The 144,179-nt window shown below is 38.1% G+C and overlaps 8 protein-coding genes, 1 long non-coding RNA gene and 1 pseudogene across 15 annotated transcripts in view; 4 read left to right on the top strand and 6 right to left on the bottom strand.

Moving 5' to 3' along the window:
* Positions 1–2,109: 2,109 nt before the first annotated feature.
* On the top strand, positions 2,110–23,183 carry LOC149814196 (transcription elongation factor SPT6-like). 3 transcript variants are annotated; one of them, XM_089989501.1, is made up of 18 exons: positions 2,110–2,245; positions 7,143–7,238; positions 7,470–7,596; positions 7,745–7,832; positions 7,908–8,064; positions 8,282–8,414; positions 8,591–8,858; positions 10,318–10,506; positions 10,594–10,704; positions 10,827–11,195; positions 11,272–11,379; positions 11,495–12,295; positions 13,501–13,633; positions 13,708–14,891; positions 15,116–15,325; positions 16,401–16,899; positions 17,323–17,809; positions 23,115–23,183. In XM_089989501.1, exons 1-17 carry the CDS (start codon positions 2,212–2,214, stop codon positions 17,793–17,795), a joined length of 4,980 nt encoding a protein of 1,659 aa, XP_089845627.1. In that variant the 5' UTR covers positions 2,110–2,211; the 3' UTR covers positions 17,796–17,809; positions 23,115–23,183. The 3 variants fall into 3 exon arrangements, with proteins under 3 accessions (XP_089845627.1, XP_089845626.1, XP_089845625.1); XM_089989500.1 differs by lacking the exon at positions 23,115–23,183 and adding an exon at positions 18,193–18,619; XM_089989499.1 differs by lacking the exon at positions 23,115–23,183 and having other exon boundaries at positions 17,323–18,090.
* On the top strand, positions 20,391–24,585 carry LOC149814197 (nascent polypeptide-associated complex subunit alpha-like protein 1). Its single transcript, XM_089989502.1, has 4 exons — positions 20,391–20,506; positions 23,115–23,202; positions 23,669–23,802; positions 24,042–24,585. The coding sequence occupies exons 1-4, from the start codon at positions 20,447–20,449 to the stop codon at positions 24,372–24,374; spliced, it is 615 nt and encodes a 204-aa protein (XP_089845628.1). The 5' UTR covers positions 20,391–20,446; the 3' UTR covers positions 24,375–24,585.
* A 4,150-nt stretch (positions 24,586–28,735) lies between these two features.
* LOC149814198 (putative E3 ubiquitin-protein ligase RHC1A pseudogene) lies at positions 28,736–32,039 on the bottom strand (annotated as a pseudogene). Of its 2 annotated transcripts, none has more exons than XR_016427836.1 (2): positions 31,934–32,039; positions 28,736–30,004 (listed from the first exon to the last, which is right to left on the bottom strand). The product of XR_016427836.1 is annotated as a putative E3 ubiquitin-protein ligase RHC1A pseudogene, transcript variant X1 (transcript). The 2 variants fall into 2 exon arrangements; XR_016427837.1 differs by having other exon boundaries at positions 28,736–30,100; positions 31,934–32,035.
* A 14,287-nt stretch (positions 32,040–46,326) lies between these two features.
* On the bottom strand, positions 46,327–54,231 carry LOC149814199 (elongation factor 1-beta 2-like). The gene is made up of 6 exons (XM_089988971.1): positions 54,042–54,231; positions 53,740–53,856; positions 47,505–47,580; positions 47,245–47,362; positions 46,806–46,919; positions 46,327–46,697 (listed from the first exon to the last, which is right to left on the bottom strand). Exons 1-6 carry the CDS (start codon positions 54,125–54,127, stop codon positions 46,534–46,536), a joined length of 675 nt encoding a protein of 224 aa, XP_089845097.1. The 5' UTR covers positions 54,128–54,231; the 3' UTR covers positions 46,327–46,533.
* Positions 54,232–55,426: 1,195 nt separating this feature from the next.
* Positions 55,427–64,520, top strand: LOC149814200 (uncharacterized). The gene is made up of 3 exons (XM_089989777.1): positions 55,427–55,598; positions 56,898–57,058; positions 63,969–64,520. Exons 1-3 carry the CDS (start codon positions 55,470–55,472, stop codon positions 64,135–64,137), a joined length of 459 nt encoding a protein of 152 aa, XP_089845903.1. The 5' UTR covers positions 55,427–55,469; the 3' UTR covers positions 64,138–64,520.
* Positions 64,521–65,021: 501 nt separating this feature from the next.
* LOC149814201 (P-loop NTPase domain-containing protein LPA1 homolog) lies at positions 65,022–69,304 on the bottom strand. The gene is made up of 6 exons (XM_089990031.1): positions 69,181–69,304; positions 67,408–67,597; positions 67,178–67,323; positions 66,359–67,084; positions 65,501–65,602; positions 65,022–65,405 (listed from the first exon to the last, which is right to left on the bottom strand). Exons 2-6 carry the CDS (start codon positions 67,544–67,546, stop codon positions 65,109–65,111), a joined length of 1,410 nt encoding a protein of 469 aa, XP_089846157.1. The 5' UTR covers positions 67,547–67,597; positions 69,181–69,304; the 3' UTR covers positions 65,022–65,108.
* Positions 69,305–75,971: 6,667 nt separating this feature from the next.
* LOC149814202 (uncharacterized) lies at positions 75,972–78,904 on the bottom strand. Its single transcript, XR_016427838.1, has 3 exons — positions 78,802–78,904; positions 76,701–76,871; positions 75,972–76,604 (listed from the first exon to the last, which is right to left on the bottom strand). It is a non-coding gene; the product is annotated as an uncharacterized LOC149814202 (long non-coding RNA).
* An 11,915-nt stretch (positions 78,905–90,819) lies between these two features.
* LOC149814203 (elongation factor 1-beta 2-like) lies at positions 90,820–104,267 on the bottom strand. The gene is made up of 6 exons (XM_089989829.1): positions 104,079–104,267; positions 103,777–103,893; positions 91,997–92,072; positions 91,737–91,854; positions 91,298–91,411; positions 90,820–91,190 (listed from the first exon to the last, which is right to left on the bottom strand). The coding sequence occupies exons 1-6, from the start codon at positions 104,162–104,164 to the stop codon at positions 91,027–91,029; spliced, it is 675 nt and encodes a 224-aa protein (XP_089845955.1). The 5' UTR covers positions 104,165–104,267; the 3' UTR covers positions 90,820–91,026.
* A 1,196-nt stretch (positions 104,268–105,463) lies between these two features.
* LOC149814204 (uncharacterized) lies at positions 105,464–114,645 on the top strand. Its single transcript, XM_089989496.1, has 3 exons — positions 105,464–105,635; positions 106,947–107,107; positions 113,981–114,645. The coding sequence occupies exons 1-3, from the start codon at positions 105,507–105,509 to the stop codon at positions 114,147–114,149; spliced, it is 459 nt and encodes a 152-aa protein (XP_089845622.1). The 5' UTR covers positions 105,464–105,506; the 3' UTR covers positions 114,150–114,645.
* A 388-nt stretch (positions 114,646–115,033) lies between these two features.
* LOC149814205 (P-loop NTPase domain-containing protein LPA1 homolog 2-like) overlaps positions 115,034–144,179 on the bottom strand; it is a 38,366-nt gene continuing 9,220 nt past the window's right edge. For 2 of the 3 annotated variants that reach the window (XM_089989495.1, XM_089989494.1), the window contains exons 2-11: positions 133,491–133,754; positions 132,181–132,275; positions 129,102–129,387; positions 127,484–127,809; positions 119,193–119,274; positions 117,420–117,609; positions 117,190–117,335; positions 116,371–117,096; positions 115,513–115,614; positions 115,034–115,417 (exon numbers count right to left, since the gene is read on the bottom strand). In XM_089989495.1, the coding sequence (XP_089845621.1) occupies positions 115,121–115,417; positions 115,513–115,614; positions 116,371–117,096; positions 117,190–117,335; positions 117,420–117,609; positions 119,193–119,274; positions 127,484–127,809; positions 129,102–129,281 (2,049 nt within the window). In that variant the 5' untranslated portion in view covers positions 129,282–129,387; positions 132,181–132,275; positions 133,491–133,754 and the 3' untranslated portion in view covers positions 115,034–115,120. Of the gene's footprint in view, positions 115,418–115,512; positions 115,615–116,370; positions 117,097–117,189; positions 117,336–117,419; positions 117,610–119,192; positions 119,275–127,483; positions 127,810–129,101; positions 129,388–130,055; positions 130,156–132,180; positions 132,276–133,490; positions 133,755–144,179 lie in introns of those variants that run through there. The other variant, XM_089989493.1, reaches the window with a different exon arrangement.

The raw sequence follows: 144,179 nt of genomic DNA on the forward strand, positions 1-144,179 counted from the left end.
AAGTAAAAGTAAGTTTACAATTTTATTCTGATATGTTATGATATATTAATTTTAATAAATAACATAAAAATGACAAATGAGACCAAAATTTGGTTGTATTCTCGGCTTGAGACATGATATGAGTGAAACATTACATATCATTAGAATTAAAATCCAAAAAGATAAAAAATCAATATTATTAAGCATTAATAAAAATTAGTATTTAAACCACATTATAAGAAAATTTAGAATTGAAAGTACCAAGGCAAAGTTAACTATTGTATTTAAAGGTTTCAAATTTAGCAAACAAAATGACCCAGAAGATGGGCAAGAGAAATTAAATGTTCCATACATGATATATGTCATCTTATACATTAGACCAGATTTAAGTTTTGCAATGAGCCTAGTAAGTATATACCAAAATAATAATGGATTTTCTCACTGAAAAGTAGTGAAAAGAATATTTCAATATTTAAAGAAAATGAAATAACTCAAACTATGTTATCAAGCATATAAAATAAGACTTGTGGGTGTAGGCTTTGTTGGTGATAGAGACATATCAAAATCTACCTTTTGGTTATGTGTTTATTTTAGGTTGTGGGGCAATTGCATGGTCATGCAAAAAACAATAGTCCATGACACAACATACTCACAATGTTTAGATAAATTACTTATTTAATGATTTCAAATTGGATATTTCAAAAAATCTAGTCCAAATATAACTTGATAACAAAATGCCATACATCTAGTTTATACACATTGCTCTAAACGTAAACATATTCAGGTCAAATATTAATAAATGAATTACATTATTATGAATAATGGAATAGCAGTGAATTATGTTTCATCAAGTGACATTGTAGCTGATCCCTTGGCAAAAAATGGTAATTGAGAAAATGTTTTTAGACACGAGTTAAATGAGACATGAATATATCTAATTTAAAATTTAAAATATTTATTCTATATAGTTCAACAAAAATGTGTGAATAATATACAACACAAGAAACTGTATAAATGCCAAATCCAAAGTGAAAGCAAGCTTAGTAGCACAAGTAGCCCCTTATGGCCAAGTGGAAGACAGAGAAATCAAGTGGCCATAAAACAACCGTTATAAATGAGCCACCTCCAACGGTTTTATATCTCCAAAGGGTCAAGTAAAGGTTATATAACATATCAAATAGAAGCATAAACTAAACTAAGATGAAAACTAATAATACAAATTAATATACAATTAGGTATACTCTTGAATCAAGCGATGCAACCCTCAAAGTTGAAGGGGGTACTTCTCCAATTGACATGTCCCAAACCAGCTCCCTTTCAAGTTTACAAAAAGGGCCATTGGGTCCGGTTTTACAGTGCATGAAATCTTACAAAGAAGTCATAAATCCCTCCATATCGAAAATTGAAAAGTAAAAGTCTTTGAACAAATCTCTTTGTGGCGATTTATTGTGTAATTGCACATGCCCTTTGATTCGTGTTTACCCATTTCTGTGCATATTATCGATTTTACAATAAATCGAACAAAAAAAGGTGCAGATTTTGTTTTTAGTATCACATATGCGAGTCACGTATTTGTATCCATGTCTTCGTGGCATAGCTTTTGTGGAGACATCAAAGAATGACAAGTGGGTTGGATATCAAATCCTTCGATCCAATAGACCAGGTAGCATAGGTTACATATAATATACATCCAATTAGCAAGTTTAATCCTTTTTCTTTTGGATGATGTTCTGATGCAGGAGCAAAGCAGAAGACCCAGGTGTATAAAGATCCATTTGAATTTAATTTAACTTAGAGTTTTTATTAGGATTGTTTAGAATTTGATTTTTTTAAGTACTGGATTTTTTAGAATTTAATATTCCATTTTCTTATTTAACTCTGAACCTGAATCTAGGTAAGATAATATTCAAATTAAGTCAGATCTAGTAATGCCTACACGGGTGCCCAATCCGATCCGTTTACTTCTCAGGTTTTAGGAACCATGAGTGTCTATGAAACATAAATTATAAAAATAGGGATATAAATGAAATAACTGAAATATTGTACCAGTTTTTTGAAAATTTCTGATGTTTTTTCTTTTTTTCTTCTTGTTCAAAAAATCGGAAAACGCTGCCGGAGCTCAGTTTCCCTATAAATTAGGGATTTGGGGTCTCTGGTTCGGCCCTCTTCTTCGTCGTCAGGGTTTTCTTTCTTCGGTTTGTTGTTGATTTCGCTTCTTCAGCGTGTTGCAAAATGGGGGGAAGAAACGTGATCTCGGACGAGGAAGGTACGCGGGACAATTCCCATTAGCCCTCTCTTTTGGTTTATTTTTATGCATTTCTCTGTTCGTTTCATTCTCCATTAGCTCGTAGTTTCACCACCAGTGGTGGTGCCGAAACCCCATAACTCGAAACCCTAGGGTTTGTAACTCCTAAGAGCCACTAGGATTGGGGTAAAAGGTAGGGTTCATGTGAGAATTGCTTTCTCTTCGCATTTAGTTGCGATAAAAATGGCGGGGTTGCGGATTCCACGACACTCTTGAATCTCCAGTGTTATTTGGGGTTTCCCCCCTTCATATATGCCTTTGTGTTGTGAGAAAATAAAGCCGGACCATTTGGGTGTGTTCTGGGTTTTTCATGCGCGGTTTCGATGTCGCTTGCTTTCCGCAAGACCACTACTGTTTCTTCCCCAATTTTTTTGGCGAGCTTAAATGGATTCTCCCTTGTATGGTTGTTTTATTACAACGACGAAGAACTTGATTGATTCTTCATCCAGAAATCAGAAGCCAATTTTTTATAACATCTCACCTGCTTCTCGAGTTTGGAGTTTAATAAGTCTCCGTCTCACTTAAGTCTGATTTCCCAACATCGTGTTGTGATGTTATTGGATAAATTGAACTTTCTTTGTAAAGTATCTATTCCTTGGTAATCGGATCCCAAAGATCTATGAAGTAGCTCGTGTTTCACTAGCCAAGCGGATGAACGACCCCGCATCTTCTGGATCTCCCCCACATATTTGTCTTGTCTTCTGGATCTCCCCCACATATTTGTCTTGACTCTTGAGTATTTGACATTGACGATGAAATGAAAAGTTCTCCCAAACTGGTCATTCTGACGTGCATATGTATGATTTGGGATGTGGTTCCTTCTCAGGGAAAATGAACATGGACTCTATTATATCAGCATGTGGACATTAGCTTTAGTAACGAGTTTCACGAGCTTTCTTCTCTTCTAGATGCCCGCTATGATTTTTATTTCGTATTTGTTTATTCTTACCAAGTTTTGTTGTCCAAAGAAGTGTTATTCTTTGATTTTTTTTTTGTACCTCTTAATTCTCTCAGTGTTATCCTTTCTTAGAGGTTGCTTTTCTAGATCAACAATAAGTTCCAAGGCTCAATTTTTTTTATTGTAACCTCTATTCTTTTAGCAAGGAGGTTTAAGTTCTTCATGCATGAATTGCCAATTTTGTAATTTGAAGTTGGCTGTACTTCTCAATTATATTTGTTGAAATGGATTTTGTTGTGCATTCTAATGATGGACTGATGACTGATTTCAAGGTGCACTTCTATAAAGAATCACTGAATCAGTACTTTTTTTCCTCCTATTTGTTTCTTTTATTTTGCCTTTTTATTTACATAGTTTGCTCCTTTTATGAACACCCAATGTTGCGAAAAGCGTTGAGGCGTAGCGAGGCGCTCTACCAAAATCTGAGGCGAGGCATAAGCCTCGAGGCGCAAAGCGTAAGCCTCAAAAAATTTTTTTTTAAACTTAAAAAAACTATAAAAATTATCTAAAATTCTAAATAAATAAAAAATGCTTTATTGATGAAGCAACAACCAACAAAAAATAAAAAATCTCAAATAAATACAGAAAAAATATCCTAAATGGTAAAATGGCCACAACTATCTAAAATGGTTTTCATGTTGTGCTGGATATAAAAGAATAGTCTTTGACCCACAAGAAGCACCAGCCTTTTTTAGGTGGGGATTTGGGATTTCATTAGCACCTCCTTTTTACTTCACTTTTGGAAAAGAAGAATCTAATTCTCATGAAGATACAATTCCGGAACCGAACTATCCATATCACTCTAGCCAAACATTCCCCATTTGCAGTTATTTGGAACGGTGCAAGTTCAAATCTAAATGGTATGGTTGTTTTAACTGGTAGGGGTCTCCCTAACCCCAGCTTTCTCTGTCGGAAAAAACTAAGTAAAGTTTATCACCTTGTAAGACGATCGCTTCATTAAGAAGCAGTTGACAGTCCTGTTTACTCAAATAGAACACACAAGATCTTATGTCACATGGATACACCTAAAAGGACACGAACATGTCATTATTGTGCAGATTTCCATATAAGAGGCAGATATGGTTTGTTCTTTTTTTTTTTTTTTTGAAAGAATGTGTATAGTTCAGTAACTCGTTATATTGAAAAAGAAAATTCAGATAGACAAAAGGCAATTTGAATTATAAGCGATTTATACAGCTACTGAGTTTTGTAAACATTGAACCCATAATAATAATGCCCTTAATAACTTTGAAGAAAGGGGTGTCTACTTGGTCCCCAGGAGAAAATACTTAAGGATCTGATTTTATCACTCCATTTAGTTTTATTCAGTTAGCTAAAACCATATCTGATTATAATCAGATGCAATTATACTTTTTGACTTTTGTTACTGAATCTCATTACATGTAAAAAAATCACATTTGGTACGAGCTTTTCACCATCAGAATCCAAATCCACTTAGCCAGTATCATTTCAGACGTCTTCCACCTGAACCAGTGGTTTCTTCCTTAAATATCAACAACAACAACGAAAACTTTTGGTGATTAAGGGAACCAAACAGTGAAATCATGGGGAACTAAGTTCAAGATCCAATCGGAACTGGACCCATTTCCAACCGCAGGTCCATCTTGAGTCTTTGTAGTAGTATTTTAATGTCTTATTTTTTATTTTTGAGAAGGATCACTTGGTAACTTCAAAACGCTGAGGGACATGGGTACCAATGATTAAGGACAAACGAGAGAGCAACAAAACAACCTTTGCCCCTTCCCTCCTATCGAACCCCGTTCCGTTAAAAACAAACAAACATCACAAATCCCGGAGGAAGTGTAACACAAGAAAGGCTTGTCCGGGTCGGAATCGTCGAAGCCACATAACCCTTTCTGCCTTCTCATGCACTCCCTGCACCTACTGAAGCTATCGTCCGTCTCATTCCACCCCACCTTGATCCCGTTCTTGATGAGGTCATTGACGTCCGCAAAGATGTCTCCCAACTCCAGGAACTGCGCGATCAGAAAGCAGGGACGACATGGGAGTCAGCCGAGAGAGAGGGAATCACTGTGAGAGAGAGGGAATTCGAAGCGTGCACGTTCGTGAGCCCCATCGACAACTTCATAACCGTTCCGACGACCGTGACTCTCAGCTCTACAGGAGAGCATTACTTCCTCTGCAGCGTCGGCCAGCACTGCACCTTCGGGCATAAGGTCACCATCAACGTCGTCGCGGCCACCACCTCCTCACCTCCATCGACTAAATCCCCCGCCTCGCCCGCTCCTGCTGCTGCTGGATCTCCTCCTCCTTCTGTTGGATCTCCTCCTCCAGCTGCATCGCCTCCTCTTCCTTCTGCTGCGTCGCCTCCTCTTCCTTCCGTCGAATCTCCTTCTCCTTCTGCTGCATCTCCTACTCTTTCTTCTGATGGATCTCCTCCTGTTCCTTCTGCCAGATCTCCTAGCGGGTTGCCTGGTGGTCTTGCTCCTTCTGCTCCTTCACCCAACCAGCAAAATTCTGCGTCTTCCCTCAGTGACGGCCTCAGATGGGCTACCCTTTTCTTTGTGGCTACTTGCCTTGCCTTCGTGCGGTAATCGAACACCCTTCTTTCCTTCCTTCCAAAGCCGGTGTCTTCTTGCAGAGATGGGCGAATTTTATTATGATTTTTTTTAGCTTCTGGGGAGTTCGGGACCGGTGGATGATTTCTATTCTTCTGTGTTTTGGGTGTATAATGGCACTCCCATCTGGGGAGAGACCTTATGTTTTGTTAGCAATATGATGATTTGGGTGCTTTTTGTGTGCAACTCTTAGCATTAGTAGTAGTGGCCAGTGGCCATCATTAGCAGTAGTGGTCAGTGGCCAACAACATGAGGCGTGCGCGCCTCACCTCGAAGCGTATGAGGTGTACGCCTCGTATGCTTTTACATTTCATGCCTGCGCCTCAAGGCACAAAGGCCCTCGCCTTGAGGCGAGGCACGCTTTTTGCGCCTTGAGGCACGTTTTTAATAACACTGTGAACACCATAGATTTTGCATATATTTGGATCTATGTCACATGGGTGCAGGTGCGGGGGGTGTGGCACTTTCAAAAAACTTGTGTCGGCAATATATGTAATTTGTGCATGGGAGGGGTCAGGCTGATGAGTTGTGGAGCCTGATTAAGAGTTTTTGCCCTTGCAGAAAGGGGGGTCCGGGGGCTCCCCTTTGGTGCGGGTCCCGCTGCGCGGTCGGCAGGCGGCGGTCCAGCCCCCCTGGCGGGGGGTTCGGGGGGGGGGGGGGGCGCTCCCCCCAAAAGTTAAAAAAAAAAAAAATTAGACACAAATGACCCTGGGTGCGGTCAACTCACCCAGGGTCGGGTTGACCGCACAGGGTGCCGCACTCGCGTTGGCACCGGGTTTGCCGAGTCCCTGTGACAGATTTGGATGAATTTCTTCTACTTTCATATTCTTCTTTTTTCATTTTGTTTCTCTGTTTTTTAGTAGCAAGACTGTTTTGTCCTTGGGTTTATAATTGGCGTGTGATGGTTTAAAGTATCATCCTGTGTTTTTTTTTGTAATTGTCCCTATATCACCTTTTTCTTTTAAATTTGTTTTTTGTTGTCAAGATCTTTTGTTTTATAAGAGCTCTGGATTTTGTTGTTCCCTGGTAATGCTAAAGTTTCTTTTGATGTGAGTGTTCAATGTTCATATTTGTGAGAACAACGTCCTGTTTTTGGTTTAAATGTGTGCCATCTTTAATTGTGTGTTCTTGTCGCTTTCCCAAATTTATCAATCTTTTGTGGAAAAGCTCCTTCTTGTCCTTGTTTAGATTAGCAGACGCCAAATCTAAATGTTGCAAATAATATTATCTACTTAAGAAATATCCTTCCATATAGAAAGAAAACATTTTTTCTTTATTTTTATTTTGACTTCATTAACAGATGAGTTTGAGGAAGTGGATGACATCCATGGTGGTCGTGATGCTGAAGCAGGAGACATTGATGCAAGAGATGTGGATGATGAAGAAGATGAAGAAGGTGAAATTTTGTCTTTTATTCCTTTATTCCTCTATTCAAGTGTTGGTGTGATGTTTAGGTGCTTAATGCCTACATTTGGATTTTCCTAGAGGTCTCTAGATCTTGTGTTTTCAGATATATATCTTATTTTACAAGTATGTATTTCACTTTCATAGTTTCATTTATTTGGTATTCCTGACTTTCTTCCTTGATTTTGAATATGCATCTAAATTTACATGTAATAATGTACAGAAGAAGGACAAGATGAGTATGAGAAGGATGGGTTCATTGTTGATGATGTAGAGGAAGAGGAAGATCAAGAGGAAGAGGTGGAAGATCAGGAGGAGTTGAGATTGAAGAAGAAGAAGAGAAGGAAAAGGTTTCTCAACCATCCCTCTTTCTCTTTCAGTAAAAATGCTTTGAACACCTTGTTTTTGACTTTTTCCTTTTATGGATTTTTTTTCTTAAGCTAGTATATACCTGTAATTTTACTCTGGAAGATTCTTATTGGTTTTCTGCTGGTTTAGAGAAACTGAGGAAAATTATGAACTTGATGAAGACGATTATGAGTTGCTTCAGGAGGCTAATGTTACGGGATTTCATCGGCCCAAGCCTGTCAGTTTTATAATCTGCTTATTACTTAGTTTCCTTTGGTTTAGTATGTCATTCAGATGACATGTATATATGCAGGGTAGCAAAAAGTTCAAGCGTCTAAAGAAAGCTGGTCGGGATAATGAGCACGATCAGCAGTCTGGCTTTTCTGACGAAGAAGAAATCAATGAAATTGATCGAAGTGGTCGCACTGCTGAAGAAAAACTGAAGCGCAGGTTATTTGGTGATGATGAAGGTAACCCATCATGAGTGAGTGGTAGAAGTGAAAACAGTGACACCAAAAAAGAATCTCTCCCTCTCTCTCTCTCTCTATCACACACACACACACACAAAGGTGCACACATGTAGACCACACACACAAACACATGGATGCATGCACCAGCATATACACTATCTTTTTTTATTTTGTTTTTTATTATGTCAATAAATGAATATGAGGATTGTGTCACTAGGGGTTCCACAGGATATTGCTGAGGAGGAGGAATTACCAGAAGACGTAGAAGAAGAAGATATTGGCGAAGAAGATGAAATGGCTGATTTTATTGTTGACGAAGAAGAAGTCGATGAGAATGGAGTTGTTATGAGGTATGCTTTGTGTGTCTTTATACACACACATACATACATATATATGTATGTATATGTGTATCTGTTACATGCATTTCATAATCAAAGTGTTCTCTGCTTGCATGAGAGGTTTATGTTATTGCTGTCTATGCATATGTCTTGACTTACATGTTCAATTGTTGTGAATCATATATTAGAAAGAGGAGGCCAAAAAAGAAAATTTTGAGGCAGGCTCCAGGAGTCTCATCTTCTGCACTGCAAGAAGCTCATGATATATTTGGTGATGTTGATGAGCTTCTTTTGCTTCGGAAGCAAGGACTTAGAAAGGGTGGCAGCTTTGATGACTCGGGTGATTGGAAAGAAAAAAGACTTGAGGATGAGTTTGAACCCAGTATTATTAAGGAGAAATACTTGTCAGAGAAGGATAACCAGATTCGTGACAGGGATGTGCCCGAGAGGATTCAGGTACTCTCTTGTATTCAATAGTTATTTGCAACATTAGAATGAAACCTGTGGACATTTCACCAGCTAAGTTAAACATTCTGTATACTCATTAAAATTGTGGCAAGTTGTATGACATTTGAGTTGGAGACATTTTATTCTCTTGGAGCGTGTTTTGAAAGTGAGAAAGTAAAGTGTTTCATATGAAAGTGTACTCTTTCTCACCAAAGTTATTTTTCATAGTAGAACATCATTTCCAAGACAACAGAAAACTTGGCCATTATATTATTTTTGTACAAATGAATCACTTAAACAATGTGAAAAACAAACCTGATAAGATAGATCATGTCCACCTTGCCTTGGTGCAAGACAATTTTCGGAAATTGATTCATATGAGCTGAAAGTCATGAGTTTCAACTCCTATGCGAATCAGTTTTATTTGAAATTGATCACACCTTCCAAATGTATCCTTGGTAGCATCAGATGCGAATGTGTGTTATAGCTTACGAAGCTTTTCAAGTTGAGTGTCCCAGGCTGGCTATTTCAGGTCGTGGCCGATTGTCTGAATTTTTGGTTTCAGCTAAGTTTATTTTGTGAACTGAAAGTGCTATATTAAGGGACTATTCACAATGTGGTATTGAGCTATTTATTGTTTCTAATTAATGTAGCTAATTACATGTTACTCAAACATTCACTAGGAATTTTTGCAGATACCATTTGATTTATGTTAATTACATGTTACTCAAACATTCACTTGGAATTTTTGCAGATACCATGTGATTTATGTTAATTATATTTATTAAGCTGGGACTTATATTAGTGTCAAAATGAATAAGTTGCACGTGAATAATCACCTAGTTGTCACTTGTCAGCTTGGACTTTCGTTATTGTCTAAGCTTATCATTTAAGACTAGTAACAGGATAACTGAGAACGCACCTTGTCTGTGTTATCGTACATCCATTTGTGCTAATTCAGGGTGTTCTAGGAATTAATAAAAAGTTAAAAAAGGTATTTTGGGGAAAAAACTGATGAACCTATACATCTACTTTGTTTTCCACTCAAAAAGTGGGTCCCCAAATTATTTTACTTTTCTTTTAACTGCAGATGCACCGACAACTCAGCCCTCATCATTTTACCTTTTTCCTGGACTGCAATGTGTCATGTAGGAACTAGTTGGACGGGTGTATATCTGCTTTTTGTTGTCTGTATTCTCTTAGCCCATGTCAGTGACCTAATTTCTGAGTTTCAGCCAGTGGCTTGGTGCTAAGTTGGCTTTCTTCAAGGGCATGGGACTTGGTGACCTATCTCAAGTTGTTTTTGTTGGTAGAGGCTCTCAGGGAAACAAGAAAATGATTAGAGGCTTTGTTGGTAGAGGGCCATCTAACTTGTGACTTAGCCAAGTCCCAAGTCAGATTGCATATTTTGAACTTCCGATTGTGATGACATTCTCATAATTTTAACCAATGGCTTGTTAACCTGCAGTTATTTGAAGAAATGGTTGGTTCTGTTCCTGAAGATGATGAGAACATACAGGCAGAGGCTGCTTGGATTCTGAGTCAGCTAACGGGCTCTGCAATTTCTCGTCTGTTTGGGGAGCATGTTTCAATCCCTGAGATTGACAGAGAGGACATCGCCAATGTTCTGGGGATGCTACATGTACAGAAGTTTGAGGTGAGCTTTAAAGTTGCAGAGTCTCAGATGCAAGGGAATGCTGTTGTTTTGGTTATGATGAGTATATGATTGGTTTTTCTATTTCAGATTCCTTTTATTGCTATGTATCGGAAGGAGCTATGTCTCAGCCTGTTAAAAGACCCAGATGAAGATTCTGCAGGGGCTGAAGGCAATAGACCTCATTTGAAGTGTCATAAGGTGATTGTCTTGCTCTTTAGAGCAATCTGCTACCTGCTTGCAAAACGTTAGGCATGAACTGATTTTCTGGCTCTTCAACCAGTTCGATTATGTGCTCACATGGTAGCAAGTATTATGTGCAGATGCTCTGGGCTGTTCATAACTTGGATAAAAAGTGGCTCCTTCTTCAAAAGAGGAAGAATTCTCTACAGTTATATTACAAGAAACGAGCATATGAAGAATCTAGTGCTGATCCATCTAAAAAGAAGCTTCTTGAGTCGCATGTCGATATGCTTAAGAATGCGGATTCTGAGAGAGTGGTTGATGACATTGATCTGAAGTTTAACTTGCACTTCCCTTCTGATGAAGTGGATACAGAGGAAGGCCAGTTCAAGAGACCAAAGAAAAAATCTCTCTATAGTATTTGCCGCAAGGCTGGCCTTGGTGATGCAGCAGGCATGTTTGGGCTCAGTCCGGAGAAATTTGGGAAACGCCTTGAACTGGAAGAGATGGTATGAATTCCTTTATGCCTAGAAATTATTTTTCAATTGCAGAGTATGTTGAGAAGCTCACTTAGACCATTTGCAGGGTGAGGAAGTGGTTGATTCCAGGGAAACGCCTGAGGAAGTGGCATTAAAATTCCAGTGCAGAGAGTTTGAGACTCCTCAAGACGTCCTCAAAGGTGCCAGGCACATGGTATGGATAACATATTTGCCTTTATTTATCTTGCATAATGTATTTCTAGACTTCTTGTATCCTGGTGTAATTGAATTCTTATGTTTCTGTCTGCATCTTTTCTTCTTTTTGTTAGGCTGCAGTGGAGATTAGTTGTGAACCATCTGTTAGGAAGCACGTTCGTGATCTGTATGTTGAACATGCTTTAGTCTCCTCGAGGCCCACTAATGAGGGGAGTGCAGTTATAGATTCTTTCCACCCCCTTTCAGGTGTGAAATGGTTGCGTGACAAGCCTGTCTCTGAATTTCATGATGCGCAATGGCTCCTTATCCAAAAAGCTGAAGAGGAGAAACTTCTTCAAGTTACTATAGGACACCCTGATATTGCAAAACTAGAGCAACAATTTTATGAGAACTATCTTAGTGATAGCGTTAGTAGATGTGCACAGCTTTGGAATGAACAACGCAAATTGATCGTTAAGGATGCTTTGTTTGGCTTCCTCCTTCCGTCAATGGAAAAAGAAACTCGATCGCTGTTGTCTTCTAGAGCTAAGAGCTGGTTATTCTTGGATTATGGGAGACAGTTGTGGAGTAAGGTATCGGTAGCACCATATAAACGGAAAGACAATGAAGCCCGGGCCACAGATAATGATGATGATGTTGGTTCTGTTGAGGAGGGTGCACCACAAGTTATGGCTTGCTGCTGGGGTCCTGGGAAACCAGCCACAACATTTGTAATGTTAGATTCGTCAGGTGAAGTTCTTGATGTGTTGTATACTGGTTTTCTTAGCATTCGTTCTCAGAGTGCCAGTCATCAGCAACGCAAGAAAATGGACCAAGAACGTGTTTTGAAGTTCATGACTGAACACAAACCAGATGTCGTTGTTCTGGGAGCTGTAAACTTGTCCTGTCCACGTCTGAAGGATGATATTTTTGAGGTACACACTAAAACAACACAATAAGTTAGATATATTCAATTTCAATTAAAAAAATGAAACTGACTAAAATATAAACAAGTCCTGAACATTGTTATTGATGAAATATTTTGAACAAGCATGTAGAATGGGCCTGTATATGTTTAAGTATTCCTTCATGATGGCTTTGGTTATCTACATCAGTACTTTATTCTGTGTTATCTGTCTTTGTTTCATTTCTCTAAACAGTTTATTTAATTTACCTGGAAGAGTTTCATTATTAACTTCGGCTTCATTAAAGGCGTATTGAATGTGAGGTTGGGAAGTTCTTGACCAATGTCCCCACAAGATACGTCTATTAGACAGGCAGTTTAAAAACCAGGATTTAGGTGCATGCCTATCCAACACAAAAAGTTGTGACATGTAGGTTTATAAGCCAGTGCTAACATGGTTACATGTAGGGACCCAAGGTACCTGCGTTGACGCCGCTACAAGTTGGGTTGGACCTTGATCTGACCTGAGGCTGATACCCAATGTCCCATTTCTTCATCCATTCACAAAAAACAACCTTAACATTTTGATGATTATGTTTCAAAATTGTGATCGATCTTAAAATCTTTCTGTTTGTCTTTGTTTAGTCAAACAAAGTGACTAAGACACAAAAATATGATATAAGATGAATTGTTTTAGAAAAACAACAAAAAATATATATAGCCATCCCCCATGCCTTTAGAAATCCTTGTGTCATACCCTTTCTGCCTGTACCCATACCTATGTCACAGCTCTTTTCCTATTTCCTTCATATTTTAAAGCTGGGAAAGGCATGAACAATATGCGTTGCTCCCTATAGGTATTCCTTTGGATTGTTTGAGGTTTTCTGGAGTAAATTAACGTTCATTGTATTTCTGGACAGAAAACAGTTAAAATTGTTCTGGAAATATGGCTTATTTGTTAAACTGGTCTAGAGCTACTAAATATTAGCCATAGAAACATACCAGTTAATATCCTCGCCAAGTCGGCATGCTTATGGGAGAAAAGAGAACCTTCTCCAATTATAAGATATTTAAGGCCAAGTTATTCATGGGATTCATTATATTTCGTTGAACACAGAATATTTTTAGCTTTTCAAGTTGCTGATGATTTGATCCTTGCATACAAGCAAGAGTTCTAGTCATGGTTCGTTTCTCAAGCATCTGATAAGTTAATATTTCATGGCTTATTTTGCTCAGATAATTTTTAAAATTGTTGAGGATTATCCCCATGATGTAGTGGATGAGCTAAGTGTCGTTTATGGCGACGAGTCCTTGCCTCGTCTGTATGAAAATTCACGAGTTTCCCTGGATCAATTGCCTGCACAGCAGGGTAACTTTCTAATCTTTTTCAAATTAGTAAGCTGAATTTATTGTTTAGTAGTTGAAGTGTTTCTTGTTTGGCAGGTATTGTGAGGCGCGCTGTTGCTCTTGGTCGTTACTTGCAAAGCCCTCTGGCCATGATTGCCACACTTTGTGGTTCAGGGAGAGAAATATTATCTTGGAAGCTCAATCCTCTGGAGAACTACCTTACTCCTGATGAGAAGTACGAGATGATTGAGCAGGTGATGGTCGACGTCACCAATCAAGTGGGTATTGATGTAAACTTGGCTGCTTGCCATGAATGGCTTTTTTCTCCTCTACAATTTGTCTCAGGCCTTGGCCCCAGAAAGGCATCTTCATTACAGCGTGCCATTGTGGGAGCTGGGCGTATTTGTAGTAGAAAAGAGATTCCAATGAATTTGGGAGTCCTTAAGCGGAATGTGTTCATGAATGCTGCTGGCTTTTTGCGTGTCCGAGGTAGTGGCCAAGCTGCCCTTGGAAATCATGTGTTGGACTTGCTGGATGACACAAGAATTCATCCAGAATCTTATGATCTTGCACGAAAAATGGCAAAGGATGTCTACGCAGAAGATACGAATCAGGATATTAATGATATGGATGAAGACACACAAGAAATGGCAATTGAGCATGTCAGGAAAAAACCAAAATTGCTAAAATTACTTGATATTGATGAATATAGTAGAAGCATTGAGTTACATCTTGGAACTAGCAAAAGAGAGACTCTATATGATATAAATATGGAGTTGCTACATGGATTCCTGGACTGGCGTACTCCTTATAGAGAACCAACTCAGGACGAGGAATTCTATATGATTTCTGGAGAAACTGAAGATACTCTTGCTGAAGGAAGACTTGTCCAAGCAACAGTTCGAAGAGTGCAAGGCCAACGCATATTTTGTGAACTTGAATCAGGTTTGCTAGGCTTGATTTCAAAGGAAGATTTCTCAGATGATCGGGATGTTGAACTGACTGAGAGGGTAACTGAGGGCAGCATACTCACATGCAAAGTTAAATTCATCCGGAATGACAGATACCAGGCTATACTGACCTGCAAAGGAAGTGACTTGAGAAACAACCGGTTGCAAAACCGGCATAACAGGGATCCATATTATGCAGAAGATGAAAACAGTCTCCAAAGTGATCTGGATAAAGCTCGCAAGGAGAAGGAGCTCGCAAAGAAATCATTCAAACCAAGAATGATAGTTCATCCTCGTTTCCAAAATGTTACTGCTGATGAAGCTATTACGGTATGCATATATACACATATACATGCACACATTTATGTGAGTGCATACACATGCACAGTTCTACTGATTTCTTTTCTTCTTTCCTAGTCTTTCCTAGTCAATTGACTCATTGATCCCCAGTCCCAGCTTATTGCTGATTTTCAAGAATTAACTTTGTTCCTGCAGTTATAGGATACTTAGTTTTTCATATTAACTGTCATTTCATTGTCAATTGTGGCTTGCAGTTCCTTTCAGACAAGGAAGCTGGTGAAAGCATTATTCGCCCTAGTTCTAGGGGGCCACAATATTTAACATTGACTTTGAAAGTCCATGATGGAGTATATGCTCATAAAGACATTATTGAAGGTGACAAAGACCACAAGGATATTACTAGCCTACTTCGTCTTGGGAAAACACTAAAAATTGGCGAAGATACTTTTGAGGACTTGGATGAGGTTGGTACACATTCCATTTCTCTCTGCCTCTACACTTGTTACTGGTGCTGCTTTGTGATATGAGTGTCCACTTCACAGTGTATCATATAGAGATGATTTTGAGTTTTTGAATGTTCTCCCAAGAAATGTGACAAAATCAGATCTTGCCTTTTTAGTGCCCACTACGAAAACCAAAAGTATTCTGTAACAATAGATGTTGCTTTTTTTTTCTAATTTGTGGGAAGTATGATTCTTTCCCCCCCTTTTCATGAGACACTAATTGCTAAGAGTTTTGGAAGTTGCATCAATTCTTTCAGGTTTTTCTCTAGTTATTGGTTCTTTATTTTAAAACTTGTTCATATTTTGGATGTCATACTGGAACAGGGGCCAAATAACCCTTCTTTCAGTAATAAACTCTGAACGTCTTTATGTTCTCACATGAGATTGTGAAGATTTTATTTCCATTTGTAAGTAACTTCTTTTGTGCTCGTTTTCTCATGAGGATGTCTTGTGTATTGGTGTTTAACCAAGGGGGATGGAATTCTTGAGGATGGGGGGGAGGCACTCAAATTTGGTGAAAAGAATCATATAAAGAGTTTTGCACAAAAAGTATCCTTGTTTCCATCTCTTGTGGTATTGAGGATTCCCATTTAATATCAGTATAGAAAGATGGAAATGGTTGGAACACTTATTGCACCAGAAACCTCAAGCAAGCAACAACACAAGGGCTCCATGGAGCCCTTGTGGGATCTGTCTACTTTTTTCTTGGCAAGCTATAAGCATGGCTTCTGTTTCTTGTATTATGATCTTATACTGTACCCTGGAATGCTTCATCCAGTAGCGAAGACATTAGAAACTCTTCCTGAAGAAGTGGATGTGGCCATGTGGGGAGGTGGATTTGGTTATCAGTTTTGGACCTGGTTAGCAGTGGATTCAAAAGGGTTTCAGATTCTGGAAATGATAATTCTTGTCTTGATCTTTAATTATTTCAGCACTGGCTACTTAAACTTATGTTTCTCTCTCTCTCTCTCATGTTTTCCATTATTCAATAAGTTGATCAGTTTTTTTTTTTGGCACCACGCTCATTTGCTTGCAGGTCATGGATAGATATGTTGACCCTTTAGTAGCCAACCTCAGGACGATGCTTGGTTACCGCAAGTTCAGGAGGGGCTCCAAGACAGAAGTTGATGACCTTTTAAGAATGGAGAAGTCTGAGTACCCCATGCGAATAGTTTACTGCTTTGGGGTCTCACAGGAGCATCCCGGGACCTTCATTTTATCTTATATACGCAGCACTAACCCTCATCATGAATACATTGGTCTCTATCCAAAGGGTTTCAAGTTCAGGTCCAAGATGTTTGAAAGCCTAGACAGGTTGGTGTCGAACTTTCAGAAGCATATTGATGATCTGCTGCATGGTAGTGTCCCACCTATTCGTTCAGTTGCTGCAATGGTTCCAATGAGAAGCCCAGCGAGTGGAGGAGGTTCGGTTGCCAGTGGTTGGGGTGGTTCCACAACCAACAGCGGGGATACTGGTTGGAGGACGCGAGGTCATTCAGATAGGGATAGATCTTCAACACCTGCTTCACGAACAGGTATTTGGATTATGTGCATGTGGCCTTCGTGGGTTGTTTTATATAACTAAAATGTGGATGGAGCATCATTGAATTTAAAATTTTTTCCCCGTGTCTTGTGATAGAAGTCGTAATTTCTTTCTTGTTGAGTTTCTCTTGAGTTCATCTTTTGATCCTCAGTTACGATGATATCAAAGCCCTGATTGAAAGATCAGAGCGGATTTAATGTTTTTACTGTTTAGATTTCTTTGTTATATGTTTATACTTTGTGAAGTCATCCATGTACTTCAAAAAGATTGCACGTTTGCACTTGTAAGCTGTAGAAGCTCTTTACTTGCTTAAGAGTTCAATAATGTTCTTTGTGGGCATATCTTTTTTTCTTTATGGCCAAAAGTCAGTCTCTTAAGTCTGAATTTGTACTTCTTTTCACTTTTGCACTGGCAGGTAGAAGTGATTACAGGAATGGAAATAGTCGAGATGGGCATCGGAGTGGGTTGCCCAGGCCATATGGGAATGATCGGGGGCATGGTGGGCGTGAAGGAAGGGGAGGCAGAGGTCACCGCGATAGACAGGATTCTTTTACTTCCAAGTGGGGCCAAAGCTCAGATTCAAAGGATGGTGGAGGTGGTGGTTGGGATAGCACTGGCGGCTGGGGCAGCGGTGGTGGTGAGTGGGAACCCACAAGTTCAAAAAGTCTCTCAGCTCCACCGGGTTCAGGCCCTGATGTTGGCAATGAAGGTTGGGAGGCTACCAAAAAGATGGGCACATTGACTGCTACAGATCCGGCACAAGACATGCCGAATGGTGGAAATGGTTTGTCAACTGGCGGCGGTGGAGGCGATGGTGGTGGTGCTGGTGGGTGGGGTGGAGGTGGTGGAAGATGGGCTGGTGATCCTGATGTGCCTGGTGGATGGTAAACGTGATGGATTTGGTAATTCTCTCTTCCCTGTTCCTCGTCAAACATACTACCTGTTTTGGCTGGAAAATCCGTTTTGCATAAGCCGGAGGCTTACCCACAAAGTTGAATGATGGTTGTACGACTCCTACTATATTGTAGGGCAAGCCTCTGCCGTTCATCATGTGCTTCTGGATGCATCTTTTGAGATTTTCCTCTTTTTGTTCATATTGAAAATTTTCAATTTTTGCCCCCTTCATATGATGGTAAATATTGCACCCTCCTGCTTGAAATGTAAATGATCAGCCTTGGGATGATGTATTATTGTAGCTTGTTCCTTTAACGGGTGCTTGAATACTTGTTAATCCGATATAACAAAGAAGCTAGAAATTTGACTTTGCTCTCTCTCTCTCTCTCAGTAAAAAGATTGTGCAGATCGCATCTTTATGGTCAGGTTCAGAAAACATTCATTGCCAACAATATTCTCAGTGTTTCCATGAGGGCATGCTTTGTAACATAGTGCTGAAAAAGCGGGTTTGGAGTTTACTCTTTTGTCTCAGATGCGGAGAGTTGGATTGCCGACAAGGGCTCCACACATCTGGTTAGGTGGATTGGCATAAGGCGTTCAAGCTGAAGGACATGTCTGATACTCTGGCCGTGTCTATTGCTTGCAATGCAGAAGCATCTGGTTCCTTGGGCGAGAGGGATGGCTATATGTCCGGATATCATTTTCTCCTGGGTCTCGACCTGAACTGGGGTTTCTCAGATTGGTCAAGAATCTGCTTGTTAAGGCATTAAAGAAAATCAATTGACTTTTTTTTTGATGAATAGTAGCTGGAGCTTGCATCTGGAGGTATGCACACACATCCTGTGCTTTGGTGCTCAAAATTGAACAGTTTTCTAATCCACAGCGAACATGAACAAGAAAAGGTGCCTGAAGTCCAAATATACCCAATTCCACAAACCCAAACACATCCTAAGGGTGTTCTGGATACTTAATAATTAGAAGTTAGGGCTTTGATTCAATAGAACTTAGGGTTTGAATGGGATGATGATTCATGCCGGACCGATCTCATAAGACACGATTTGGGTGTCCTAAATGATCAGATCCGTTTCCAATAGCTGACATTATCCCCTTGACTACTCACCAGTCATTGATACTGTGGATATATATGGTAAAAATAAAAATAGAGAGAAAAATGCCGTGATACTTTTTAAATAAAAAAATAAAAAATATTGAGATGATATCATAATGCACTATCTCTATATATTTTGAGAATATTCTCATTTCTATAATTCAAACCTGTCCTATATTTCTTAATTTTTATATTTAAAAGGCCTTTTGCAATTTCTTTGTCTTGTTGCAAAAATGTTATTAAATCTTTTCGTTTTTTTTTTGATATTTTTAATGCTGATATTTTATCAAAATTGTCATGATTTATAAAACCTTAATTGCTTCTCCAAGAAAATTGCAGAGACCAATACTCGTGACCAACACACATGCGAGCGTGTGTTCCCACATAAAGTTTAAATCTCAACTAAAATGTGGATCTCAAATCTCCTTTTATCAGGATGTATTAGATGTCTAGTGCTTATCTACCCTTGCTTGCCTGTTCTCAAAATCTCCTTTCAAGGGGGCGTTAGTTTGATGATGAAGAGGCTCTCTTTCGTAGTAAATAAAGTTTTTTTTAGCGAGTGTGAAACAAACAGTGGTGGGAGTGGACCCACATAATAAATTAAAAAAAACAGCTTTCCTGTCAAAATAGTTACCAGTGCTCCCATGGGAAGCACTTTCCTTCTGAAGTAGTGCTTTCAAAGGAAAGAAGCTTCCATTGGGCGAGAGTGCAATGGCGCATTTGTTACACCCACACTCAAAAGAAGCCACATTCTCTTGAAAGGGATGCCTAAAGAGGAAATGTGTTCCTCCATGGGAGATGTGTGAACCCATTTTGATAGGAAAGATTTTTTTTGCATTTATTTTGTGAACCCAAAACATATTTTTTATGTCGATGTTTGTTTTTCGCTATCTTCAGAAAAGAGAAGCCCACAAGAAAGGGTGACACTTACGTTGCCCGGCCAGCCATTTTCATATGAAATGACTTCCCTTGGGGGGTTGAGGAATGAGAAGGGACCCTGGGAAAACCCTTCTCCACATGAAAGGGCAATGTGGGCATTTTTCGAGCCGCAAGCCCTTTCTCACATGCTGAAACGAAAAGCGCTTTCATTCCTATGGGAGGGAAGACCCGTTGATGGAAAAAAAACACGAGTCTAAAAACTTCTGCCAGGATGGCTTTCCCATAGAAATCCATTCACATGGGAAGAGGCGCGAAATTGATTTTTCATACGAGGAGAAGGAAAAGCTGAGGCTCACAACCGTCAATGTGAACCTTTCTTTTCCCATTGATGTGGTGTCTGCTTCATCAATCGTGGGGAAAAGTAGGGAATTTCCCTTCAGCATGGCATTTTCCCATGACAAATGCCTTGAAAGAAACAGGCCCTAAGAAACACAACAGATGAAAGGCAAAGCGCCTTTATGGCAAGTTCGTAATTCCTGTATTAAAGAAGGGTACTTTGAAGAAGAGCTAGGTTATACTTTTGTAAACCCCAAAAAGCGGTACTCTCTCTCTCTCACTCTAGGGTTTTAGTTCTCTGTGAAAGGTACCGAGGGCCACCATGACTCAGAAGACTCAAGAAGAGCTTCTCGCTACTCACCTCGAACAGCAGAAGCTTGATGTAAGGTTTTTTCTTTTGCCCCCTCTTCTTTTGGGGTTTGTAGAGGTTTATCATTGTTTTAAGGTTTTTGGGTACCTGAGAGTTTCTATTATATTATGTAAATTTGTCGACTTTTAAGGGTTTCGGATGCTGTGGTGTTTCTTTTGCATTATTCTTTTTTTTGCTGAATCAATGTCGTTAAAATCTTAAGTTTTTCCATCTTTTATCGAATACTTTTTTTTTTTTACCGATTCTTGGGGTTTTGGGGTGCTTTCTATTGGTGGCGTGCTCTTGCTTTTTTATGTCAAATCGTCGGAAATTTCGGCATCTTTTTCGAATGGGATTCGTTCAGAATGCTATAGCATCTTCTTTATCCCCTTATTTATGTTTGCTTTTGAAGTTTATGTGGTTTGATCTTTAATTTCTTCTCATTCCAATTCGTTCGATGCTCTCTCTCTCTCTCTCCCTCTCTATTTCTTGGTTTTGGTGGTGATTCTTGTTCTGTGAATTCAAGGTTTTGGTGGTGGTCTTTGGTCTTGGATGCTTATAATATTTGTTCTTTCTCTTTTCTTCTCTTATATGTCGTAGCTGCCATATTCTGCAAAGGTAATGGCGTGCATTAAATGTTTAGAGACTGCTTGCCTGTTCATGATATCCCTGAGCCGTGGGCAGATGCGATATTGTGCATTCTAGCTTTGAGATGCGTGACAGACACTTAGGATTGTCAGATAGCATCTATAGAACATGTTTTCTTTACAAGAAATTTTGTTAGTATATTTGCAATTCTTAATCTTGAATCTTTTCCTCATAATTTCTGAATTGTTTGTGACAACTTTGGAGTTCGGATACATTTCTATCTTTCTTTCAATGAGCCTGTAGACCTAATTCAAAATGGATTTTTTCACTGCCTTTTCAGATGCTTCAGTTGTTTGTAAAAAGATCATGCTGTGTGTATTTCTCAAAATGTTTTAATCGATTTCTTTTAGTAGCTTCAAAACATTCTTTTAGGACTTGCACTTCATCCTTTTAGGTTTTCAATGGCCAAAAATGTCACTTTGATTTTCTTTTTTACTCTGTTAAGTGGAAACTCTGCTTGGTCTTGAATATGATAGCTGGATGGTTAGGTTGAATATCATAACCGAGGTGTCATGTTCGAAATTCATGGGTTTTATCCCCCAGCTTGCCTATCGAAAAAAGGTAAAATGTTCGAAAGTCATCATCTTCTTCTGCATGGCTGCATACTAGGTTTCATAGTCCTTGTATTAATGTGAGATGTGGACCTGGTGTTTTTGATCTAACTATTTCATCATCTACAACCTTATGACTGAGTGGAACTATAACGGGGTTTCTAGTTGTTGCACCCACAGTGCTTCTTGACTGTGTCGTCTGCTACTACTGTATGAAAATTGACATCTTTTTCATCACATTTTCTTAAACAGCACAAGAAAAAAAGATTGTGATCAAAGAGGTTTTGTATGTCAAGTTGGATTGTTCCAAAAGTGGAAATAGGTTGTATATGTCATTGGTGGTTTGGTTTATACCTGATTGGTTTTATCATGATCTGAGAGGAAACTGATGGTCCCCCCCCTGACATCTTCCTCAGAGTGTCAATGTTCACCAGTTGTCACTGATACATCATGAACTGAGCGGGTTAAAAAATCATTGAATTTTTCAATTTTATGATGAGATCCAGTGTTATATTTGGGTATATGCGTTCTATCTATCCCATGCAAAATGAAAGTCCCTCTATACTGATTTAAATACATGATGATTGTCTGATTCAATCTATTCCATGGCGAGCTGCTTCCATAAGAAACTGTTTTTCAGCTTGTTGTCACCTTGTTTATTGGCATTTATGGTCCGATGAGTTGTTTATGCACAACATGGATCATTTTCTGTTGATCTCATTCTTTGCACTTATTCTTGGTGTATTCCATGCTTTATATGAACTTTGAAATTGTTAATCAAGAAGGGGACATGGTGTCTCTCTAGTACATTTAGTGGCATGAAGTTGTAAGTTGATGAATACTGACTTGCCACATCTTACTCTCAATTGTCTGATACAGTGGCTGTGTTTGGTTGATTATGTGTATACCCTGTGATGGAAATGGGAGATTGGCTAAATTGGGTGGAAACATGGAGTTAATTTCCATATGTAGCATTCAAAACAAATTAGGGCATAAGAGTTGGTATGGTATACCAATTCCATTTTTGGTTGTTTAGGCGCAAACATTATGATCTTTTCTATGTTGTTCTTTCATGCAACCTTGTAGTGACATATATTGGCCCACAATAAGAGGTTGAAATGCTGCTTGATTCATTCAACAGGATTTTATACATAATTCTTAGATTAAACTGTTGATATTTGTTTATTTATTTATTTTTTGTTGCACTCTTATTCAAATTTAGGGTTTTGATAATCTTGAATTGATTCCTTGTTTTTGTTAATCATGGAGATGAATGCTTAGCCTGGATTGGCCATATCAATTTGCTTATGTTAGTCATTTTGATAGAATTCTTCATTCCTTTTCCATTGTGTGTGTGTGCTGGTCATTCTTGTGGAAGGATGTGCACCTTGAGGTTGGACCATCAGTGAGCATAACTAGTTTGAGAAACTCTTTGTATGCAGTCAGAGGAGCCAGTTCTCGAGGATGAGGATGACGAGGATGACGACGATGACGATGATGAAGATGATGAGAAAGATGAACATGTTGAAGGTAATACCTTCACGTCATGCATTACACAGACCCCTATGTCTTTTGAGATTCATGCAGGCATCTCTTGATGCATCTTTGTCATTTCCTAGCTGATGGCACATGCATGTGAGTTAATTAAGAAGACATGTTGGTGTCTGTGTGGAGGGCATGCACTGGCATGTGAGTTTTTGTTCTCAAAACCATATAATATGCTATATCAATTAAGATGGTCGATATATTGGAATGCATCCCCTTCTGAGTCATGTCAATTACCTGCTGTGTTGAATTTATGTGAGTCCATGTGTGCGTTTTGGTCTAAATACTGGCTAAGATAAGTTGCTGTTGCTTTTCTGTTCGTCTCCATGTGCATGTGAAACATTTTATCTGAGCTATCAATATGTTTCCTCTCTCTCTGCTTATGTCTGTTTCTGCACCTATAGGAATCTAACATGCATGCCTGAGAGTCATCTTTCTTCTATATACACAGGGCAACAGGAAGGTGATGCAAACAGTAGGTCTAAGCAAAGCAGAAGCGAGAAAAAGAGCCGCAAAGCTATGTTGAAGCTTGGCATGAGGCCTGTTCTAGGAGTCAGTCGAGTCACAATCAAGAAGAGCAAAAATGTTGGTTCAATTCTCCATCCTCTGATCCATTATTTCCAGTCTTTGTGGTCTCTGATAAAATAGGCCTTTCCAGGTTTGCCTGATTTAGTAGGTTGAGTCTAGAATTGGGTCCGATGTGGACAGGTTGGGCCAGAGATAGTGATTCCTTTTTTTTTCCCTTCTCCCCAGTTGGTGAGATATATTTCAACTTTTTTAAGGCTTTCCAGGTTTTATCTAAGTGTTTCCTTATGGCATTGCAGATTTTGTTTGTTATTTCAAAACCTGATGTCTTCAAGTGCCCAGCTTCAGATACCTACGTTATATTTGGAGAGGCCAAAATAGATGATTTGAGCTCTCAGCTGCAAACACAAGCTGCAGAACAATTCAAAGCTCCTGATTTGAGCCATGTGATCTCCAAGCCAGAATCTTCAGCCACTGTGCAAGATGATGAAGAAGTCGATGAAACTGGAGTTGAGCCCAAGGACATTGAGCTTGTGATGACTCAGGCAGGGGTGTCGAGGGCCAAGGCTGTCAAGGCTCTCAAAGCGGCTGATGGTGACATTGTTACCGCGATTATGGAATTGACAAACTAAGGTTAACTAAGATAGGAGGTCGTTTTTTTCCAATTAAGAACTGCCTTTATCTCATCTTCCATTTTCGTTTTTCAGCTGAAGATTGACTTTGTTTCATTATTTTTAATATAATTTTGCTAGTTAAATTTGATACCTTGTATGAGTGTTCACTTCTGGATTCTGTTAATCATCGCATAGAAGTTTCTAATGGAAGAGAGAATAGTTGGTCTTCCTTTTCACGTTGAGGTTAGAGCAATTACTTTATTTTGTCCATGAGACCGGTCCTCTCAGGTTCTGCTTTAGTTGTTTGCGTTTTTCATTGGTTCTGGTTGTTACATGTCTTGCTACATGGTTCCTCTCTCATCTTCAGATTCCAAACATTTTGTTTCAAAGATTACTCTTTTATGAGAGTTACTGAAATGAGAAGTTACCCAGACTCTTTGTTCTGGACCGTCATGTTTTTCACCTTTTTGCTTTGATGTATATACCTCTTTGGCATTCTAGAATGCTCCACAAGGCCTTACGGCTTAAGAACCCCGTGTATTCGGACCCTCTCTTCTCTTGATGTACTTTGCTTTTAAGTATCTATAAAGAAGCTTTTTGCATCCTTTCTCTTTGCTCTTTTTGTGTTTGTGCATGTGCGTACTCTTGCTTCTGCTCGTGCGCGTGTGCTATGCATTGCTTGTGCGCTTAAAATGCCTGCTTTCGGTGTTTGCAAATTCCCGAAGTGAAGGGGGCCTTCGCTTCTAAGCCCGTGACACTCTTAGCCAAGTGGTGGAATAAACCTGGATATGGTTTCATGTTTCTGGATTTGATCTTTTCATAACCCTTTACAACCCTTTAAATTTTGGTTTCCTAGGGCACTAACTTTACTACCAGTCTTTCTTGATATGCATGGGATTTGTACTCGAGTCCCACTTATATGAAACTTGGTTCTTGTAGGTTGTATTCAATGAAAGGCAAGCAAAGGTTGGCTGTGTTGGTTTGTTCTGTGTGCGTAGTCATCCCCATTTGCTGCGTGCTTGTTCATTCTCCTGCTTAACAAGATTCACATTTCACAATATTCCTGCTTAATCGTGATCGAGATGCCCGTTTGCTTGTCATTCCTAGAATTCGTGTATGATTGCCACAAGCTGTGACTGGCCCACCTGTGCTCCTGCGTATGATTTGTAGTAGTTAAACCTCATCTCCTGGTTCAATCAGCCATCGCATGTTAGGCTTTGGATTGTTTGGCAAAAATTGCATAGGGGTATATTTTTAATATTCATGGTTGGTTTCAAATTTTCTTGGTTCGACTGTTAGCTTGTTCCAAGTTATGAAAAGTGTGATCTTTGTGAAGTTGGGAATTTTGCTTCCGAGTTGAAGCATCTGCATTCCATGAAAAATGCTGCATGCTTCAGGTAAATTTATGAAAGATAATCCTTTCCTATTTATGAAAACCAAACATACTACGTACACATCCAGTGTTGGTTAAAAAAGAAGGAAGCATTGCAGACCCCCGGATGAACATGCATTGGTCGGAATGACCGGCTAGAGAAACTTGATCGGATTCCCTCGGGGGTTTTACAGAGAGAATGACTGTTTGGGATCTTTTTCCCAAGCTGCGCTGATAGGCTAAATGGCTCTGTTTTGGAGCTTTTGCCATTGTCATTGTGGCCTCCATGGTCGCGTGCATGAGAAATGGCTCTGTTTCAGACCTCACCCTTGCCATTGTGGCCTCCATGGTTGGGTTTGGATCCTGATGAAAGGGAGATCTTTTTTTTCTTTTGAGAGCCTTCGTGTGCAAGTGTAACACACCCCACCCTCATAAATAAGTCATATAGCTTTTTCACTAACTTCATTTTTTCTTTAGTTCACTTGTTACAAGAGGCTAAGGCTGTGCCTGTTCCCATCAGCGATAGTTTTAAAATACCAAATTTTTTATTCTATTATTTTCATAAGCTGGCCAGAAACGAGTACGCGTGAGGGTTCAAAAAGTTTAGGGTATGTTTTTATTTGAAACACATTGATACGATTCCAAAAAATAGTAATACGGGTTTCTAATAAATGTTAATACAGTTTCCAAAAGAACTGGTACGAGCTTCTAAAAAGTTGATACAATGTGTATATTTTTACAAAGATTCCTACAAATTAAAATAGTTAAACTGAATATGTAAATTAATTATTGTTGTATAATAATTCTTTTATGAGTTATAATATTAAAAAATCCTAATAAAAATAATGTCTTTATAAAATGAAATTTGTTTTTTTTTATGCAGAATTGCTAATAGAAACCAACTTGATACTCATTTATAATGTTATAGAAACATGTTTCTGGTACATGTTTTTCAAGTAATTGAGACGAGTTTCTTAAACATTTGATACTTCTTTTTATGGTTTCATAACTGAGCTTCTTACTAGTTTCTGATACTGATAAGAATAACACGCGATACGCTAGGGTGCATTGAGTACCAATGCAACTATGGCTGTAACTATCTAAAAAAATCAGTGTTTTTAAAAAATGTCAGCAGTTTTCAAAATATTGCGAGTTTGTTGCGATATTAATGTGATAAAAGAACACTTCTATTATTTTATATATTTTTTGCATTTTTAGATATTTCAATCAAAACACCTAATAATATCAGATTTAATTAATTTATCCACCAGTCTCCAACGTTCTGCCTGTACAAAGAAGGTATGCAGCCAATGTTTTTCAGATCACAGTTTTTTTTTCATACCGAGATCTGCAAAATTGAATTGATAGCAGTGAGGCCAGGGGTGCCTTTAAGGGTAATACCATCAGGAGTCCCTTCGATACCGTTCATCCACGCAATAATTTTTTTTTTAATCTCAGCCGTCCACTCATTATGCACTAAATGACATTCATATAGAGCATCAATGTCCCCCAAAAGAAATTGTGGAACCCTGTATTTTTGAAGTGGGAAGTTTATTTCCTGTATTATAGGAAACACACTTCACACTCACTTTTTAAATAATTTTCCTTTCAGTTCCCACCCAAATCCTATTATTTTCGACTCACTTCGTCTTTATTATATATATATATATATATATATATATATATATATATATATATATATATATTCGTTTCTCATAGCTTGATACACGTTTCCCTTTTCACTTCACAATCGCTTCCAAAACGTATCCTTGCTTAGTGCTTCATTCTAATTTTTAGCATTCGCTCTATCGTTCCTACTTCATGCATCATTTCCAATATCCATTTATGTATTATACAAACAGTCCGACCATGGCGGCTGGATGCAGTTCATCACATGGATGGATGCATCTGTGTAAGTTGGGCTGACTTAAGATGAAAAAAATGTGGCTGTTTGCTCGCATGATTGTTGATGTTTCGGTTACTAACATAGAACACAGCATAATGTTTAGTTCAAAATAATATGTAGGATGAAACACCACCAACAGCAGATTGTATCATCCCTGGAACGTAGCTTTGGAAATGGCAACAGACTACTGGTCCTAAGGAGGAGGATGCTCTCGACGGCAGGCTGCCGCTGGAATTTGTCCGTAGGGGCAGTGAACCATCGATCAAAACAAGGCAAATCATTCATTCAATGGACTGACCGGACGTGGATCAGAATCATAACGACAAAACAGAAAGCAAGCATACTTGTACTTGGGAGTTACCAGAACAGTAGCCTCTTTTTTAAGCATAATACAGTTAGTCATGCGACCATTTCCCACTTGGATGTTAAAAACAAGGGAACGGATAAGATTGATTCAAACCAAAAGCACATTCAATAGAAAATGCTGATCCGAATCCAAATCTGTTTCAAAACAAGACATGAACAAACAAGTCCAAATTCAAACCCAATATTCGTTTAGATCTTATGTTAAAATCCACATGGGAGAAAATCAAGGCACAGCACTGAACCCAATCCGTTTGCACCCCCACACGTGTCAGGTGGATATCAGCTTGGACCAGCTTGACAGGCCCGATGGATAACCACACCATCACTGTGCAGTCAAAATATTTCAACGGGCTCACTCCAGCCCAGCTTGTGTTTGGGGTCAGCGCAACCTGAACTCAGACTCTGACCAGACCAAAAGGGTCAGGCACCTAAACCAACTCGAATGACAGGTTCACTTGATCAGTTTGGTGAAAGTTGGTTAAGGCTCACTGGTTGGGATGCTTCATGGCCAGTTCATTGGATGCCATCTGTAGCCGACCAGGTCCACCAGCATCAGCTGGCGAACTGGCCAAACAGAGATAACTGGATGATGAACCCACATTAGATAAGGTCAAATTCTGGAGCCGGTAATCCGGATGGTTCAATGTGAGCTCAAATTACCAAAACAGGACATTTGTGCTTCATTTGAAGAACGATCACCAAGCCATGCAAAAATTGGCTGTACAGGAGCAGAGAGAAAGCAACTGAACCAAATCATATAACAGAGCCAACGCAAAAGATATTTTGCTAAGTAAACACCCCATTCTGACAATTCAAAACAAAACTAGCTGTGTATTTGTTTCCACATAGACCACAGTGAGCTGCTTTTGAGTAGAAAGAAATATTCATCCACAACAAAGAGTGTTGAAGAAAGCATTATCTACAGAAAGGTAACAGAGAAAGGTCTTTACCAGGAAGGTAACAGGGAAAGGTCTTTACATGAGGGTCACTGGATGCAGCATTCCAGGATGATGTGATTATAATGTTAATCAGAAAAAGGCCACCCACTGTAATTCCTTGGAATGTTATCTTCGTGGGCAGCAGAGCTACTTCCGGCGGAGCCACGATTAGAGCTCGAGTTTCCCGAGCGGAAAGGCCACAGGAAGGAAAAAGGATTACGCCTCCCTGGGTTATTAGAGTTCACATTGCTCTCCCTCCGGTTTGTGTCGCTGGCAGATGAGTTCCTGAGACTGCTGCTATTGGAACTACTGGTTCCCTGTGTGGGCAATTCAAAGCGACAGACTGGACAAGAATTGTGCTGAACCAACCATGGCACGATGCATTCGGAGTGGTAGACGTGCTTGCAAGGCATTTCCCGAGCTTCGGTACCAATCTCAAATTTTTCTTTGCAGACTGGGCAGTGGGAATCTACACGCAGGTATCTCTGACCAATCTTGATGGTGGGCATGGCATCAATGGCAGAACGAGATGCTGGAGGAGGGCCACGCCTATCATTTGCGGTTAACTGTTCAATCAGTTCCTCAAGACCCTGATTCGTAACATAATCATCAAAGTTGGCAGGTATGCGCCTCAGTCCAATCCCGGAATCCCCATCTAAAATTACTTGCATCCCACCATTGCTGATCATCTCCGCAGGTATTTGCCCTCTGAATATCAGAAAAGGACCCAAACCAAAACCTATAGGTCGTTCTTGACCTTGAGATCCGACTCTCACATCAACCTCACGGTTTCTCCTCCCTGGCCGCGAGCCAAGGAAATCTGACAAAGCTTCCATCAGCCGAATATTTGGCCGATCATCATAATCAAGACCAAGCAAATCAAAAAGACCATTACCATTCACCTCGTCAAGATCTTGAATGAAACCACCGCCGCATCTTGAACAAACTGTGTCCCTTCCAGAGAGATTCACCATAGTCTTGCATTGGTAACACCAATGCGTACTTCCGTTTCTAGACATTTCTTAAGATCTACAAATTATTCCCCTTTACCAATCCTCTAAATCTCCTGGATGAATATAAAAAGTGTAACCACAGTGTGGCAACCAAAACCAAAATTTTACATCAAAACTACCCCTTATTTTGATCCAGTCCCACTTACCAGCTACTAAAAGAAACACAATCGCAATAAGTATGAATTAGCTCAATTTTTTTTTCCGCTCCACAATGGAATATACTGTTTTATCATTTCAACCAACAAATTTAGAAAAGAAAAGTCCTAACAAACTTCTTACAACCAAACAGATAAATTCTAATGCATGCATCAAATACTATTTATGAGTTGTAAAAACAAAGTTCATTGGGAAAGAAAAAAATAAATCCAAAAGCAAGAAAAGGTGAAATTAGCACCTCTACCTACAAATTAACCAACAAACACACCAAAATCTCTTATTCATCCAGAGCTGCCAAAAGAAATCTGGTTTGACAGAAACCATAATTGAAAGCACAAATTAAGAAGGATTAAAAAACTTTGTAAGAAAATTAGAACCCCAGTGAAGAAGTTTGGCCAAAAGAACAAAACCAGAAATAGGAACCTCGTTTTCCCACAGTGAAAGGGTCAATACAATGCCATCATACACAATTCGAGAAAAAATAAACAGTAACCACATTGAATTAAGCGATTAAACATAACGAGAGGAGCCTTAATCTACAAGCAATCTACTATCAAAAACTGAAATAAAGTAAAATTTGAATGCGTGCAAATAGGGCCCAAAGAAAATGAACAAAAGCAAGGAAACCCTAAACTTTTAGGGTTTTGAAAACAGTACATGATCTCCGCCAACTTCACAATCAGAGTACAACAGAAGCCTCCTAAAGATTTATCAAAACACCGACGTTACCGATGAAACCAAACTCGAGTGAAGATCGTTACGCACATCACAAATAAAACTGCGAATTCGCTTAAAAGTTAACAGAAAAGGGGAGTAAACAATCCATATCTTATAGAGTTTCATCATATTGCCATCACCGTGATGATGACCATCAACAAGCCTTATCTCATAAACACAAGACCGGGGCATAGATTAGCGATCTAAAACTGATCACCTCAATCACCAAATTATATGGTTAAAGTGGACAATACTAACTTAAAAACCGAAGTATACATCATGCAAGAAAAGACACTAAAATTCCAGTAAATTGCTGTCAAAGTCCGATAAAAGCAAAAAAAGAAAAAAATCATAAAACGGCAATTAAATGCCAAAATGGCGACGAGACCCTAGATTTCGAAGTTTCATGACAAAAATCGCACAGATTCTACTCAGGCGCCTCGGAAAATAAGACAACTCCGATATACCACTCAAAACAAGGAAAAAAAATACAAAAACACCATAAAATTCGTCAAGCAGTCAAAGAAGCAAAAAATCAAGAAAAACTCAGCTAAAAATCTGGTAAATTGTTGTCAAAATCAGAATAAAAGCAAAAAAAAATCATAAAACGCCAATAAAATGCCAAAAAGGCGAACAAACCCTAGATTTCAAAGTCTGATGACAAAAACGCACAAATTCTACTGTCATCCTTCGAAAAATAACGCAACTCCGATCGACCACTCAAAACAAGGAAAAAATGCACAAAAACACCGTAAAATTCGTCATGCAGTCAAAGGAACGAAAATTCAAGAAAAGGTCACTGAAAATCATAATAAAAACAAAGAAAACGCCAATAAAATGAGACGAAACTCTAGATTTCACCGTTCCGGACGATTCAGATTCCAACCCGCTGCAAATCAAACACGAAAAACTCCTTAACCACTCAAAACAAAGAAAAGCGCACAAAACCCTTAGTTTTCGTACGATCGGCCATTAAGAGCTGGAATATTGAAGAGAATCGTAAAAAACCCGCCAAAATCCATCAGAAAACACCAAATTCAACCCGATCAAGAAAGAAAACAGAGAATCAAGATCATGAGTAGTAGTAAGAAGGGGGACGAGTAGCATACCTCGAGAAGGAGAGCTACGAAGACTTCCGAGGTAGAGATATCACGGCGGAGGCTCCAGAGAGAAGAAGAAGAAAAGAAAAAAAAAGGAAATATTAAAAAGATAAACGCGAAAGATTCCTTCCAGGGCTCAATTATTCCGTCATTTCCAAATAAAAATAAAATAAAGAAAAATAGAAATGTGAAAAAGATCTTTTTACCCTTTCCGTTTTTCGAAATCAGCATTTCAATAACGGAACGGATACGGTTCGGAGCACAATAAATCTGGAACCAAATTTTCGAATGCGAGTCGGATATTATGAACTGGATTCGATGCAGGAAAGCTGAATGTGGATCTAAATTCTATAAGACAATAGAGAACAGAAAGGTTAGAAATCATAGATCTGAACCCAGATCCAAAAAGGTCCGATTATTTAAATCTGATCTTGATCCGAATAGTTATTCCTATCTTACTTTAAGATGCACATATAAGGAGGATTTATCAGATTTGGATCGAAGGTATGAATGTATCAGATCCTGCTTAGTGTTGGTAAGTCGCAAAGGACATGGTTTGTTGGGTCTGACCACTGGATCTGGTACCTTTTCTAAGTAGTGGAAGGTCCAATCAAAATCTGTGTTGGTAGTCGGATCCGGATTTCACATGGATAGTTGGTTTTATTCACGAGTGTGTAGGTTTATGCTTTTGGACCTGGACTTTCTGATGTTAGAATTTGGATCCTGGATCCAGAGAAACGGACCTGCCAGGATCAGCCCATTTGTAGGAGAACCGATCCCAATTTTACTGTAAAAGGGGAATTGGGTTCCAAAATATTCATCGTGTTTGAGTTGGATTAGAGTGTATTTGAACCCTATCCTAAAGAACATGATATTTCAACAGGATCCAGATCCGACGTCCAACCATGTACAAGGATTCACTTCTGAACCTAATTCATGCCCATCGAATAAAACCATATCCAGAAAATGTGTGCAGGCCCATATAGTTGCTGGTTCAGGTCAGATCTTACTAGGTCCGATATGGAAATATAAGGTTTTGGAAGCCCTCATTGGAAATTTCCCATGAACCACCCCCGTGGAAAAGTCTTGGCTAAAGTCAAGCAGATGTGGTTCGCCAACATAAAACTTGAATTATCAAAATAACGGAAGGGAAAATAACGGAGAAAATTTATTTTACCTCCTTAAGAAAGCAAAATCAATGCTAACAAATTGTTAAAGGAACTTAAAGCAAAAATATCTTACATAACGTACTGTTGGGGGTGCTTTTTAACTGGTTAATATGGACATTGTTAGCAGTTATGTTTGGATCCGGATCCGGATCTGGACGTGACTATGAGGTGAAAAAACTCCATCTTAAAATATTTCACGTGTAAATGTACTGGATCTTAGCCAGTTCTTTGATGAGATCCTTTATGCGGCTCATAAATCCGGGTCCATCTATTACTGGTATCTTGTAGGTTAGAACCGATTATCTGCCGGACGTATGACATTAAGCACGAACCCAGGTTCTATTGGATCGAATTCGGGCTGTTATTGGGTCATGTTAGACCCCAGACTAGGACATGCTCCAGTTATATTAAGTTGACCATGCTGGTCTTACGGATACTTGGGTAGAAACTTGCAACTCTGACCAACAGCTTGGATCCAGTTCCAAACCGAATGGGACCAACTTCACTGTAAAAGATCCAAGTTGTCTCTACAAGGATGTGGTCAGCTACTACAAGAAAAACTTTAATTAGCGACGGACGTTTGCGACGAAAATAATTCATCGTTAATTTGCGATAGATTAGCTAGAGAAAACTATCGCTCGCTAACATTTATGTAATTACCGACGAAAAACTTCCGTCGCTACTCCATCGCTATTTGGCAACAAAAAAATCCTGTCTAAAGTTCTTTCACACTTTAGCGATGGATCATCGACAGAAATTTTTTGTCGCTACTCTACCGCCAAGTAGCGACGGAGTAGAGACAAAAAATATTCTGTCACTAATCCGTCGCTAATTTCTCCCGTAAAACCCTAATGCGAACCCTTTTTCCCATTCTGTTTCATCTGTCTCCCGCCCGTCGCCCGTCGACCTCCTCTCTCGTTCTCTCTCTCATTGCTCCCCCTCTATGTTTTCTGGCGAGCCCTATTCGGCGACCTCCTCTCTCGTTCACTCTCCCGTTCTCTCTCTCGTTGCTCCTCCTTTGCGTTTTTCAGTGAGCTGACGACCCTACCAGTGACTTCTCATCGGCGCCTCCCGCAGGTAACTCTCCCCCTTTCCCTCTTGCTTTTTTCTCTGTGAAATAAGGGTCATCGGCGGTCTGACAGAGGGCCGCCAACCTCTGTTGGAGCCTCCCCCTTCCCCCTAAGGTTGCCGGAGGGACAACAGAGGCCCGACAGCCTCTGCCAGTCCCTCCCCTTGCCCCGATCTCTGGCAGGACAGGGGGTTTCACCCTTGTCCTTTCGAATGTCGACAGGGGGCTTCGCTCCCTGTCCTCTTGACTTCTCCAGCAGTGGGGCTCCGCCCCCTATCCTCGTTATGATCGGCATGGGGGAGAAGCCCCCTGCCCTTTTGTTTTCCCTGGCAGGGGGTGACTTCGCCCTCCCTGTCTTCGATAATTTTGATAGGGGGCGAAGCCCCCTGCCCCTTGTCTATTTTTCTGGCAGGGGCAGAACCCTCTGTCAAAAATTTTTGCCTCGACAGGGGGAGAGACTCCCTTGCCTCATGATTGATTCTCGATAGGGGGCTCAGCCCCTGCCTCTCGATGCTTCCCTTCGGGGACTCTCACCCCTGCCTCTTGTGAATGTTTCGACAGGGGGTTTCGCTCCTTGCCATGACCTTACTGCCGGTAAGGGCAGCACCCCTGCCTGTCTTGCTTTCAGCAGAGGGTTGTGTCTCCCGGTTCGGGCTCATTTTCGACAGGGGGCGCGACCCCCCTTGTCATCGAGTAACAAACTTTATTTTAACACAGTGTCTCCTACAGCTTCCGTAACGGATCCCGCTTGTACTTCGCGACCCGTGGTGAGTAAGTGACAAAAACAATGCAAATCAGGTAAATATTCGTGGTAAGTAAGTGATGCATGCATATCATATGTTATTTAATTTCTTAGATGCAACACTTTTTTGTTCATACACTCACTTAGTTGTGGATATCTAGGACTGCTTTGATGGAGTTCGGAGATCATGCTGAGCATGGTTTTAATGTATGAAAATAGAAGTGTTCTTATTTTTTGAGTTCAGATTTTATGCTAGTCATGATAGTAGTTAGCGGGATATTGGAGTGTGTTTGCTGCATGTACATGTTTGACATTATTTTGATATGAATGTTTTGAATGTATTGCAATGTTTGATGTTATTGTATCCATGCTTGCATGAAGTTACTTTTAATTTGATTATGACTTTCATGTGAAATTGTATTATGAAAACATGTTTCAAATAAATGTATCATGTTATAAATGATTTTGCATATGAAAATGAATGATGAGTTATCAATGCTTCAAATATGCTTGAAATGAATGATTTTGCACATGAAAATATTAAGTTATCAATGCATGCATTATTGTTAATGTGATTGAATGACATTATATATATATATATATATATATATATATATATATATATATATATATATATATATATATATATATGTGTGTGTGTGTGTGTGTGTGTGTGTGTGCGATGTATATCAAATCATTACATCTATCATAAATGCATGATAAATTTGATATTTTCTTCAACATAGCAAACCGTGAATAGATGTATCGTAGGATAATTGATAAAGAGGTGTCACTTAAATATATAAATGATGTTGATGGTTTTATTAAATTTGCAACGACAAGTGTCAGTACAGTGGATCCCACCGCTTAGATCATGTGCCTCCTGCACGATGTGTAAGAACAATCAATTTGTAGAACCTCATGTCATTAGACATTACCTATATAGGAAGGGTTTTGTCAGTGGTTATCTGAATTGGACGCTTCATGGTGAAGAATTTTGAAACAATTATATATATTCGATAGGTATAGAGTTATGATTTGAATGTATTGTAACATGTTTGAATGATTTAAATGTATTGTATGAAGTTATTTTCGATTTGATTATGTATCCATGTAGATATAGAGTTGTGTAACTGATCCAATTGTATTGCAAATTAATGATAAGTTATCCATGATTAGCAAGTGACGTCATATCTTATGTTTTAATATATTGCAATATTTGATATGAATGATTTGAATGTATTGAAATGTATTACAATGATTTGAAGGTATTGCAATGTTTGAATGTATTGCATGATATTTTTTATTTGTTAGAATATGGTTCGTGGAGGTCATAGTGGTCGAGCACCCAATGGTAGCCAGTCTCAGACTTTATCTTCACGGGCTGCTTCGATAAGTATATCATTTAACTAATTGTATACTTGATTAATTTAAATACACATTATGTAAAATTTTAATTCATTTTTCTATAGATGATGTTTTTCCTACACATGACCCACATATACCAGCTATTCATACACGTCTCGAGACAACACCGGATGCAGGGTCTTCTCAGTCTAACACATGATGACTTATTCAAATAGTATATATCGATAATCGATTGTAAGTATTTCATTTTTACTTATCATATAATTATTTTATAAATATTGTATATTGATAGTTAATGTGTACCAATTCATGTTTAGCGCGAGGTTCGAGCCACAAGAAGTAATACGAGAGATTAGGCAGTCACTAATTTAATATCTATCAGGATCAGTCGCTTAATGGAAAGAGTACCCGAAGGAGGTGTTGGATAGATTGTGGTATTCATTCATGGTATACAATTATTTCTTATAGTTAATGTATTTCATATTTAATTTTTTGTTATAGTCATGTCTACTAACTTTCTGAAATTATTTGTAGGCTTCGAATCACTTCGTGACTATGATGAAGGAGCAGGATGTGAGGAAGGTGTGTTAGAAGGTGGTTGCGAGTCGATTTGCAGACATGCTGCACAATATGAAGACTGCAACAAGAAAAGCATCTGACGAGATAACTGATCCACTGCAGTGGAAGGGCCATGACTCTCTTACTACGATGTCAGATTTTTGGGATACAATGTGCGACAAGTGGGCGAGGCATGAATTTTGAAACCGCTCAGCGAAGGTTGCACAAAATCGAGCGACGATGCCCGATGCCCATCTACACATAGGTGAATCTAGAACTTTTGAGAGCCACCTAAAGAAAATGGTAACTCATCAATATATATATTGTCAAATTTATAAGTATTATTGCATACCTGTTAAATAATTTTTTTATCATTTAACTTCGAAGGAAGCAGAAAAAGGAAGCATTGTGTCATACAAGGATGTGTTTGTTGAAACACATAAACGTAAGACCATGGGAGAGTTCATATCAGAGAAGGCAAGAACGACAACGGTATATATTTATTGTATTAATAAATATTATTATATACAAGTTATTATAAATATTACAATTCTTAATTATAATCCACACTATAATCATTACTTTGTAGGAGTCATACGAGCAACAGATGATAGAGCGATATGACGAAGACTCCACTAAGCATCCACCTTTTGATCCTGCAACATGGGTGACTGCAACAGGTGAACCCAAAAAGGGTCGTGTGTTCGAGTTTGAGAGTAATATGAACACCTCACCAGTCGTTGACTCCTCCAGTCACGACTCTTAGAGTTCTCCCGCTAGCATCAACTCCAAGCATTCGATTGACCCGCCTAATTCTTGGGATGGTGTCCGCCAGCTTGTTAAGGACACAATGCATGACTATTTACATGAAGCAATTTCCGACGTTGTCCATAATGAGTTATGCAATTTTTTTTAGTATAGGAGAACTTCGTATGCAGGTGCCTGTCAGGTATGAAAGTTTCATGTCATTTGTTTTATATCATTAGATTTCAAGCTAGTATATGCATGATTTCATCACATATGAGCATGATTTCATCACTATGAAAGTTTTTCACTGCCTTATAACATATATATGCATGATTTCACCACTATTAAAGTTTTTGACTACATTAGAGCACATATAAGCATGATTCCATCACTATGATTTTTTTTTCACTACCTTAGAACACATATATGCATGATTGAATCACTATTAGAGTTTTTTGACAACCTTATAAGACATATTTATATGATTGAATCATTATGATTTTTTTTCTGTGAGCCTTAGAACACATTTGAATTCTATTAATATTCTTCACTTTATTGCTAGCTAGAATATGTGTAATTTACTCATGTTACTTTGATTGCCTTAGCGTAGGTGCATTGCATATAATTTATTTTATTATATTTTGTTTATCAATATTAATCGTTCTTTTTTCTTGTAGGATGCTGGAGATAATTAGCGTAAAGGAGCTGAAGGAACAAATCAGGACAATGAAGAAGATAACGCATAAAATCTTGGCGATGATTAGATTCATGTGTTGAATTTGTTGTACCTTCTTGTTGTTTCAAAAGAAACTATTTGTAAATGTTCACTTATAAATAATTAGAACTTGACGAGGATTATAATGAATCGATAAATTATTTTAGTTGCTTTGTATATGTATTTTTTATGTGTACTTTGTTTTTTATACAGAGGATATATAAATTATATCACGAGAATTTTTTCTTGATATTAATATTTTAAATATTTTTTTTTTTTTTTGCAACGGATTAGCAACGGATTTTATACGTCGCTAATTAGTATTGACCTCTAATTTAGCGATGAATCATGGGCAAATATTTAACCGTCGCAAAACTGAATCGGCTAATGTTGTGCAACGGATTTTAATCTGTCGTAATTTTGTCGCTATAATAGCGACAAATACATATCTGTCGCAAACCCAAATCTCTGCAAATTAACGACGGCCTTGCGATGAATCATAGCATTCGCTAATTCGTTGCAATTTAGCGACAAAAGCAATGACATATATGTTTCGTCGCTAATTAACGACTAAAAATTTGCGATGAAAGTTAGCCATCACTAAGATCTACAACGACGGATTGGCGACAGATTGCGACCATCGCTAATTCACAGATTTCTTGTAGCTAGTCGTCGATCTGGGTTGGATCACGGTGTTGCATTTTGTAACCAGCTAACCAGATCCACATCTAGTTAGGATCCAAAAAAAACATGTGGATCTTAAATTGGTTAAATTAGTTAGTTTTGTAAAATCCAACATGAATTGGATCCGAAACCAATAGCATGGGGTTTGGCCAGATCTCGAGTGGGGCGGTCGCAAATAGGGAAAGTAACGTTATCTGGCGGTGTAATTCCAAATGATTGCAACGATATATATTTGCAGTTTGTATTCTCAAAAAGATATATATTTGCACTTTTGCTTCTAATTTGTGTAGTGGCAAGCATCATAAGTAACACACGCATCAGCGACCAACCTACCTAACCCCCACAATCATTGTATTCAATATAGTCAGAATTATCGGCGATATTTTGAATTTGTGATTTTATTGTAGTTTTTTCAAAAGCTGATAAAATATAAAAAAAATATGGTATTTTTATGATATTACTTATGCACCACAATATTAATGTGATATTGTCATTTTCTAACTTCTATACTCCCATGTACTTCCCCTTTATATTTTATGTGTTATTTTATGCTTTTAAAGTTAAACTCTTAAATACATGTATATTCCTAGATATATTAGTAGATACTTTTAAGAAGCCATTTAAAATTTATCGAGTGTTTTTTGAAAAATCACCTTAACGAGATGTGTCATTGATATCCATTCTTTGTAAACAACAACATCGCCACTCATAACCATTAACATAGCTCCCAGTGGATCTCTCTCTCTCTCTCTCTCTCTCTCTCTCTCTCTCTCTCTCTCTCTCTATATATATATATATATATATATATATATATATATATATATATATATATATATATATATATATATATCAGTTTCCATCGCATTCAACTGGTTTAAATGACTAAATCACCTTCCAAAGTTATAGCAGTTTTGAAAACACACTTACATTTAAAGATTGTGCATATTTTTGTGTTGCTAGAAAATGATTTTAAATGCCTTTTTACATATGTAAAAGAATGATAACATTTCAATCAGTTGATTTTTATGACTTAACAATATCATTTTATTTTAAAAAGTCAAGTATTTTGAGAGTCAGTTGAATGTTGATAACATTAATGTAAAATATAAAATACTTAAAAACTTAAATCAAACCCCTATACAAACCATAGTTTAAAAAACTCACCGGGCCAAGCCAGTGACTTGGTTGAGTCGGCCCGGATCGCCCAGGTCAAAAAAGAGGTTGAACTCTTTTTTTACAAAAGTCGACCCTGTCATGTGCTGAAGTCATGGGTGAATCATGCATATATTCATATATAATATAATTTATATATAATATAAATATTATGTATTTTATATATACAAATATGGTTATATATGTATTAATAAAATTATACATTAAATATATTAGAAAAAATATCATATAATGCATATTATATAATATATTGGTAAAATATTACAATATATAGATATCATATATTTTATATAAAATATAAAGTTAACTTAACCCCGACAGCGTTTGGAAGCGTGAGAGTTGCCTGATCATACATGGCTGGAATGGATTTGACAATTATTTCACAAATAAACATTTTATATCATTTGTGAACAATTAAAAAAATACAACCCCCTTATCCACTGGGAATAAAATTCTTAAAGATCTCAAATACATAATTTAACAGCATATTAGCGTTGACACTCAACAAGTTCCCACACAAAACTAGTTGTGAATCATGTGCAGTTTTGATTATTCATAACCAATCACTTTTTTTTTTTATTTACACAGAGAAACCAACCCTAGGATTAGAGACCTAGCCACGCTTCTGCTTGCGCAAGGGGGAAGCCCATGAGATTTGAACCTAAAGCACCTGCTTAGCGGCCTAGGTCCCATCCCACTATGCCAAACCCCTTTGGGGCCGTAGCCAATCAAAATAAAAGTGACATACTATGGACTAATAGGCCACTTAAACAAGCTCATTAGAAAGTTTGACCAGACATCATGAGTTCGAAACCCACAAATGCACATTCTTTGCCGTGGGGCCGAAGTTGACAGCACTTCCTATAGAGGGCAATGAAGACCTGGAATTTTTATGAAAATGAATTCGGTGAGCGAAGCAAATTTTTTTATCGTTAATAGAAAAAAGAAACACCTTATTAGGAGTGCACTTGATGCCATGTGTGTGTGGGTCTTTCAAATATGACCTGTATATGGATTTGGATCAGAATCAGATTCACTTAATTATTCATTATTTTCTTGATTTATATCAGTATTTATATTGGATATAATTCAGATTCGACTCAAAATCTAATTTGATTGTACTTTTTACATATAAAAAACATTTTTTTTAAAAACTTTTGCTATACCGTGTCTAATATTGCCCAAATGTATTTCCGAACTGTGTTCAACCCTGCCTCATTGGATATGATTTGGATTCAGATTTGTATTTGGATTGCATTGGAAGTTAGATTTGCCATGATCTGGTTCATATGCAATCCCTTTGCCCCCTTACACGGCTAAGTTCGTTTGTGAATTATCACTTTCAACATTAATGAATTCTAATTTAGGCTCTGTTTGGGAGCCTTGCATTGAGATGGAAACCATTTACATGTGTTGTCAAAATATGGTTCTGTCGCGAAAGGAGTTGTCAAAAATGCCATTTTGTATGGTGTAGAAATTTGGTGTTGGGACTACCAACTCCATTCTCAATCGAGTGTTTTGGCAATGCCACTGCTTCCAAACACCAGGGTGCATGAGAGAACTTGGGAAAACCACAACACTAATTCCAATTCAAGGATCCCAAACAGAGCCTTATAGACCTCGGAGTTATTCCAAGGTCAACATCAAAGAAATGTCTGTGTTCATGAACATGAAGCAAATATCCAAATTCATGAACTCGGTCAAAATTCATGTGCTACTTTTTCGCCCCTTTCCTTCGGGGTTGCAAATGGTTAATATATGGGATGGTGATTTTGCAAATTTTGGCTGTCATGGATGGGAGCAAAGCTGAATTTTCAATATAATTTCTGATCCGAAATCCGAACCATTTTCAACCCTACTTTTCTTGCATGAGTGATTCAACACAATGCTCCCTCTAAGCACTAAAACAGATAAGCATGACCCAAGTGAATGACATCCTTTTGTTGTAAATTGTTCATTAATAGGGAAACAGGACACATGAGCTGAGTTCAATGACCTTTACCAGGAAAGCATCCTTTTCTTCTTTTTGGAAAATTTTCATTTAAGTCCAACCTTTTGCCCCTAATTTCAAAGAAGACCACATGTTTCTAAATTTTCTGATATGGGTTGCTGTTTTTCAAAACTACCAAACAAAGACCTACTCTGAGCATTGATTATTAACTCGAGCTAAATCTCAGTTAAATTGACTAAAATGATTAAAAGACTTAACCTTCCTTTTTATATGAAGGTAAGTAAGTAATTTCCAACTTTGAAGGGCAATATAGAAAACTCAAAGGAATCACTGTTTCCAAGATGTTGAAGGTTAAGGTCTCCAATTTGCAGTTTTCAGCAAGTCTAAAAAAAATTCAGAAAACTGAGGCAGGTTTTTAAAACTAGGCTCAAAAGTTTGACACCTAAACAGAAATTTTTCTTGGTGGTTCACAGTCAAGCTGGGGTTGGCATACATAAATTTAAGAGAAGAATGGATTGTGAAATGTTGAAGGTATATATATATATATATATATATATATATATATATATATATATATATATGGGACTCAAATCCAATTAACTCAGGTTATTATAGTTTAACCATGAGTTACCTACAACGTAGATTTTTTCGGGTCTGGTATAATAAAATAAAGGTAAACCATTCTTTCAAAACAAGAGTAAAATAGGGAGAAATGGGTACGTGCTAAATGGGTTTTTCTTCTCTTCCAGTGTTATTTTTGCAGTTTTGACCCCATAAATGCATTGGGCATGGTCGATTTACTAAGAATCCGCACCTGATCATGTGTTTTCTTGAAAAAAATGATATTTTGACCCTCGAAAATTTACAAAGATTTTGGACTATTGATATTTTGAACGTTATAAAAACTCACCCATGTGTCCGAATCAAACACTTCAAGAGATGATCCCTATAAAATCAAGTACATAGGTCAAGTATGTACGGCCAGAATTTAAAAATAAAACAAAAAAAAGCCTGAAAAACTCGACACATTTTATTTAGCACCTACCATCACTCGTACAATAGGTACTTCATATGCATCTTAATGGTGCACTTGGCTGAAACCTAGGGGTGTTTGATGGAGTGGACAACAGAGTCCATGGATTGCTGCGGTCCATTCTCCACAGCCACAAACGAAAGACCTGTGGGACACCTCAAACATGATGTCTCACGTGTTCAGCGGGATACTTTTTAGCTGTCTTATAGTGTTTCACCTCTCCCTCCGGAGAAACAGTGTCTGGGACGCCTAAGACAAAAAAAAAAAAGGAGAAGAAGAATGGAACACCTGAGACAAAAACTGATTTGTCCAAAACACCTCTCCGCCCAGTCAACAGTATCCAGACATGCCAGTTCTATGCAGTTATGTCCATGCAATCAAACACGTTCTTAAGGTTTTCATGGAAACACAGGAATATGGTGCATTTTCATATGCCTCTCCCACCCAAATTACATGACTGAATTTTGAGTAGAGCCTGCATTTTTTTTTTGATGTGGGGTTCATGGAATGCTGTCATGTGATTGGTTAGTGGCATATAAGAGATCGGTTAAGGAGTTGGTTGGTTACTTACCCTTAGGTGTGGGTATATTACAAAATATGGGCTTACAATCAATTAACTTTTAGGTTAAAATTTTGATTCTCTTGCCGTATAGTAAATTGTTCTTTCCATGGGCCACGGGTAGTGATGGGAAAGGAGACGAGCAGCTTGTTGTTTGGCTTGGCTCTGAAATTGGGCTTGCCAAGTCGAGTCATGAGCCAACCTGTTTAGGTATCGAGCCGAGTATATAGTATAAGTTCAGCTTGTTTTTATGTATTATATATTATATATTTTATACTATATAATATATATTAGGTTATATACATGTATTATATATAATATATATTGTTTATATTATAAAAATTAAAGAAAACACTCATTTTTTTAAGGAAAACATGTCAGCTTGTGATTGGAACCTAAAGCTTGGTTCATAAAAGAGCTTTTGTGGACACGGGCACTTTGGGCAGAAGATACTTTAACCACTTGAGAATAAATGGGCCACATGAAGAGGATTATAATAAAGATAAAGAAACCTAACACTCCACTCCTTTACCAATAATAATAAAAAGTACCTGCTATTCGGTTTTATAAAGTCATAGACTTGAAGAAGCTTCGAGTAAAAACTAAGTTCCATTGTTCAAAACAATGTCTCCAACAATCATACAGTAAGACAATCTGTCAAACTCCAATTTGCATAAATACGAGTATTCAACCAAAGGTCAGACGGCTCACTTTGAACATAAAGGACAAATGCAAGAATGATAATAGCATGCTTTCTTGGATATTGAACTATACACACAAACTGGTAAAAATTTGTTAAGAGGTGGTGGCAATTATGATAATTATTGCAATATGAGGCCCACATGTCAAATCACACTCCATCCCACTTGTGGCATCACATCTCTCATAAAAATCTGTACTACCGATACATTTTAGAGGGCATTTTTAATGTACCCCATCTCAACATTTTTCGAAATGGAGACCACATTCATCTGCATCATGCAGCGCCGCTGCATATAATAGTAACACTATATAATCCATTCAAAAAATTCTTAAAATGCTGATTCACAACATTTGGTTTGTAGTTTTTTGTTTTTATTTAGCTTAGAGAAACCATTAATGATTTGGACGTCTTGTTACCATGTGTCGTATTAAGGTTGATCATATACTTGATTGGTGTAGGCCTAAGAAGACTTGGATGGAGATGATAGGAAAGGATATGAATGCTTTGAATCTCACATAGGACATGGCATTGGATAGAAATGATTGGAGGAGAAGGATTCATGTGGAGGACCCAGAATGATTCGCTTTTTTGGTTCATATCGCCGACCCCAATTATTTTGTGACGAAAACCTAGTTGTTGTTGTTGTATATACTTGATTGGTGTCAGCAATGCAAAACTCTACGAGTATTTCCTCAAATCGAACCCCCTAGCATTGAACTCTTGACCACGCTCAATTTTTTACAAGCCTTAAGCCGACCTAGCTTGCCAGCTGTGAACAATTGATTTGTAGTTGATATTAATAAAACGTGATTGGGGATCAACTAATTTTGAAATGGTAGCACCTTTTTTTTTATATTTTATATTTACACGAAAAAACTGCCCCATGATCAGAGATCTAACCCCACTGGGTTTATGAAGGTGCTGATTCCACAGTTTGTTGAATGAAATGGGAGGAAAACAGCTAATAGAAGGGCCAGCTCAAACATAAATACATGCATCTGATGGGAGGTTGCACTTACAAAATGCCTTCTCCTTCACATCAACCTTTCCTCATGCCAAAAAGTGTTTCAATTTTTATTTTGAAAGGCAAGCTGGGGTTAGGAATACCCCTACCAGATATCTCTTAAGCCCCATGTGGCAGAGTCAGAGGGATTTCAACCTGGGGAGAACAAGCCATGTTTGGCAAAAAACACAAAATTTTTAAGAAACACACATACCCATTGAAGCAAAGCATTTTGGTTTAACCTATGAGTGAGATTTGAATCTAGACAGCCTGCCTAGCGGTCTAGGCCCCATCCCACTACGCCAAGCCCCTTTGGGGCTATTTCCTACACTGAGTTGTTTGGGTAACATGAAAATGTGCAGAACAGCTTGAGTGGCCTATTGCCAGCGAGGGCAGTCGTGGAGGTAGTGGCAGATTTTGAACTGGCAGCCGGAGTAGCCGTTGGCATGAACTTTGGTAATTACCACCTAATCATGAATGCAGTTGGTTTGAGGAAATGGGTGGGTATTGCCAACGTGGAATGCTAAACCAGTTACCCCGATTCCTGAAATGCTTTCCTCCCAAACAATTTTAGTAAACTATGGAATCCCTCTTATCTCTGGCGCCCACGGCGGGCTCCCAAACAAAGCCCAAGGCTCTGTTTGGGAGCCTTGAGTGGGAGGTGTGTTGTGATTCTGCCAGAGCTCTCATGCTCTCTGCTGTTTAGGAACAATGGTGTTGCCAAAACACCGGATTTGGAACCACCGTGGTGGCATCCCATGTGGTAAGCGGGGTCCTGTGTCAAGCTGAAAGCCCAGGATCGAATCCATCTAGCATGGCATCCCGTGGCAGAATATTTTAATTGCAAACTATTGTTTAGGATGATCACTGAGACTAAAAAATACAGCACTACCTGAAATTAACACAATGATCTCACTTAAAGGCGATATTAATAAGATTATCATGATATTAAATTACCCAAAAATTGTTAAGACTCTAAACAATGAAAATTAAGGAAAAACAAACCCCTCAGCTGTATAAGAATGTCTGATGCCGCAGCTGGCAATATTTGCAACTAAATACGCAGAAGATAAAGAATTTTAACCCCTAAATAGGAAGTGACATAACAATAACCAAATGGTTGATTTCACCATGTCTAGATTTTGTTGAAAGCAACGATGTCACAGCTCTGTATGTATTCATTTGCTGGCTCAACTGTGAGGTGCTCCTCTATAAGGGAGTCAACAGAAACAAGATCATCCTCAATGGTCATCATGATCTGCAGCTTCTTTATGCCATAACCAACTGGAGCGAGTTTTGCTGTAAATGGGAACAGAATCAATATCTACATTTTCACAGATGCACAAAGAGAAGCGGTGCAATAAAAAAAAAAGGGTGAGGAGAAAAAGCAAAGACATGAAATAGTACATGCTCCCCATAAAAGGCCTGGCATTTGGATGCTCCGAACGGCCTCTTCCAGCTTCTGCATGTCAGTTTCGTCATCCCATGGCTTCACATCCAAAAGAACAGAGGATTTTCCAACTAAAGTTGAACCATGAAAAAAAACCAAGACAATGAGAACACAATAAGATGTTGGCAACACATTTGATATACTCAAATGACTCAAGGGTCAACTGTCTACGAGAAATCATATTTTCCTTAACGTGTAAAGCAACATTTCTTTTGACATAAGGTTCACTATATAAGATAAGCTGATGTTAGAATAGAATCACAACTAATTCCTCGCTATCAGCCTAAGGTAGTTTATCATAATCAATCTTAACAAATTTTTGTTCATTTATTTGTTTCTCATATTTTCTTACTGAAGACCAATGTGAACATCAACAAAACCAGAAGAAAGTCCTACTAGCTTTTTTCTTGGAAGATGCTTTAACAGCTGCCTCCCGCTCTTCTGCAGCCTTTTTCTCCTCCTCAGTCTCGTCTCCGAAAAGATCCAAGTCATCATCATCTCCCTCAGGTGTGGCCTAAAAACCATAACAAGTCAGCAAGGCATTTGAACATCATGCCCAAGTGTGTGTGTATTTTTACTGGTTTCGTATGCATGTATATGATATGTGCACCACATGAATATAAGCTGCAAAACATCAGAAACAAGAATGTGCAGACCTCTTTAACTTTCTCAACACGTGCACCTGCAGATGCTTGACCAGTTATTCTGACTCCAACACTTTTGCCAGGAAACCTGCATTGATCAACTGCGAGTCACCATGACACAAAATAGAAACAAGCAAAGCACTGACTCTATCAGTATAGTCTTAGAAACATGAGAAGGAGATTTCATCATACCATAAAAATGACAACATAATTTCAAGATAGCATCAAAGTTTCAGCACCCAACAGAAATACGGCAAGTTAAAGATCAAGAAAAGGATAATGGAAGGGGAAAACAAAAAGATGAAGATGAAGCCCATAATGAGAACAATAGTCCCTGATATTTTATAGTTCAAACTACTGATACATGAGCATAGACAGACATGATAAGGTTCAAATTCAATATTTTATAGTTCAAACTACTGATACATGAGCATAGACAGACATGATAAGGTTCAAATTCAAGTCCTCACAACATTGTCCATAAATGTTTTAGCAACTACCTAAAGAAGTAAAGAATGACATACGGAGCTCTGAGTATGATGATGACTTTTAACCAATACCAGGAGGAGGACCTAGTTCCTTTCTTCTCAGTGGTACTTTACAATATTTTCTTCATGCTTCTATCCAACTCTCCCTTCAGGTAACACTTCTTGTTGACCTCTCTTGACCTCCCCAACAATACATCGAAATTTGCCAATGTGTAAACATAAACCAGCATGTCACTAATTAAGCATATTGTGATTTAGTTGGTTTGATACTTTGATTCTCATACTAGTAAAGACCATCCCTTAATAGATGACTTAAGAAACGCACCGCCTAGTTTGGTCAACAGTTCCCTCCCTTTGAACTCTGGGTGAAACACTTCTTGATGATATGAAAAGCAATTCACAACAGTTAGCATCTTACTGAAGTATGCATGTTCATTCTAATGGCTTAAAGTGCATATAACAGGCGACAGAATAGCTCCTACTCAGACTTACTGCTAAGTCAAAAGTGGCACTCTAGAAACAGCAGGTATAAACACTTCCCTGACAAAACACTAGCTAACATAAAAATACAATAACAGAAGAAGCTCGACTTAATTAGCTCCATCACCATTTTGCTTCTAGACGTTGGGCATGATAGGAAACGGATTATTGTAATAACTATCAAAACCAAGGTTGTAAGAATCATATTGTTACCCATATCCATCAGACCCAAAATAAGATATGTTTCACACCGTATTGTAAAAAATCATAATTTTTAATATAAATTCTCAAAAAATCCCCCAAAAAAATCAGAAAAAATTAGCAAAAAACCTAAAAAAATCATAACACATGAAACAAACCATGCAACTGATATCTAACAATGTAAATAAAAGGCAAAAAAATATCTTAAACACAATTAACGTCTTAACAATATTAAATTCACATCCAAGTCATACTAAAATATCATAAGTCATAATTAAACTATTGAGAGTCCATGATAACTAAAAACATCAACATGCAACCAATGTCTTATATGCTAATCTTCATCTCTAAAGTCTAAACTATAAAGTTCCTATTTTTTTACAAACCAAGAATTAGGACAGAAAATCCACATTGTTGCATCCAATGCCATGCCACTACTTCTTCATATTCTCACCTTTTTTTGGCAAGTGGGTCATCATCCTCATCTTTAAAATCTGCAACAATGGTTGAAAGTTTTTCTTCTTTGCATTTTTGCAACATTCTTCTTTTGTCAATTGCTTTTAGGGGTGGCAAAACCTGACCCGACCCGACCCGCCAACCCGCCTCCTAGGCGGGTTCGGGTTTGGCTTAAACGGGTTCGTATCATAAACGGGTCGACCCGCGTAACCCGTTTATTAAACGGGTCGGATTCGTGTTAGGGGTATGCCAACCCGCCAACCCGGCTGACCCGTTTAATAAACGGGTTAGGCGGGCGGGTCAACCCGTTTAATAAATGGGTCGGGTTCGTGTTTGCCACAGCCGACCCGTTTAATAAACGGGTCGGGTTCATGTTGAGGTATGCTGACCCGCCAACCCGCCGACACGACCCAATTGCCACCCCTAATTGCTTCTAGTTCAAAGAATAGATGAAGAATCACATTGACGTACTTTTTGATGAAGACCTACAATATGTTGCTTAAATCTATGAAGCCCACCTTTAATAATAGCATCACAAAACACACGTCATGCTACATCATTCATGTTTTTGCAGAATCATCTCTATGACATGAACGTGAAGACGACATTAAAAGATCTAAAATAAAAAATAATCCATTAACCACCAAATAAAAATATAGGCATACATACAAATATTCAACAAGTTTACACATACATAACAAACTTAAGTCCTAACCAGGGTTACCGAAAGTGCCATAGTACATGGGGAAGTGTGCTTCCTTGAAGCGTATTTCGAAAATGCGAAACATGATGCTTTTGAAATGTGCTAGGAAGTACCTAAAAAAATTTGGAAGCACTTCCCATTTACGGGAAGCTCGATTCCCCTTAGGGATGGCACTGGACTGGGGCGGGGGACAAGGTCTCCAACCCCGCCCATCTCAAAAACTTAACCTTCATCCCTGGTCCATCCCCGTGGCGGGGGGGGGGGGGGGGGGACTTTGGACCTCCACCCCCGCCCCGTCTCAACATAATTATCTCCATCCCTGTCCCCGCCTCCATCCCCACCAAAACACCATCCCACATAGAAATCAAAACCCTAAAACCCCCTCAAAATAACCTGATTCCTCTAAAAACCTCATTCCATACACCAAATCAGAAATTCACAAAACAAATAACCAAAAAATACACATAATATATATAATAACAATCACAAAAAGAAGAAAAAGAAAAATCATACCTGTAAAAAAAGTCCAAAACCTAGCTCGATCGTTCATCGTCGACGATGAAAACTCCACAGAGAAAAAAGGAGAAAACTCCTTTTCCTTGGCAGGAAGAGGGGGCAATCCATCACGAGAAGCGAACACCTCTCTTTCTTCTTTTTCGCAGAGAGGAGAAGGCGAATGCGGCAAAGAGAGACTCTCTCTCTCTCTCTGGGCGGCGAGTCGGCGACTGACTCCATTTTTTTATTCATACGATTTAGGGTTAGTTAGTATATATAAGTGTTTTTTTTTTTGTAATTTTATTACTTAGGTTAGGGTATTTTAGTAATATTATTAATGGGGATGGGATGGGATGGGGCGGGGGAAAGTGTAAGTCCATCCACGCCACCACCCCCGTTTCATGCTCTTCATCCCCGGTCCAAACAGGGCGAGGAGGGGCGAGGCCCCGTTTTCCCCTGGTCCACTGCCATGTTTAATTCCCCCCCCCTTTTTTTGTGTGTGTTTTTATTTTTCTTATTTTTCCTCTTTTTTCGCTTCCTAGGTCGCTTCCAAGATGATTCCTGGTTCGCTTCTAAGTCATCATGCGCTTTCCGCTTTCTAAAATTTTGAAAGTGTCTCGCTTCCTGAATAGCTTTTCGCTCCCACTTCCCCGACCGACAACTCTGGTCCTAACAATACGAATATTGACAACTGTGACATTCGACTGCTCGACTAAATGTTCGACAAGTTTACACATACATAACAAACTTAAGTCCTAACCAGGGTTACCGAAAGTGCCATAGTACATGGGGAAGTGTGCTTCCTTGAAGCGTATTTCGAAAATGCGAAACATGATGCTTTTGAAATGTGCTAGGAAGTACCTAAAAAAATTTGGAAGCACTTCCCATTTACGGGAAGCTCGATTCCCCTTAGGGATGGCACTGGACTGGGGCGGGGGACAAGGTCTCCACCCCCGCCCATCTCAAAAACATAACCTTCATCCCTGGTCCATCCCCGTGGCGGGGGGGGGGGGGGGACTTTGGACCTCCACCCCCGCCCCGTCTCAACATAATTATCTCCATCCCTGTCCCCGCCTCCATCCCCACCAAAACACCATCCCACATAGAAATCAAAACCCTAAAACCCCCTCAAAATAACCTGATTCCTCTAAAAACCTCATTCCATACACCAAATCAGAAATTCACAAAACAAATAACCAAAAAATACACATAATATATATAATAACAATCACAAAAAGAAGAAAAAGAAAAATCATACCTGTAAAAAAAGTCCAAAACCTAGCTCGATCGGTCATCGTCGACGATGAAAACTCCACAGAGAAAAAAGGAGAAAACTCCTTTTCCTTGGCAGGAAGAGGGGGCAATCCATCACGAGAAGCGAACACCTCTCTTTCTTCTTTTTCGCAGAGAGGAGAAGGCGAATGCGGCAAAGAGAGACTCTCTCTCTCTCTCTGGGCGGCGAGTCGGCGACTGACTCCATTCTTTTATTCATACGATTTAGGGTTAGTTAGTATATATAAGTGTTTTTTTTTGTAATTTTATTACTTAGGTTAGGGTATTTTAGTAATATTATTAATGGGGATGGGATGGGATGGGATGGGGCGGGGGAAAGTGTAAGTCCATCCACGCCTCCACCCCCGTTTCATGCTCTTCATCCCCGGTCCAAACAGGGCGAGGAGGGGCGAGGCCCCGTTTTCCCCTGGTCCACTGCCATGTTTAATTCCCCCCCCCTTTTTTTGTGTGTGTTTTTATTTTTCTTATTTTTCCTCTTTTTTCGCTTCCTAGGTCGCTTCCAAGATGATTCCTGGTTCGCTTCTAAGTCATCATGCGCTTTCCGCTTTCTAAAATTTTGAAAGTGTCTCGCTTCCTGAATAGCTTTACGCTCCCACTTCCCCGACCGACAACTCTGGTCCTAACAATACGAATATTGACAACTGTGACATTCGACTGCTCGACTAAATGTTGAGGAGTCATAACAATATGAATGTCGGATAAGAAAACCTAATAGCGCCCCTAACTCTACCTGCTCTTGAAGAACTCTTTTGTCCTCCTCCTTTTTCTCCTTCTCCTCTTCTTTTTGTGTTCGCAGAGACACTACTAACACCAGCCACATCTTTCTCCAAAAAAAAACTCAATAAGAAACAAAGAATTAAGATTTTTTTTACCTTAACCCACTTTATTGAGTGAAAAAATGTGAAAATGCACTCTTAAGAAAATCGCAAAAGCCCTTTTCCTTGCGCACTTATCGGCCCCCAAATCGCTCTCACGGCTCCTAGGGTGCATGGGTTTCCCTCTAATGGCATCTACACAAATGAGGGATTCGGCTCTCAAGAGGTCTTTAAAATCCAAAACCGTAAAATTATGAAGCAAACCCTTTTTAAGTGTGTTGAGCTCGTATAGTACGATCCAGGTCGTATCGTTACGCGATACTGAGTGTGTATCATATCATATCGTTTTCCCTCATAGTAACGATATGTATTGTACTTTATCATACAATACGGTATGATAAGACAACCTTGGTCAAAACAATGCAGATTGCAGCCTACTGATGACCAACGGTAGAGACACATTTAATCTCGTTCTTTTCATTCAATAAGAAGCAAAATTAATTTAATTACTTACAAATTAAATAAAAGCTTAACAAACATCCTAATCATACAAGAACCAAAAAAATGTGATAGCCTAAAAGGACTCGTGCTTTCCATATTCCAAGTAACTAGGTTTAGAAAACCACCAATCTCTCTTTTGTAGACAGAAAACTAAATCGAAGATCGTATGCCCACAACAATCAAAGTTTAATAATAGTCACACCAGCCAAACGGCAGGGGACTACTGAAAATGTATAGGAAAGACAATCAAGAACTTCAGATGCACCATCACCAAGAAAATCATATCAATCGAAAGGATGCAATTATCCGCAAAACCGTCCAGCTAAGCCGCTTTCAGCGGCCTAAACATAACTTGGTCATGAACCACATTTAAATTAAAACTATTTGCGGTTCCTACCCCTTCAATGAACTCTAAATGTATGTTTGTTATCCTATGACAGAATTCTGGTCACATCCCTCTTTATCCCTCATCTCCCTACTACCTTCTCGATTTCAATGTTCACCATGGTTGTTTTTCATGGGAAAAACAAGTAAATTATTCCTACAATATCATGAAATCTGCCAAAATTTTTGATGTTTACAACCAACCGAATTACCAATGCATCATCATTCATTGATAAACCAACGCACCCAAAATCACAGTCGCAACACGAAATCAATAAACACACAAAACCAAGTACCCAAAGTCCTACTTCCATCATAATTCCACCAAACCAAGTATCAGAAAGGAGGGAAGAAGCAGACTACGAAATGAAAACGAAAGAATCCACAACACCAGAAAATTATACAGGAAATCAAATAAAAAAAGATCAAACCTTGCCGAGAGACTGCAGGAGACGCTCTCGTACCACCGGCCGACGTTCGGGAACTCGCCGCCGGGCGCCTTCGCGATGACTGCAAAGACCCTGATGTCGTCCTTACTCAGCTGATCTCTACCATAACCCCCAAAGATTCACCAAACCATGTACCAAAAAAAATAAGAGATTCAAAGATTAATAAAAAAAAGGAAGAGGAGGAAGAGATTTAGATGAAAACCAGAGTATTGGATCCATAAGAAAAAAAAACAAGACCCCAAAAGACGAAGAGAGCGAGGAAGAAGGAAAGATTTGGGGGGTACCCGGAGATGTAGGACTTGTTGGAGAGGAATTGGTTGAAGTGATTAAGGCCACCTTCTGTGTGGAGATCGGAGAAGATGACCGCCATTGTGGGCGTTTAGAGAGAGAGAGAGATTAAGCCAGGCAGCGAAGGGTTTATAACATAGTCATAAATATCGGCCGTTTCATGAAAATCGAGAGAAACCCTAATGATTAAGCCAGGCAGCGAAGAGTTTATAACGTAGTCATAAATATCAGCCATTTTATTAAAATCTCCCGATTGTCTTTCTATTCTTTGGAAGCATAAGTAACTCTTTCAAGAATTCATGCTTTCAACTCTCCCTGATTCCTCAATGTGTTTGGACGTAGGTGAGTGTAGTTGTAACTTGTAAGCAGAGGTGGGCGATAAATCAAGCAGCTTGGCTCAGTCCATCACGGGTCGAGCTTAGGCCTATAAATTAGGTTAAAGTTTGACTCGAACTGAGTAGAAAATGATTGGGCCATGACCTAGCTTGACCCAATTAGGCTCACCAGCATAATGGGGTGCTGTGGGTTGAGGTTTAACCAATGGGTGGCCCAACCCATCAATTTACGGGCCAGTAGGGTCAACGACCTGATTGGTCTGGTCCATTAGCAGGCTGGGTCGGCCCGCTGTCCACCCGTAGTTGTTAGCATCTTAATTGCACCATTATTATAGTTAATAATGAGGTAAAATAAGTGAATATAGGGTTTATTGAGGTAAAAAATTTAAACCATTAAAAATTTAAAAACCCACCGCGTTATAAATACCTCCTCATGAAAACATTGTTGTCAAATACACCGATTTCATTACCAATGTCATTGCTGCTCCAAACAGAGCTTTAATCGATCTTTGCTTGGATTTAGATGCACATTCAATCAATATCGTGCCATTAAATCAATACTTGGATAGGGATTAAACCCAATCCACTTGTATTTTGTTTACATGTAAAAAGCTTGCTTCCGGTCCATCTCATCATATTCATGCATGGCCATATAAAATTTGGATTTCGATTGGACTATCCATCATTAGTTCTTGCTCGAATCTGACCCTAAACCCTGCCTTGTTGCTTAAAATTTGAATTCGGATCAACCATGATACTGAAAATACCCCATCCATTTGCACTCGGAGACTTGTCAGATATCCTATCCAATGTTGTCAAAATCCGTATCAGGATTGAATCCATTTTCAAAATGATGTAGAGAATCAGAGCACACTCTGACCTGATCCCATCTCGTTTTATGCCAGTGAACTCAGCGAACAATAAAAAAAAAAATCCAGGATACTTTCGGGTAGGACATCTAATAAAAACCCGACCTGTTGAACTCCAATTTAAAAAACAACCCAACTGCGCCAAAATTTTGAGATGTTTTCCCACCGTCATGGCGTCATCCATTTCTTCGATCCTCCTTCGTTCCCTCCTTGGGTCCCGATGATGAATATCTTGAGGACGTTGAAGGAGAACGCTGCGGAAGGGATCAACAGGGCCCTCGGGGGCGCCGATCTCCTGCTGGCCGTCCGATCGGAGCTCAGGCCCGAGATCTCCAACGACACATTCAAGGTACTTCCTGAAACCCTATCCCTAGATTCCGCCGTTGCGGTAGCCCTAGCGAAAGAAGGGCGTGGTGCTTGCGCTTAGACTCGAAATCCCTCACGCTTTCGCCCTTTGGAAATCTCAACGTTGTTGTTCCGATAAACACCATCTTTAGACCTGAGTTTCTCGCTTTCAGATTAGGGTTTCATCGGTTAAGAGGGGTAGTATTTGGTTGTCCCAGTTTTTTTCGTTGGTTTCGACGACGAAGTTACAAAATTTGGACCGGATTCGCGTAGTGTTGGATCGTAACAAGCTTGCGTTTTGTCTGCCTGTGAAATTCGGTTTCGTTTAGATGTTTGTGGGTTGAATTGGTGAATATCAGTACCGTGCTGTCACGATGAATCTGACTGTGGACTGGCTTCTCACGTTCTCCGGCAACTAGCAAGCGATCATTGTGTATGAAACCCTGATTATGTTTCCCGGGGCTGAACCCGGTTTCTCTATTTCGGTAAAACCTGACCGAGCGAGGAATTTTACTCTATACCGATCCATATTTAATTGTTTCCAGCGGGTGATGAATCTGGGAGTGTCTGTTCTTTGCAAGGCGTAATCTATTTGATCTTAGGAACCACCATAATTTCTTTATTGCAATGTCCCTAGCGAATGATTTTTATATATTTGCTCTGCCGCAACCCAGCACCCGCGCCCATGTGACACACACACACACACATATATATATATATATATATATATATATATATATATATATATATATATATATATATATATATATATATATATATATATATATATATATATATATATATATATATATATATATATATATATATGCCCTAGTGTCCAAAATTTTTAAAATTGCTCCGCACCCGTACCGCACCCATGTGACATAGGGTGTAACATGACGGTAGATGGGTGGACAGATAAATATTTGAAAACCTTGATAAATTTTCTTGTCTATTAATCCAAAGGAACAATGTTATTAAAATCAATTGATTTGTTTGATACTCTCATGACACCAAATGTATTGTTGAGGGTTTTTGACCAAATTTTGAAAGAGGTTCAGCTTCAAAACATTCTAGCGCCACAAGGCGAGGGGCTTTAAGCCTTGAGGGGCACGTACAAAGGGCAAAAACCCCGAGGCGTGCGCCTCATACGCCTTGAGGCGAGGCGCGCCTCATGCTGAGGCGTACACGCCTTAAGTTTTCGTGGTCGACCACAAAATAGGGTTTCAGCTTCACGCACGCTCTCCCTCTCCTCTCCTCTCCCACTCGCTCTCCCTCTCTTCACGCTCTTCCTCGGCAATAGTGTTCGCCTTCCACGACGCCCTCGGCAATTTCAACTCCGGCGATTACTACGACTGCCACGATGCCCTCGAAGCGATGTGGAACGATGCTGAGGAACCCATCAGAACAATCGTGCACGGAATTCTTCAGTGCTCCGTTGGATTCCACCATCTGTTCAACCAGGTTTTTATCTTTCTTTACTGTTTGGAATTTTCAGTTTGTGATGATGCGCTTAATTCCTTATTTTCATAAAAAAATGTTTGGATTTTCATTTTGTGACATTATTGGTATTGACATCGTTATCTGGTAATTTTAGTCATTTCTTACTGATTCTTGTTGTCTTTGTTGTTTATTTGGATACTTGACTTAGAATCCACCTTTTGAACTACATTTTTAAATTCTCCGGATTCCTGAATCTGGTATGTCCGAGAGTTGAGATATCCATTCGTACGAGAATTGGAAAGGCATGGGATTTGGGCATTTTGTGGAATGACCTGGGTATCAGAGTCCAGTTTTTAAACTAAACCGATAAGATATCTCAGAGTTGGTACTTGGTACTGAGTTCCGATTTTGAAAAACAGAATTTCAGGAATCTGCCCAGTTGTTTCATTTGTTTGGTTAGAAGAACAAGAACACCGTTGATTTATAAGAACTTTCTGTGGGTGGGGGGAAATAATGTAATTCTTGTAGTGTTTATGATCTTCTGTATAAAGGTTGGGTTACAATACTTGCTTGAGGAAGTTCGATGTAATACCTTGATCCGTTCTCATCCTCCTTCAGCATGTAACTGGTATCACTCAGTAAGAATAGCGTGTAACCGTTCTCATCCTCCTTCAATGACACGATCATAGTTTTTTTAAGTTAATTTTTTTTTGAGGCTTACGCTTTACGCCTCGAGGCTTACGCCTCGCCTCAGATTTTGGTGGAGCGCCTCGCTACGCCTCAATGCTTTTCATAACACTGCATTGTACAATTCATTGTTGATAATGTAATAAATTATAGGGCAACAGATAAAGAATTGAAAAAAAAAATTTATGTCATTCTTTTGGACCCCATGTGCTGCCTATTGCATAGAGCTCATGCTTGAGGATATTGACCACATGGATGAGGTACATGTTAAATGCTGAGCCTAATGAGAAAGTACACTAGCGGTACTGAGTTGATTCTAAGTGCGGTTACTAGATTTGCTACGAATTTTTTGACAATGCAAAGTTTAGTAAAGAATAAAGTTGCACTAAAAAAATGTTTTCATCATATGAGTGGAATGCATATCTTCATGTATAAAAAAGAACTCTTAGAGAAATTGTAGATATTGTATTCAAAAGTGAATTGTGGGATTCATGTGTAAAGTTATTGAGAATAACTATACCTTTGGTAGATGTGCTTCGATTGGTTGAAAGTGAAGATAAACCAACTATGAGTTATCTCTATGAGGTCATGAATATGACAAAATAGGCCATTAGAGATAATTTGAAGGAGAAGAAAAATTCTAGGTGGACTGAGAAACTTTATCAACCTCTATATGCTACAACATACTATTTAAATCCTGCATTTAGATACTCCCTTATTTTTAAAATGGACAAGAAAGTCAACAAGGGACTTTTAGATTGCATTGAAAGGCTGAACCCTAATTATATCATTCAAGATCAAATTCATAAAGAAATAGAAACTTATGATAATGCATTGTATGATATTGGAAGACCTACAACAGTGTGAAACCGTGCCACAATGCATTTAGGTAATTTATTTTATCTATTTTAATTTTAATTTCAATTTTTTATTTAGTTATGATGTTTTGTATGATTGTATATCTGTTATTGTCTTATAATTAATTTCTCATTTCCTTGTTTTTTTTATACTTGTGGTGGGCCATGTTTAAAATCGCTATTTCAAATCTGAGAGATTTTGCCATTCACATTCTAAGCCAAACGTGTAGTGCAAGTGAATGCGAGAGAAATTGGAGTGTCTTCGAGCAAATCTATACCAAAAGAAGAAACGGATTGGAGCACAAAAGACTTGATGACGCCGTCTACGCTCACTACAACTTCGAGCAAAAAAAATAAAAAAAATATATATATATATATATATATATATATATATATATATATATATATATATATATATATATATATATATATATATATATATATATATATATATATATATATATATATATATATATATTTGCCGCATCCCCGCACCCACACCCATGTGACATAGGTATGTAGTTTATGCAATTCATCATTATTTCATGTGATATGATTTTTCTTGATTTTTTTGAATTTTTTATTAAAAATTTACAATACGTTTACGATACGATACAATGTTACTATTGGGTTGACTGATATGGGTAACGATACACTACTTGCAACCTTAAGTAAAATGCCCAGGCTTTGTAATTCTTAGGGTGTGTATCTTAAAAGATACCGGTTTTGTCAACTGGGCATCGACTAGGGTGCGTAATCAACGACTAAGCTGCCCTCACCTAGGTGCAAGGGATTTACTCATTTTTATTAATGTAATTTTTTTTACCTTACCAATGGACAGGATTAATTTTAAATGATTGTTTTTTATACGTGTGTTAATTTGTTCCTGATGTTTTTTTTTGTTAAAAGCTGAAAGTGAGATATATATCTGTGAGTTTTTGTAAAGTTTTCTATAAAAGTAGAAAGCTTGTTTAGTATTATTGATTATGTAATATGTTGTCACTGTGCTTTTGTGTTTTTTTTGGTGAAAGGTGGGAAGTATGATATATATATATATTCTGATTATGCTATGAATAAAATATGTGTGTTTGTGTTACGATCAATTATTTTGTGAAAGGCTAAAAGCATGTTTTGTTGATTATACTGAATATGTTATGAATGATTGAATATATATATATATATATATATATATATATATATATATATATATATATATATATATATTGTAAAAGCATGTGTAATTGTGTACTTGTCTGATGAAAACATCTTATTACTAAAAGAATTAAACATATTTTTATGTATATTTTGTATATTTTAATTTTTTTATTGGGGTACTGACTAGTTCAACTAGTCTCGTCTGGTTCTTGACTAGTTTTTTTAGGGGTCTATGGACTAGGCACTGGCGAGCGTTTTCGACTATACAGACTGTAAAATTGCGATAAGTGGAAAATATCAGGTCTATTGCTATCCAAAGCGCCTCTAGTGGCTGCATTAGTAATTTGTAGGCGTCTTTTCTTGATTCCTCTTTGCATTTTTGACTCCCTCAAGTTGTCCAAGGTATGGTTTGCTTTGGTTCTTGTCTTCTTCCTCCCAATAGCATGGCTCCTAGGTTCTCCACCTCTTCCCGCTTTTTCCTTCTGCCATCAGGTATGTTGATTCTACCAGAAGGCCACCTGTGTAGACCAGGACCAAGCCCGAAGTCCACAACATTTGTTTGGCCTGTCCTCCTGGGTAGAGTGCAAACCCAAAACAATCTCAAGAAATGGGATTTGAATCTCTCTGGCCGCTGTTACTTATGCGGAAAATATGAAGAATCAAGTAGACATTTATTCTGGGATTGGGAATTCTTACAACGCATATTCCTATCCTCTTGGCAGCTTGTATATTCTAGCATCGACAGGTTATCCTGGGCTCACGATCTACTAATGGGCCTGCCCACCATCAGACACTCCAAGCGTTGGTCTTTCCTATATCGAACTTGGCTTCTCATTGCATTGTGGGCAATCTGGCATCAGAGGAATGCTCGGAATTTTTGCGTTCACGCACCAAATGCTTCTGTCATTGCTAAACGGATCCTAACTGATGTGTTTTTGTAGTAAGCATTAAATGGGGCAATATTGATCTCCGATGGTTTCAGCCGTTGTTCAAGTGTAACTCCAATCTCTTTGAATCTCTGTATGTCAACTAGCCGTCAACCTTATCTTCTGTATGATTCTAGTAGCTTGGAATGAAACTTTTTCGTCTTTTGCTCAAAAAGAAAAAAAAAACTTGCATGTTTTGGGGACCATGTGCTTTTAGGTTGCATTCGTTGTAGCATTTTCCCCATGTTAGAACTTTGTCCTGAAGACCTTTCTTTCCTAGATGTTTTATTTGAGGAAATATCCCTTGTCTTTGATCAACAACAACAACAACAACAACAACAACTACGCCTTCATCCCAAAACAATTGGGGTCAGCGATATGAACCAAAAAAGAAATTCATTTTGGGTCTTCCACATGAATCCTTTTCCTCCAATCATTTCTATCCAACGCCATGTCCTCGGTGAGGTTCAAAGCATTCATATCCTTTCCTATCATCTCCATCCAAGTCTTCCTAGGCCTACCCCGACCTCTTTTAACTAATATATTTTTCCATTTCTCCAACCTTCTAACTGGAGCATCATTAGGCCTTCGCCGAATATGTCCAAACCACCGTAAACGATTCTCTCGCATCTTATTTTCAATGGGTGCAACACCTACCTTCTTACGTATCTCTTCGTTCCGAATCTTATCTTTTATTGTATTTTCACACATCCATCTAAGCATCCGCATCTCAGCTACACTCATTTTTTGAATATGATGTCTCTTGGCAGCCCAACATTCCGTACCATATAGTAAAGCGGGTCTAATAGTCGTCCTATAAAACTTTCCCTTCAACCGCAATGGCATTCTACGATCGCACAGCACTCCAGTAGCACTTTTCCATTTCATCCACCCAACCTTTATCCTATGATTTACATCTCCATCAATTTCTCCATACTTTTGAATGATGGATCCCAAATATTTGAAATAATCATTCACCGGTATATCTTGCTCACCAAGCTTCACTACACTCCCATCACTACTTCGTTGCTTACTAAACCGACATTCCATATATTCAGTCTTACTCTTACTCAACTTAAAACCTCTAGCTTCCAATGTCTGTCTCCATAATTCTAACTTAGCATTAACCCCAGCTCTAGACTCATCAATCAAAACAATATCATCAGCAAACAACATACACCACAGTACATTTTCTTGAATTGATCTCGTAATCTCATCCATCACTATCGCAAATAGGAAAGGGCTTAAAGCAGATCCTTGATGTAACCCAACCGTTATCGGAAAATTGGTTGTCACCCCTCCACAAGTGCGGACATTGGTTACTACTCCTTCATACATATCTTTAATTATACTAATGTACTTGAGAGAAACACCTTTCTTCATCATTGTCCACCAGAGAACGTCCCTAGGTACTCTATCGTATGCCTTCTCTAAATCAATAAAAACCATATGCAAATCTTTGTTCCTCTCTCTATATCTTTCAATAAGTTGTCTAAGAAGATGTATAGCTTCCATAGTTGATCTTCCAGGCATAAAACCAAATTGATTCTCCGATATCATGACAACCTTCCTCAACCTAGACTCAATCACCCTCTCCCAAAGTTTCATAGTATGACTCATGAGTTTTATACCACGATAGTTGATCAACATAGACAGAAAATGTTGTTTTCATTGATTTTCCATTTTCCGCTTTTTCATTGTAACATTTTCTTTCATAATAAATGCTCCTTTAGGTTCAATCCGTTTTGGACTAATGGAATAGTCATGCTCAACTTTTTCCATGGATGGCATTATGAAAATGTGTTCATTGTGAAATGTTGCAATAGAGAATGATAAGAGGTTTAAGAGTCCTTTGACTCTGACCTTTGTAGATATCTTCTACATATAGGATGAATCTTCTCAATTCATATGAGGGTGATGAATCTCCTTAGTATCTTTTAATATGTTCTTTATGGCTGTCCAAGTGCTTTGCATTTGTGCATAAGTGACGCTCTGAGACCCAGCCAATGCTAGTCAATGCCTAGGTGAGGGTGACAAAAAATAAATTACTTATAATGTTAAAAGAATTTTGTAATAAAATTTCAGATTTTTTTTGTTTACCCACATTTTAAAGTCTATTAGTTTTATTTATGAATTGATGTTTTTGTTTGGATTTCTTGAGGTCTTGGCACTGAGGTACCACATAGCGCTTTTGACCATATGGTTGCTGTCTCCCTTCACAATTGTAAGACATGATAAGGCAGTATAGGACCAACATTGTAACTTAAAGATCTAACATATCAGTTTCTGCCTTGGGATTATCCAATTAAAATGGGCTTCATTATGGATAATTTCATTTAGTTACTGTTGTATAATATTGGTGATCATTTCAAGCAATAGATCACCTTCTGCACTGCTACACAAATAAAAGATCAGTGGAGAATTCCAAGTTGATGGCTCACACTAAAAATAAAAGTGAAGATGACATGCTTATTTTAGATCATCGTGAAATGATGCATTTGATTTGCAGTTACATCAACTATGGATTAAGGAGAAATCAATTAAAGAAACTGATCATCCGTAGGTTCATCCATCAAGAGAATGATTTTCTATTACTTTGCCAAAGGATGTTTCAGTGTAGTAGCCTGTTTGACTTGTCCTTCAAGTGTTTTTTTTTTGTTTTTAGGATAAACAGTGAGTCAATTCAGCTTATTATGCACATGTAAGTCCACATGGATTCACCTTTTTTTTTTAATAAAAAGTAGGTTTGGCTGGGTTCAGAATGTACAATGAATACATGTTTATGTAGTGTGTGCTTGTCCATATGTACATGTTAAGATGTTTAGTCATGTTACATTATGATATACATGTAATATTTTACACGCATGCATCTACAGACATGCACACACATGGATTCTCTTAGTCATCAGTTCATCCTTCTGCTGAGTGTCTTCTCTTGCAAATGTGCATCATTTGTTGACATTTATTTGGATACCTTTCACACTTTCTATGTTTCGTGTTTTTTTTTTTGCTGAATTTTACTGTTGTCCACCCTTGAACTGGAGAGGAGGTCAGGTAAAATGTTTTATGTAGGACATCAAACACAGTAGTGACACCTATTATGTCTTGTGTGTTCCACAGCTACTGTCAAGTTTCATGCTTTTATAATAGCCTCGTAAAACTCCATTTTACCTGATCTGCTCTCCTTGAAATGTATCTTCCTAGTTGAGTATGACGAGCTGGTTTTGGCCAGAAGTAATAATAACTATATCATTTGAAACAAAGAAGTCTAACTTCTGGTGATTTTCTCTTTTGATGTCAAAGCAGCTCTTTAGATCCTGAATTGCAGAAAGGATTCAGAGAGTTCTTGACTGTGCGGGGAGTTAACACGGAACTGACCAATTTTCTTCTGTCTCACCTGCACAAGGAGCAGGGACAATATGTGAGATGGCTGCAAGTGCTGGAGCCTATGGTTGCAAACAATTCAGAAAGGTAGAACACTTATAGGCGATGTTCGATGGCCATTATTATTGTCATTTTTAAGAGGACAAATTTTTAAGCGATATCTATCAGCTGCCCTGGAAGCAGTAAGCATGGAAGAAAAACTAGAACTGGTTATTTGTACTTCCGTATTCATAGGGTGGTTCTTTTGTCAATAATATTTTTAATTGTTTTTACAAGGAAATAGCAGCTGAGGCGAGGATTTGTGCTTGGCTTGTAGCAAAATCATGTGTAACTTCAATAAAGCATTTATCTCACTTTTGATAAAGTGTAGAAATTTTCTTTAAAAAATTGAATATTCATGTATGTGAAAAACATGGGATGTACGGATGCAAAGATGTGAGCATTATACTCACCTCTTTGAATGGAGAAAATTTTCATATTACTGGTAAAATTGTGCAAAAGAATGATAAATTTTTGAATGAAAAGTTTTTCTTGTTGGAAGCGAACAGGAGATCTTGTTTTTCTCATTTCCTAGAGAATTCACATTTTTTTTTCACTTCCATGCGTGGAAAGGAGCTGAAAAACCGAGCAGGACCTCAAAGGACAGATGCGGGCTTTCAACTTTATGAACTTCTGGATAAAATTTTGTAATTAGTATTGATTTATTGCCTTTTTAAAGGAGGTTACAAAATTACAAATTAAAGGAGGTGATTATGATTGTTAGAACCAAAACTTGAAATGAAAAAACATGAGAAAGGGAAAGATCGAGTCAAAATGATATTTCTTTCAAATAAGAATAATTGGATGCTCTCTCCTCTCATTGTGATCATGATAAAAGTTTTAATGTCAATTTAATTTTTTCATTCAATTAATCTTATTAGATCCTGCCAGTACATGAGTGAATCTTTGAAGGGAAGGTGGCCAACTGAAATAAAGTTTGTATTTAGAGATGAAGCCCTAAGAGCCTGACTTGGGCTCAACCATTTTATTTCATTGATTTTTTAAGAGGAATAGCACAATCCATTAATCGATAGTATCTCTGCATACATCCAAAGAAATTTTGAAAGTTTTTGCTTTCTTGAGTCTGGCCGAATGATTTTTCAGGACAGGAAGACTAACAGAGCGGTTGTATATTCTGCGTTCATGAGCTGGTCTTCCTGATGCTGTCCTAGACAGACTTCTTTCAGCATTATCATAAAGAGCAACAGAAAGGACTTTCATATCTGTCCTGAAGCCATCAGAACTCAGTAATTCACCCAACCGATCATCTTCAAGCTCTTCATCTGACCTTGTTGAAGATTCTATCACTGATCCGTCGAACTGGTTGGTTTACAATATGAGAATATCAGGAAAGATGTTCAATTAAGGTTTCAAAGATGCAATTTAACTCTTGCTAGAATAAAATATACTTTTACCTCATCCTCTCCAAGTTCTTCAGTTTCTTTGTCGCTGCAGCTGTCCTCTGTCTCATGGAAAATCTCTTCTTCACTTTCTGATACTGCTTGTTCTTCAATGAGCTGACAAGCACATTGACCTTTGTTAGTATAAAACCCATATGAAGAATGATAGTGAAATTCTTTCGTCGTGCATACACCAGCACAATTGAGAAAGCAATCACTGGCAGGAGAATCAAGAAGTGGGTAGATGGTTGGCAGACAGATGACAAAGTATAAGAAAGACCCACAGATTTGGTATCAATGAGTAAAATCTCATTACTTATACACCTAAGTAATCTGACCATGCTGAGAACTTACTTTGGACCAATGCATTTAAGTATTAAAATATATTTTTAAGGATAAAATGAACAGTCCAAATTGCACCAAAATACAAACATTGAGCTCGCTCAGAAAAAAGAAAAAAGAAAAAGTAACCGTTGAGAAAGAGGATTTTCACAGCTAAATTGTTGGATGAAAAATGCGAGTACGAATGAACCATGCTAAATCCATCTGTATGGTCTGATTTACTTGAAAAATGCAAAACGCACAAGTAGATGAATATATATAAATATAAGAACAAGAAAGGGTCCCTCATCATAAAAAAAAGGAACATGGAAGGGTTCTTTCCAAAAATTTTAGTTCTTACGAAAGTTGACTTCTAGTCATGGAAATTTGGAGGAACCTTCTTAGGAGTTAGTTCTGTGCTAAGATGTAAGCCAAAAAAGAAAGGAAGACTTCTTTTTCACCGACAGGGGGTTTGTTGCTGAATTCCATGTGTCATGCAGGTTCTACATGTACGGTTAAAATGAAAAAGGAACTATAGAAATGAAAACCTACATCCTTTGCATGGGCTTCTGAATGCAGTGGAGAGCTAGAGCATGAAGAATATAGAGTCACCTCGTCTCCATCTACTCTTGAACCATTTATGCTACTAATGTAACTTGTCCCTTCCATGTCGTTCGGCCAAGATCCAATGCCAAAATTACCAAACTGTACATTGACGGGCTCAGAAAGGCCAATCTGTAATGGCCCATATAGAGGATTCCCAACTGTACTATTATTATATGAAGAAACTCCATCACCATTTTCAGAGGAGAAAGGCCATGCTTTGGAAACAGAACCATCAGAATTTACAATAGCCATAAGACGCCTTGAAGAACCTTGTCTCTGGATAATTTTGAACATGCATTTTGAACTTACAGAATTTGCATCACACTGTTTGTGATATTCATCACTGGCCGCCTTAACAGTATTTGTAGCCATGTCATATAGGCTTACACCCATCTGCCGCTTTCTCAAACAGCTGAAGATGGTTGCATGTATAGAAGCCACACTTCTATCAACATTTGTATTATTCACCTTGGGAACCAAATGCTTGTCTGCTCGTTTGCACAAGTAGTCTTGTATGGTGCGTATATTTGCAATGTACTTGACATACTTGTTCTTTTTCGGATCTAGGGTCATGTACTTAGCACGTATAGCAAACCGTTCTAAATGCTTCTCTTCCTCTGCTATGTAGACCAGGAATGGTATAATGGATGAATGTTTCCTCATCAGACCCATCTGAAAGTCAAAAGTGAACAAAACAAAAGTGTGAATCAGCTTACCAACATACATGATACATAACAATCAATTCATCTAGGGACAAGATTTTACCACAAAATTTAGACTCAAATGTACTCCTTCAACTATCACAGATTCTTTGCGGCCCTCCCATGAGGTGATCAGCTTGTCAAGGCTATCAATTACCATTTCACTCTGTGCCTTGTAGCCCTCAATGGCCATGATCTTAGGCCCAATTGCTTCAGTGGAAAGATACGACATAAGCAACATCAATTCCCTCTAAGAGACTACAAAGAAATTTGTTAAAAAGAGAGTGACAATACCTGGTACGGAAATCAATTGTCCATCTTTCTTTTTAGCCTTTGCCTGAGCAACAGATTTGGGATCAAGGTACTCTCCAGCATGATATGTAGAAGCCCACAATAGTGGATTCTCCTTTTCATCGGCAAAACTTCTCATCATATGTCGAATTGAATCAGTAGATACAACAGTTGTAATTCCAAGTCTACTAGCCTGTGCATTAAACAGCATGCATATTTTCAAAATTCAATCAGAACAATTATACCAAGCGTTCAATTAACTGTCTTAAGCAGGTTCCATCTTCTTTCACACTACACAAACCTGCCAACAATGAAAAACCGTCCAATGAAATGACTGGAAGCAAATTTTTCTTTCTATGCCGGTAAATTCAGTTCTCTTCTCTCCAATCTTATTCTCATTTCATATACTGATTAAAGACAATTTCATATAAAAAGTTTTACCAGCCTAATAGTTTGCCGAATCATATTATTCAGATATATTAAACTAAATTTTGTTTCTTCAAGTTTTTCCATTGATTGGAACTATGTTTTTCCCTCTTAAATTTACTTAGCTGAATGTTGTACCTATTTTTCATCTAAGGATCCCCCTAATTAGTAGGCCTTTCCCCCCCAAAATCTCCACCTGACCCTCAATCATTTTCCTTTTCTTTTCCAAAACATTTGACCTTCTATTTTGCCGAATGAAAAGCTTTCCCTAATTCTTTTTACTCCTTTTTGGTTTAATCTAATAGTGTTTAATCCGTATGGCCAGTTACCTAAGCTAGTACATATATAATTCTAAAATAGTGGTTTACAATTTCGGTCAGACCAATTTTAGCAGGTCAGATCTGGAAATAGATCCACTGAAGCACACAGTCCCCAACCCAGATCTGATATGAACCCAGTTAAGGCCTATTGGAGGCTACACCTGAACCTAGATCCACAATTCCACATGGATGCACCTACTTATGGCCTTAAACTTGAGTACCTTGTGAAATGAAAAGAGGTGGAAGCACCAATAGAGCAAAAGGCACTCTTTAAGAGTGACCACTAGAGCCAAGCACACAAACACCAAATGTGCACACACAAAACTCTCAAAAATAGAAAATGACTTAAAGTCATAAGTTGGGTATTATTGAAGAAAAGAAGAGAAGGGTGAAAAACCCATACATTTACAAGGGGGAACCTCCTCTTTATATAGAGGAGGAAAGCATTAAAAGAGGACCATAAAGGGGGCTCCCTTCTAGTCGTTGGGAGCCCCAACGGTCATAAATATGACTGTTGGGGCCCCAATGACTAGATAGGTGGGGCCCCTTTATGGTTCCAAAAAGTAAAAACAGAAAAATTAAAAAGGAAAAAGAAAAAGGGGAAAAAGGAAAAAAGGTAAAAAAGAAAAAAGCACATGTGGAATTACCAAAACACCCCTATCGGGTTTTTGGTTTATACAAAACAGGAAAAAGCTATATTATTATGTATATATACATATATACGTATATATACTTATATATATATACGAATGTATATGTATATCTATATTTATATATACATAATTTAACAAATCACAACTAGGTTCAGACAAAAGCTAACCAAATTAGATGTATTGCATCATAGAGTAAACTACAAAAACAGAACCAGAAGCATCATTTGATCATAACTCATGGTTCATGCGTCATAAATCATCACCAATAATGGAAGGTACTAACAATTCCAATTAACAGAAAACAAAACCTAGTGCTCATTTGACTGAGTTATTATAACAAGTCATGCAAACCAAAATGACAAGGATGATTATAATACCAGCAAAGATGAAAGAGTAGACTTGCCACATCCGCTTGTACCACAAAGCAATATGGTGATTGAGTCCTTCCTTTCCCGAAGCCTGTCAAATTGAGTTATAAGTTTACAATTAGTTGAATATATAAATACATTATTATATACATTATGTATACATACATATATATATATACATTTATATATTTGCTACAATCATTCATATGTACAAACACAATAGCGAATCTCTTTTTGTTTTCTATTGTTTATGTTCTTTCTTGCATTCTTAACGCTACACTGTCACACGGATACTCCATTTTGACTGACGCTCCCTATCCCTTTGTATACAAGTCATACTGGAAACTTCATAAAGATGGCTGTATCCCCATTTCCGCAGCTGTATCCATGTGACAACCCCAATGGATGTGATCTACATTGTCTACTTTAGTGTGGATCAGTGGTTGGTCACTGGATTCTGCTGTGTGAGCATGATTTTGCAAAAATTGACGGTTGTCAATGCAGTTTTTAGGCTAGCCCCACACCCCCTTCCAGTTGGTAAAACCCTTGAGATGACCCCTGTCCATTGGGGAGTACACCCAGCTTCGACCTTGCAGCAATGGATGCCTCCTATGGGGGTAGAACCATGGTCGCTCCATGTCAGGTGATAAACCGGTCGCCCCTAGCTAGGAATGAGTAGCCCTTGTGGACAAATGCACCAAAACCTATGTCACAGGGATTCGGCTAGGAGGGTGCCGCACCCGCGTCGACGCAACTCGACGCGGGTGCGGGTGCGGGTGCGGCACCGGGTGCGGTCAACTCGATCCTGGGTGCGTTGACCGCACCCAGGATCATTAATGTCCATTTTAAAAAAAAAAATTTGCCCAAATGGGCTTCGAATTTTTTTTTAAAAAACTTTATGCTAGTCTGTCAGCTGCTGACAGACTAGCATAAAGTAAGTTTTTCAGTTTTCACGCACAGCTGCTGACAGCAGCTGTCAGCACAGCTGCTGACAGCTGCAGCAGCTGCCTGTCAGCTGCTGTCAGCAGCTGCCTGACAGCTGCAAAGTTTTAAAAAAAAACCCCGCCTATTCCCCAACCCCCTTTTTAAAAAAAAACCCCGCCTATTCCCCAACCCCCTTTATATATATATATATATATATATATATTACTTATTACATTTTTGCCCCTGCCGCACCCCCGCACCCGGGTTTTTTGGAAGTGCCGAATCCCCACACCCGCACCCGCACCCGCGCCCGCACCCGCACCCATGTGACATAGACCAAAACTTGTCAACACAAAAAGGTATTTTTTTGTCCAAGAAATACGACCCAAGTTTCAGTCTCTAACAAATTGACCATGCTGAAATTTAACTCATCTACGGGGTCAGATTGAGTCAAAACAACTTGCACCATGAAACCTAACTCCTAAGTCATATATTGTTAAATGTATTTGTGTACATCAGAGTTGCCAGTTGAGGAAGCGGGAAGCGAGACACTTTCAAAAAAGTAGGAAGCGGGGAAGCGTGGGGCCACTTAGAAGAAAATTATGAACCGTCTCGGAAGCGACCTAGGAAGCAAACCGGAAGCGAGGGGGAAGCGAAAAAAACAAAAAAATGGGGAAGTGTGGGGGAAGCGCGCTTCCCATAAAAGGGAAGCGCGCTTCCTAAAAAAGGGGGACACTTCCCCTCACGCTTCGGAAGCGCGACGAAGCGCGCTTCCCCTTTACCCTAGGCGCTTCCGGTAACTCTGGTGTACATACATATTATGTATATATATATATATATATATTTTAATATATTTTATTTTTCTTTCTCATGTATTTTCTTGTTTTTTTCTTTTTGTATATTATCCCCTTTATAGGGGCATTTTGGCCATTGTTAGCTACCTGTTAGACTGGGTCTAACGGCTAACCAGCTAGCCGTTGGGACCAGCCCAATGGCTAGTCCTCTCTCTCTTTGTTGTATATATAAGGGGTAAACTCCCTTCTGTTTAACATGATTGTCTTAAACATTTTAAGTGTGAATAAAATATTAGTTTATATCGTGTGCTATTGTGAGAGTGCCCTTGTGGCCTTGTATTTGCCCATTAGAGGTTAGTGTATTGCCTTTGTGGCCTTCTACATGTGCACTTTCTTGAATCCTCTTAGTAGCATTGTCAGGACAGTCTCATAATTATTTTTTAATATATTTGTGTCCATACATGGTCTCATTTTCCTTTTTTGAAAAAATTTTGTAATGAGAAAGAATTTGTTTGTAAAGTTTGTATACTTGAAAAAATGAAAGCTCTTCATTTTCTTTCTAGATCTTACTAGACTAAGAAATCCTTTGAATTGGTGAATTTGAATGTGTGGGGACCCGCTCCGGTCATGTCTAAAGGAGGATTCTCCAACTATGTTACATTCATTGATGATCATACTAGATATACTTAAATCTATTTCCTTAGAAAAAAATAAGAATTTTTTTTTTTGTTTTAAGGATTCTCATAATTTAATTAAAAATCAATTTCAAACTAACAAGCTTAGTTTTTGTTCGGATTCAGGAGGTGATTTTTTGCCAAATGAATTCATATGTTATTTGAAATAAAATGGTATTTTACATCAATGATCTTGTTTAAAAGCCCCTTAATAAAATGATCTTGCCAAAAGAAAGCATAAACATATTATAGAAACTAATCAAATATTACTTATTTCTAGAAATAATTTTAAAAACTTTTGGGCCGAAGCTGCTCTTACCGTCGTCTATTTAATAAATAGAACGACATCTTCCGCCTTGAAAAAGATCTCTTCCCTTAGAAAAGCTTTTGAATATTAAACCAGATTTCAAAAGATTAAGAATTTTCTGTTGTAAATGTTTTGTTCTTTGTGAAAGAAATAATAAATTGTCTCCTAAAGCCATTGAATGTGTTTTTCTTGGTTATGGAGAAAATCAAAAGGGTTATAGATGTTGACTTAAAAAATTAAAAACTTTATATTTTTAGAAATGTTACTTTTCTTGAAGAAGAAAATGAATTTGAAAAAGATGTGACTAAGGAAGATATTGATTATTCTTTCTTGTTTGATTTATTGTCCAAGGAAAAGAATAAATCATCTAACATTAATGAAATTTGTGTGAACGATGTTGATGATGATTGCATTACTAATGATCCAATGATAATATTAATGATGATCCTTCAAACCTTTCTAGAAATGAAGACGATATTAACAAAACCAATGATGTTCAAGAGTTTAAGGTCGATTCTTGGCATACAATGAGGAACATCCATGTGCACTTGATAAGTTTATGCAAAACCAACCCATAGATGAGACCAAACTTAAAAGATCAGATTGTAAATCTACGGATCTAAGGTTCCTAGCTATGTCACATGGGTGCGGGTGCGGCGCAATTTTAAAAATTTTGGACACGGGGACTCGGCTATATATATATATCCAGTGTGTGCATATACAACAACAACAACAACTACGCCTTCATCCCAAAACAATTGGGGTCAGCGATATGAACCAAAAAAGAAATTCATTTTGGGTCTTCCACATGAATCCTTTTCCTCCAATCATTTCTATCCAATCAATATCGTGCCATTAAATCCTTTCCTATTTATGAAAAATGCTGCATGCTTCAGGTAAATTTATGAAAGATAATCCTTTCCTATTTATGAAAACCAAACATACTACGGGATGCACATCCAGTGTTGGTTAAACAAGAAGGAAGCATTGCAGGCCCCCGGGATGAACATGTTCGCTGCTTCTCTGCATTGGTCTGAATGACCGGCTAGAGAAACTTGATCGGATTCCCTCGGGGGATTTACAGAGAGAATGACTGTTTGGGATCTTTTTCCCAAGCTGCGCTGATAGGCTAAATGGCTCTGTTTTGGAGCTTTTGCCATTGTCATTGTGGACTCCATGGTTGCGTGCATGAGAAATGGCTCTGTTTCAGACCTCACCCTTGCCATTGTGGCCTCCATGGTTGGGTTTGGATCCTGATGAAAGGGAGATCTTTTTTTTCTTTTGAGAGCCCTCGTGTGCAAGTGTAACACACCCCACCCTCATAAATAAGTCATATAGCTTTTTCACTAACTTCATTTTTTCTTTGGTTCACTTGTTACAAGAGGCTAAGGCTGTGCCTGTTCCCATCAGCGATAGTTTTAAAATACCAAATTTTTTATTCTATTATTTTCATAAGCTGGTACCACAGTGGCCAGAAACGAGTACGCGTGAGGGTTTAAAAAGTTTAGGGTATGTTTTTATTTGAAACACATTGATACGATTCCAAAAAATAGTAATACGGGTTTCTAATAAATGTTAATACAGTTTCCAAAAGAACTGGTACGAGCTTCTAAAAAGTTGATACAATGTGTATATTTTTACAAAGATTCCTACAAATTAAAATAGTTAAACAGAATATGTAAATTAATTATTGTTGTATAATAATTCTTTTATGAGTTATAATATTAAAAAATCCTAATAAAAATAATGTCTTTATAAAATGAAATTTGTTTTTTTATGCAGAATTGCTAATAGAAACCAACTTGATACTCATTTATAATGTTATAGAAACATGTTTCTATGCAAGATGGTACATGTTTTTCAAGTAATTGAGACGAGTTTCTTAAACATTTGATACTTCTTTTTATGGTTTCATAACTGAGCTTCTTACTGGTTTCTGATACTGATAAGAATAACACGCGATACGCTAGGGTGCATTGAGTACCAATGCAACTATGGCTGTAACTATCTAAAAAAATCAGTGTTTTTAAAAAATGTCAGCAGTTTTCAAAATATTGCGAGTTTGTTGCGATATTAATGTGATGAAAAAACACTTCTATTATTTTATATATTTTTTGCATTTTTAGATATTTCAATCAAAACACCTAATAATATCAGATTTAATTAATTTATCCACCAGTCTCCAACGTTCTGCCTGTACAAAGAAGGTATGCAGCCAATGTTTTTCAGATCACAGTTTTTTTTTCATTCCGAGATCTGCAAAATTGACTTGATAGCAGATGAGGCCAGGGGTGCCTTTAAGGGTAATACCATCAGGAGTCCCTTCGATACCGTTCATCCACGCAATAAAATTTTTTTTAATCTCAGCCGTCCACTCATTATGCTCTAAATGACATTCATATAGAGCATCAATGTCCACCAAAAGAAATTGTGGAACCCTGTATTTTTGAAGTGGGAAGTTTATTTCCTGTATTATAGGAAACACACTTCACACTCACTTTTTAAATAATTTTCCTTTCAGTTCCCACCCAAATCCTATTATTTTCGACTCACTTCCTCTTTATTATATATATATATATATATATATATATATATATATATATATATATATATATATATATATATATATATATATATATTCGTTTCTCATAGCTTGATACACGTTTCCCTTTTCACTTCACAATCGCTTCCAAAACGTATCCTTGTTTAGTGCTTCATTCTAATTTTTAGCATTCGCTCTATCGTTCCTACTTCATGCATCATTTCCAATATCCATTTATGTATTATATAAACAGTCCGACCATGGCGGCTGGATGCAGTTCATCACATGGAAGGATGCATCTGTGTAAGTTGGGCTGACTTAAGATGAAAAAAATGTGGCTGTTTGCTCGCATGATTGTTTATGTTTCGGTTACTAACATAGAACACAACATAATGTTTAGTTCAAAATAATATGTAGGATGAAACACCACCAACAGCAGATTGTATCATCCCTGGAACGTAGCTTTGGAAATGGCAACAGACTACTGGTCCTAAGGAGGAGGATGCTCTCGACGGCAGGCTGCCGCTGGAATTTGTCCGTAGGGGCAGTGAACCATCGATCAAAACAAGGCAAATCATTCATTCAATGGACTGACCGGACGTGGATCAGAATCATAACGACAAAACAGAAAGCAAGCATACTTGTACTTGGGAGTTACCAGAACTGGGGTGAAGGATGGACATACAGCTATTACAGTAGCCTCTTTTTTAAGCATAATACAGTCAGTCATGCGACCATTTCCCACTTGGATGTTAAAAACAAGGGAACGGATAAGATTGATTCAAACCAAAAGCACATTCAATAGAAAATGCTGATCCGAATCCAAATCTGTTTCAAAACAAGACATGAACAAACAAGTCCAAATTCAAACCCAATATTCGTTTAGATCTTATGTTAAAATCCACATGGGAGAAAATCAAGGCACAGCACTGAACCCAATCCGTTTGCACCCCCACACAAGTGTCAGGTGGATATCAGCTTGGACCAGCTTGACAGGCCCGATGGATAACCACACCATCACTGTGCAGTCAAAATATTTCAACGGGCTCACTGCAGCCCAGCTTGTGTTTGGGGTCAGCGCAACCTGAACTCAGACTCTGACCAGACCAAAAGGGTCAGGCACCTAAACCAACTCGAATGACAGGTTCACTTGATCAGTTTGGTGAAAGTTGGTTAAGGCTCACTGGTTGGGATGCTTCATGGCCAGTTCATTGGATGCCATCTGTAGCCGACCAGGTCCACCAGCATCAGCTGGCGAACTGGCCAAACAGAGATAACTGGATGATGAACCCACATTAGATAAGGTCAAATTCTGGAGCCGGTAATCCGGATGGTTCAATGTGAGCTCAAATTACCAAGACAGGACAATTGTGCTTCATTTGAAGAACGATCACCAAGCCATGCAAAAATTGGCTGTACAGGAGCAGAGAGAAAGCAACTGAACCAAATCATATAACAGAGCCAACGCAAAGGATATTTTGCAAAGTAAACACCCCATTCTGACAATTCAAAACAAAACTAGCAGTGTATTTGTTTCCACATAGACCACAGTGAGCTGCTTTTGAGTAGAAAGAAATATTCATCCACAACAAAGAGTGTTGAAGAAAGCATTATCTACAGAAAGGTAACAGAGAAAGGTCTTTACCAGGAAGGTAACAGGGAAAGGTCTTTACATGAGGGTCACTGGATGCAGCATTCCAGGATGATGTGATTATAATGTTAATCAGAAAAAGGCCACCCACTGTAACTCCTTGGAATGTTATCTTCGTGGGCAGCAGAGCTACTTCCGGCGGAGCCACGATTAGAGCTCGAGTTTCCCGAGCGGAAAGGCCACAGGAAGGAAAAAGGATTACGCCTCCCTGGGTTATTAGAGTTCACATTGCTCTCCCTCCGGTTTGTGTCGCTGGCAGATGAGTTCCTGAGACTGCTGCTATTGGAACGCCTATCATTTGCGGTTAACTGTTCAATCAGTTCCTCAAGACCCTGATTCGTAACATGATCATCAAAGTTGGCAGGTATGCGCCTCAGTCCAATCCCGGAACCCCCATAAAAAATTACTTGTATCCCACCATTGCTGATCATCTCCGCAGGTATTTGCCCTCTGAATATCACAAAAGGACCCAAACCAAAACCTATAGGTCGTTCTTGACCTTGAGATCCGCCTCTCACATCAACCTCACGGTTTCTCCTCCCTGGCCGCGAGCCAAGGAAATCAGACAAAGCTTCCATCAGTCAAATATTTGGCCGATCATCATAATCAAGACCAAGCAAATCAAAAAGACCATTACCATTCACCTCGTCAAGATCTTGAATGAAACCACCGCCGCATCTTGAACAAACTGTGTCCCTTCCAGAGAGATTCACCATAGTCTTGCATTGGTAACACCAATGCGTACTTCCGTTTCTAGACATTTCTTAAGATCTACAAATTATTCCTCTTTACCAATCCTCTAAATCTCCTGGATGAATATAAAAAGTGTAACCACAGTGTGGCAACCAAAACCAAAATTTTACATCAAAACTACCCCTTATTTTGATCCAGTCCCACTTACCAGCTACTAAAAGAAACACAATCGCAATAAGTATGAATTAGCTCATTTTTTTTTCCCGCTCGACAATGGAATATACTGTTTTATCATTTCAACCAGCAAATTTAGAAAAGAAAAGCCCTAACAAACTTCTTACAACCAAACAGATCAATTCTAATGCATGCATCAAATACTATTTATGAGTTGCAAAAACAAAGTTCATTGGAAAAGAAAAAAATAAATCCAAAAGCAAGAAAAGGTGAAATTAGCACCTCTACCTACAAATTAACCAACAAACACACCAAAATCTCTTATTCATCCAGAGCTGCCAAAAGAAATCTGGTTTGACAGAAACCATAATTGAAAGCACAAATTAAGAAGGATTAAAAAACTTTGTAAGAAAATTAGAACCCCAGTGAAGAAGTTTGGCCAAAAGAACAAAACCAGAAATAGGAACCTCGTTTTCCCACAGTGCAAGGGTCAATACAATGCCATCATACACAATTCGAGAAAAATTACACAGTAACCACATTGAATTAAGCGATTAAACATAACGAGAGGAGCCTTAATCTACAAGCAATCTACTATCAAAAACTGATCTTAAGTAAAATTTGAATGCGTGCAAATAGGGTCCAAAGAAAATGAACAAAAGCAAGGAAACCCTAAACTTTTAGGGTTTTGAAAACAGTACATGATCTCCGCCAACTTCACAATCAGAGTACAACAGAAGCCTCCTAAAGATTTATCAAAACACCGAGGTTACCGATGAAACCAAACTCGAGTGAAGATCGTTACGCACATCACAAATAAAACTGTGAATTCGCTTAAAAGTTAACAGAAAAGGGGAGTAAACAATCCATATCTTATAGAGTTTCATCATATTGTCATCACCGTGACGATGACCATCAACAAGCCTTATCTCATAAACACAAGACCGGGGCATAGATTAGCGATCTAAAATTGATCACCTCAATCACCAAATTATATGGTTAAAGTAGACAATACTAACTTAAAAACCGAAGTATACATCATGCAAGAAAAGACACTAAAATTCAAGTAAATTGCTGTCAAAGTCCAATAAAAGCAAATAAATAAATAAATCATAAAACGGCAATTAAATGCCAAAATGGCGACGAGACCCTAGATTTCGAAGTTTCATGACAAAAATCGCACAGATTCTACTCAGGCGCCTCGGAAAATAAGACAACTCCGATATACCACTCAAAACAAGGAAGAAAAATACAAAAGCACCATAAAATTCGTCAAGCAGTCAAAGACGCAAAAAATCAAGAAAAACTCAGCTAAAAATCTGGTAAATTGTTGTCAAAATCAGAATAAAAGCAAAAAAAAAATCATAAAACGCCAATAAAATGCCAAAAAGGCGAACAAACCCTAGATTTCAAAGTCAGATGACAAAAACGCACAAATTCTACTGCCATCCTTCGAAAAATAACGCAACTCCGATCGACCACTCAAAACAAGGAAAAAATGCACAAAAACACCGTAAAATTCGTCATGCAGTCAAATGAACGAAAATTCAAAAAAAGGTCACTGAAAATCATAATAAAAACAAAGAAAACGCCAATAAAATGAGACGAAACTCTAGATTTCACCGTTCCGGACGATTCTGCTTCCAACCCGCTGCAAATCAAACACGAAAAACTCCTTAACCACTCAAAACAAAGAAAAGCGCACAAAACCCTTAGTTTTCGTACGATCGGCCATTAAGAGCTGGAATATTGAAGAGAATCGTAAAAAACCCGCCAAAATCCACCAGAAAACAGCAAATTCAACCCGATCAAGAAAGAAAACAGAGAATCAAGATCATGAGTAGTAGTAAGAAGGGGGACGAGTAGCATACCTCGAGAAGGAGAGCTACGAAGACTTCCGAGGTAGAGATATCACGGCGGAGGCTCCAGAGAGAAGAAGAAAAGAAAAAAAAAGGAAATATTAAAAAGATAAACGCGAAAGATTCCTTCCAGGGCTCAATTATTCCGTCATTTCCAAATAAGAATAAAATAAAGAAAAATAGAAATGTGAAAAAGATCTTTTTACCCTTTCCGTTTTTCGAAATCAGCATTTCAATAACGGACCGGATACGGTTCGGAGCACAATAAATCTGGAACCAAATTTTCGAATGCGAGTCGGATATTATGAACTGGATTCGATGCAGGAAAGCTGAATGTGGATCTAAATTCTATAAGACAATAGAGAACAGAAAGGGTAGAAATCATAGATCTGAACCCAGATTCAAAAAGGTTCGATTATTTAAATCTGATCTTGATCCGAATAGTCATTCCTATCTTACTTTAAGATGCACATATAAGGAGGATTTATCAGATTTGGATCGAAGGTATGAATGTATCAGATCCTGCTTAGTGTTGGTAAGTCGCAAAGGACATGGTTTGTTAGGTCTGACCACTGGATCTGGTACCTTTTCTATGTAGTGGAAGGTCCAATCAAAATCTGTGTTGGTAGTCGGATCCGGATTTCACATGGATAGTTGGTTTTATTCATGAGTGTGTAGGTTTATGCTTTTGGACCTGGACTTTCTGATGTTAGAATTTGGATCCTGGATCCAGAGAAACGGACCTGCCAGGATCAGCCCATTTGTAGGAGAACCGATCCCAATTTTACTGTAAAAGGGGAATTGGGTTCTAAAATATTCATCGTGTTTGAGTTGGATTAGAGTGTATTTGAACCCTATCCGAAAGAACATGATATTTCAACAGGATCCAGATCCGACGTCCAACCATGTACAAGGATTCACTTCTGAACCAAATTCATGCCCATCGAATAAAACCATATCCAGAAAATGTGTGCAGGCCCATATAGTTGCTGGTTCTGGTCAGATCTTACTAGGTCCGATATGGAAATATAAGGTTTTGGGAGCCCTCATTGGAAATTTCCCTTGAACTGGAAAAGTCTTGGCTAAAGTCAAGCAGATGTGGTTCGCCAACATAAAACTTGAATTATCAAAATAACGGAAGGGAAAATAACGGAGAAAATTTATTTTACCTCCTTAAGAAAGCAAAATCAATGCTAACAAATTGTTAAAGGAACTTAAAGCAAAAATATCTTACATAACGTACTCTTGGGGGTGCTTTTTAACTGGTTAATATGGACATTGTTAGCAGTTATGTTTGGATCCGGATCCGGATCTGGACGTGACTATGAGGTGAAAAAACTCCATCTTAAAATATTTCACGTGTAAATGTACTGGATCTTAGCCAGTTCTTTGATGAGATCTTTTATGCGGTTCATAAATCCGGGTCCATCTATTAGTGGTATCTTGTAGGTTAGAACCGATTATCTGACGGACGTATGACATTAAGCTCGAACCCAGGTTCTATTGGATAGAATTCGGGCTGTTATTGGGTCATGTTAGACCCCAGACTAGGACATGCTCCAGTTATATTAAGTTGACCATGCTGGTCTTACGGATACTTGGGTAGAAACTTGCAACTCTGACCAACAGCTTGGATCCAGTTCCAAACCGGATGGGACCAACTTCGCTGTAAAAGATCCAAGTTGGCTCAACGAGGATGTGGTCAACTACTACAAGAAAAACTTTAATTAGCGACAGACGTTTGCGACGAAAACAATTCATCATTGATTTGCGATAGATTAGCAAGAGAAAACTATCGCTCGCTAACATTTATGTAATTAGCGACGAAAAACTTCCGTCGCTACTCCATCGCTACTTGGCAATAGAAAAATTCTCTCTCAAGTTCTTTCGCACTTTAGCGATGGATCATCGGCATAAATTTTTTGTCGCTACTCTACCGCCAAGTAGCGACGGAGTAGAGACGAAATTGTTTCGTCACTAATCCGTCGCTAATTTCTCCCGTAAAACCCTAATGCGAACCCTTTTTCCCTTTCTGTTTCATCTGTCTCCCGCCCGTCGACCTCCTCTCTCGTTCTCTCTCTCATTGCTCCCCCTCTATGTTTTCAGGCGGGCCCTGTTCGGCGACCTCCTCTCTCGTTCTCTCTCTCGTTGCTCCCCCTTTGCGTTTTTCAGTGAGTTGACGACCCTGCCAGTGACTTCTCATCGGCGCCTCCCGCAGGTAACTCTCCCCCTTTCCCTCTTGCTTTTTTCTTTATGAAATAAGGGTCATCGGCGGTCCGACAGAGGGCTGCCAACCTCTGTTGGAGCCTCCCCCTTCCCGCTAAGGTTGCCGGAGGGCCAGCAGAGGCTCGACAGCCTCTGCCAGTCCCTCCCCTTGCCCCGATCTCTGGCAGGACAGGGGGCTTCACCCTTGTCCTTTCGAATGCCGACAGGGGGCTTCGCTCCCTGTCCTCTTGACTTCTCCAGCAGTGGGGCTCCGCCCCCCTATCCTCGTTATGATCGGCATTCGGAGAAGCCCCCTGCCCTTTTGTTTTCCTTGGCAGGGGGTGACTTCGCCCTCCCTGTCTTCGATAATTTTGACAAGGGGCGAAGCCCCCTGCCCCTTGTCTATTTTTCTGGCAAGGGGCAGAACCCTCTGTCGAAATTTTTTGTCTCGACAGGGGGAGACTCCCCTGCCTCATGATTGATTCTCAACAGGGGGCTCAGCCCCTGCCTCTCGATGCTTCCCTTTGGGGAGTCTCACCCCCTGCCTCCTGTGAATGTTTCGACAGGGGTTTTTTCTCCTTGCCTTGACCTTACTGCCGGTAAGGGCAGCACCCATGCCTGTCTTGCTTTCAGCAGAGGGTTGTGTCTCTCGGTTCGGGCTCATTTTCGACAGGGGGGAGCGACCCCCATTGTCATCGAGTAATAAACTTCATTTTAACATAGTGTCTCCTGCAGATTCCGTAACGGATCCCGCTTGTGCCTCGCGACCCGTGGTGAGTAAGTGACAAAAATAATGCAAATCGGGTAAATACTCGTGATGAGTAAGTGATGCATGCATATCATATGTTATTTAATTTCTTAGATGCAACACTTTTTTGTTCACACACTCACTTAGTTGTGGATATCTAGGACTGCTTTGATGGAGTTTAGAGATCATGCTGAGCATGGTTTTAATTTATGGAAATAGATGTGTTCTTATTTTTTGAGTTCAGATTTCATGCTAGTCATGATAGTAGTTAGCGGGATATTGGAGTGTGTTTGCTGCAGGTACATGTTTGACATTGTTTTGATATGAATGTTTTGAATGTATTGTAATGTTTGATGTTATTGTATCTATGCTTGCATGAAGTTACTTTTAATTTGATTATGACTTTCATGTGAAATTGTATTATGAAAACATGCTTCAAATATGCTTGAAATGAATGATTTTGCACATGAAAATATTAAGTTATCAATGCATGCATTATTGTTCTTGTGATTGAATGACATTATATATATATATATATATATATATATATATATATATATATATATATATATATATATATATATATATATATATATATGTATGTGTGTGTGTGTGCGTGTGTGATGTATATCAAATCATTACATCTATCATAAATGCATGATAAATTTGATATTTTCTTCAACATAGCAAACCATGAATAGATTTATCGTAGGATAATTGATAAAGAGGTGTCACTTAAATATATAGATGATGTTGACGGTTTTATTGAATTTGCAACGACAAGTGTCAGTACAGTGGATCCCACCGCTTAGATCAGGTGCCCCCTGCACGATGTGTAAGAACAATCAATTTGTAGAACCTCATGTCGTTAGACATCACCTATATAGAAAGGGTTTTGTCAGTGGTTATCTGAATTGGACGCTTAATGGTGAAGAATTTTGAAATAATTATGTATCTTCGATAGGTATAGAGTTATGATTTGAATGTATTGTAACATGTTTGAATGATTTAAATGTATTGCAATATTTGAATGTCTTGTATGAAGTTATTTTCGATTTGATTATGTATCCATGAAGATATAGAGTTGTGTAATTGATCCAATTGTATTGCAAATTAATGATAAGTTATCCATGATTAGCAAGTGACGTCATATCTTATGTTTTAATATATTGCAATATTTGATATGAATATATTGAAATGTATTACAATGATTTGAAGGTATTGTAATGTTTGAATGTATTGCATGATATCTTTTATTTGTTAGAATATGGTTCATGGAGGTCATAGTGGTCGAGCACCCAGTGGTAGCCAGTCTCAGACTTCATCTTCACGGGCTGCTTCGATAAGTATATCATTTAACTAATTGTATATTTGATTAATTTAAATACACATTATGTAAATTTTTAATTCATTTTTCTATAGATGATGTTTTGCCTACACATGACCCACATATACCAGCTATTCATACACGTCTCGAGACAACACCGAATGCAGGGTCTTCTTAGTCTGACACACGATGACTTATTCAAATAATATATATCGATAATCGATTGTAAGTATTTTATTTTTACTTATCATATACTTATTTTATAAATATTGTATATTGATAGTTAATGTGTACCAATTCATGTTTATCGCGAGGTTTGAGCCACAAGAAGTAATACGAGAGATTAGGCAGTCACTAATTCAATATCTATCAGGATCAGTCTCTCAATGGAAAGAGTACCCGAAGGAGGTGTTGGATAGATTGTGGTATTCATTCTTGGTATATAATCATTTCTCATAGTTAATGTATTTCATATTTAATTTTTTGTTATAGTCATGTCTACTAACTTTCTGAAATTATTTGTAGGCTTCGAATCACTTCGTGACTGTGATGAAGGAGCAGGATGTGAGGAAGGTGTGGTAGAAGGTGGTTGCCAGTCGATTTGCAGACATGTTGCACAATATGAAGACTGCAACAAGAAAAGCATCTGGCGAGATAGATGATCCACTGCAGTGAAAGGGCCATGACTCTCCTACTATAAGGTCAGATTTTTGGGATACAATGTGCGACAAGTGGGCGGGGCATGAATTTTGAAACCGCTCAGCGAAGGTTGCACAAAATCGAGCGACGATGCCCGATGCCCATCTACACACAGGTGAATCTAGGACTTTTGAGAGCCACCTGAAGAAAATGGTAACTCATCAATATATATTGTCAAATTTATAAGTATTATTGCATACATGTTAAATAAATTTTTATCATTTTACTTCGAAGGAAGCAGAAAAAGGAGACATTATGCCATATAAGGGTGTGTTTGTTAAAACACATAAACGTAAGACCATGGGAGAGTTCATATCAGAGAAGGCAAGAACGACAACGGTATGTATTTATTGTATTAATAAATATTATTATATACAAGTTATCATAAATATTATAATTCTTAATTATTAATCTACACTATAATCATTACTTTGTAGGAGTCATATAAGCAACAAATGATAGAGCGATATGACGAAGACTCCACTAAGCATCCGCCTTTTGATCTTGCAGCATGAGTGACTGCAACAGGTGAACCCAAAAAGGGTCGTGTGTTCGAGTTTGAGAGTAATATGAACACCTCACCAGTCGTTGCCTCCTCCAGTCACGACTCTTAGAGTTCTCTCGCTAGCATCAACTCCAAGCATCCGATTGACCCGCCTAATTCTTGGGATGGTGTCTGCCAGCTTGTTAAGGACACAATGCATGACTATTTACATAAAGCAATTTCCGACGTTGTCCATAATGAGTTATGCAACTTTTTTAGTATAGGAGAACTTCGTCTGCAAGTGCCTGTCAGGTATGAAAGTTTCATGTCATTTGTTTTATATCGTTAGATTTCAAGCTAGTATATGCATGATTTCATCACATGTGAGCATGATTTCATCACTATGAAAGTTTTTAATTGCCTTATAACATATATATGCATGATTTCACCACTATTAAAGTTTTTGACTACATTAGAGCACATATAAGCATGATTCCATCACTATGAATTTTTTTCACTACCTTAGAACACATATATGCATGATTGAATCACTATTAGAGTTTTTTGACAACCTTAGAACAGATATTTATATGATTGAATCATTATGATTTTTTTTCTGTGAGCCTTAGAACACATATGAATTCTATTAATATTCTTCACTTTATTGCTAGCTAGACTATGTGTAATTTACTCATGTTACTTTGATTGTCTTAGCGTAGGTGCATTACATATAATTTATTTTATTATATTTTGTTTATCAATATTAACCGTTCTTTTTTCTTGTAGGATGCTGGAGATAATTAACGTAAAGGAGCTGAAGGAACAAATCAAGACAATGAAGAAGATGACGCATAAAATCTTGGCGATGATTAGATTCATGTGTTGAATTTGTTGTACCTTCTTGTTGTTTCAAAAGAAACTATTTGTAAATGTTCACTTATAAATAATTAGAACTTGGCGAGGATTATAATGAATCGATAAATTGTTTTAGTTGCTTTGTATATGTATTTTTTATGTGTACTTTGTTTTTTATACAGAGGATATATAAATTATATCACGAGAATTTTTTCTTGATATTTATATTTTAAATATTTTTTTTATTTTTTGCAACGGATTAGCAACAGGTTTTATACGTCGCTAATTAGTATTGACCTCTAATTTAGCGATGAATCATGAGCAAATATTTAACCGTCGCAAAACTGAATCGGCTAATGTTGTGCAACGGATTTTAATCCGTCGTAATTTTGTCGCTATAATAGCGACATATACATATCTGTCGCAAACCCAAATCTCTGCAAATTAACGACGGCCTTGCGATGAATCATAGCATTCGCTAATTCGTTGCAATTTAGAGACGAAAGCAACGACAGATATGTTCCGTCGCTAATTAACGACTAAAAATTTGGGATGAAAGTTAGCCATCGCTAAGCTCTACAGCGACGGATTGACGACCGTCGCTAATTCACAGATTTCTTGTAGCTAGTCGTCGATTTGGGTTGGATCACGGTGTTGCATTTTGTAACCAGCTAACCAGATCCACATCTAGTTAGGATCCAAAAAAAAAATGTGGATCTTAAATTGGTTAAAGTAGTTAGTTTTGTAAAATCCAACATGAATTGGATCCTAAACCGATAGCATGGGGTTTGGCCAGATCTCGAGTGGGGCGGTCTTAAATAGGGAAAATAACGTTATCTGGCGGTGTAATTCCAAATGATTGCAACGATACATATTTTCACTTTGTATTCACAAAAAGATATATATTTGCACTTTGTATTCTCAAAAAGATATATATTTGCACTTTTGCTTCTAATTTGTGTAGTGGCAAGCATCATAAGTAACACACGCATCAGCGACCAACCTACCTAACCCCCACAATCATTGTATTCAATATAGTCAGAATTATCGGCGATATTTTGAATTTGTGATTTTATTGTAGTTTTTTCAAAAGCTGATAAAATATAAAAAATATATGGTATTTTTATGATATTACTTATGCACCACAATATTAATGTGATATTGTCATTTTCTAACTTCTATACTCCCATGTACTTCCCCATTATATTTTATGTGTTATTTTATGCTTTTAAAGTTAAACTCTTAAATACATGTATATTCCTAGATATATTAGTAGATACTTTTAAGAAGCCATTTAAAATTTATCGAGTGTTTTTAGAAAAATCACCTTAACGAGATGTGTCATTGATATCCATTCTTTGTAAACAACAACATCGCCGCTCATAACCATTAACATAGCTCCCAGTGGATCTCTCTCTCTCTCTCTCTCTCTCTCTCTATATATATATATATATATATATATATCAGTTTCCATCGCATTCAACTGGTTTAAATGACTAAATCACCTTCCAAAGTTATAGCAGTTTTGAAAACACACTTACATTTAAAGATTGTTCATATTTTTGTGTTGCTAGAAAATGATTTTAAATGCCTTTTTACATATGTAAAATAATGATAACATTTCAATCAGTTGATTTTTATGACTTAACAATATCATTTTATTTTAAAAAGTCAAGTATTTTGAGAGTCAGTTGAATGTTGATAACATTAATGTAAAATATAAAATACTTAAAAACTTAAATCAAACCCCTATACAAACCATAGTTTAAAAAACTCACCGGGCCAAGCCAGTGACTTGGTTGAGTCGGCCCGGATCGCCCAGGTCAAAAAATAGGTTGAACTCTTTTTTTACAAAAGTCGACCCTGTCATGTGCTGAAGTCATGGGTGAATCATGCATATATTCATATATAATATAATTTATATATAATATAAATATTATGTATTTTATATATACAAATATGGTTATATATGTATTAATAAAATTATACATTAAATATATTAGAAAAAATATCATATAATGCATATTATATAATATATTGGTAAAATATTACAATATATAGATATTATATATTTTATATAAAATATAAAGTTAACTTAACCCCGACAGCGTTTGGAAGCGTTAGAGTTGCCTCATCATACATGGCTGGAATGGATTTGACAATTATTTCACAAATAAACATTTTATATCATTTGTGAACAATTAAAAAAATACAACCCCCTTATCCACTGGGAATAAAATTCTTACTTAAAGATCTCAAATACATAATTTAACAGCATATTAGCGTTGACACTCAACAAGTTCCCACACAAAACTAGTTGTGAATCATGTGCAGTTTTGATTATTCATAACCAATCACTTTTTTTTTTTTTATATATTTACACAGAGAAACCAACCCTAGAATTAGAGACCTAGCCACGCTTCTGCTTGCGCAATGGGGAAGCCCATGAGATTTGAACCTAAAGCACCTGCATAGCGGCCTAGGTCCCATCCCACTATGCCAAACCCCTTTGGGGCCGTAGCCAATCAAAATAAAAGTGACATACTATGGACTAATAGGCCACTTAAACAAGCTCATTAGAAAGTTTGACCAGACATCATGAGTTCGAAACCCACAAATGCACATTCTTTGCCGTGGGGCCGAAGTTGACAGCACTTCCTATAGAGGGCAATGAAGACCTGGAATTTTTATGAAAATGAATTCGGTGAGCGAAGCAAATTTTTTTATCGTTAATAGAAAAAAGAAACACCTTATTAGGAGTGCACTTGATGCCATGTGTGTGTGGGTCTTTCAAATATGACCTGTATATGGATTTGGATCAGAATCAGATTCACTTAGTTATTCATTATTTTCTTGATTTATATCAGTATTTATATTGGATATAATTCAGATTCGACTCAAAATCTAATTTGATTGTACTTTTTACATATAAAAAACAATTTTTTTTAAACTTTTGCTATACCGTGTCTAATATCGCCCAAATGTATTTCAGAACTGTGTTCAACCCTGCCTCATTGGATATGATTTGGATTCAGATTTGTATTTGGATTGCATTGGAAGTTAGATTTGCCATGATCTGGTTCATATGCAATCCCTTTGCCCCCTTACACGGCTAAGTTCGTTTGTGAATTATCACTTTCAACATTAATGAATTCTAATTTAGGCTCTGTTTGGGAGCCTTGCATTGAGATGGAAACCATTTACATGTGTTGTCAAAATATGGTTCTGTCGCGAAAGGAGTTGTCAAAAATGCCATTTTGTATGGTGTAGAAATTTGGTGTTGGGACTACCAACTCCATTCTCAATCGAGTGTTTTGGCAATGCCACTGCTTCCAAACACCAGGGTGCATGAGAGAACTTGGGAAAACCACAACACTAACTCCAATTCAAGGATCCCAAACAGAGCCTTATAGACCTCAGAGTTATTCGAAGGTCAACATCAAAGAAATGTCTGTGTTCATGAACATGAAGCAAATATCCAAATTCATGAACTCGGTCAAAATTCATGTGCTACTTTTTCGCATCTTTCCTTCGGGGTTGCAAATGGTTAATATATGGGATGGTGATTTTGCAATTTTTGGCTGTCCTGGATGGGAGCAAAGCTGAATTTTCAATATAATAAAAAGTACCTGCTATCCGGTTTTATAAAGTCATAGACTTGAAGAAGCTTCGAGTAAAAAGTAAGTTCCATTGTTCAAAACAATGTCTCCAACAATCATACAGTAAGACAATCTGTCGAACTCCAATTTGCATAAACACGAGTATTCAACCAAAGGTCAGACGGCTCACTTTATTGTCCCTTGAACATAAAGGACAAATGCAAGAATGATAATAGCATGCTTTCTTGGATATTGAACTATACACACAAACTGGTAAAAATTTGTTAAGAGGTGGTGGCAATTATGATAATTATTGCAATATGAGGCCCACATGTCAAATCACACTCCATCCCACTTGTGGAATCACATCTCTCATAAAAATCTGTACTACCGATACATTTTAGAGCGCATTTTTAATGTACCCCATCTCAACATTTTTCGAAATGGAGACCACATTCATCTGCATCATGCAGCGCCGCTGCATATAATGGTAACACTACATAATCCATTCAAAAAATTCTTAAAATGCAGATTCACAACATTTGGTTTGTAGTTTTTTGTTTTTATTTAGCTTAGAGAAACCATTAATGATTTGGACGTCTTGTTACCATGTGTCGTATTAAGGTTGATCATATACTTGAGTAGGCCTAGGAAGACTTAGATGGAGATGATAGTAAAGGATATGAATGCTTTGAATTTCACCGAGGACATGGCATTGGATAGAAATGATTGGAGGAGAAGGATTCATGTGAAAGACTTAGAATGAGTTGCTTTTTTGGTTCATATCGCCAACCCCAATTATTGTTGTTGTATATACTTGATTGGTGTCAGCAATGCAAAACTCTACGAGTATTTCCTCAAATCGAACCCCCAAGCATTGAACTCTTGACCACGCTCAATTTTTTACAAGCCTTAAGCCGACCTAGCTTGCCAGCTGTGAACAATTGATTTGTAGTTGATATTAATAAAACGTGATTGGGGATCAACTAATTTTGAAATGGTAGCACCTTTTTTTTTTATTTTATATTTACACGAAAAAACTGCCCCATGATCAGAGATCTAACCCCACTGGGTTTATGAAGGTGCTGATTCCACAGTTTGTTGAATGAAATGGGAGGAAAACAGCTAATAGAAGGGCCAGCTCAAACATAAATACATGCATCTGATGGGAGGTTGCACTTACAAAATGCCTTCTCCTTCACATCAACCTTTCCCCTTCTATTCTTCAAGGCTCATGCCAAAAAGTGTTTCAATTTTTATTTTGAAAGGCAAGCTGGGGTTAGGAATACCCCTACCAGATATCTCTTAAGCCCCATGTGGCAGAGTCAGAGGGATTTCAACCTGGGGAGAACAAGCCATGTTTGGCAAAAAACACAAAATTTTTAAGAAACACACATACCCATTGAAGCAAAGCATTTTGGTTTAACCTATGAGTGAGATTTGAATCTAGACAGCCTGCCTAGCGGTCTAGGCCCCATCCCACTACGCCAAGCCCCTTTGGGGCTATTTCCTACACTGAGTTGTTTGGGTAACATGAAAATGTGCAGAACAGCTTGAGTGGCCTATTGCCAGCGAGGGCAGTCGTGGAGGTAGTGGCAGATTTTGAACTGGCAGCCGGAGTAGCCGTTGGCATGAACTTTGGTAATTACCACCTAATCATGAATGCAGTTGGTTTGAGGAAATGGGTGGGTATTGCCAACGTGGAATGCTAAACCAGTTACCACGATTCCTGAAATGCTTTCCTCCCAAACAATTTTAGTAAACTATGGAATCCCTCTTATCTCTGGCGCCCACGGTGGGCTCCCAAACAAAGCCCAAGGCTCTGTTTGGGAGCCTTGAGTGGGAGGTGTGTTGTGATTCTGCCAGAGCTCTCATGCTCTCTGCTGTTTAGGAACAATGGTGTTGCCAAAACACCGGATTTGGAACCACCGTGGTGGCATCCCATGTGGTAAGCGGGGTCCTGTGTCAAGCTGAAAGCCCAGGATCGAATCCATCTAGCATGGCATCCCGTGGCAGAATATTTTAATTGCAAACTATTGTTTAGGATGATCACTGAGACTAAAAAATACAACACTACCTGAAATTAACACAATGATCTCACTTAAAGGCGATATTAATAAGATTATCATGATATTAAATTACCCAAAAATTGTTAAGATTCTAAACAATGAAAATTAAGGAAAAACAAACCCCTCAGCTGTATAAGAATGTCTGATGCCGCAGCTGGCAATATTTGCAACTAAATACGCAGAAGATAAAGAATTTTAACCCCTAAATAGAAAGTGACATAACAATAACCAAATGGTTGATTTCACCATGTCTAGATTTTGTTGAAAGCAACGATGTCACAGCTCTGTATGTATTCATTTGCTGGCTCAACTGTGAGGTGCTCCTCTATAAGGGAGTCAACAGAAACAAGATCATCCTCAATGGTCATCATGATCTGCAGCTTCTTTATGCCATAACCAACTGGAGCGAGTTTTGCTGTAAATGGGAACAGAATCAATATCTACATTTTCACAGATGCACAAAGAGAAGCGGTGCAATGAAAAAGAAGGGTGAGGAGAAAAAGCAAAGACATGAAATAGTACATGCTCCCCATAAAAGGCCTGGCATTTGGATGCTCCGAACGGCCTCTTCCAGCTTCTGCATGTCAGTTTCGTCATCCCATGGCTTCACATCCAAAAGAACAGAGGATTTTCCAACTAAAGTTGAACCATGAAAAAAAACCAAGACAATGAGAACACAATAAGATGTTGGCAACACATTCGATATACTCAAATGACTCAAGGGTCAACTGTCTACGAGAAATCATATTTTCCTTAACGTGTAAAGCAACATTTCTTTTGACATAAGGTTCACTATATAAGATAAGCTGATGTTAGAATAGAATCACAACTAATTCCTCGCTATCAGCCTAAGGTAGTTTATCATAATCAATCTTAACAAATTTTTGTTCATTTATTTGTTTCTCATATTTTCTTACTGAAGACCAATGTGAACATCAACAAAACCAGAAGAAAGTCCTACTCGCTTTTTTCTTGGAAGATGCTTTAACAGCTGCCTCCCGCTCTTCTGCAGCCTTTTTCTCCTCCTCAGTCTCGTCTCCGAAAAGATCCAAGTCATCATCATCTCCCTCTGGTGTGGCCTAAAAACCATAACAAGTCAGCAAGGCATTTGAACATCATGCCCAAGTGTGTGTGTATTTTTACTGGTTTCGTATGCATGTATATGATATGTGCACCACATGAATATAAGCTGCAAAACATCAGAAACAAGAATGTGCAGACCTCTTTAACTTTCTCAACACGTGCACCTGCAGATGCTTGACCAGTTATTCTGACTCCAACACTTTTGCCAGGAAACCTGCATTGATCAACTGCGAGTCACCACGACACAAAATAGAAACAAGCAAAGCACCGACTCTATCAGTATAGTCTTAGAAACATGAGAAGGAGATTTCATCATACCATAAAAATGACAACATAATTTCAAGATAGCATCAAAGTTTCAGCACCCAACAGAGATACGGCAAGTTAAAGATCAAGAAAAGGATAATGGAAGGGGAAAACAAAAAGATGAAGATGAAGCCCATAATGAGAACAATAGTCCCTGATATTTTATAGTTCAAACTACTGATACATGAGCATAGACAGACATGATAAGGTTCAAATTCAAGTCCTCACAACATTGTCCATAAATGTTTTAGCAACTACCTAAAGAAGTAAAGAATGACATACGGAGCTCTGAGTATGATGATGACTTTTAACCAATACCAGGAGGAGGACCTAGTTCCTTTCTTCTCAGTGGTACTTTACAATATTTTCTTCATGCTTCTATCCAACTCTCCCTTCAGGTAACACTTCTTTTTGACCTCTCTTGACCTCCCCAACAATACATCGAAATTTGCCAATGTGTAAACATAAACCAGCATGTCACTAATTAAGCATATTGTGATTTAGTTGGTTTGATACTTTGATTCTCATACTAGTAAAGACCATCCCTTAATAGATGACTTAAGAAACGCACCGCCTAGTTTGGTCAACAGTTCCCTCCCTTTGAACTCTGGGTGAAACACTTCTTGATGATATGAAAAGCAATTCACAACAGTTAGCATCTTACTGAAGTATGCATGTTCATTCTAATGGCTTAAAGTGCATATAACAGGCGACAGAATAGCTCCTACTCAGTACTTACTGCTAAGTCAAAAGTGGCACTCTAGAAACAGCAGGTATAAACACTTCCCTGACAAAACACTAGCTAACATAAAAATACAATAACAGAAGAAGCTCGACTTAATTAGCTCCATCACCATTTTGCTTCTAGACGTTGGGCATGATAGGAAACGGATTATTGTAATAACTATCAAAACCAAGGTTGTAAGAATCATATTGTTACCCATATCCGTCAGACCCAAAATAAGATATGTTTCACACCGTATTGTAAAAAATCATAATTTTTAATATAAATTCTCAAAAAATCCCCCAAAAAAATCAGAAAAAATTAGCGAAAAACCTAAAAAAATCATAACACATGAAACAAACCATGCAACTGATATCTAACAATGTAAATAAAAGGCAAAAAAATATCTTAAACACAATTAAAGTCTTAACAATATTAAATTCACATCCAAGTCATACTAAAATATCATAAGTCATAATTAAACTATTGAGAGTCCATGATAACTAAAAACATCAACATGCAACCAATGTCTTATATGCTAATCTTCATCTCTAAAGTCTAAACTATAAAGTTCCTATTTTTTTACAAACCAAGAATTAGGACAGAAAATCCACATTGTTGCATCCAATGCCATGCCACTACTTCTTCATATTCTCACCTTTTTTTGGCAAGTGGGTCATCATCCTCATCTTTAAAATCTGCAACAATGGTTGAAAGTTTTTCTTCTTTGCATTTTTGCAACATTCTTCTTTTGTCAATTGCTTCTAGGGGTGGCAAAACCTGACCCGACCCGACCCGACCCGACCCGCCTCCTAGGCAGGTTCGGGTTTGGCTTAAACGGGTTCGTATCATAAACGGGTCGACCCGCGTAACCCGTTTATTAAACGGGTCGGATTCGTGTTAGGGGTATGCCAACCCGCCAACCCGGCTGACCCGTTTAATAAACGGGTTAGGCGGGCGGGTCAACCCGTTTAATAAATGGGTCGGGTTCGTGTTTGCCACAGCCGACCCGTTTAATAAACGGGTCGGGTTCATGTTGAGGTATGCTGACCCGCCAACCCGCCGACACGACCCAATTGCCACCCCTAATTGCTTCTAGTTCAAAGAATAGATGAAGAATCACATTGACGTACTTTTTGATGAAGACCTACAATATGTTGCTTAAATCTATGAAGCCCACCTTTAATAATAGCATCACAAAACACACGTCATGGTACATCATTCATGTTTTTGCAGAATCATCTCTATGACATGAACGTGAAGACGACATTAAAAGATCTAAAATAAAAAATAATCCATTAACCACCAAATAAAAATATAGGCATACATACAAATATTCGACAAGTTTACACATACATAACAAACTTAAGTCCTAACCAGGGTTACCGAAAGTGCCATAGTACATGGGGAAGTGTGCTTCCTTGAAGCGTATTTCGAAAATGCGAAACATGATGCTTTTGAAATGTGCTAGGAAGTACCTAAAAAAATTTGGAAGCACTTCCCATTTACGGGAAGCTCGATTCCCCTTAGGGATGGCACTGGACTGGGGCGGGGGACAAGGTCTCCACCCCCGCCCGTCTCAAAAACATAACCTTTATCCCTGGTCCATCCCCGTGGCGGGGGGGGGGGGGGACTTTGGACCTCCACCCCCGCCCCGTCTCAACATAATTATCTCCATCCCTGTCCCCGCCTCCATCCCCACCAAAACACCATCCCACATAGAAATCAAAACCCTAAAACCCCCTCAAAATAACCTGATTCCTCTAAAAACCTCATTCCATACACCAAATCAAAAATTCACAAAACAAATAACCAAAAAATACACATAATATATATAATAACAATCACAAAAAGAAGAAAAAGAAAAATCATACCTGTAAAAAAAGTCCAAAACCTAGCTCGATCGGTCATCGTCGACGATGAAAACTCCACAGAGAAAAAAGGAGAAAACTCCTTTTCCTTGGCAGGAAGAGGGGGCAATCCATCACGAGAAGCGAACACCTCTCTTTCTTCTTTTTCGCAGAGAGGAGAAGGTGAATGCGGCAAAGAGAGACTCTCTCTCTCTCTCTGGGCGGCGAGTCGGCGACTGACTCCATTCTTTTATTCATACGATTTAGGGTTAGTTAGTATATATAAGTGTTTTTTTTTTGTAATTTTATTACTTAGGTTAGGGTATTTTAGTAATATTATTAATGGGGATGGGATGGGATGGGATGGGATGGGATGGGATGGGATGGGATGGGGCGGGGGAAAGTGTAAGTCCATCCACGCCTTCACCCCCGTTTCATGCTCTTCATCCTCGGTCCAAACAGGGCGAGGAGGGGCGAGGCCCCGTTTTCCCCTGGTCCACTGCCATGTTTAATCCCCCCCCCCCTTTTTGTGTGTTTTTATTTTTCTTATTTTTCCACTTTTTTCGCTTCCTAGGTCGCTTCCAAGATGATTCCTGGTTCGCTTCTAAGTCATCATGCGATTTCCGCTTTCTAAAATTTTGAAAGTGTCTCGCTTCCTGAATAGCTTTTCGCTCCCACTTCCCCGACCGACAACTCTGGTCCTAACAATACGAATATTGACAACTGTGACATTCGACTGCTCGACTAAATGTTGAGGAGTCATAACAATATGAATGTCGGATAAGAAAACCTAATAGCGCCCCTAACTCTACCTGCTCTTGAAGAACTCTTTTGTCCTCCTCCTTTTTCTCCTTCTCCGCTTCTTTTTGTGTTCGCAGAGACACTACTAACACCAGCCACATCTTTCTCCAAAAAAAAACTCAATAAGAAACAAAGAATTAAGAATTTTTTTACCTCAACCCACTTTATTGAGTGAAAAAATGTGAAAATGCACTCTTAAGAAAATCGCAAAAGCCCTTTTCCTTGCGCACTTATCGGCCCCCAAATCGCTCTCACGGCTCCTAGGGTGCATGGGTTTCCCTCTAATGGCATCTACACAAATGAGGGATTCGGCTCTCAAGAGGTCTTTAAAATCCAAAACCGTAAAATTATGAAGCAAACCCTTTTTAAGTGTGTTGAGCTCGTATAGTACGATCCAGGTCGTATCGTTACGCGATACTGAGTGTGTATCATTGTTAAAATATTATGTCTCTTTTAACTGTAAATTGAAATACCCATCAGGGGTATTTCAGTCCTTTTACTCAATAGGTGTCAGCCACCCTAATGAGCTAACATTTTTACTTTTTCTTTTTTTTTATTTACTTTTGCTTTTTACCCTTTTTTTTCTTTTTGACTGTTGTGAAAGGGACAGCTCCATATAGCTGTTGGAGCTGCCCCAACAGTCACAAATGTGACCGTTGGGTGCAGCTCCAACAATCATATTGAGCTGTACATGTGGCTTCTTTTTGCATTATAAATAGGCCTTAGTGGCCCTTGTAAACATATTCTTTTTTGGTGAGTGCATATGCAATATTGTAAAGCCCCTCTTGGGAACTTATGAATTGAAGTTCATTTTGTTTCATGCTGTTGTGCATGTGTATCCGTGCCTTCGTGCACTTGTGAGTGTTCTCCTTTGTGCCTTTGTGCACTCTTTGTATTTCTTGTATTGTGGTGTTACACACAATCTCTTTTTGTAGAGATTTTCACATGGTATCAGAGCAAGGTTGTTTGGAGAAAGAAATTAGTGTGATTCTTCTCAATATCAAGTGCCTCGAAAAACATGCCTTCAACTTTTTGGTGATTGGAGTGAAGGCTCTTCTTCATTCAATATTTTAGAAGATTACTACAACAAGAAAGATTTAAAATCTTGTTGTGGTACGTATTCTTTTCTCTCTTCTTTCCTCTCTAATGGGTGAGAAAGACTCCCATTTTTCTCTTGGTTTCAAGCTAAATGGCTCAAATTATCATGTGTGGGCCGGAAATATGGAAGCTCACATCAAAGGGAAAGGGCTTTGGGGTTACATTCAAGGCTCGATTCCGGAACCCGAGCCTAAAATTACTTTGGTTAAAGAAGGAGAAATCAAAATCCTTGAGGGAGATGAAAGAAGTAATGCTCTTGAGGAATATAGTAGGAAACATGAGCAATGGGAAATGAAGAATTTTAAGATCTTGTCTTGGATTTTCTCTTCCGTTGAGACAAGGATTAATGCCAACATTATAAAGTTTAAAAAGGCTTCTCAAGCGTGGGAGTATCTTGAGAAGATGTATACTTCTAGGGACTTGTCCCATAAGTATTATCTTCAAAAGAGAGCGTTAACTCTTGTTCAAGGTGATATGTCTATAAGAGAGTATTTTGCGGAACTCTCTTCAATTTGGGATGAGCTTGCCATGCTTGAACCCAAGTGGAGTGGAGAAGCCATAGAGCTTCGTCATAAGCAATTAGAAGAAGACCGATTCTTCAATTTTTTGAATGGGCTAAGGCCCGAGTTTGAGCAAATAAGATCTTCTCTCCTATCCTCTTTTACCTCTCCTTCTCTTGAAGATGTCTTAACTAAATTAAGTGGAGAGGAAACCCGTATGGGCATTAGCAAGCAAAATCCTAGTGTGCTTGCAATGTCCACAAATCAAGAAGAATGTGATGGTGTTAATGCCGTTTCTAGACCCGGTAACAATTTAAGAACATATAGACCTCCTCATTTTAAGAATCAAAATCAAGGAGGAAGAAGAGATTATAGCAAAATCTCGTGTCACTTTTGCAAAGAACCGGGTCATATCAAACCGGTTTGCCCAAAATGGAAGAAACTTCTAGCAATGGCAACTACATCTCAACCATCCAAAGAGGAATCTTCAAAAGAAGCTCTATCTCTCAATCAAATTGTGGAGGCTCTTCAACCTCTTCTAAAGGGAGCTATTTCCGGTGCCGCCGTATCCACCTCTTCTCCTCCAGGTAAAACTTCTTGGCTCTTAGATTCGGGTGCATCCTTTCATATGACCCCAAACATTTCATCTCTTTCCGAGTATTCTAAAAATGTGTCACCTTCTTTTGTTTCGACCGCGGATGGTACTTCTCTAGAAATTAAGGGAATTGAAAATTTTAAAACCCAAAACTTCTTTATTCCAAAAATTAGACTTATACCAAAATTAAATTTAAACTTGCTTTCCGTTTCTCAACTCACGGACCTTGGGTGTAACATTCAATTCTCATCTAATAAATGTTTAATACAGGATCACCGGTCCGGGAGATTGATTGGGGAAGGCTCTAGGAAAGGAGACTTGTACTATGTGGACTTTCTTCAAATTCCTAAAAACACCTTTTGTAATGTGGCCCAACATAAAGACATAAATGTTTGGCACAAGAGACTTGGTCATCCCAACATTACCAAGTTATCCTATCTACATTTTGTTAAAGATCTTTGTAAAAATACTTTATCTTGTAATGATTGTATTCTTGGAAAAATGAGAAGTATACCTTTTGAACCAAGAACTATGTTTAGTACTAAACCTTTTGAAATTATTCACTCGGATGTTTGGGGACCGGCACCTGTCATATCCAAAGGTGGTTTTGCTTACTATGTGATTTTTGTAGATGATTTCTCACGATATTGTTGGATACATTTTCTCAAACATAAGCATGAAGTTTTTTCATGTTTTAAAACATATCATATAACAACAACAACAACAACAACTACGCCTTCATCCCAAAACAATTGGGGTCAGCGATATGAACAAAAAAAGAAATTCATTTTGGGTCTTCCACATGAATCCTTTTCCTCCAATCATTTCTATCCAATGCCATGTCCTCGGTGAGGTTCAAAGCATTCATATCCTTTCCTATCATCTCCATCCAAGTCTTCCTAGGCCTACCCCGACCTCTTTTAACTAATATATTTTCCCATTTCTCCAACCTTCTAACTGGAGCATCATTAGGCCTTCGCTGAATATGTCCAAACCACCGTAAACGATTCTCTCGCATCTTACTTTCAATGGGTGCAACACCTACCTTCTTACGTATCTCCTCGTTCCGAATCTTATCTTTTATTGTATTTCCGCACATCCATCTAAGCATCCGCATCTCAGCTACACTCATTTTTTGAATATGATGTCTTTTGGCAGCCCAACATTCCGTACCATATAGTAAAGCGGGTCTAGTCGTCGTCCTATAAAACTTTCCCTTCAACCGCAATGGCATTCTACGATCGCACAGCACTCCAGTTGCACTTTTCCATTTCATCCACCCAACCTTTATCCTATGATTTACATCTCCATCAATTTCTCCATACTTTTGAATGATGGATCCCAAATATTTGAAATAATCATTCACCGGTATTTCTTGCTCACCAAGCTTCACTACACTCCCATCACTACTTCGTTGCTTACTAAACCGACATTCCATATATTCAGTCTTACTCTTACTCAACTTAAAACCTCTAGCTTCCAATGTCTGTCTCCATAATTCTAACTTAGCATTAACCCCAGCTCTAGACTCATCAATCAAAACAATATCATCAGCAAACAACATACACCACGGTACATTTTCTTGAATTGATCTCGTAAGCTCATCCATCACTATCGCAAATAGGAAAGGGCTTAAAGCAGATCCTTGATGTAACCCAACCGTTATCGGAAAATTGGTTGTCACCCCTCCACAAGTGCGGACATTGGTTACTACTCCTTCATACATATCTTTAATTATACTAATGTACTTGAGAGAAACACCTTTCTTCATCATTGTCCACCAGAGAACGTCCCTAGGTACTCTATCGTAAGCCTTCTCTAAATCAATAAAAACCATATGCAAATCTTTGTTCCTCTCTTTATATCTTTCAATAAGTTGTCTAAGAAGATGTATAGCTTCCATAGTTGATCTTCCAGGCATAAAACCAAACTGATTCTCCGATATCATGACAACCTTCCTCAACCTAGACTCAATCACCCTCTCCCAAAGTTTCATAGTATGACTCATGAGTTTTATACCACGATAGTTTGTGCAATCTTGTATATCACCCTTATTCTTATATAAAGGCACCAAAGTACTCTTCCTCCACTCATTAAAACATATCATATGATGATTAAAAATCAATTTAATAGTAATTTAAAGATATTTAGGACTGATTCCGGAGGTGAATATCTCTCTAATGAGTTTAAGAAATATCTTGAGGATTGTGACATTGTCCATCAAAGATCGTGTCCTAAGACCCCACAACAAAATGGTTTGGCCGAAAGAAAGCATAGGCATATCATTGAAACCACTAGAACCCTTCTCATTTCCCAAAATATTCCTAAAAATTTTTGGGCCGAAGCGGCTCTTGCTTCCGTCTATCTTATCAACCGACTTCCATCCAAAAATTTAGATAAAATTTCTCCCTTTGAGATTCTATATGAAAAAGAACCTGATTATAATAGGTTGAGAGTTTTTGGTTGTAAGTGCTTTGTTCTTACCGATAAAAATGATACTCTCACCAAAAGCCATTCCTTGTGCTTTCCTTGGCTATTCGGAAACTATAAAAGGATTTCGATGTTATGACTCTAAGAATGATAAATTATATGTTTCAAGAAATATAACTATTTTGGAAAATGATAGTGGTTTTGAAAAAAATGAATCTCATTTAGAAAATGCCGATTACTCCTTTCTTTTTGACCTTTTATCTAAGGATGATGATATCTCTAGTGATGATGAATCAACATATAATAGTGAAAATGAAATGGTTGTGATCAACAATAACTCTAACCCTTCTACCCCTCAAGAAGAAAATGTATCTAGAGAACCCATCACTTATTCGCATAAAGATAGAAGCACCTTTAGGAGTGCTATTGAACTATATAGTGAACCTAGTGAGACTATTTCCACTCATGATTCTCATCCTAGGAGAACTGAAAGAACTAGAAGGACTCCCTCTAGATTCGTATCTTTTGATTCTTTCTCTCCTAAATATCGAGCTTGTTTGAGTGCCATTCACTCTTATTTTGAACCAAAAATTTTTGGAGAAGCCAAACAATGTACTGAATGGAGAGAAGCCATGGAGAGTGAACTCAAAGCTCTTAAGAAAGCTAACACTTGGGAATTTCAATCTCTTCCCAATGGCAAGAAAACTATAGGATGTCGATGGGTGTTCAAGGTCAAGACTAAGAGTGATGGTTCTCTTGAAAGGTATAAGGCTCGTCTTGTAGCTAAAGGGTACAGTCAAGAATATGGGATTGACTATGAAGAGACATTTGCTCCAGTAGCTCGTATGGTTACTGTCAGATGTCTTATCACCATTGCTTCAATTCGAAAATGGAATATTTACCAAATGGATGTCAAAAATGCCTTTTTAAATGGAGATCTTAATGAAGAAGTTTACATGGATGCTCCACCTGGTATGGAAATCCCTAAAAATAAAGTTCTTCGTCTTCGTAAAGCTCTTTATGGACTGAAACAAGCACCCAAGGCTTGGCACGATAGGTTTAACAATGTAATGACTGAAAATGGTTTCACTTCATGCTATACTGACACTGCATTGTTTGTTAAGAAATCTGATGCAGGGATTGTTATATTATTGTTATATGTTGATGATATGTTAATAACAGGTGATGATATCAAAGGAATCAAGAGCATTAAATCTATTTTGACTTCAAAATTTGAAATGTCAGACTTAGGATTTCTGACATATTTTTTGGGAATTGAGGTTGCCTATTCTCAGAGAGGCTATTTTTTGTCTCAAACTAAACTTGCTTGTGAGATTCTTGATAGATCAGGAATCACAGATGACAAGGTCTGCGAAACTCCTGAAATAGTAGGTTCAAAGATGAAGATTGATGATGGGATTCTCTTAAAAGATCCCACACCTCACCGGCAACTGGTTGGATCCCTAACGTATCTCAGCATTACCAGGCCTGATATTTCTCATGCAGTACATGTTGCTAGTCAATTTCAACATGCACCTACTACAGTCCATATGAGCGCCATCCTTCGCATCATCAGATACATAAAGGGTACAGTAAACAAGGGAGTATTTCTATCTTCTACGTCTGAATTAAGTTTAATTGCTTATACTGACTCTGATTGGGGAGGTGACACAAATAACCGTCACTCCACCACTGGTTTCTGTATTTTTTTAGGTGAATCATTAATCTCTTGGAGATGCAAGAAGCAGCAAAAAGTATCGCTTTCATCCACCGAAGCTGAGTATAGAGCCATGGCATCTACTACCATGGAGATTGTTTGGATTCGCAACTTGTTGGAAGATATGAATATTCAAGTTCAAGGACCCACAAAATTATGTTGTGATAATAAAAGTGCAATCTACATTGCCAAAAATCACACATTTCATGAGCGCACGAAGCATATCGAGATAGACTGCCACTATGTTCGTGAAGAATATTTAAGAAAAACCATTGACCTTCCTTATGTTACATCAGAATATCAACTGGCAGACTTCTTCACTAAGGCGCTGTGTTCTCCAAGATTTAACTTCCTTCTTGGCAAACTTTCGGTCGTGACACCCTAAGTTTGAGGGGGAGTGTTAAAATATTATGTCTCTTTTAACTGTAAATTGAAATACCCATCAGGGGTATTTCAGTCCTTTTACTCAATAGGTGTCAGCCACCCTAATGAGCTAACATTTTTACTTTTTCTTTTTTTTTATTTACTTTTGCTTTTTACCCTTTTTTTTCTTTTTGACTGTTGTGAAAGGGACAGCTCCATATAGCTGTTGGAGCTGCCCCAACAGTCACAAATGTGACCGTTGGGTGCAGCTCCAACAGTCATATTGAGCTGTACATGTGGCTTCTTTTTGCATTATAAATAGGCCTTAGTGGCCCTTGTAAACATATTCTTTTTTGGTGAGTGCATATGCAATATTGTAAAGCCCCTCTTGGGAACTTATGAATTGAAGTTCATTTTGTTTCATGCTGTTGTGCATGTGTATCCGTGCCTTCGTGCACTTGTGAGTGTTCTCCTTTGTGCCTTTGTGCACTCTTTGTATTTCTTGTATTGTGGTGTTACACACAATCTCTTTTTGTAGAGATTTTCACAATCATATCATATCGTTTTCCCTCATAGTAACGATATGTATTGTACTTTATCATACAATATGGTATGATAAGACAACCTTGGTCAAAACAATGCAGATTGCAGCCTACTGATGACCAACGGTAGAGACACATTTAATCTCGTTCTTTTCATTCAATAAGAAGCAAAATTAATTTAATTACTTACAAATTAAATAAAAGCTTAACAAACATCCTAATCATACAAGAACCAAAAAAATGTGATAGCCTAAAAGGACTCGTGCTTTCCATATTCCAAGTAACTAGGTTTAGAAAACCACCAATCTCTCTTTTGTAGACAGAAAACTAAATCGAAGATCGTATGCCCACAACAATCAAAGTTTAATAATAGTCACACCAGCCAAACGGCAGGGGACTACTGAAAATGTATAGGAAAGACAATCAAGAACTTCAGATGCACCATCACCAAGAAAATCATATCAATCGAAAGGATGCAATTATCCGCAAAACCGTCCAGCTAAGCCGCTTTCAGCGGCCTAAACATAACTTGGTCATGAACCACATTTAAATTAAAACTATTTGCGGTTCCTACCCCTTCAATGAACTCTAAATGTATGTTTGTTATCCTATGACAGAATTCTGGTCACATCCCTCTTTATCCCTCATCTCCCTACTACCTTCTCGATTTCAATGTTCACCATGGTTGTTTTTCATGGGAAAAACAAGTAAATTATTCCTACAATATCATGAAATCTGCCAAAATTTTTGATGTTTACAACCAACCGAATTACCAATGCATCATCATTCATTGATAAACCAACGCACCCAAAATCACAGTCGCAACACGAAATCAATAAACACACAAAACCAAGTACCCAAAGTCCTACTTCCATCATAATTCCACCAAACCAAGTATCAGAAAGGAGGGAAGAAGCAGACTACGAAATGAAAACGAAAGAATCCACAACACCAGAAAATTATACAGGAAATCAAATAAAAAAAGATCAAACCTTGCCGAGAGACTGCAGGAGACGCTCTCGTACCACCGGCCGACGTTCGGGAACTCGCCGCCGGGCGCCTTCGCGATGACTGCAAAGACCCTGATGTCGTCCTTACTCAGCTGATCTCTACCATAACCCCCAAAGATTCACCAAACCATGTACCAAAAAAAATAAGAGATTCAAAGATTAATAAAAAAAAGGAAGAGGAGGAAGAGATTTAGATGAAAACCAGAGTATTGGATCCATAAGAAAAAAAAACAAGACCCCAAAAGACGAAGAGAGCGAGGAAGAAGGAAAGATTTGGGGGGTACCCGGAGATGTAGGACTTGTTGGAGAGGAATTGGTTGAAGTGATTAAGGCCACCTTCTGTGTGGAGATCGGAGAAGATGACCGCCATTGTGGGCGTTTAGAGAGAGAGAGAGATTAAGCCAGGCAGCGAAGGGTTTATAACATAGTCATAAATATCGGCCGTTTCATGAAAATCGAGAGAAACCCTAATGATTAAGCCAGGCAGCGAAGAGTTTATAACGTAGTCATAAATATCAGCCATTTTATTAAAATCTCCCGATTGTCTTTCTATTCTTTGGAAGCATAAGTAACTCTTTCAAGAATTCATGCTTTCAACTCTCCCTGATTCCTCAATGTGTTTGGACGTAGGTGAGTGTAGTTGTAACTTGTAAGCAGAGGTGGGCGATAAATCAAGCAGCTTGGCTCAGTCCATCACGGGTCGAGCTTAGGCCTATAAATTAGGTTAAAGTTTGACTCGAACTGAGTAGAAAATGATTGGGCCATGACCTAGCTTGACCCAATTAGGCTCACCAGCATAATGGGGTGCTGTGGGTTGAGGTTTAACCAATGGGTGGCCCAACCCATCAATTTACGGGCCAGTAGGGTCAACGACCTGATTGGTCTGGTCCATTAGCAGGCTGGGTCGGCCCGCTGTCCACCCGTAGTTGTTAGCATCTTAATTGCACCATTATTATAGTTAATAATGAGGTAAAATAAGTGAATATAGGGTTTATTGAGGTAAAAAATTTAAACCATTAAAAATTTAAAAACCCACCGCGTTATAAATACCTCCTCATGAAAACATTGTTGTCAAATACACCGATTTCATTACCAATGTCATTGCTGCTCCAAACAGAGCTTTAATCGATCTTTGCTTGGATTTAGATGCACATTCAATCAATATCGTGCCATTAAATCAATACTTGGATAGGGATTAAACCCAATCCACTTGTATTTTGTTTACATGTAAAAAGCTTGCTTCCGGTCCATCTCATCATATTCATGCATGGCCATATAAAATTTGGATTTCGATTGGACTATCCATCATTAGTTCTTGCTCGAATCTGACCCTAAACCCTGCCTTGTTGCTTAAAATTTGAATTCGGATCAACCATGATACTGAAAATACCCCATCCATTTGCACTCGGAGACTTGTCAGATATCCTATCCAATGTTGTCAAAATCCGTATCAGGATTGAATCCATTTTCAAAATGATGTAGAGAATCAGAGCACACTCTGACCTGATCCCATCTCGTTTTATGCCAGTGAACTCAGCGAACAATAAAAAAAAAAATCCAGGATACTTTCGGGTAGGACATCTAATAAAAACCCGACCTGTTGAACTCCAATTTAAAAAACAACCCAACTGCGCCAAAATTTTGAGATGTTTTCCCACCGTCATGGCGTCATCCATTTCTTCGATCCTCCTTCGTTCCCTCCTTGGGTCCCGATGATGAATATCTTGAGGACGTTGAAGGAGAACGCTGCGGAAGGGATCAACAGGGCCCTCGGGGGCGCCGATCTCCTGCTGGCCGTCCGATCGGAGCTCAGGCCCGAGATCTCCAACGACACATTCAAGGTACTTCCTGAAACCCTATCCCTAGATTCCGCCGTTGCGGTAGCCCTAGCGAAAGAAGGGCGTGGTGCTTGCGCTTAGACTCGAAATCCCTCACGCTTTCGCCCTTTGGAAATCTCAACGTTGTTGTTCCGATAAACACCATCTTTAGACCTGAGTTTCTCGCTTTCAGATTAGGGTTTCATCGGTTAAGAGGGGTAGTATTTGGTTGTCCCAGTTTTTTTCGTTGGTTTCGACGACGAAGTTACAAAATTTGGACCGGATTCGCGTAGTGTTGGATCGTAACAAGCTTGCGTTTTGTCTGCCTGTGAAATTCGGTTTCGTTTAGATGTTTGTGGGTTGAATTGGTGAATATCAGTACCGTGCTGTCACGATGAATCTGACTGTGGACTGGCTTCTCACGTTCTCCGGCAACTAGCAAGCGATCATTGTGTATGAAACCCTGATTATGTTTCCCGGGGCTGAACCCGGTTTCTCTATTTCGGTAAAACCTGACCGAGCGAGGAATTTTACTCTATACCGATCCATATTTAATTGTTTCCAGCGGGTGATGAATCTGGGAGTGTCTGTTCTTTGCAAGGCGTAATCTATTTGATCTTAGGAACCACCATAATTTCTTTATTGCAATGTCCCTAGCGAATGATTTTTATATATTTGCTCTGCCGCAACCCAGCACCCGCGCCCATGTGACACACACACACACACATATATATATATATATATATATATATATATATATATATATATATATATATATATATATATATATATATATATATATATATATATATATATATATATATATATATATATATATATATATATATATATATATATATGCCCTAGTGTCCAAAATTTTTAAAATTGCTCCGCACCCGTACCGCACCCATGTGACATAGGGTGTAACATGACGGTAGATGGGTGGACAGATAAATATTTGAAAACCTTGATAAATTTTCTTGTCTATTAATCCAAAGGAACAATGTTATTAAAATCAATTGATTTGTTTGATACTCTCATGACACCAAATGTATTGTTGAGGGTTTTTGACCAAATTTTGAAAGAGGTTCAGCTTCAAAACATTCTAGCGCCACAAGGCGAGGGGCTTTAAGCCTTGAGGGGCACGTACAAAGGGCAAAAACCCCGAGGCGTGCGCCTCATACGCCTTGAGGCGAGGCGCGCCTCATGCTGAGGCGTACACGCCTTAAGTTTTCGTGGTCGACCACAAAATAGGGTTTCAGCTTCACGCACGCTCTCCCTCTCCTCTCCTCTCCCACTCGCTCTCCCTCTCTTCACGCTCTTCCTCGGCAATAGTGTTCGCCTTCCACGACGCCCTCGGCAATTTCAACTCCGGCGATTACTACGACTGCCACGATGCCCTCGAAGCGATGTGGAACGATGCTGAGGAACCCATCAGAACAATCGTGCACGGAATTCTTCAGTGCTCCGTTGGATTCCACCATCTGTTCAACCAGGTTTTTATCTTTCTTTACTGTTTGGAATTTTCAGTTTGTGATGATGCGCTTAATTCCTTATTTTCATAAAAAAATGTTTGGATTTTCATTTTGTGACATTATTGGTATTGACATCGTTATCTGGTAATTTTAGTCATTTCTTACTGATTCTTGTTGTCTTTGTTGTTTATTTGGATACTTGACTTAGAATCCACCTTTTGAACTACATTTTTAAATTCTCCGGATTCCTGAATCTGGTATGTCCGAGAGTTGAGATATCCATTCGTACGAGAATTGGAAAGGCATGGGATTTGGGCATTTTGTGGAATGACCTGGGTATCAGAGTCCAGTTTTTAAACTAAACCGATAAGATATCTCAGAGTTGGTACTTGGTACTGAGTTCCGATTTTGAAAAACAGAATTTCAGGAATCTGCCCAGTTGTTTCATTTGTTTGGTTAGAAGAACAAGAACACCGTTGATTTATAAGAACTTTCTGTGGGTGGGGGGAAATAATGTAATTCTTGTAGTGTTTATGATCTTCTGTATAAAGGTTGGGTTACAATACTTGCTTGAGGAAGTTCGATGTAATACCTTGATCCGTTCTCATCCTCCTTCAGCATGTAACTGGTATCACTCAGTAAGAATAGCGTGTAACCGTTCTCATCCTCCTTCAATGACACGATCATAGTTTTTTTAAGTTAATTTTTTTTTGAGGCTTACGCTTTACGCCTCGAGGCTTACGCCTCGCCTCAGATTTTGGTGGAGCGCCTCGCTACGCCTCAATGCTTTTCATAACACTGCATTGTACAATTCATTGTTGATAATGTAATAAATTATAGGGCAACAGATAAAGAATTGAAAAAAAAAATTTATGTCATTCTTTTGGACCCCATGTGCTGCCTATTGCATAGAGCTCATGCTTGAGGATATTGACCACATGGATGAGGTACATGTTAAATGCTGAGCCTAATGAGAAAGTACACTAGCGGTACTGAGTTGATTCTAAGTGCGGTTACTAGATTTGCTACGAATTTTTTGACAATGCAAAGTTTAGTAAAGAATAAAGTTGCACTAAAAAAATGTTTTCATCATATGAGTGGAATGCATATCTTCATGTATAAAAAAGAACTCTTAGAGAAATTGTAGATATTGTATTCAAAAGTGAATTGTGGGATTCATGTGTAAAGTTATTGAGAATAACTATACCTTTGGTAGATGTGCTTCGATTGGTTGAAAGTGAAGATAAACCAACTATGAGTTATCTCTATGAGGTCATGAATATGACAAAATAGGCCATTAGAGATAATTTGAAGGAGAAGAAAAATTCTAGGTGGACTGAGAAACTTTATCAACCTCTATATGCTACAACATACTATTTAAATCCTGCATTTAGATACTCCCTTATTTTTAAAATGGACAAGAAAGTCAACAAGGGACTTTTAGATTGCATTGAAAGGCTGAACCCTAATTATATCATTCAAGATCAAATTCATAAAGAAATAGAAACTTATGATAATGCATTGTATGATATTGGAAGACCTACAACAGTGTGAAACCGTGCCACAATGCATTTAGGTAATTTATTTTATCTATTTTAATTTTAATTTCAATTTTTTATTTAGTTATGATGTTTTGTATGATTGTATATCTGTTATTGTCTTATAATTAATTTCTCATTTCCTTGTTTTTTTTATACTTGTGGTGGGCCATGTTTAAAATCGCTATTTCAAATCTGAGAGATTTTGCCATTCACATTCTAAGCCAAACGTGTAGTGCAAGTGAATGCGAGAGAAATTGGAGTGTCTTCGAGCAAATCTATACCAAAAGAAGAAACGGATTGGAGCACAAAAGACTTGATGACGCCGTCTACGCTCACTACAACTTCGAGCAAAAAATATATATATATATATATATATATATATATATATATATATATATATATATATATATATATATATATATATATATATATATATATATATATATTTGCCGCATCCCCGCACCCACACCCATGTGACATAGGTATGTAGTTTATGCAATTCATCATTATTTCATGTGATATGATTTTTCTTGATTTTTTTGAATTTTTTATTAAAAATTTACAATACGTTTACGATACGATACAATGTTACTATTGGGTTGACTGATATGGGTAACGATACACTACTTGCAACCTTAAGTAAAATGCCCAGGCTTTGTAATTCTTAGGGTGTGTATCTTAAAAGATACCGGTTTTGTCAACTGGGCATCGACTAGGGTGCGTAATCAACGACTAAGCTGCCCTCACCTAGGTGCAAGGGATTTACTCATTTTTATTAATGTAATTTTTTTTACCTTACCAATGGACAGGATTAATTTTAAATGATTGTTTTTTATACGTGTGTTAATTTGTTCCTGATGTTTTTTTTTGTTAAAAGCTGAAAGTGAGATATATATCTGTGAGTTTTTGTAAAGTTTTCTATAAAAGTAGAAAGCTTGTTTAGTATTATTGATTATGTAATATGTTGTCACTGTGCTTTTGTGTTTTTTTTGGTGAAAGGTGGGAAGTATGATATATATATATATATTCTGATTATGCTATGAATAAAATATGTGTGTTTGTGTTACGATCAATTATTTTGTGAAAGGCTAAAAGCATGTTTTGTTGATTATACTGAATATGTTATGAATGATTGAATATATATATATATATATATATATATATATATATATATATATATATATATATATTGTAAAAGCATGTGTAATTGTGTACTTGTCTGATGAAAACATCTTATTACTAAAAGAATTAAACATATTTTTATGTATATTTTGTATATTTTAATTTTTTTATTGGGGTACTGACTAGTTCAACTAGTCTCGTCTGGTTCTTGACTAGTTTTTTTAGGGGTCTATGGACTAGGCACTGGCGAGCGTTTTCGACTATACAGACTGTAAAATTGCGATAAGTGGAAAATATCAGGTCTATTGCTATCCAAAGCGCCTCTAGTGGCTGCATTAGTAATTTGTAGGCGTCTTTTCTTGATTCCTCTTTGCATTTTTGACTCCCTCAAGTTGTCCAAGGTATGGTTTGCTTTGGTTCTTGTCTTCTTCCTCCCAATAGCATGGCTCCTAGGTTCTCCACCTCTTCCCGCTTTTTCCTTCTGCCATCAGGTATGTTGATTCTACCAGAAGGCCACCTGTGTAGACCAGGACCAAGCCCGAAGTCCACAACATTTGTTTGGCCTGTCCTCCTGGGTAGAGTGCAAACCCAAAACAATCTCAAGAAATGGGATTTGAATCTCTCTGGCCGCTGTTACTTATGCGGAAAATATGAAGAATCAAGTAGACATTTATTCTGGGATTGGGAATTCTTACAACGCATATTCCTATCCTCTTGGCAGCTTGTATATTCTAGCATCGACAGGTTATCCTGGGCTCACGATCTACTAATGGGCCTGCCCACCATCAGACACTCCAAGCGTTGGTCTTTCCTATATCGAACTTGGCTTCTCATTGCATTGTGGGCAATCTGGCATCAGAGGAATGCTCGGAATTTTTGCGTTCACGCACCAAATGCTTCTGTCATTGCTAAACGGATCCTAACTGATGTGTTTTTGTAGTAAGCATTAAATGGGGCAATATTGATCTCCGATGGTTTCAGCCGTTGTTCAAGTGTAACTCCAATCTCTTTGAATCTCTGTATGTCAACTAGCCGTCAACCTTATCTTCTGTATGATTCTAGTAGCTTGGAATGAAACTTTTTCGTCTTTTGCTCAAAAAGAAAAAAAAAACTTGCATGTTTTGGGGACCATGTGCTTTTAGGTTGCATTCGTTGTAGCATTTTCCCCATGTTAGAACTTTGTCCTGAAGACCTTTCTTTCCTAGATGTTTTATTTGAGGAAATATCCCTTGTCTTTGATCAACAACAACAACAACAACAACAACAACTACGCCTTCATCCCAAAACAATTGGGGTCAGCGATATGAACCAAAAAAGAAATTCATTTTGGGTCTTCCACATGAATCCTTTTCCTCCAATCATTTCTATCCAACGCCATGTCCTCGGTGAGGTTCAAAGCATTCATATCCTTTCCTATCATCTCCATCCAAGTCTTCCTAGGCCTACCCCGACCTCTTTTAACTAATATATTTTCCCATTTCTCCAACCTTCTAACTGGAGCATCATTAGGCCTTCGCCGAATATGTCCAAACCACCGTAAACGATTCTCTCGCATCTTATTTTCAATGGGTGCAACACCTACCTTCTTACGTATCTCTTCGTTCCGAATCTTATCTTTTATTGTATTTTCACACATCCATCTAAGCATCCGCATCTCAGCTACACTCATTTTTTGAATATGATGTCTCTTGGCAGCCCAACATTCCGTACCATATAGTAAAGCGGGTCTAATAGTCGTCCTATAAAACTTTCCCTTCAACCGCAATGGCATTCTACGATCGCACAGCACTCCAGTAGCACTTTTCCATTTCATCCACCCAACCTTTATCCTATGATTTACATCTCCATCAATTTCTCCATACTTTTGAATGATGGATCCCAAATATTTGAAATAATCATTCACCGGTATATCTTGCTCACCAAGCTTCACTACACTCCCATCACTACTTCGTTGCTTACTAAACCGACATTCCATATATTCAGTCTTACTCTTACTCAACTTAAAACCTCTAGCTTCCAATGTCTGTCTCCATAATTCTAACTTAGCATTAACCCCAGCTCTAGACTCATCAATCAAAACAATATCATCAGCAAACAACATACACCACAGTACATTTTCTTGAATTGATCTCGTAATCTCATCCATCACTATCGCAAATAGGAAAGGGCTTAAAGCAGATCCTTGATGTAACCCAACCGTTATCGGAAAATTGGTTGTCACCCCTCCACAAGTGCGGACATTGGTTACTACTCCTTCATACATATCTTTAATTATACTAATGTACTTGAGAGAAACACCTTTCTTCATCATTGTCCACCAGAGAACGTCCCTAGGTACTCTATCGTATGCCTTCTCTAAATCAATAAAAACCATATGCAAATCTTTGTTCCTCTCTCTATATCTTTCAATAAGTTGTCTAAGAAGATGTATAGCTTCCATAGTTGATCTTCCAGGCATAAAACCAAATTGATTCTCCGATATCATGACAACCTTCCTCAACCTAGACTCAATCACCCTCTCCCAAAGTTTCATAGTATGACTCATGAGTTTTATACCACGATAGTTGATCAACATAGACAGAAAATGTTGTTTTCATTGATTTTCCATTTTCCGCTTTTTCATTGTAACATTTTCTTTCATAATAAATGCTCCTTTAGGTTCAATCCGTTTTGGACTAATGGAATAGTCATGCTCAACTTTTTCCATGGATGGCATTATGAAAATGTGTTCATTGTGAAATGTTGCAATAGAGAATGATAAGAGGTTTAAGAGTCCTTTGACTCTGACCTTTGTAGATATCTTCTACATATAGGATGAATCTTCTCAATTCATATGAGGGTGATGAATCTCCTTAGTATCTTTTAATATGTTCTTTATGGCTGTCCAAGTGCTTTGCATTTGTGCATAAGTGACGCTCTGAGACCCAGCCAATGCTAGTCAATGCCTAGGTGAGGGTGACAAAAAATAAATTACTTATAATGTTAAAAGAATTTTGTAATAAAATTTCAGATTTTTTTTGTTTACCCACATTTTAAAGTCTATTAGTTTTATTTATGAATTGATGTTTTTGTTTGGATTTCTTGAGGTCTTGGCACTGAGGTACCACATAGCGCTTTTGACCATATGGTTGCTGTCTCCCTTCACAATTGTAAGACATGATAAGGCAGTATAGGACCAACATTGTAACTTAAAGATCTAACATATCAGTTTCTGCCTTGGGATTATCCAATTAAAATGGGCTTCATTATGGATAATTTCATTTAGTTACTGTTGTATAATATTGGTGATCATTTCAAGCAATAGATCACCTTCTGCACTGCTACACAAATAAAAGATCAGTGGAGAATTCCAAGTTGATGGCTCACACTAAAAATAAAAGTGAAGATGACATGCTTATTTTAGATCATCGTGAAATGATGCATTTGATTTGCAGTTACATCAACTATGGATTAAGGAGAAATCAATTAAAGAAACTGATCATCCGTAGGTTCATCCATCAAGAGAATGATTTTCTATTACTTTGCCAAAGGATGTTTCAGTGTAGTAGCCTGTTTGACTTGTCCTTCAAGTGTTTTTTTTTTGTTTTTAGGATAAACAGTGAGTCAATTCAGCTTATTATGCACATGTAAGTCCACATGGATTCACCTTTTTTTTTTAATAAAAAGTAGGTTTGGCTGGGTTCAGAATGTACAATGAATACATGTTTATGTAGTGTGTGCTTGTCCATATGTACATGTTAAGATGTTTAGTCATGTTACATTATGATATACATGTAATATTTTACACGCATGCATCTACAGACATGCACACACATGGATTCTCTTAGTCATCAGTTCATCCTTCTGCTGAGTGTCTTCTCTTGCAAATGTGCATCATTTGTTGACATTTATTTGGATACCTTTCACACTTTCTATGTTTCGTGTTTTTTTTTTTGCTGAATTTTACTGCTGTCCACCCTTGAACTGGAGAGGAGGTCAGGTAAAATGTTTTATGTAGGACATCAAACACAGTAGTGACACCTATTATGTCTTGTGTGTTCCACAGCTACTGTCAAGTTTCATGCTTTTATAATAGCCTCGTAAAACTCCATTTTACCTGATCTGCTCTCCTTGAAATGTATCTTCCTAGTTGAGTATGACGAGCTGGTTTTGGCCAGAAGTAATAATAACTATATCATTTGAAACAAAGAAGTCTAACTTCTGGTGATTTTCTCTTTTGATGTCAAAGCAGCTCTTTAGATCCTGAATTGCAGAAAGGATTCAGAGAGTTCTTGACTGTGCGGGGAGTTAACACGGAACTGACCAATTTTCTTCTGTCTCACCTGCACAAGGAGCAGGGACAATATGTGAGATGGCTGCAAGTGCTGGAGCCTATGGTTGCAAACAATTCAGAAAGGTAGAACACTTATAGGCGATGTTCGATGGCCATTATTATTGTCATTTTTAAGAGGACAAATTTTTAAGCGATATCTATCAGCTGCCCTGGAAGCAGTAAGCATGGAAGAAAAACTAGAACTGGTTATTTGTACTTCCGTATTCATAGGGTGGTTCTTTTGTCAATAATATTTTTAATTGTTTTTACAAGGAAATAGCAGCTGAGGCGAGGATTTGTGCTTGGCTTGTAGCAAAATCATGTGTAACTTCAATAAAGCATTTATCTCACTTTTGATAAAGTGTAGAAATTTTCTTTAAAAAATTGAATATTCATGTATGTGAAAAACATGGGATGTACGGATGCAAAGATGTGAGCATTATACTCACCTCTTTGAATGGAGAAAATTTTCATATTACTGGTAAAATTGTGCAAAAGAATGATAAATTTTCGAATGAAAAGTTTTTCTTGTTGGAAGCGAACAGGAGATCTTGTTTTTCTCATTTCCTAGAGAATTCACATTTTTTTTTCACTTCCATGCGTGGAAAGGAGCTGAAAAACCGAGCAGGACCTCAAAGGACAGATGCGGGCTTTCAACTTTATGAACTTCTGGATAAAATTTTGTAATTAGTATTGATTTATTGCCTTTTTAAAGGAGGTTACAAAATTACAAATTAAAGGAGGTGATTATGATTGTTAGAACCAAAACTTGAAATGAAAAAACATGAGAAAGGGAAAGATCGAGTCAAAATGATATTTCTTTCAAATAAGAATAATTGGATGCTCTCTCCTCTCATTGTGATCATGATAAAAGTTTTAATGTCAATTTAATTTTTTCATTCAATTAATCTTATTAGATCCTGCCAGTACATGAGTGAATCTTTGAAGGGAAGGTGGCCAACTGAAATAAAGTTTGTATTTAGAGATGAAGCCCTAAGAGCCTGACTTGGGCTCAACCATTTTATTTCATTGATTTTTTAAGAGGAATAGCACAATCCATTAATCGATAGTATCTCTGCATACATCCAAAGAAATTTTGAAAGTTTTTGCTTTCTTGAGTCTGGCCGAATGATTTTTCAGGACAGGAAGACTAACAGAGCGGTTGTATATTCTGCGTTCATGAGCTGGTCTTCCTGATGCTGTCCTAGACAGACTTCTTTCAGCATTATCATAAAGAGCAACAGAAAGGACTTTCATATCTGTCCTGAAGCCATCAGAACTCAGTAATTCACCCAACCGATCATCTTCAAGCTCTTCATCTGACCTTGTTGAAGATTCTATCACTGATCCGTCGAACTGGTTGGTTTACAATATGAGAATATCAGGAAAGATGTTCAATTAAGGTTTCAAAGATGCAATTTAACTCTTGCTAGAATAAAATATACTTTTACCTCATCCTCTCCAAGTTCTTCAGTTTCTTTGTCGCTGCAGCTGTCCTCTGTCTCATGGAAAATCTCTTCTTCACTTTCTGATACTGCTTGTTCTTCAATGAGCTGACAAGCACATTGACCTTTGTTAGTATAAAACCCATATGAAGAATGATAGTGAAATTCTTTCGTCGTGCATACACCAGCACAATTGAGAAAGCAATCACTGGCAGGAGAATCAAGAAGTGGGTAGATGGTTGGCAGACAGATGACAAAGTATAAGAAAGACCCACAGATTTGGTATCAATGAGTAAAATCTCATTACTTATACACCTAAGTAATCTGACCATGCTGAGAACTTACTTTGGACCAATGCATTTAAGTATTAAAATATATTTTTAAGGATAAAATGAACAGTCCAAATTGCACCAAAATACAAACATTGAGCTCGCTCAGAAAAAAGAAAAAAGAAAAAGTAACCGTTGAGAAAGAGGATTTTCACAGCTAAATTGTTGGATGAAAAATGCGAGTACGAATGAACCATGCTAAATCCATCTGTATGGTCTGATTTACTTGAAAAATGCAAAACGCACAAGTAGATGAATATATATAAATATAAGAACAAGAAAGGGTCCCTCATCATAAAAAAAAGGAACATGGAAGGGTTCTTTCCAAAAATTTTAGTTCTTACGAAAGTTGACTTCTAGTCATGGAAATTTGGAGGAACCTTCTTAGGAGTTAGTTCTGTGCTAAGATGTAAGCCAAAAAAGAAAGGAAGACTTCTTTTTCACCGACAGGGGGTTTGTTGCTGAATTCCATGTGTCATGCAGGTTCTACATGTACGGTTAAAATGAAAAAGGAACTATAGAAATGAAAACCTACATCCTTTGCATGGGCTTCTGAATGCAGTGGAGAGCTAGAGCATGAAGAATATAGAGTCACCTCGTCTCCATCTACTCTTGAACCATTTATGCTACTAATGTAACTTGTCCCTTCCATGTCGTTCGGCCAAGATCCAATGCCAAAATTACCAAACTGTACATTGACGGGCTCAGAAAGGCCAATCTGTAATGGCCCATATAGAGGATTCCCAACTGTACTATTATTATATGAAGAAACTCCATCACCATTTTCAGAGGAGAAAGGCCATGCTTTGGAAACAGAACCATCAGAATTTACAATAGCCATAAGACGCCTTGAAGAACCTTGTCTCTGGATAATTTTGAACATGCATTTTGAACTTACAGAATTTGCATCACACTGTTTGTGATATTCATCACTGGCCGCCTTAACAGTATTTGTAGCCATGTCATATAGGCTTACACCCATCTGCCGCTTTCTCAAACAGCTGAAGATGGTTGCATGTATAGAAGCCACACTTCTATCAACATTTGTATTATTCACCTTGGGAACCAAATGCTTGTCTGCTCGTTTGCACAAGTAGTCTTGTATGGTGCGTATATTTGCAATGTACTTGACATACTTGTTCTTTTTCGGATCTAGGGTCATGTACTTAGCACGTATAGCAAACCGTTCTAAATGCTTCTCTTCCTCTGCTATGTAGACCAGGAATGGTATAATGGATGAATGTTTCCTCATCAGACCCATCTGAAAGTCAAAAGTGAACAAAACAAAAGTGTGAATCAGCTTACCAACATACATGATACATAACAATCAATTCATCTAGGGACAAGATTTTACCACAAAATTTAGACTCAAATGTACTCCTTCAACTATCACAGATTCTTTGCGGCCCTCCCATGAGGTGATCAGCTTGTCAAGGCTATCAATTACCATTTCACTCTGTGCCTTGTAGCCCTCAATGGCCATGATCTTAGGCCCAATTGCTTCAGTGGAAAGATACGACATAAGCAACATCAATTCCCTCTAAGAGACTACAAAGAAATTTGTTAAAAAGAGAGTGACAATACCTGGTACGGAAATCAATTGTCCATCTTTCTTTTTAGCCTTTGCCTGAGCAACAGATTTGGGATCAAGGTACTCTCCAGCATGATATGTAGAAGCCCACAATAGTGGATTCTCCTTTTCATCGGCAAAACTTCTCATCATATGTCGAATTGAATCAGTAGATACAACAGTTGTAATTCCAAGTCTACTAGCCTGTGCATTAAACAGCATGCATATTTTCAAAATTCAATCAGAACAATTATACCAAGCGTTCAATTAACTGTCTTAAGCAGGTTCCATCTTCTTTCACACTACACAAACCTGCCAACAATGAAAAACCGTCCAATGAAATGACTGGAAGCAAATTTTTCTTTCTATGCCGGTAAATTCAGTTCTCTTCTCTCCAATCTTATTCTCATTTCATATACTGATTAAAGACAATTTCATATAAAAAGTTTTACCAGCCTAATAGTTTGCCGAATCATATTATTCAGATATATTAAACTAAATTTTGTTTCTTCAAGTTTTTCCATTGATTGGAACTATGTTTTTCCCTCTTAAATTTACTTAGCTGAATGTTGTACCTATTTTTCATCTAAGGATCCCCCTAATTAGTAGGCCTTTCCCCCCCAAAATCTCCACCTGACCCTCAATCATTTTCCTTTTCTTTTCCAAAACATTTGACCTTCTATTTTGCCGAATGAAAAGCTTTCCCTAATTCTTTTTACTCCTTTTTGGTTTAATCTAATAGTGTTTAATCCGTATGGCCAGTTACCTAAGCTAGTACATATATAATTCTAAAATAGTGGTTTACAATTTCGGTCAGACCAATTTTAGCAGGTCAGATCTGGAAATAGATCCACTGAAGCACACAGTCCCCAACCCAGATCTGATATGAACCCAGTTAAGGCCTATTGGAGGCTACACCTGAACCTAGATCCACAATTCCACATGGATGCACCTACTTATGGCCTTAAACTTGAGTACCTTGTGAAATGAAAAGAGGTGGAAGCACCAATAGAGCAAAAGGCACTCTTTAAGAGTGACCACTAGAGCCAAGCACACAAACACCAAATGTGCACACACAAAACTCTCAAAAATAGAAAATGACTTAAAGTCATAAGTTGGGTATTATTGAAGAAAAGAAGAGAAGGGTGAAAAACCCATACATTTACAAGGGGGAACCTCCTCTTTATATAGAGGAGGAAAGCATTAAAAGAGGACCATAAAGGGGGCTCCCTTCTAGTCGTTGGGAGCCCCAACGGTCATAAATATGACTGTTGGGGCCCCAATGACTAGATAGGTGGGGCCCCTTTATGGTTCCAAAAAGTAAAAACAGAAAAATTAAAAAGGAAAAAGAAAAAGGGGAAAAAGGAAAAAAGGTAAAAAAGAAAAAAGCACATGTGGAATTACCAAAACACCCCTATCGGGTTTTTGGTTTATACAAAACAGGAAAAAGCTATATTATTATGTATATATACATATATACGTATATATACTTATATATATATACGAATGTATATGTATATCTATATTTATATATACATAATTTAACAAATCACAACTAGGTTCAGACAAAAGCTAACCAAATTAGATGTATTGCATCATAGAGTAAACTACAAAAACAGAACCAGAAGCATCATTTGATCATAACTCATGGTTCATGCGTCATAAATCATCACCAATAATGGAAGGTACTAACAATTCCAATTAACAGAAAACAAAACCTAGTGCTCATTTGACTGAGTTATTATAACAAGTCATGCAAACCAAAATGACAAGGATGATTATAATACCAGCAAAGATGAAAGAGTAGACTTGCCACATCCGCTTGTACCACAAAGCAATATGGTGATTGAGTCCTTCCTTTCCCGAAGCCTGTCAAATTGAGTTATAAGTTTACAATTAGTTGAATATATAAATACATTATTATATACATTATGTATACATACATATATATATATATACATTTATATATTTGCTACAATCATTCATATGTACAAACACAATAGCGAATCTCTTTTTGTTTTCTATTGTTTATGTTCTTTCTTGCATTCTTAACGCTACACTGTCACACGGATACTCCATTTTGACTGACGCTCCCTATCCCTTTGTATACAAGTCATACTGGAAACTTCATAAAGATGGCTGTATCCCCATTTCCGCAGCTGTATCCATGTGACAACCCCAATGGATGTGATCTACATTGTCTACTTTAGTGTGGATCAGTGGTTGGTCACTGGATTCTGCTGTGTGAGCATGATTTTGCAAAAATTGACGGTTGTCAATGCAGTTTTTAGGCTAGCCCCACACCCCCTTCCAGTTGGTAAAACCCTTGAGATGACCCCTGTCCATTGGGGAGTACACCCAGCTTCGACCTTGCAGCAATGGATGCCTCCTATGGGGGTAGAACCATGGTCGCTCCATGTCAGGTGATAAACCGGTCGCCCCTAGCTAGGAATGAGTAGCCCTTGTGGACAAATGCACCAAAACCTATGTCACAGGGATTCGGCTAGGAGGGTGCCGCACCCGCGTCGACGCGACTCGACGCGGGTGCGGGTGCGGCACCGGGTGCGGTCAACTCGATCCTGGGTGCGTTGACCGCACCCAGGATCATTAATGTCCATTTTAAAAAAAAAAATTTGCCCAAATGGGCTTCGAATTTTTTTTTAAAAAACTTTATGCTAGTCTGTCAGCTGCTGACAGACTAGCATAAAGTAAGTTTTTCAGTTTTCACGCACAGCTGCTGACAGCAGCTGTCAGCACAGCTGCTGACAGCTGCAGCAGCTGCCTGTCAGCTGCTGTCAGCAGCTGCCTGACAGCTGCAAAGTTTTAAAAAAAAAACCCGCCTATTCCCCAACCCCCTTTTTAAAAAAAAACCCCGCCTATTCCCCAACCCCCTTTATATATATATATATATATATATATATATATATATATATATATATATATATATATATATATATATATATATATATATATATATATTACTTATTACATTTTTGCCCCTGCCGCACCCCCGCACCCGGGTTTTTTGGAAGTGCCGAATCCCCGCACCCGCACCCGCACCCGCACCCGCACCCATGTGACATAGACCAAAACTTGTCAACACAAAAAGGTATTTTTTTGTCCAAGAAATACGACCCAAGTTTCAGTCTCTAACAAATTGACCATGCTGAAATTTAACTCATCTACGGGGTCAGATTGAGTCAAAACAACTTGCACCATGAAACCTAACTCCTAAGTCATATATTGTTAAATGTATTTGTGTACATCAGAGTTGCCAGTTGAGGAAGCGGGAAGCGAGACACTTTCAAAAAAGTAGGAAGCGGGGAAGCGTGGGGCCACTTAGAAGAAAATTATGAACCGTCTCGGAAGCGACCTAGGAAGCAAACCGGAAGCGAGGGGGAAGCGAAAAAAACAAAAAAATGGGGAAGTGTGGGGGAAGCGCGCTTCCCATAAAAGGGAAGCGCGCTTCCTAAAAAAGGGGGACACTTCCCCTCACGCTTCGGAAGCGCGACGAAGCGCGCTTCCCCTTTACCCTAGGCGCTTCCGGTAACTCTGGTGTACATACATATTATGTATATATATATATATATATATATATATATATATATATATATATTTTAATATATTTTATTTTTCTTTCTCATGTATTTTCTTGTTTTTTTCTTTTTGTATATTATCCCCTTTATAGGGGCATTTTGGCCATTGTTAGCTACCTGTTAGACTGGGTCTAACGGCTAACCAGCTAGCCGTTGGGACCAGCCCAATGGCTAGTCCTCTCTCTCTTTGTTGTATATATAAGGGGTAAACTCCCTTCTGTTTAACATGATTGTCTTAAACATTTTAAGTGTGAATAAAATATTAGTTTATATCGTGTGCTATTGTGAGAGTGCCCTTGTGGCCTTGTATTTGCCCATTAGAGGTTAGTGTATTGCCTTTGTGGCCTTCTACATGTGCACTTTCTTGAATCCTCTTAGTAGCATTGTCAGGACAGTCTCATAATTATTTTTTAATATATTTGTGTCCATACATGGTCTCATTTTCCTTTTTTGAAAAAATTTTGTAATGAGAAAGAATTTGTTTGTAAAGTTTGTATACTTGAAAAAATGAAAGCTCTTCATTTTCTTTCTAGATCTTACTAGACTAAGAAATCCTTTGAATTGGTGAATTTGAATGTGTGGGGACCCGCTCCGGTCATGTCTAAAGGAGGATTCTCCAACTATGTTACATTCATTGATGATCATACTAGATATACTTAAATCTATTTCCTTAGAAAAAAATAAGAATTTTTTTTTTTTGTTTTAAGGATTCTCATAATTTAATTAAAAATCAATTTCAAACTAACAAGCTTAGTTTTTGTTCGGATTCAGGAGGTGATTTTTTGCCAAATGAATTCATATGTTATTTGAAATAAAATGGTATTTTACATCAATGATCTTGTTTAAAAGCCCCTTAATAAAATGATCTTGCCAAAAGAAAGCATAAACATATTATAGAAACTAATCAAATATTACTTATTTCTAGAAATAATTTTAAAAACTTTTGGGCCGAAGCTGCTCTTACCGTCGTCTATTTAATAAATAGAACGACATCTTCCGCCTTGAAAAAGATCTCTTCCCTTAGAAAAGCTTTTGAATATTAAACCAGATTTCAAAAGATTAAGAATTTTCTGTTGTAAATGTTTTGTTCTTTGTGAAAGAAATAATAAATTGTCTCCTAAAGCCATTGAATGTGTTTTTCTTGGTTATGGAGAAAATCAAAAGGGTTATAGATGTTGACTTAAAAAATTAAAAACTTTATATTTTTAGAAATGTTACTTTTCTTGAAGAAGAAAATGAATTTGAAAAAGATGTGACTAAGGAAGATATTGATTATTCTTTCTTGTTTGATTTATTGTCCAAGGAAAAGAATAAATCATCTAACATTAATGAAATTTGTGTGAACGATGTTGATGATGATTGCATTACTAATGATCCAATGATAATATTAATGATGATCCTTCAAACCTTTCTAGAAATGAAGACGATATTAACAAAACCAATGATGTTCAAGAGTTTAAGGTCGATTCTTGGCATACAATGAGGAACATCCATGTGCACTTGATAAGTTCATGCAAAACCAACCCATAGATGAGACCAAACTTAAAAGATCAGATTGTAAATCTACGGATCTAAGGTTCCTAGCTATGTCACATGGGTGCGGGTGCGGCGCAATTTTAAAAATTTTGGACACGGGGACTCGGCTATATATATATATCCAGTGTGTGCATATATATATATAAATTTTGGACACAGGGACTCAGCTCGTGACTCTTCCGAGTTGTCTCAGATCCTGAACTAACTGAGTTAAAATAGTAGTATAACTGGGTTAGAACCAAACTCGGCTGAGTTTATCATTGACTCGGCCAAGTCTTAGCTACCATGGGAATAAAACATCATCAAGGTATTAATTAAAAGCATTAACTAAAAGCATGTTCTGGTAAATGCATTAAACATCTTTTGCAGGTTTGCGAAAATTCATAACATTAATTAAAAGCATTAAAAGCTTTTAATTTTTCAAAGCTAGATTTGAAAGAGAGAGATAGATCTCGGTGGATGAGAAAGTGTTGCTACTCGTGGATGAGAAAGTGTTGCTACTCGTGGATGAGAATTTATTACTTTTATAAGAAAGAGAACTGGGTGGATGAAAAGTGTTGGTACTCGTGGATGAGAATTTATTAGCTTTTAAGATTGAGAGAGAATTAAATGATAATATTTAAGAATAAATTTTTGGGGGGGGCTTATGTTTGAGACTCATGCTATATATATATTTTAAAAAATATATAAAAAGATCATTTTTTTTGTTTTTGCCCTAAAAATGGACATTTTTGGACCCAGTCACGTTAATCGAGTCCAAAACAAGGACGGACTCGGTCTCGACCTCGACTCGTTGACCGAGTCCGGGCCGTGTCCGAGGCCGCACCAGTGTCGGAGCGTGTCGACTCGGGTGCGACGCCTCCCTAGCTGAGTCCGTGTGACATAGGTTCCTAGCAGATTTGTGTTATATGAGTCATTTTTCCTAAAATATAGAGCTTATCTATTAGCTATGTCACAGGGATTCGGCTAGCAGGGTGCCGCACCCGCATCGACGCGACGCAGGTGCGGGTGCGGCACCGGGTGGGGTCAACCCGATCTTGGGTGCGTTGACCGCACCCAGGATCATTTAGGTCCATTTTATTTTTTGGATTTTTTTTTTTAAAATTTGCCCAAATGGGCTGCGATTTTTTTTAAAAAAAAAATATGCTGACAACAGCTGTTTGTCAGCTGCTGACAGCTGTGAAATTTGAAAAAAAACCGTCGACCCCCTTTATATATATATATATTTACATTTGTGCCCTTGCTGCACCCCCGCACCCGGGTTTTTTGGAAGTGCCGAATCCCCGCACCCGCACCCGCGCCCGCACCTGCACCTGCACCCATGTGACGTAGTCTATTAGCTATTAATGCCTTTCATGAACCTTCTACATACAAAGAAGCCAAAGACTATCTCCATTGGGTAGAAGTAATGAATATTGAATTAGATGCCCTCTATAGAGCTAAAACCTGAAAAACTGTGGATCTTCTTTTAGGAAAAAAACTATAGGATGTACATGGGTATTCAAAGTTAAAACCAAGAGTGATGAAACTTTAGAAAAATGTAAAGCTAAGTTAGAAGCCAAAAGGTATGCTCAGAAATATGAGATTAACTACGAAGAAACCCTTGCACCTGTAGCTAGAATGACAAGTGCTAGGGCTCTCATAGCTGTAACTTCTATTAAAAAATAACTTAATTACCAATTAGATGCTAAGAATGCTTTTCTTAACGAGGATCTTAGTGAAAAATTGTAATTGTACATGGACCCTCCACTTAGGCTTAATGTTGAAGAAGGTAAAGTTCTTTGACTTAAGAAAACTTTATATAGCCTTAAACATGCTATATGATCATTTTAGCAAAGTTATGATTGATCTTGATTTTATATCTTATTATACTTACACTGCTATTTTTGTTAAAAATGCAAAAACATACATTATTATGTTACTTTTATATATTGACAGTATGATTATTACCGGTAGTGATAGAAAATGAGTTGAATTTATTAAAAATATCCTTAAAATTTTTTTGATATATTTGATATTAGTTTTTTAAGGTATTGAGGTTGCCTACTCCTCCTCGAAGATATGTTTTGTCTCAAATGAAATCGAAATATGAGATTATTGCTAGGTTTGGGTTAACAAATGAAAATGTTGTGGATACTCTCGAAGTCAATAACGCTAGAACAATGACCAACGATCATACTTTCTTAGATGATCCCACACCTTACAGACAACTAATTGAGTCCCGCACGTGCTTATCCATCACTCGACCTGATATAGCACATGAAGTTCACAATGCGAGCCAGTTTCAGCATGCGCCCACCCACTCCAGTTACGATAATTATCATATACTTAAATGACACCATAACTAAAGGGCTTTTCTTATCCTCTTCCTCATCCTTAAACTTAATTACTTATATTGATTCAGATTGAGGAGACAATCATAATGATCGTATTTCTACTACAAGTTAATGTATCTTTCTTGGTGATTCGCTATCTCTTGGAAGTGTAAGAAACAATAAAAAGTATTGTTTTCTTCCATTGAAGAAAAGTATCAGGCAATGACAACTACAACTATAGAGATTGTTTGGCTAAGAAGTTTACAAAAAGATATGGGCATCAACATATCTACTCCATTGAATATGTTTTGCGACAACAAAAGTGCCATTTACATTGCAAGCAACCACATATTCCACGAGCGTACAAAGCATATAGAAATAGATTGCCACTACATTCGAGAAGAATTCCTTAAAAGAACCATGGAGCTTTCATACGTGACATCAGAGTTTCAACAAGATAACTTCTTCACCAAAGTGTTGCCTTCACCACATTTTTCTTTCCTTCTTAGCAAACTTTTGATGATTTCATCGTCAATTTGAGGGGAGTTAAATATATTTGTGTACATACATATTATGTATATATGCCTTCGTAGTATTTATATATGTATACTTTTTAATATATTTTATTTTTTCTTTCTCATATATTTTCTTGGTTTTTTTTATTTTCTTTATTTTTTGTATTTTTATCACCTTTATAGGGGCATTTTTGTCATTGTTAGCTAGCCGTTATAGACTAGGCTAACCGCTAACTAGCTAGCCATTGGCACCATCCCAACGGCTAGTCCTCTAACTTTGTTGTATATATACGGGGTAAACCCCCTTGTGTTTAACATGCTTGTCTTAAGCATTGTAAGTGTGAATAAAGTAATATTTTTATATCTTGTACTCTCTTGGGTGCTATTGTGAGTGTGCCCTTGTGGCCTTGTATTTGCCCATTAGTGGCCAGTGTATTGCATTTGTGGTCTTGTGCATGTGCACTTTCTTGTATGCTCTTAGTAGCATTGTGTATTTATGTTTGCTTTTCATATATATATATATATAAGGGAGGTAGGTAGAGATAAAACATCTTTATGTGTGCATGCAAAGACAAACAACCTTGCAGAAGACAAGAAATTTCTGCTAATTCTGAATTATTGATAGCCAATAGAAATTGCAAAACTCTTAAAGAAAGATAGAGCATGTAACACATGCGCCAAGTAATTTATATTTGATGATTAGGACACTACTCCCATTTCCAGAAAAGGCCCATAAGCATTTCAGAAATCATTATAACCAAAACAAAATGGCAAGTGTATTGCTTATGAAATAGCCAGGAAGTCTATGAGCTTAATGAGAAGAGTATATCAAGGAGGAACAATGGATGCATTTGTAATTCATCAATAATGCTCTCCCAAATAGGGGGTCCATTCTCAAACTCCAACTCATTATATTCATGAACCTTGATGTTCCCTTGACCTGAGTGAAAAGAAGTGAGCCTGTACAAGCTATCTTATAAATGTTCATTTCTTATTATGAATTGGACAATTTGTAGCAGACTCGAGTTTCAGCCACTGCCAGTGGAGCTTATTCAAACTACAGGTTGATTTCATACCTTTGTTTGATAATTCTGTCTTCAGTTAATAAAAGGTAAAGGCTTGAACAGATCTCAATTTTCAAGACCTTTGCACCACTCAGTTAGCTATCAGGAAGACCATCAAAGAGACTTCAGCATCAATATCTATCTTATTTATTTGTTTATTTTTTAAATGAAGCTGGGAGACAGTCCTCGGTGGGATCAGAGCCCGAAACCTCTTGGTTAAGACAATGTGAATCCGCCAAATCAAATTATCATATTCGACTCCTTACTGTTAACAACTATTCCACGAATTATTTCCTTAATTACATTATTTTGGTTTCTAGTAATTGGTCCATACATCATTTTGTTTTACTCCACTCGATAAACCTCCTAGTCCTAGGTAAGCAAGAGGATTCAACTCGAGATTTGTAAATACACAAGAAAGATCCAAGTGCAAACACAATCCAAGTTAAAATGTAGATACGATTCAAGATACTCCAGCTTCAGTTATTTCCAGTCTCCAACATCCAGACACCCGGAGTAGCACACTTCTTCGTGTAGGCATTTGTGCTATGAGAATCCCATAAACAATTTCATTGCAACCATCTGCTTCAGCACGTTTGATATGGACATGTGATTAAGGCTGATGTTAGAACAACTGATGCAATGCCCCGCCTTGTGTCCCTTTTCCTTAGTTTTTATGGTTAAGGCATTTATTCTCCAACTCTTGTTCTCTATAAATGATTTATTTTCCAATGCTGGCAACATATGCATACAAACTGCATGCACACACAGACACATGTATGTATATATGTATGTATACATGTACTGGTCAAGGTGAGACCAAAAGAGGAGTTGCACAATATCAACGTATTGCTTTCAAGTTCATTAATGAAAACATCATCATATACCCTTGTATTGAGAGCAAATGGCAGGATAGTTTAAAAAATTGTACAATTGATATCTCACAAAACTACATGAGATAAATTTGCAGGAAATCAACCCTGCATGTTGCATCCTTTACATAAGGCTGATGAGGATATTGCTTATCTAAAAGATAAGTTACAAGAAAATACCTGCAGGCAAGAACTATATCAGAACGTTGGCTAGGTCCCACATAATGATATTGTGTAAGAGAACTGCATATCACATCTAAAAACTTTTCCCTCTTGACAATGACCATGGCTTGTCGTTTGTAAAGATCAAACAATTTATTGTTACAGGAGAAGTCACCACCCACATTCCCAGGTATTTCATCGTTAGCTTCTTTGTCATTCTTGAAATGTTTCCCTGCTTTGCTGGACAAGATATCAGCAATTGTAGTTGAGCTTTCCTTGCCAGAACATCCGGCAGCAGGTTGTGTGTGTTCATTTTCCAAAATGTCAAACACTCTTCTGCTAATCTTATGATGAAACAAAGTTGTTAGTACTTAAGATGTAAATCAATACAAGGAAGAAAGTTCTAACATGCTAGGATTCATGCTGATGGGCTGTGAAATACAAGAAAGAAGCACATGTACAAAATCAACTCTGATGATGAACAACCAATGCTATAGGAATAAAAATATCAGATGGAAATCACACAATGTTATTGAATTTATAATATAAAGTCAGAAAAATATCTGCTGTTTGAGAGTCAGAAAAATAGCTGCTGTTTGAGAGTTAGTTATCATAACTAGAAGTCAGGCAACATAAGTGGCATAGAAAATAATACGTGTACATAAATCAGCAATTGAAATTCTTCTATGTCACATTATTTTCAAGCATGACACAGACAATATCATGTTCCAGATGATACAAAAAAAACTCACCAAGGTCTTTCAGCTATAGCAAGAGAAATTCTATGGTTTACTACATTATATAGCTTTTCACATTAAGATCTGTTCCCAACTTCAGGAATATCTAGATCAGTATCACTGAATTTTCAGCAAATAATCAAACAACAACTTGCACATACAAGAATCAGAAATGAATAAACATGATTTTCATGGAGAAGATTATTAGTTTCTCATGCCTCTCTACATGTTGGAGAGGATGGAAGATAAAGATAAATGGGCTGCAATGGATCAGTTAGCCTAAAGGGAGCAAGTGGCACATCCTTCTCATATCATGAAAAGGAATATTACAATCAAACACTAGGTGCCAGATAATTGCAACTATATCCTTGTATAATGAGATGTACATTAAATTACATACACTATACTAAGAAGTATCTGAAATATGTTCTCAAGAATTTGCCTTCCAAACACCGGTTTGCTAAATCAGGACTGGTAATCTGGCTGTAACCAGCAAACCTTTCTAGATTTTCTTTAACAAGCATTCTAATGAGTAAGCAATAGACAGCAAGAGGACCCAGTCACCAGTAGAGGCTGTACTCATCCAAGATGTGCATATTTATGTCAATTGATTCTCTTCACACAAGGATTCATAATTGCACATTTACATCAATAATATAAAAGCAATCAACTTTACAAATTAGGATTTATGATGGCACAAAATAAACAGTATCTCAAAATTCAAAAGCCAGTTGGCGACCCTAGCAATCAACAACAAATAAGCAAGTCCTTATGCAATAGAAGGTATAAAACCGGATCCAACACAAATACTGGTTATCAAACATTATAAAACATCAAAGAACATATGGAATTGCAAATTATTTGTTTTGGAATGAATCCAGAAAAAAAAAATAGACTACCTTGAAAGCATGATTCATTTTGCAGCCAGCTAGCTGCAACATGCTCTGCAAATCTGTAAGCGTATATGAAAATGAGAAGTTTGGATGATGATGACGACAAACTTCTCCAACCCCATAATCTTCACTGTTGCCATTATCATCAACCACCACAACATAACTGAGTTTCCGAGAAACAGACATCTTCAGAGAAACCAAGAATTGATTCTCTCAGATGTTGGCATAAAAAGACCCACAGAAGATTCTTTCAGATGTCAGCCTAAAAAACAAACCGCAATCATGCTGTCACCTAAAAAAGAAAAGAATCCTCATACACCCATTTAAAGAGACAGGATCCATCACAAATTCCAATACAGCTAAATATTTATTATATACAGAACTGTGATGAAGAGGAAAAACAATAATACGTGCTCATTGTATATCTTATGGCTCTAATCAGAAATTCAGGAAAAAAATGAATCCAAGAAGTAACATTCATGCTTTCGTTCAGCTAGTAAAACTAAACACGGTTAACCATTCAATGCATGTGACTTCAAACACCCAAAATCACACAAGGAAAAAGAGAAAAAAAATTAATCACATATCAAAAAATCACAATATCTTCATCTACACATCCTCACTACTATCAAACGAAACAGAACCCAGAAAAATCTATGAAGAAATCCCCTTAAATTGAATTGTACACTTTCTTTAAACCAGAATTCAACTCTATTCTACCTGTTATAAATGTGCATTCAACCACGGACCAACCCACACCACGAAAACGTTAAATCCTTCGAATAACCAAGAAATAAACGAAACCTCACATTTCAGGAAGCACTCAAAATTCCAAAATAAAAGAAACCCAGCAGACGCATGTCAAAATCAACAAGTCCAACCCGAAGAGATTAAATGCATGTGAAAGTCGATGACCAACGCTGAGAGAGAGAGAGAGAGAGATGATGGGAAGCGTCTTACCTGAATCCTCACGAAATGGGGAGCTTCTCTTCTCTTTTTTCTTCTATACAGGAAGATTTTGGAGGAGGAAACAAACCCACCTTAACGACGTGCCGTCCACGAGGAGAGAGAGAGAGAGAGCGAGAGAGATAGGGAATTCGATTCGACCGAACGTGGTATTTGACCCATGAAAAGGAAAAGGTTTTCCCACACCACACGCCATGTGCGTGGAACCGTCCTTTTTTAGTTTCATGTCAAAGTCAGAAATCTCCGTACGCGCAGGAAATTCTCGCGATTAAAATAAATTATCGGAAAAAAATCGGAATTAAATATAAAAGGCGCTTTTATTTCTCACGATCAAAATATATTCTACGTTACAAAAATAGTGGATAGGACATAAAATTTTTCAGAAATGAGACAAGGACACAAAATTTATAAAATTTGTAATTGATAAAAAGCTATTTTTCATATTTAAATATTTACTATTATTAAATAAAGTAAAAAATTGCTAAAAATATTATAATAATGCCCCCATACAAATCCGTGTCCAAAATCAACAAGTTTGCTCGTGTCACCAAAGCTACGTGGCCAAAATGGCACGTCCGTCTGACAGGTTTTAACATGTGACTTCCTTGAAATTATGTTAAGCTTTTCAAATTATCGTGATAACACCATGATATTTTCAGAATATCGCCAATGTCGGTTCATACTTGCTACGTAATAAAACTTGAGGGGCCTTTAGTTTGTCAAGGAAAGAATAGGGCACGCATGAATTTGGGTAGGGGACGCATTACCGAAACCAAATCCAATATATACCATATCAATATTGGATCTAAACATGCATATAGACGGCACAATCAGTCTAACATTTTTCTCTTTTTTTTCTAAAATTTCCACCAAAGTTGGATGGGGCTTAATCAACGAATCTGATTCAGATTCATTGGATATCTGATGTGGGTGTTGACCCGATAAATTACAAAACCACCTGGATCGAGTCAACGAATTTGTTAAGAAAATTGGGGATGGGAACACTCAGTGAGAAACTTGACTTGGTGATTATTTTTTTTGGATAATCCAAGGAAAAAAAACCCATCACCGATCGCACATTGACTGGCCTCCGGTTGGTAAAACCTTCGAGGTCTTGATAAACTTGGCAATGAGTGAAGCTAGTACAGAGTCAAAGTCACCCATTGCCTGTAATTGACTCAGGCAAGAGTTGTCACTAAGCCCACCACTCAAGGACCCAATCTTCAATCATATCCTTTTTCTTCTCTGTTGAGTAGCACCACATTGACTGGACTTAGACTTGGTGTTGTTTCAGCTCGAGCTTAGTCCCACCACACCATAAACTTGGTGAACCGTCAGTTGACCCGGTTCGGGTCGAGAATCTTTGCATGGTCAAAGAGTTGTTTGACTTGAACCACCCGATGCGCCACCCAGACCAGAGTCTCACCGTTTACCATAATTCCATCTAACAAGAAGCCATAGGGTGTAAGCTGCAACTATTTAACCTGGACGCAAAGATGTAAGTCTGTTCACTAGGAATCATACCTTCGATTATGTTTCTTGGATGTAAAAGAACGATTTTTTGAGTCATGAAGTTTTGGTTTAAGTTATTGGAAAACCGGCATAGTCGTCACAATCACATGGTTCAAAACTCATGTAGATCATATCAAGGACTCAAAAAATGAGAAAATTTTATGATCTCTACCAAAATGGGCTTGCATGTACCAGTTCAACCCATCATTACTAACCCAATATTTGTTAAATATAAGGATAATCCAAGGAATGGAATACATCCAAATGATAAAAGATCGTAGATGAGGATTGCTAATATAAAATCAAAGCAGTCCCCCATTTGGAGTCTTGGAGGCAGTGAAAAGGCTTTTATGTGACACAAACCAAGAATCTTTAATGCTTCACCTTTATCTTCAGCAGCCAGAGATACCACACACAGGATGGGCCGCCCCAAGATCCCAAAAGCCAATTTGCCTACAAACTTTTTTGCCTTCATTGTTCATAACTCAATGACATAGAAAGCCCTTAGGCTATCTTGAAACTAAGAAAGGGTGCACCAAACTTATTCCATTCCCACAACCAAAGTTTATATTCATTTAAAAGATGGGAAGAATACAACATGAATTACCTTATGCATGCTTGAAGAGTTTCATGCTCAGCCAATGCAAATAAACAGCTACCACAAGAACAGGGAGAGTAACGGACATCAAGAGGCAATAATACCTAAGAAAGAAACAAAAAATGTAAAACAGTAACAAGAAACCAATTTAAAAATGACTTTTTGGATGGAAGATACATTGTGGGCAAAATGACTAAAGAGATTATTTTATTGAACAAACATAAGAATTACAGTATGCTAAATATAACAGTAAAATCAGGAAAAGAACTCATGTTTGATGTGTTAATAGTTAATGAGGAACCATACAAGTTTGGTCGCTCTGCAAGTTAAAGCATATAGAATCTCGTGCACATGAATCCGTGTGTATGCATGAGAGAGAGAGAGAGAGATTCTCCGTACTGAAACCTTGTTACTGTATTCCTCAGCAAAGTACAATCACCAAGAAACCATCACACCTGGTGGTAATGCTGGCTAAAATTGACAACGTATGCAACCTAAGGAGAGATCACAGTTTTCAATAACGGGCAACAATCAAAGGGAATAAAAACAACTTTTTAAATTCTCTTAATACGGATCATAAAACATGACCATGGAATACAAGGCAAACAGCAAAAGGCATCACCATTTGGTGCTAAATGCAATGCATTGGCTCATGGATTCCTGCATTCTTGTACATTTTGAAGTTGTTCACAGTACAACATTACACGCATTATGAACATTTTAATATTCCGTTGTCAAACTCATTGTATAGTAGTCATTAGCGCAATTGATATGCAATAAGTGTTACTAGACTTTTAGTATCGAAGGAAAGTACATGTTCTTCCCCAAATTCCAAGATCTCTCAAATTTACATTGAACCGGAGCTAGAATTTGAAATCAACACCACTTGATTGTGGCCGTGCAAAGTCGAATTTGAAATCAGCACTACTTGATTGTGGCTGTGCAAGCTCGAATTTGAAATACATGTACACAGGGAACACAAAATTGCCAACAGATATATGGCAGTTCTTACGAAATAATTGAAAAAAATGATCATTTTCATAGCTAAATGTTTCAGCTCTTCAAATGAATGAAAAGTACAAAAGGAAGGACAAAAACAACTTTAAAATTGCACCAGCCAGAAGGAGAAAAGAAAAGGGTAAATTATTTGAGCAACACCAGAAAACTGCAAGCATGATGCAAACAGGGGCTTATCTCATGCATAACCCAACAAAAGGCCTCTTCAAACTAGACATCAACCAAATATACTGGTGCTCAGGTAAATTATTAGAACACAAGCTGCTGATTGTTTTGGATCTACAATGACCAAAAAAAAGCACCTGTCATTTTGAATGGCAGATAAGATCTGATTTCCAGATGATGGTAGCAGCTTAGACAGAATGGCAGCATAGAAAAATCCCAACAAGAAAATGAAACCAGATACTAGTAGAGCCACTCCCCAAATTCCCAAGCCTGCCTCTGAATGTATATTCTGAGGCAAAATTGGGAGTTTCAGCATTTCAGAGTCCTTGCTCATTCCTTTGTTATTCAACTTGCTTCAGTCATAAAGCTCTGGTGGATTTTACATATTATCCAAATGCTCCCTGCAAGTGACTGAGTCATCATTAGCATGAGATGACGTGTTATCTGAAAACATCAACAACATGATATGTGGTCCATGAACATCAAGTGTTAGCGCTACTTCAGGGAAAAGAAAGAAAGCAAAGTAACATGAACATTGTAGTCATAGTATGTTGATTAAAAATAATATAGATTGACAGCCCAGAATTTACTATAGGATCCATAATTCATATTATGCACATGTTTCTCTGCAATATGTGTGTCCACTGGGAGCAAGCTAAACACCAAGCACCAACTCTCAGATCAAGTCAGAAACCCATCTAAGAATATATTATGAGCAGGATATGTATTATGTTAGCCTTTCTCTCATGTATTTTGTAGTCACATGCTATTGGCAGTTTCTGGATGCGAGGATGGACAAAATTTTTGAAGAGTTATAGAAGCAAGAGCAATCCGCCAAATCATGCAATGGATTGGACAGAAATAATCTGATTCTTCGTATCATGAGTACGACGCTAATTTATTTGAAATAGATAAAAAATTATTAACATAAGAACACAGTGCAAGAAAGGCATAATAACAACATTAAAAAAGAACCTCAAAAAGTACCATAGTTCTGCGATAGGCAAAATACGCTTGTTGTCAAAGAGATAAACGGAAAATGGCTATAAGCAGCTATCCAGGTGAAATGGGCAAATCACCATAATCAGTGACCATTTGGAAGAACCACAAACTTAACCTAAACGATACCATTGGAAAGAAGAACAATTTGACAAGAAAAAACTGCTCTGCGAGAAGCAATACGAACAGCACTTAAACCCATCAATCTAACCATTATTAACCCTTTCCCTACCTCTCCTAAGCATCCCACCAAACAACAACTATGCACAAGCCAGGCCTCAGAAGTGATCCTTCCACACCTCAAATAGGAATCTGCTGTTGGGGTATGCTCCTTACCGGTAGCCTGCGCAGGAACAGGGAAAATACACAGCAAAAACTGTGTTAAACAAAAAACAAACAGGGGAGACTTTGTGTTAAAAGGAAGGAACTGCAGGCTTATCTGCACAGGAAGAAGAAAGATGGAAGAGAATAGGGGCTGCAGAAGGTCACGAGTCCAATCCCCCTGTGACTGCTCTATTCAATATTATATATGCTTACAAAAATTAGGGTAAAGAAATACCCTTTAATGAAGAGTGAATATTACAACATAACACAACCTTGCGTGTGGATACATGACTGCATATGGATACGGGTCCGGATCCATGGACAACTTCTTTTCACCCTTCCTCAAGTTGTGCATGGTCTTGGATCATGAACAACTTGCCTTGCAACATCCAAAACTTGTCTTTCATCAATCCTTTTGTGAATATGTCTGCAACTTGCTCTTCAGTTCGGACGAAATTTGGTACAATTTCCTTTTCTTCAACCTTTTGCCTCACAAAGTGTTGGTTTATCTCAATGTGTTTTGCCCGAATGTGATAAATAGGACTGAAGAACATATTGATAGCACTTTGGTTATCACATAGAAGAAGTGATCGAGCAATCGGTTCTCCTATTTCTGTGAGGAGATGCCTTATCCATGTAGCCTCCGCAGTCGCAGCAGCCATAGATCTGTATTCGACTTCTGTGCTTGACCTAGCGACGCCTTTCTGTTTCCTACTGCTCCAAGAAACCAAATTCGACCCAAGGAAAACACAATAACCAGATATCGATCGACGTTCATCTGAATCACCTACCCAATCAACATCAACATAAACAATGATCTCATGTGCTCCCTGATTCAGTCCACCCTTTCTGTACACAAGCCCATCACCAACAGTGTCTTTTAAATACCTTAGTATTCTCTTACCTGCTTCCATATGTGATGTACAAGGTTCATGCATAAATTGAGACACCTAATTGACTGAATATACTGTATCAGGTCGAGTAAATGTTAGATATTGTAACATACCTACTATGTTGCGATATCTAGTAGGATATTCATACAAATCTCCCTCTTTAGAGCTCAGTTTCTGATGTATGACACTTGGAGTTCCCAAGGGTTTGCAATTTATCATATCTGCTCTACTGAGAATGTCCACTGTATACTTGTGTTGAGTGAGAGTAAGGATATAACATGCCTTGTCGACTTCTACCCTAAGGAAATATCGCAAATCTCCCAGATCCTTCATCTTAAATTTCTGATTCAAAAATGTCTTTACTTCCTCAATGTGAGTTCCACAGTTTCCTGTAATAATGATGTCGTCTACATATACCAGTAGGATTGTGGAGACCTAGAGAAGCCATATCTCTGTATCTCAAGTGAAAAACTCTCGAACCAAGAACATGATGCCTATTTCAAACCATATATCGCTCTTTTTAATCTACACACGTACTGATTGACATCTTGTTTTGCATATCCAGTGGGTTGCTCCATATAAATTTCCTCCTTTAAATCTCCATGTAGGAAATCATTTTTAACATCTAGCTGACTCAATGCCTATCTATGTCACAGGGATTCGGCTAGCAGGGTGCCGCACCCGCGTCGAGCGGGTGCAGGTGCGGCACCGGGTGCGGTCAACCCAATCCTGGGTGCATTGCAGGATCATTTAGGTCTATTTTTTTTTATTTTTTATTTAAAAAAAAATTGCCCTATGAAACGGGCTGTGAAATTTAAAAAAAAAAAATTTGCTGACAGTTGCTGCTCCTAATCCTTCTTTTTCGTAAAGGATTTTCTCTCTCCATAATAAATGATAGACAACAGCTGTTGCTCCTAATCCTTCTTTTTCGTAAAGGATTTTCTCTCTCCATAATAAATGATAATGATGCCTTGTTGATCCTTTTTTTCGTAAAGGATTTTCTCTCTCCATAATAAATGATAATGATGGTGGTAGCCTTGCTGGCTATTAGTATTCACTGTTCTCCTGACGAGATGGGTGCGTGCAGCTGTATATAAAATGAAATTTGAAAAAACCCGCGTCGGGGGAACCCCCCGACCCCCTTTATATATATATATATATATATATATATATATATATATATATATATTTTACAATTTTGCCCCTGCCGCACCCCCGCACCCGGGTTTTTTGGAAGTGCCGAATCCCCGCACCCGCACCCATGTGACATAGATGCCTATCCATGTTCAATAGCTAGACCTAACACAATTCGAATAGTCCCCATTTTCACAACAAGACTAAAGGTTTCATCAAAATCCTGCCCTTGTTCTTGCATAAACCCTTTAGCAACAAGTCTAGCTTTATATCTTTCAATACTCCAATCTGGTTTATATTTGATCTTATACATCCATTTCGATCCAACCACATTTTTGTTGGGTGGTCTGGGCACAATCTCCCAAGTTCTACATTCATGAAGGGCTTCCATTTCTTCATTCATTGCTTCAATCCACTTCTTTGAGTTGGCAGCTTGATAGAATGTGAGAGGTTCATCTTCTTTGTTTATGATGTCAAAAACAATTGAAAATCCAGTGAAAAGTTTTGGTAGCTTACCCATCTATCAAGTGGATGTCGAGGTCGAGTGGACCTCCTGACAACCGGCTCCTGTGAAGGAGGAGGGGCCACATTAAGATCCAAGCAAGAAACAAAAATAGGTGGAGGTTCTTTTTCACGTCGGGTGTAGACAATGCCCTTGTACCTTCCTGTTTCCAAGGGTTGTGCAACAACTTCTTCTGGCTGTGGTGCATTTTCTGACTCCTCACATATTTTCTTCTGACTACAGTTTGGAGGACAATCATCATTAATGTTGGAGAAAAGTTCAGAAGTTAACCATGGATAATATACCTCAACATTGGATCTTGAATTTGAGGTGTTAGCAGGTTGATTATCAAAGTTCATTTCATCAAAAACAACGTTTCTGGATACTTTAATGCGTCTGCTCGAAGGATCATAACACTTGTACCCCTTATAGTCATCTGCATACCTCACAAATCTGCACTTAAGGCTTTATCTTGAAACTTATGCCTTAGTGAGTTGTCAATATGCACATAACAAACAAATCCAAAAAACACGTAATTCATGATAATTAGGGTGACTACCAAAAAGTGTAAAGTATGGCGATCAGTTTTCTAACAGTGTCATGGGTAGACGATTTATCACATGCATTGTAGAATGAAAAGCATTTGTCCATAAAGTAATAGGGAGATTACTATCATGCATCATGCTCATTGCACTCTTAACAATATGTCGATGCTTCATGCTTCCTTTCAGCAATCCCATTTTGTTGAGGTGTATATGGGCAAGACACTTTTCTCCTTATTCCGTTATGCTGGAGAAAATCAATAAAATCACTAGAGGAAAACTCTCCCCCTCCATCACATTGGAAATGTAGAACATTTTCAGAAAAAATGGTTTTTGATGAAATAATAGAATTTTTGGAACAATCCAAAGACTTCAAATTTATGCTTTATACGTGAATAACTGTCAATAAAGATAAGATAATATCTGCTGCCTAAATCAGAAGCAATTGGGACAGGGCCCCCGACATCAGAATATATGATTTCAAAAGGTCTTGAAGCTCTTTTATTGACTGGATTGAAGGGTAAAACACGACTCTTACATAAGTGACAACTCGAACATTTTATTTCATTTACTTCTGACCCCATATTGGACTTAGGAATCAAATTATTTGAGACAAGTTTTTCAATAAAGTGACGACCACAATGACCCAATCGACTATGCTAAAGAATTTGCTTATTACATTCAGAAATGGTCAACACACACTCAGAAGAAATTGATGGTGAATGCTGATGAAGCTTCAAGGATGAACAAGTGGGATGGACTGTAGAGGAGGGATCTTCTTGAAAAATGTATATGTTGCCTCGTCTCTTTCCTTCAGCGAATGTCTCCCTCGTGTGAAGATCTTTGACATAAACAGAGGAGAGAGTAAATTCAACTGAAGCATTTACATCATCAACCAATTTTGAGACGGAGACAATATTTTTCTGAATATTTGGGGCATGAAGAACATTCAAAAGCATGAGAGGAGACTTTGACATGAGTATAATAGCATTTCTAATGTGTGAAATGGAGTGATGAGAGTCATCTCCTGTAACTATACTATTTCTAACAACATAAGGAATAGGGTTTAGGAGTTTACCCGCATCACCTGAAACATGAGTTGCTGCCTCTGAGTCAACATACCAAATGCCTTTATCATTCTGCTTCATATTCAATTCTGCCAGTGCTGCCAATAATAGCTCCTTTACTTCTCTCCCAGCTTTTGAGGTCCTGAGTCTTTCTTAGTCTCTGTTTGTAAATTTTTTTCTTTGTTTTGGGAATTGAACCAACAATTTGCTTTAATATGTCCTCTCTTGTTACATAAAAAACATGCAAGAATGGGTATTTGACTTTGCTGATTGGGAAGAACATTTGGTGTTGGAAGTAGTCCACGACCCCCAAAACCGTGTCTTGGTTGTCCACCTATGCCTTGAAAGACATCACCTCCTCTTCCTCTTTCATAGATCAGCCCTGTAGCAAGTATGTCTTGACTCCCTGAGTGCACATGATTTTCTTCAGAAAAACCCTTCAAATTTATTTCATATTGCAGCAATTTTGCACGTAGATCTTCAAACTTTGGAAACTCAGGAAGACACAATAAGGACATTGTCAGAACATGATAATCCAGCCCCAGTCCGCTTAGAGTCTGTTGTACTTTATCTTTATCATTAACCACACATCCCACGATAGCAAGCTGATCCGTAATGGTCGTCATTTTATTCAAGTATTCTATGATAGACATGGAATCTTTCTTTAACATCTGAAATTCCTGCTTGAGAAACACAACTCTAGCCTCGGATAATTGCGAATATGTCTGAAGTAACTTGTCCCACAACTCCCTGGCCGAACAATCATCAGGGATGGCTACAAGAACCTTTTGCAACAGTGCAGAGGTGATGTAGGCCACCAATGCTTGGTCTCTCTTCATCCAAGTAATGTAATCCAGATTTCTGAGAAGCACATTTGAGGATGCCCCTTTATCATCTTCCTTTTCCTGAGAGATAAATTCTGGAGGAGTACGAATTGATCCATCCAGATGTCCAGAGCGATCTTGGCTCCTTATGAAAGGAACGATCTGTTTTTTCCAAGTCAAGAAATTTGTGTTGTTTAACAAGAAAGACCTATTTCTGGGAAGGAGGAATCCATTGGGAAAATTTTTTGGATCAGATTCAGTTTATTGAGGAATCAACCACTATTGATATTCTGCCTTTTTTTTTTTGCAGAAGATAAAGACAGGAAAATTATATCCTGATGTGTCAGCGAGCAGATCCGATTGTGGCTACACTGAGTCGATTTCAAAATTGATATAATCCCTCATTGAATAAATAAGGTGAACTCCAAGAAATTCTGTAATAAAAAAAAAATGATAACTATAAAGCAAGATATTCCAGATAGAACCAAATTATCAACGGACAATTCAGTCGTTGATCCAATTTAAATAAACCAGAGGTAATTGACAAACAAAGGAGAGGTAATAATCAATATTCTTATAAATGAGCAAAGGGTAAGGACGGAGAAAGAGAAGGTCTGAACTGAGGTGAAGACGTAGAAGACCTGAGAGGATACAGATCTGCGATCGATGAAGAAGCTGATTAGAAGATGCAGAAAGCCCGGGATTAAAAAATCCAGATTTGGATTTAAATGAGAGATATGGACAGTAAAGATTGGGAAGTCCAGATTAAAAGGAAACTGATTGGGAAACACACAGAGTCTGAGATTGAAAAATCCATATTTGGGTTTAGAAGGACAGCACAGGTCTGATTTGAAAAATAGATCTGAAAAACGCTGATTTAAGAAGACGCAGAAAGAGGTGAAGACGTTGATTCAGAGAGGGTGCAGAAAGAGGAAACTCACCGTTTTCTCGACTTGGGATTCGAGATCTCTTGGATGATCCTTTGGAAGATAACTCCAGACCCAGCTTTAACTTGGCTGCTCTGATACCATGTTAAAAGGAAGGAACTACAGGCTTATCTGCACAGGAAGAAGAAAGATAGAAGAGAATAGGGGCCGCAGAAGGTCACGAGTCCAATCCCCCCGTGACTGCTCTATTCAATATTATATATGCTTACAAAAATTAGGGTACAGAAATACCCTTTAATGAAGAGTGAATATTATAACATAACACAACCTTGCGTGTGGATACATGACTTGCATATGGATACAGGTCCGGGTCCGGATCCATGGACAACTTCTTTTCACTTTAAACCTGATGCAGCCATTGATGGACTGCGGCTTTTGCCGATGGTGGAGGTCGACTGGTGCAGAGGAGAGCCGGTGAGCAGTGGTTGATCAAGCAAGAAATGTTTCTCCTCAACCGGGCTGCAGCCTCCACGAGCGCAGGCTCTCTTTATGCAACCGGTGAGCAGGATCTATTCCCTGTTGATGGAAATCGACTATATGGAGAGGTAAGAACTTAGATTTCCTTGTATTTCTCATGTATTTGGGTCGCTCATGGTACCCATATATATAGAGCACAGGGTGTGAACGGTTTGCGTAACCGTTCCCTCTTGATCATGTGTTGATTTATCGGAAGGATCACCTCAGATGGAGGGTGTATCCACATCGTGGATAACCACCACTACTTTAGTGGTGGTTAATCCAACATTCTCCCACTTGATCCGACGATAAACCCTTAACCAAAAAACTTTATGGAAATGACTTGACGAATAGATTGACCTTTATGATCTATTCTATAGATCCTTAGTTGAATCTCTAATCTTTATGAGATTAAAGACAAAAATAATGAGAATCAAGAACTGAAAATGATCATTTTATTTATATGCATATATAAAAAAGAGTTTAACAAGTCCATCCTCATTACATGTTCGGAATATAATCTCGGTGTTAAACCTTTAGTAAGAGGATCAACGATCATCTCTTTGGTACCAATATTAACAATATGCACTAAATGATTCTCTGTCCTTTCTTTAACAACAAAATACTTCAATTCCATATGCTTACATGACATAGTACTTTTGTTGTTGTTCGAAAAGGACAACACAACTTCATTATCACAGTAGACCTTCAGTGGCTTCCCAATGAAATCAACTACCTTTAACTGTGATATAAAGTTCTTGAGGTAATCTCATATAATGCTATGAATTATACCTCCATGGTGTGGGTAGCAGTGGTCGTCTGCTTCCCACTCTTCCAAGAGATCGCGTCCCCAGCAAGTAAGAAGGCGTACCAAGTAGTAGACTTTCTACTATCAAGGCATCCTCCTAAGTCCGCATCTGAGTAGCCAATGACCTCGAGGTGATCAACTTTATGATACGTCAACATATAGTTTTTTTTTCCTTGCAAGTACCGCAAGACTTTCTTGGCAGCCTTCCAATGGGGTAAACCTGGGTTAGACTGAAATCTGCCAAGCACCCCTACTGCAAAAGAAATATCTGGTCGAGAACATGTCTGCGCGTACTGCAAGTTGCCAACAAGAGATGCATATGGATAAGCATTCATCGGTGCTTTGTCAATATCGTCCTGTGGACAATCCTTTAGGCTCAACTTGTCACCTTTTAATATGGGTGTTGAACTAGGAGAACAATTCTCCATCCCATATCGCTTTAACACCTTATCTTTATAGGATCTTTGGGAGAGGCCTGTTGAGAATAGGTGGTTTTAAGTAAATAGGTGGTTTAAGTTAAGTCGTTTTATATATTAGAGGCTATTTTAATTTTTGATTTTATAGTAGGCTTTAGTGTAACTTCTCTTTTCAGCCTCTCTCTATTTAATATAGAGAGAAGCCCTAATAGAAACTGAATCAATTGTTCTCCAGCCGTCACTCTCTCTCTCTTTCTCTCTCACTCTCTCTCTCTCTCTACCTCTGTTTCTGTGCCTTTCTTCTTTCATTCAACATGGTATCAGAGCAGCGTGCGACCTTGGGTGCCTAAGTTCCAGCATCATCTTCCTTCGAGCAACATCTCATCGGATAGTCGGAGGGAGATCGACATCCTTCGCTGCTGATCAAAGTTCGGTCCTTCTGTGTGAAGATCAAACCTGGCGACAGATCTGCAGTCAGACCTAGTCATGACTATTGACTAGAGGTCGTGACTCAGATCTGAAGCCAAACCTGGGAGCAGTTTGGGTGTTGAAGTCTTGGCATTGACGATGTTGCAATCGGTGGTGATTTAGAGCCAGTCGCATGGTGTGGACCAGATCTGTCACCATTGCAGGCGTGTTAAAATATGTTGTGATCAGATCTGATCGGTTGTGGTCGTGAGTTGCTGCTGTCAATATCGTTGTGATGCTGGTGATCAGCGGTCTGTGAGTTGACGTGGGGTGCTATTTTTTTTTAAAGTTGTCTACTGCAGATCTGCACCTTGGTTCCCAATAGTTTTTCTCCATTAAAGCTCCAACTTGGTATCCAAACTGATTTCTCTCTTGGCTGTCGTGAGGTATATTGCTGGGAGTCGTGAAACTGATTTTATTTTGGCTGTCGTGATTTATATTGCTGGGAGTTGCTGTCGTGAATTCCTTTATTTATGTTGATAAGTTCAAGTGCTGTGCAGAAGTCGTGAAATTGATTTTTTTTTTTATGGTCATGAGGTATATGGCTGGGAGGTGGATGTTGTGAGTTAAAAGTTTTTGTTTCTCACGTTATCTCTGGTTGTGCTCAGATTCTACTTAGCAAGCAGCTGGGTGCTGTGTCGTGATCCTTTTGACTCAGCTGTTTTTTGAAAACTGCATGTTAATAAGTTTTTTTTTGGAATCAGCAGGCGTGATTCCCTGTTGTGCTGGAAAATATTCTGTTTGTGGGAACCGTGTCCTTGAAGTGGGATTCTGTGTTGGGCACTGTGGTATCACACTCTAAGTGGTTTGTTGGGTGCTGCTACTAGTTGTCGTAGTGGCGAATGTGTGATGATAACACACTCTAAGTCGTGTTGGATGTGTGATCTTGATTTACAGCCTATAGTCATCCTTGGTTGCGGTGAAAGGTTTTGGTCAAGTTTCTTTAAAAATTATATTTGGAGTTTGGATCTGAACAGTCGAAGGTCGTGTTTCTCAGATTTCATTGGTGAAGTCAAAACTTGATATAGTCAGGCTTGTTGTTGATTGTGGGTATGCGCGTGTGGTTGCTCATGCATTTTGTGAATCAAGCCCATTAGTTTATATTATGGATCAAGTGGTTAAATCAGATGCAGATTCCTCCAATGATTGTGTAACTCTTAGCAGGGCTGAATATGACTATCTCCTTGCTTTACAATCATCCAATTCAAAGTCTTCTGTTGCGGAGGTTGTGTGCTCGACAAGTGATGGCCTATCTGCTCAAGGTGGTAGGTGGGTTATTGATTCTGGAGCCTCTGGTCACTTGTGCGGAAACTCGAGCAATTTTTTGAGTTTAAAACCTGTGACAGGTCAGAAAGGGGTACGTCTTGCTGATGGTAGCTCTTCCCCAATTGTAAGGCAGGGAAACATGTCTATTACCCCTACTCTTCAATTGTCAATGTTCTTCAT

Source organism: Nuphar pumila, chromosome 15 (genome assembly GCF_984573655.1).
Source record: "Nuphar pumila chromosome 15, dmNupPumi1.hap1.1, whole genome shotgun sequence".
Taxonomy (NCBI): domain Eukaryota; kingdom Viridiplantae; phylum Streptophyta; class Magnoliopsida; order Nymphaeales; family Nymphaeaceae; genus Nuphar; species Nuphar pumila.

Excerpts from the sequence above, each read along its gene's own strand:
- LOC149814196 (XM_089989501.1), top strand. The coding sequence starts at position 2,212 with ATGGGGGGAAGAAACGTGATCTCGGACGAGGAAG. Across the intron at positions 8,859-10,317 it reads ATGTGCCCGAGAGGATTCAG|TTATTTGAAGAAATGGTTGG; the intron begins GTACTCTCTTGT and ends GTTAACCTGCAG. Across the intron at positions 16,900-17,322 it reads AACACCTGCTTCACGAACAG|GTAGAAGTGATTACAGGAAT; the intron begins GTATTTGGATTA and ends TTGCACTGGCAG.
- LOC149814197 (XM_089989502.1), top strand. The coding sequence starts at position 20,447 with ATGACTCAGAAGACTCAAGAAGAGCTTCTCGCTACTCACCTCGAACAG. Across the intron at positions 20,507-23,114 it reads TCGAACAGCAGAAGCTTGAT|TCAGAGGAGCCAGTTCTCGA; the intron begins GTAAGGTTTTTT and ends CTTTGTATGCAG. Across the intron at positions 23,803-24,041 it reads CAATCAAGAAGAGCAAAAAT|ATTTTGTTTGTTATTTCAAA; the intron begins GTTGGTTCAATT and ends ATGGCATTGCAG.
- LOC149814199 (XM_089988971.1), bottom strand. The coding sequence starts at position 54,127 with ATGGCGGTCATCTTCTCCGATCTCCACACAGAAGGTGGCCTTAATCAC. Across the intron at positions 47,581-53,739 it reads TCCTGCAGTCTCTCGGCAAG|GTTTCCTGGCAAAAGTGTTG; the intron begins GTTTGATCTTTT and ends TGATCAATGCAG. Across the intron at positions 47,363-47,504 it reads GTGTTGAGAAAGTTAAAGAG|GCCACACCTGAGGGAGATGA; the intron begins GTCTGCACATTC and ends TATGGTTTTTAG.
- LOC149814200 (XM_089989777.1), top strand. The coding sequence starts at position 55,470 with ATGATGAATATCTTGAGGACGTTGAAGGAGAACGCTGCGGAAGGGATC. Across the intron at positions 55,599-56,897 it reads TCTCCAACGACACATTCAAG|TGTTCGCCTTCCACGACGCC; the intron begins GTACTTCCTGAA and ends CCTCGGCAATAG. Across the intron at positions 57,059-63,968 it reads TCCACCATCTGTTCAACCAG|CTCTTTAGATCCTGAATTGC; the intron begins GTTTTTATCTTT and ends ATGTCAAAGCAG.
- LOC149814201 (XM_089990031.1), bottom strand. The coding sequence starts at position 67,546 with ATGATGAGAAGTTTTGCCGATGAAAAGGAGAATCCACTATTGTGGGCT. Across the intron at positions 67,324-67,407 it reads ACAATTGATTTCCGTACCAG|CAATTGGGCCTAAGATCATG; the intron begins GTATTGTCACTC and ends TTTCCACTGAAG. Across the intron at positions 67,085-67,177 it reads ATTTGAGTCTAAATTTTGTG|ATGGGTCTGATGAGGAAACA; the intron begins GTAAAATCTTGT and ends TTTGACTTTCAG.
- LOC149814203 (XM_089989829.1), bottom strand. The coding sequence starts at position 104,164 with ATGGCGGTCATCTTCTCCGATCTCCACACAGAAGGTGGCCTTAATCAC. Across the intron at positions 92,073-103,776 it reads TCCTGCAGTCTCTCGGCAAG|GTTTCCTGGCAAAAGTGTTG; the intron begins GTTTGATCTTTT and ends TGATCAATGCAG. Across the intron at positions 91,412-91,736 it reads ATCTTCCAAGAAAAAAGCGA|TTGGAAAATCCTCTGTTCTT; the intron begins GTAGGACTTTCT and ends GTTCAACTTTAG.
- LOC149814204 (XM_089989496.1), top strand. The coding sequence starts at position 105,507 with ATGATGAATATCTTGAGGACGTTGAAGGAGAACGCTGCGGAAGGGATC. Across the intron at positions 105,636-106,946 it reads TCTCCAACGACACATTCAAG|TGTTCGCCTTCCACGACGCC; the intron begins GTACTTCCTGAA and ends CCTCGGCAATAG. Across the intron at positions 107,108-113,980 it reads TCCACCATCTGTTCAACCAG|CTCTTTAGATCCTGAATTGC; the intron begins GTTTTTATCTTT and ends ATGTCAAAGCAG.